The following is a 135951-nucleotide window of genomic DNA, read 5'->3' as shown; positions in this document are numbered from 1 at the left end:
AGACCACTTGCTCCACGGATGTTTCTCTTCCCTGGAGTCTCTTGGGTTGCTGCAAACCCTTGGCAGCATTTTGGGTCCCCAAAAGTCCATGAGGGGTCCCGGCACCTCCCTCTGAAGCTCAGCGTGGCAGCTCTGATAAGACCCTGGGCAGAGCCATCTCCTGGTGAGGCCACTTGTCCCCCCAGCACCCCCAGGGGCTTCACTCTGTCCCCAGCATGGGCTGTCGGGGCAGATGCTGAAGACCTCTTGATTTTGGGGTTTTTTTAGCTGTCTGGGCCATGCTGTAGATGTCTTTACTCAAGCTGAGGCTCAGTTCATGCCTCTCTGTAGCCCAACCATCCCGGGGCTGTGACCCCCAGCAGGCAAAGGGCAGCGTGGGGACAGAGCTCTGACCTTCTCCTTCCCTTTATTTACATTTTTTTCCATGGACAACTGAAGGAGGGAGGGAAGGAGGGACAGCACTCACTGCTGTTCCTGGAACACTCTCTCCATCACCAAGCAAAGGGCAGGGGCAAAGTCAGTGCCCGCCGAGACACCTGCTCGGAGGCTTTGACCTCTGTTGGGTGAAGCATAATTAAATTAACTTTTCCTTGACTGCTCAAACGCTGGGATCAGTTGGAAATCTGCATGCAGGTTGCATCACGGTGCTGCCTTCCCCTCTCCCTGCAGGCTGGGTATCCATCAGCACCGAGCACTCGGGCTCCCAGCTATTGCTGTGGTCATGGTGGCAACAATTAGGCCATCAATCAATAAACTAATTCTCCCATTTACAGTCATTAGGGACTTTAGAGCTAAGCATCTGCTTTTGTTAATGAGTTTAAAAGTTGGCTAAATATGGTAGCCCTGCCCTCCTGGAGAAGGAAGCAGCAGGAGTTTGATGTGCAATTGGGCTCTGGTGAACATGACATCAATTTTAATTAGCAAGTGGCCACGGTTTCCCTACTAAACCAAAATAAAAAGGGCAAAGGAGAGCTCCCTGGGGCAGGGACCCTGCTGTGGGATGCTCGGGGCTTGTTCTGGGGGCCCAGCATCCCCTTGCTGGTTTTGCTGGGGTGAGCCAGCCCCATGGGCACCCTCCTGGTACCCATGGTCTGTGCCCCACTGCCAGCTTGATGCCAGGTGCCACCTGGTCCTGGCAACAGCCACGGGCCCCATCCTGGCCCATGGATGCGTTTGCAGTCTGAGCAGAGATATCTTTATTTGCCTAAATCAATATTCCTTTTTTCTTTTTTCCTTTTTTCCCCAGGCAGGCTAACAGAACCTGCAATGGAAGGACAGCTATCATTTGAGGAAGGAAGGCAGCCATGCAAAACAAATGGATATTTAAGGAAGTGCCACATGTTCTGAGCAGCAAGCCTGGCAGGATGCTGGGTTCCAGTTATGCATCTCCTCCCGATGGTGAGAATTGCTCCATGTCCCCAAACCCCTGCCCAGGATCCCACTGCAGAGCCTTCACCTTGGGCTTCTTCTCTTGAGGGGCTTCCTGGGGCTTTCCAGACAGGGACCCCCCAAACAGCATCCTTGAAAAGGTGAGAGGGAGGCTGGACTAGGGAGAAAAGAAGTTTCTTTCTCTGAACTAAGAGCCTGGAGCAGGGGAGAGTTTGGCAGCAGTTTGTGTGGAGGGAGATGACCCAGAGGCTGCCTGGAGAGACCCAGTGAATGCTGCCCCGAGGCTCTTCCTGCAATGGAGGTGCCTGTTCCAACCAGGATGCTCACCAGGGGCTGGGCTGCAGAGGGGCTGTGGAGTTAATCCCAAATCCTGGTGTGGGGAGCCCCAGAATCAGGAGCAGTTGGAGCTGGGGAGCCCTGCTGTGAGCTGGAGGATGCTGGGCAGAGCTGCTGCAAGCTTCCCCAGCCAAGGCTCTTGATGTTCTTTTTAATACATATATTAAAAGGGTGATAATAAGCAAATCCGTCAGTTATGCAAATGAGTGGCAATTGCATCTTGAAGAGCATCCCACAGTTTAATTACATCATAATTGCAATGTAACACTTTAATTACCATATGCATCACCAAATCATGAGCACTGTTTCTAATCTCTTCACTAATATTTCAAACCCAACAGCTCGCACGGGGCTCTGCAGCCAGCACTGTGTCCCCTGAGGTGGGGAGGGACCTGGGGAGGGGCCCCCCATAAAGGGATTGGGGTTTGTAATGGCTGGTTTGGTAAAAGCAGTTTGCTGAAAACACCAACCTAAGAAAAATAACAGAGGGGCTTAACAGCATCCTAAAATTCCCAGCTGGGCCCTGGGAGCAGGGTGCTCTCACTGGGAGGTGAGAGATGCAGTGACAGCTCAGGGAGTGGGACAAGGCTCCTGCCCAGCCCCTGGTGTCACCAGGGCTTTTGCTGCAGGGTGCAGATCCCTGGTTTGCTTTGCCACGGGCTGGCAGTGGTTTAACATCATCCCGTGCTAATCCATATAAATTCTCCTAATCGTGGATTTAATCTTTTAAGCGTGTGGTAATTAAATTCCCCACCAGTCAGAGGCACCCCCGGTGTCACCCGGGAGGTTGGCAGCCCCATGGGCAGCAGGGAGAGCCCTGGGGCTGGGACATTCAGCCACTTCCTTCCCTCCACTGTTTCCTTGTTGTTATCTTTTGCTTTCCTCTTTTTCCTGACCCCTTGGAGTTCCTGGGAGAGGATGTGTTTGTAGAAAGTCAAAGGTGGGGATCACAGCAGCAGAGCAGGGGATGTTTCATCTTGAGCCCCTCTAACCTGTCCCCAAGACCTCCCCCCCATCCCTCGGGAGCTCTGTGTCTCCAGCAGCATCACCCCAGGCAGCAGCAGAGGAGCCCCAGCAGGGCAGAACATTTGCTGCTGTGTTTGGAGATGTCAGGAGAAAGAAGAGGAGAAGATAAAGCCCCAGCAGGAGCTCCAGGACAGGGCTGGAGCACTCCTGAGAGACCCTTGGAGAGCAGGAGAAGAGCTGGATGAGAGAGCTCCTGAGCTCCCTGTACCACTTGATTTATTTTATTTTATTTTATTTTATTTTATTTTGTTCTCCTTCACTCCACTGCCCTCGTCCTGGCTCACTGAGCTGGATGGTGTGGGGGGACCCTTTGATGGGCTTTAATGGAGGGAAATTCTGTGCCATGAGGACCACATTAATGGATTAAACTTTGTAGTGGGAAGGAGAAACCAGAGCTGGACTGCTAGGTGGAGAGCTGACTGGCTTTGGGGACATGACAATTACTGTATTTAATATTTCTTGAACATTAAGAGCCAAATAGGAGCATATATTTAATTCATTAAAACAGTGTGAAGTAGCTCCCTCCATCCCAATACAGTTAATCGGTGCTCTATAGAGAAGTATCAGGAAATAAGTGTCTCCTAATGAAAGGGTCCCTGTAAGGTCAGCCTGCCACTTGTTAGCTAATCCCAGACTTATTTGTTTTGCAAATGACTCTCCCGTTTTGAACTGCTGTGCAGTCATTTCCATGGTGGGGAAGCAGGAGAGAGTTCACGGGGCTCTTTCTGGAGCCCTCAATCTGTCACTGGGAGGAGGATAAAAACAGTCTGGGAAGGAGCAGGAGCGGGAACAGGAGCAGGAATAGGAATAGGAGCAGGAGCAGGAACAGGAGTAGGAATAGGAGCAGGAGCAGGAATAGGAGCAGGAGCAGGAATAGGAGCAGGAGCAGGAACAGGAGCAGGAGCGGGAACAGGAGCAGGAATAGGAATAGGAGCAGGAGCAGGAATAGGAGCAGGAGCAGAAATAGGAACAGGAACAGGAGCAGGAATAGGAGCAGAAACAGGAGCAGGAGCAGAAACAGGAGCAGGAGCAGGAACAGGAGCAGGAATAGGAGCAGGAACAGGAGCAGAAATAGGAATAGGAGCAGGAGCAGAAACAGGAGCAGGAGCAGGAGCAGGAACAGGAGCAGGAACAGGAATAGGAATAGGAGCTAGAGCTGGAGAAGGAGCAGACTGCTCTGCTTGTTCCAGCCACGCCAGCTCCATCTCCTGCATCCGGGAACATTGGGAGCAAGGGGTGGGCTGAGGGACATCATGGGCAGTGGCAGTGTCACCACCCAGAGGGACAGGGAGCATGTGTGACACTGGGAACACCCTGCCTGGCCAGCACCAGCTCTCCTGCCCTGCCCTTCCAAGGGGTGTGTGGTCCATGGGGGTCCTGCTGCCCGTGTCCTCTGCCCATGCCATTGGTGCCACTGGTGCCATCAGTGACAGGGACAGGGGGGCTGTGCCCAGAAGGACATTACCAGGGGTGGCAGCTGGCAGATGTGGCTCTATAGGAGCAGAGATTGTTTGAGGCAGGGCCCCAGGGATGTGGGAATGCTGGGGTGGGGGGATACAGAGCACAACCCCCCCAGGACAGCAGCTTTGGAGAGAATGTGAGCTGCTGAGGGTGGGAGAAAAAAAATCTTTATTTCCAGGTATCACAGGGAAAAACTTGGCTTTATTTTAATTTCACTCTGAAGTAATGAAGTTTCCAGTGCACAGAAAGCATTACGCTGAGACAGATTTCTTTCCACTGCCTTCCCCCCCTTCCCCCCCTCAAAAAAAAAATGTCATGGCAGTGGAGGAATTGCAGCAACTGTATTTGTGGGCAAAAGAGAGGAGAAAGTAGATTAATTTTAAAAGGTTATATTGATTGCAGTCAGGCATGAGCCTGCAGCCAGGAGCCATATGAAATTCCCCATCCCAGGCTGTGTGGTGAGGGATGGGGATGGGGAGCCAGCTGCTCTCCTCTCCACGGGGCTGGGGTTTTTTTTTGTTTGATTTTGGGATCTTTGAGCACCACCAGGTCAGTTTAGTGTCTTGTTGGTTGCTCCTCAAATGTTCTCAGTTCCTGGGATAGTTCTATTGATTTGGTTTTACAGATGGACCCTGTTGCCTCTTCAAGCACTTGCTGAGCTCACTGTCCCCAACCTGGGCACCAGTCTTGCCACAGGGGCTGCACCAACATGGGCTCCTGGGAGCCTTTTTTTCCTTGCAACTAAGGCAGCTCTGCTTTGTACTCATGGATGGTGCCAGTAGCATCTTCCACCTTCTTCCAGGGCAGCAGGCCACAAGCCCCAATGTAACCCATGAGATCTTGTTTTTGTCACCAGGGATGGAGTTTGGGATGAAGTTTTCCATGGCTCTCCATGAGTCCAGAGTGTCAGGAGAACACCAGGGGCCTTTTATATCCCTGTGGCCAAACTCAGAACCCCTTTCCTCCTCTTCCCTAGGGCACAGCCTCTGCTTGGCACCCACAGGGCAGGAGCTGCCCCTCCTCTGCCCTCCAGCATCCCCCACATCCATCACGCTCAGGGGCTGCCCCTGCCCAGAATGCCAGCAGCGCGGAGCCGTGCGTGCATCCCCACATCAAGGACACATCCTCACCAGGAGATCTTCGAATTCCCAAGCCCCCCCCCAGCAGGGTCGTGGCTCACAGCAGTCCCGACCCTCACCGGGGCTCCGATTGCAGGAGGAGGAACTCGATGGGCCTGGATCAGGAGGGAGAAGAACAGGGAGTGGCAGGAGGGGTGCGGATCAAAGGCTCCCGCTGGTTCTTCCCCTGCCCGGGGCCATCTGTCCCTTCTTTGTCCCAGCTGTGCCAGGCCGGGGCTCTGGGCTCTCCTTCAATGGAGGAAAATGCTTTTGATCCCAGACGTCTTCCTTGGAGGGGCAGAAAGAATGGTTGTGCTCTGAGGAAGGAATTTCTATGGTTCAAGCTTTCCCCAGCTTGGTAAGAGGGCACCAAATGCTCCCGTAGAGAGCAGCTCAGCCCACGGTGCCATCTGCCCTCCTAGAAGATGCTGGCTGGGCTCTGGGCCAAGATCAGACCCAAACCCAACACCCCTGAGCCTCCCATAGCACCCAGCTGTCGGGAGTGTGGACACTGCCCAGCCCTTTCTGACACAGCCCTTGGCTTTTGGTGGCTTCTGCTTGGTCTTTTAACACCTCCAGGGATGGTGACTCCACAACCTCCCTGAGCAGCCCATTCCAGTGCCTGACAACTCCTACTAATGCCTCCTTTGAGCTGCTCTGGTCTTTGGGAGCTCAGCAAGATGGATGGGAGGCCCCTCTTTCATCTCCATTCCCCGTAGCCAACATTGCTATGGAGGAAATCATCATCTCAGCCTGCTGGGCAGTTGGTTCATTCACTTGTTCCTATAGCTTAGGGATGAGATAACACAGAAGGAACCACGTTGTGGCTGCTGCATTGCACAGACAGCCTGGAAGGAGGTGCAGGATTGAGCAGACCTCTTGGCAGGTACCATCAACATGGCTATGCTCCATGGAGAGCCTCAGAAAGGGGGATTCTCCCTTCTGCAGAGGGGCAACAGCAGAACATGGGGTACACAAGCTCTGGTTCCATTTCATGGGATCACAGGATAATAGCTGAGCCTGACAGGAAACCCCCTGATGAGAGCAGGGGCAGCTAGAACAGGTTTCTCAGGGCTGTGACAAGTCAGATTTCAAATATCTCCAAAGTCAGAGACACCACAACTTCTCTGGCCAACTTGTGCCAGTGTTGGGCTTCTCTCTGGCCAACTTGTGCTGGGGGACAGCCAGGTCTGGGGCTCTGGAGCTCCCTGAGGTGTTGTGCCATCTCAGCACAGGCAACTCGTTCCAAACCCAGCAGCTGTGGTGGGACATTGTGGCCTCCTGCTTTCCTGTGTTTTTTCAGGAGCTTCCTCTGGCTTTGTTTTCATTAATTTAGCACACACAGAAAGCATCAGTGAGCTCAAACCTCCATCTCCAGCGGCTGAAATCCATGAAGTACCCAACATAACCCACCTGGAGAGGTGTTCTCGGCTGGTCAGCAAATTGTGAAGACATTCATTGTATCCTTTAGAGCAAGAAATTATCCTGGAGTGTGAGTTATGACTCTGGGGTGATCATCAAGTCTGGAGATTTAAATGATGCACTAGAAAACTTTGAGCAGGGGACACTGAGTCTGAAACCCAGTGGGAGCCCTGGAGAGCTGCCAGGGATGTGCTGGGGCCCACAAGAGTTGTGGGTGACTGTGGGAGCCCCAGAGCATCCCCTCATCTCTCCTGGGGCTGGAATCTCACCCCCAAAGTCCTCTAATGCCAATCTCCTCCCTGTGCTGGCCTGATGCTGCTCAGCTGAGCACAGCATCATCCCTGCAGCTGGTGGGTGTTTTGGGGGTGGTTATTTCGTCCTGTTTTTAGGAAATGTCAATATGGATTGGGAACTTTTTTCAAGGGTCTGGGTGAGAAAAGGTCAGCTTGAACAAATTGCTCCACCTGAACTGAAAACTGAGAGGGGCAGAACAGTTTGCTTGCTGTTTTCCAGACCTACTCCAGCTTCAGATGGCAGCTAATTAAAATGCTGACATTTTAAGACACAGTGATGCAAAATCTCTTGCTCTGAGCCAAGTCTGGGCCCTTTTCAGAGTTCAGTTCACACATCTGCTGCCCGGAGTCACCCGGAGCGGCGTAAGCAAATGAAGGGGGAGGAGATGGGTTGGGTTTCATGCAGCCTTAGTCTTAGGGTGTGAGCAAGTTTTCAGCCCTTAGAAGAATGCTGTCATGTCAGCCTGCCTGGGCAGGGAGCTCCAAAAAACACCTGCATTCTGTGGCAGGGGTGCCTGTGAGAGGCTGGGGTTTGGGCTCGGCTCAGTGAGGGTGCAGGAGGGGATTTGGTGAAATATTGGTGAGGGGGTGAGAAAGCTGAAAGGTGGGACTGGGGAGAAGCACCCAGGGGGACAGCAGGGATCTGGAAGTGTCCCCTCTCACTCAGGACATGAAGGGTTTTGTGCAGGCACTGCTGGGGCACTGGGTCCCCCCCATATGGCTCCAGTGACACCGGTTTATCCTTGCCCTGCCCCCAGGGTGAGTCTCCCTAGGCTGTGAGGGGCACAGGCAGGGATGCATCCCATGGGTGAGATCTGCAGTGCTGGAGGGCTCAGCCATCTCTGCAGAGCCCTTGGTGCTGCCACAGCCCAGAGCTGTGAGGCTGCAGCTGCCAGCACTGACCTGGGCCAAAATATGGGTGCTGGGGTGTGGAGCCCAACCCTGGCAGAAGCCTCTCTGGGCAAAGCATCCCATGGCCGGGGATCTGGGGCCACAGGGGTGGGGGGTGGCAGGCAGGCTCTGCTTTTTTGGGGTTACCAAGGGGCTGAGGTGATTTGGGGCACCTTAGTCCCTGCTTGCTGCTGCCTCTCCTGCTCATCCCTCAGCCATTTTCCCGTGGTGTCCCAAGCCTCTGCCTGGCTGGGGGGATGCAGCCCCCAAGTCTCCCATGAGAGATGTTTCCCTGCTGTCCCCAGCCCCCTCTGTCTGCTGGTGGTTGGGAAAGCTCATGCCCAGCCTGCAGGAGAAAAATCATCTTTTTCCTGCAAAGGGAGCTGGCAGCTTTGTGGTGTCAGCCGGGGAGGGAGGGGGTGAGAGCAGCCTCAGCTTGGAGCTCACACTGAAGCCCCCTCCTCACTGCCACCCCTGTGTGGGGGGCATAGGCTGTGCCCCCCCCCTCCCAGACACCCACCCAGCACCCAAACAGCCACACTGGGAGCAGAGAGTGGCCATGCAGACCAAGTCCTGATCGCAAAAATATCCCAAATACATCAGGAACCACTTTATCACCCGAGGGACTGCACACGTGTGGCCACCAGGCTCCCCTCCGGGGGGTTTCGGGGGGCTGGGGGGAGCTGCCGGCCTCTCCCCAAACCCTGATTTTCAGCTCTGTCATCCTGAGGTTTCTGCCAGGCTGTTGCAGTGCTCAGAGCGCGATCTCCCAATGCCATCTAGTGTCTGCTCCGCCAGCCCTGCCCGGGGCTGAGGAGTTTATTTACTGAGCTCTGAGGTCCAAGAGGCAGCTCCCTCGGGCTGGTTCTTACCTGCAGCAGGGGTAACAAATCGGTGGGACCACGGGTTGGTTCTGATTCCTTTTCCTAACGCTCCCGTTCCCGCACCCAAAGCCCATCCCGGCAGGAGGGAGCGGGAGGATGCGGGGCCACGTCCGAGGTGATTAAAGTCTGACAGCCTTCAGCCACTTGTCTTGTAGCCCTGACATCACCTGAGGCTTAATCACTCAGGAAAGTGCTGTCATGGCCTATTGTCGCCGGATTGGGAGCACGACCTCTTTCCCATTTAGCTGCCATTTCCAAAGAATACAGCTTGCCAGGGGACAGGCGTGACTCAGGAGGCTGCTAATAGGATATAAAGACTCTGACCCCCGGGTTGCACATTTGAATGCTGCCAAGGTCAGCAGCAATGTCATCTGCACAGCGATTATTTGGCCAAACAACCCAAACCAGATGTAACTGGGCCCTTCCGTGGTGATCGGCAGGGACTATGGAATGGGTTGGACTCTGCTCCCACTTTCAGAGCATCCTGGATCCTGAATCTCACCACCTGGGCTTTAAGGACCAGGTGACTGCCCCCTGTCCCCTCCAGTTCCTTCCCCTGACATCACTGCAGGGACATCATCTGCACAAACTGGAAGTGCTCTTATTTCTGCCCTTCTGGAGGCAAAGTGCCCCCACAGCATCTCCCCTCTGTGCCCCCCTCACTTGCATCCCAGCACAGAGAAAGGTTTAGCAGGATGGGTGTCCCCTGTGCCCTTCTGTGCTCACCACCATCCACTGCCATGATTTAGGTCCCTGCTGTCCTCGTCCCCATCCTCAGTCACCACTCAACATGTGAATTTATCTCCTCAGCCACAAACCATCATACTGAGTCAGTTTGATTCTGTGATTAATTGAGCTCTCCCCAGAAATGAGGTTACTCCCTGCAGCCTCACTTATAAATACGAGCAGATTAATGGGTCCTGGCCCTGTTAGAGGGACACTACTAGCTGGGCTGGGGAGGGTTTTCCTGCTCTCATTCAGACACTCCTTGAATCCTGGGTGGCTTTGTCCTAAGAAAGTTCTGAACAGATCCAGGGGGGCTGCAAACCCACACCCAGGATGGAGACCCACACCCAGGGCAACATTAACCTGGGGGCTCTTGGCTGGGCAGCACAGCTTGCTGGGGGGCTGCAGCCCCAATTTCATTAGCACCCTGCCCCAGGGTGCCAGCAGGATGGATCAGCAGCTGCTGAGCTCTCCTGCCCTCTCATCAGCCACCCTGTTAATTGCAGCCAAGCTCCTGCCCTGGCAGTGCTGAGAGATGGGTGCACTTTGGGTCAGAACCACCCAGGGCTTGGTGGGAGATTTTAAAACCAGGGTTTGAACCCCCTGTGCCCATCTCCTTCCTCCTTGAGAAGGCTCTTCCCATGTCTGGTGGGATGTTGGTGCTGGGATGTGTCTCTGAGCCACCAGCATCTGCAGGACCTGTCACCACCCTTTGCTGGCCAGGGGTGGAGGCGAGGTAGGTGTGGGAGCCTCCCTGTGAAATCCCTGGGACTTTTTGCAAGCTTCCCAAGGCGTTGGCAGTGTGGGGAGGTGGTGATCACCCACACCAGCCCCAGGAGGGTGAGGAGCCATGGGCAGATGGATGAGGCAGGGAAAGGGGGGGATCCCAGGGCTGGCCTGAGGCACAGAGCCATCGGTTCAGCTGCAACAGCCCCAGTGGCTTGGCCAAGATCCAGCCCATTCCGTTTAGTTTTCACTAATCTGTTTGGGTTTGTGTTTTTTTTAATTATCTGCAAACAAGGTGCCTTCTTCTTTGAATAACAATGGTGCTGGGTAAGAGGAGCAGCGGGTGCTGGGCTGTGCAAACAGCACTTCAATGCCATCCGCTCTGGAAACTCACCCAGGGCCTGTTTTTCTGTATTTATCCAGCATCAATAATGGGATTCTGCCCTACTAACCAGCATCTGCATGCAACAGCACCAAAAGCAGGAGTGAGTCCTGCTGAGTTAATGTGTAAAAGCCTTTGCAATCATCTTGTGCTACAGACCTGAAGGAGGGTTTAAATATAAGGCTCTTTAATAAAATGAAAATAGCTCTTTCCCTGCTGGTTTTCTGCTTGTTCTTTCATGCTGCAGGAGCCCTGGGGTGGTATCAGGGCCTGACAGGTTTCCCATCCGTGCTCCATCAGCACAGGATCAGAAATATGACAGCAGCTCCTCAGAGGCCAGTGCTGCTTGAGAGCAGTCCCCCAGATAACTTCCTCCACTGGACTTAAAAGAACAAAACAAAAAAACCCAAGTTTTTTCACCAGAAAACCCATCTATCACTGGTGGTTTCACCTGACTGAAAGTGAAAGAGAGGCCTGGAGAGCTGCCTGGTCATTCTGGTGCCTGGGAATGGGGTTTAGTAGGACTGGTGAGGTTCTGTAGATGGTCCTGGAGAGCAGCCATGTGCCCATGGGATCTTTCTCCAAGAAGAGGACCCAGACAGCTCACTCTTAACAGCACAGATGTAAACCATATTTCCTTCCTCGACTGTTATTTTCATTCCAAGCCAATAGCCTCAGATGGGTGCTGGCCACATGGCACAGCCCAGCCTGGCTGCTGGCATCCTCAGCAAAGTCACCCGTTCCTGGGGATGGGTTGGAGAGAGCAGGAACCTCTCACCCATGTGGTGTCAGGCACTGAAACCTGCAGGAGCTGCTGGCAGAGGGATGGGAGATGCTTTGAAACCCCGTGCCTTGCTGGAAAATGGGTATAATCCTATTTACCTGCCTCCTCCCGAGCTGGCTGTGGTGGTTGATTCATGTCAGGAGCTTGGCTGGTGACTCTGGGATGAATGACACTATATAAATGCAAAGTGTTATTAATATTTCATGTTGTAGTGAAAATGTACTAATGGGGGTTGTTCTTGGAAGATGAAGTGCTGCCATTAATACAGCTCCGTGCCCCCAGCACTGTGGGTTTTCATGGGATGCTTGGTTTGGGCTGCTGTAGGGTGCACCCCTCTTCTGCTTCTGGCAAACTGGGATCTCAAGAGCATTTCAGTGGTGGGATGGCAGCTCCAGCACCAGGAGTTCTGTCCTGGCCAGCCCAGAGGCTGCACCAGGAGCTGTTGGCTGGTGCCAGCCCTGTCTGAAGGTGACATGGTGTCCCAGCAGCTTTTGCCTCTGGCTTCACCTCACTCTCTGCTTTTTCTCTCTGTTTATTTGGCTTTTGCTTCCACTGAGTGTCAGGCAGGGGTCAGCTCCACTTGGGCTCAGCTGCCCAGTCCTGACCAGTGGGATGTGGAGGGAAGTTGGGTGGCCTAGCAGGATGGGTGCTGCTCCAGTCCCTCCACACGGTGGGGACACAGCCCCTGGAAACCTCTTTCCAAGGCCACCACACAGGTATGTAAAAAAAAACAGAAAACACAACAGAAATGGGCTTGTTTGATTTCAAACTGCAGAACTCTTCCCTGGAGCCATCAGCAAACAATGGTAATTTATTTTACAGCTGTTTAGATTTGTTTCTCTTCATTAAAAAAAAAAAAACAAACCAGAAATGGTGGAATTGCAAATGAAACTCCTCAAATGACTCCAGCATTACCTGAGCTCTCACATCCCGAGGCACCCACACCTTGGGCCCCCACCCAACAGCCCCCCACTTGGCTTTGTGCCTCTAGAGCTGCATGCTGGGGAGCAGGGCTCAAAAATGGGGCTCTTTGAGCTGGGGCTCATCTTGGGGGACCTCCTGAACACTGGTGATGGGTAAGAGACTTGTGCCAGCTTGCAGGTGAGGGGAGGACAGGAAAACAGGAAAAGTGGATAATTAAATCCCGGTGAAATAATCAACAGCCACCCACTTGTCAGGAGGTGGGGAGGGATAAAGTCTCTTCTGGAGTTCTTGGCTTGGTGCAAGGTGGAATGAAAAGGGATTATAAAGGGAGGTGTTTGGCTGAGCAGCTCCCAGTGCCTCAGGCTTGGGCCATGTCACCCTGCAGGTCTGAGCAAGCGAGGATGGGTGCAGGGGGTGGTGGAGGGACCCCAGGACCTGCTGGGCATCCCTCGGCACCTGGCCCTGAGCCCACATCCCCCTTCCTAGCGGGGCAGCAGGAGGATGAGCCACGGGGCAGCCCTCGACCCAGGGAGATCTGACAGCCTACAGGAACACGTGGGGGATCTGCCTCCAAACTCGTCCCAACCCCCTGGGAATCTCCTCCTCGATCCCAGGGGATGACTCAGGCACCGCTGGGGCCTCTCTCACACCGGGCGATGCTGCTTCTGCCACGGCTGAGCTCCGACGGGCAGCAGCGCTGGCCTGGGCAGGTAAGGGGCACGAAACCCCCCCAGGGCAGCAGCCCCCGGCCCAGGGAACACAGAGCTGGGGCTGAGGAAGGCGACTCTGCCAGCCGGCATGGCGCCGGGCCCGATGCCGGGGTGATGGGCTCAACCTGGGCTGGTGCCTGAGCAGGTGTGGGGAAGGAGAAATGTGGGGTTTGTGTCTCCCAGGAGGTACTGGTCCCTCCAAGGTGTTATGTGGCCGGGCTGTGGGGAGCAGGGGGATGTGTTCACACTAAGATCGTGGACAAAGAGGAGGATTTATTATTCTCCTGATGTGTCAAGTGGTGAAGGAGAGCTGGTGCCAAACATAGCCCTGTGAATCCCACCTGGCTGCAGCCCCACACCCTGTGGGTGCATTTATCCATCAGGATGTGAGCCAGGATGGAGCAAGTGCTGGGGGTCCCAGTGCTGCTGCGGGTTGGGATCATCTGGAGCTGATGCAAACGGGTTATGGGGTCCCCGGGGTGCAGCCCCCCCCCCTTGTCCCTGCTCTGTGGTGTCCCCTCAATATTGCATGAGCACCTGTCCCATGCCCACTCGTGGCCTCCCCTGGTGTGTGGGCACGGCTGGGTGGGTGAGGGGCGAGCGGAGGCGATGTCAGATTCCAGATTCCAGCGGTGGGAGAGGACGCGGCGGAGGAGCCGCGGAGCTGGCGGGTGAGTCACGGCCCCGCTGCTCCCATTCGCTGCCTGCCCGGGCCGGGCCTGGCAACGGGAGGGAAATGAATAACAAATACCTGGGCAAGGAGGTGAGAGACGGGGCGGGGGGAGCCGGACAGCGAGGGGGATGAGCCGGGAGATGCCTGCAGGATGCTTCTGAACCAGGGAGCTTTGGTGGGACCCTGCGGGGGGGACATGTCACCCAAACCAGGTCTGTGCTAGGGAAGGTATGGGGGGGTATGTGTCCCCATGCCTGAGCAAAGGCCAGAGATGGTCCCCAGGGGCCACCCAGGGGGGAGCTTGGTGCTTTGGGGCAGGTAGGAGTGCAGGATGGGGACCTCCTGCTGCTTGTTGGCTGTGACTGTGTCTTCTCTGCCCCCACCCCCAGGCTCGCTGACGGGATTGGGGGATCATGAACTGGGCGGCGTTGGAAGGGCTTCTCAATGGGGTCAACAAGTACTCCACAGCCTTCGGCCGCATCTGGCTCTCCATCGTCTTCATCTTCCGCCTCCTGGTTTACGTGGTGGCTGCCGAGCGGGTCTGGAGCGACGACCACAAGGACTTTGACTGCAACACGCGGCAGCCGGGCTGCACCAACGTCTGCTTTGACTATTTCTTCCCCATCTCCCACATCCGGCTCTGGGCCCTGCAGCTCATCCTGGTGACCTGTCCCTCCCTCCTGGTCGCCATGCACGTGGCCTACCGGGAGGTGAAGGAGCAGAAGCGCCGCGCTGCCGGTGGGGACGGCTGCCGCCACGGCTACCTCAGCCCCGGCAAGAAGAGAGGGGGGCTCTGGTGGACCTACTTGCTCAGCCTCATCTTCAAGGCTGGCGTGGATGCGGTCTTCCTCTACATCTTCTACCGCTTCTACAGGAACTACACCCTGCCCCGGCTGGTGAAGTGTGAGCTGCCCCCCTGCCCCAACGTGGTGGACTGCTTCATCTCCCGGCCCACCGAGAAGACCATCTTCACCCTCTTCATGGTGGTGACCACCTGCATCTGCATCGTGCTGAGCCTCATGGAGGCCACCTACCTGATCAGCAAGAGGTGCCGTGAGTGCCTCCTGGCCAGCAGCCAGGACTCTGCTCTCTCCCACCCCGAGCCCACGGGCACGGAGGGGCAGGTTTTTCATGGGACAGACTACAACCCCCCCGTGGCCTCCATCCCTCTCACAGCCTCCATCCCCAGCACGTTGCCTGAGGAGGAGACTCTTCCCTAGAGCTGCTCTGGGGGAAAGCAAGAGGCTCTTACCCTGCACCCTCTTCCTCCCCCTCCATCCCCACGGTGGAGGTGGTGGTGGCAGCACCTTGGAGTTGGGCTGTGCCTGAAGGCTCTCTCCTGTCCTGGGGAAGGCACATGACATGGTTCAGCTGAATATGAGGTAACCCTGTGCTGTGGGACACTGTGGTTCCCGAGAACCAAGAGGGACAAACAGCTCCATGGTGGCTGGGAGCTGGCAGCAGTGTCCAGAGGTCAATCCCATCCCTCCAGGCTGGCTTAGCTGGTCCTGGCTGTACCCTTGCAATGAATAAAAATTTCTGTCCTTAAGAGGCAATGGCCAAAGTGGTTGTTCTCCACATCTCGGGAGAATTGGGGCTGTTTCAGACGGGTGTGATTGTCATTAATGACACTCATGAGCCAAGTGGGGACACGAGCACGTGCTTGGCGTGGCAGCCACTGTGGTCAAGTGCAGGGGTGAAGATCTGGCTGGGCAGGCAGAGTTTGTCATGGGCTGCTGGCTCTTCCTGCCCTGCCAGAGGAGAACACCCGACCAAAACAGCCCGACACAGGGGAGGAAGAACACCCCAACCATTGATTAAACAATAACATTAAATGGCAGAATATGATCTTGTTTATTGCTGTAATATGTCATGTTCTGCCATGACTCAGGCAGCGCTGCAATTTCTGAGGCCATCAGCGGTAACTGAGCATTAGCCAGGATGAATAATTAACAATAATTTCATGGCAAATGCACTCGTAAGTAACATTAACGTTGAACATGCAGCTCGATCAGTTACTGGTTTTGCTTTATTTAGAGGGTGTGATTATTATTTTTTTCCAGGAGCATCAGCAGCTGTGGCACTCACTGGCTCTGCTGCAAAGGAAGCAGCACGGGGAGGGGGTGCTGCCCTCACTGTGTCCTTTTGGACCAGGTCATTTTCATGCCAAGTCTTTGCACCTACTGCCTGTTAGCAGCACGTCTGAGCCCCTTCCCACAGCCCACCCCAGGGAGTGGAACCAGCCAGGATGTGCTGAACTGGGAGCTGTGGGAGCTGTGGAGGGAATACTGGGGGATCACTGCTACCAGCCCAGAACCCACTGGGGACATGGTGGCTCATTGCAGACATGAGCAAGTCTGGGGACCTTTGGGGTATGGGAGGCAGATGGTGAAGTGCAGGTGGATTTCATTCATCTCCTTCTGGCTGCTCTTGTTGCTGTGCTTGCTGATTTATCCACCTGAAAATTCTCTTTACTGAGGCTCTTCATGTTGGACAATGTAAGTTGGGGTTTTTTTTTGTGTGTGTTTGCAAGCCACTGCCTCTGATTTAAAGATCCAGGGCTGGGCTGTTTGTTTTCAAGCCAGGTTAGTTGCGGTTGATCAAGACTGTCCTCAATTAGCACAATCCCGAGGTGTTCCCCAGCTGCAAGGGCTGAGGGGGCAGAGCTGAGCCCCGGAGCAGTCACCCTGCCCGGCTCCTCACATCAAGGCAGCGCCCGGAGCTGCTGCTCATTGCGAGAGACCCGACGAGCCAGTTGCCTTTTGTTGTTGTGCTGCTTCCTCTCCCCTGGGAGCATTGCAGAAGTCCCATCCTGTCCCGTCCCCCCCCAGAGCTCTGGGTGTCTTGCACCATCTGGGCTTGGGATCAGCAGTGGGACAAGTGGGAAGTTTGGCTGATCCTTTCTGATGTGTTCCTGAGATCTGCAGCAAGGGGAGCTGAGGGTGCTGCAGAAACGGGAGGGCTGGAGGTTGTGCCACCTCCTGGGACACCTGGGGCAAGAGGCAGGGCTGGTGTCAGGGGGAAAGAAAAGGTCCTGGGGGCTGTCACAGGGAAAACTGAATGTTTCCAAGACTTTGCATCATCTTACAGGGGATTGTATTTGCTTGTGGGGTACCCCAGAGGCCTGATGAATTTTGGGATGACAGGATTTAAACCAAACCCATCAGTAACTCCAGCCCAGCCAGGGATATGCAGGGCCTGGCCTGCACGGAGGCACAAGCTGGGGCAGCCTCTCTGTCCCAGAGCAGGTTTGTTTCTACCCTGCCCCAAACTTGCCTGTTTGCTGGGAATTGAAGAGAAACTTGAATTTACATCCAGCACTGCTGGAGTGAGTGGCTGCCCCCGATCCCAGGCTCCTGTGACTCCTGCACCCCAGCACTGAGTAGGAGGTCACCTCCCTGGGGACAAGGCCCTGGAGTGGGATAGCCAGGATGCTGTCAGGGAGCTGGAGATCCAAGGCAGGGCTGGGTCAAGTGCTGCCTCTCACTATGCCCAGTTTAAGATTCTTTTAAAGAGACCTTGAGGTTTTTCCAGCTGGTTTGGCTCTGCTGATGAGGCTTTTCCTTTATGGAGCACCCAAGGCTGAGCCACTGGAAGTCTCTGGGTGGTTTTGTTGTTCACACCTGGCACTGAAGCCTTTTACCCATCACCCCACTAAGCTGGATCAAGGTGGTGTTACCTGAAGCTCCTCTAAGGGCTCCCCAGTGCTGAAGTGGCCAAACGGCGTCCCTGTGCCCACGCGGGATCAGGTGGCAGTGGGGTGCAGGGACTTGCCCTTTGCTGGGACGCTTGGCACTGCAAAACAGGGGTGTTTCTGTTCCCCACCCAAGTGCCTCAGGGGAAATCTTCTCCCAGTGCCAAAAAGCACCTGGACTTTTTCTGCAGTGGCCAAGTGGCCTCTCCTGAAATTCCAAAACTGCAGTTGAAAGGCTGCTTGGGGGGGGTGACCCGGCCTCACTCTTCACCTGGTCTTGACAGGGTTTTCCTGGGGGCAGGGAGTTGCTGCCTTCCAAACAAATCAGACCTGCTGGTGGTTCTCACCACCTGCCCTCTGTCCTGGGTTTTTCATCTCAAAGGCCACAGCCCCCAGATTCCTGCTGCAGGTCCAGTTCTCCACAGCAGCATAGCTCGAATTCCTGATCCTGCCATGGCAGCTCCGAGTTGAGGGGAGGCTCCAGGTGCCCTCGCTTTGCTCTCCTGAGGGATGAGGGTCCCCCTGCCCTCCTTCTACCCTGGGCCCACCCTGCTCCTCACCCCCAGGATCCCACTAGGGTCTCTTGGGCTCTTATAGCCTCTCCCCCTATTTGCCCAGCCCAGCAAATCTCCACACACACTTCATTTGACTTCCCTCCCCCCCTCCTGAAGCCAAAGGCTGCTGGGTGAGCGGCTCCTTGTCTGCCAGGAATTCGGGAGCAGAACCTCTCCCAGCTCCGAGCACCCGGAAGGGTTCTTCAATCTTGTCCCCAAAGGAGGGGTGGGTGACCTGGGCCAGGCGCCAAGGAAAATGCCACAGTGTGCTTGGCCCCGGGGCGTGCCGGAGCCGTGCCGGGAAAGCCTCGGGGCAGCCGAGAGCCCGGGTAAACCACGAGTTGAGCGGAAACACATTCCTGCCCCGGCCACGTTTGCAGAGGCATGAAATGAGGCTGCTGCGGGGGGAGAGGCTGGCTCAGCCTCCCGGGAGCTACCAGGACTTATCCCAGGTCCCGCAATGGCAGGTCTGGGGGCACCTGGCAGGGCAGGGTCGCCGGTGCCATGCTGTGCCACCCGGTGTGTGCCACTCGTTGGAAAAAAGTCTCATTTGGGACACACCGAACCCGACAGGGCGGTGGCCGCTGAGTGCTGTAGGTTGGAGGCACGGATGAGCTGTTGCCAAAGTATTAGTAAGGCAAAATCATTAGAAAAAGTGAGCGATAATTGCGCAATTTGTGATTGTTAGCAACAGTTACTGGCGGCCCTGTAGTCAAGGGACGAGCCCCATCCGTTCTGGTTTTGCCCAGGGTTTGCTGCAGGGTTTGCAGCGCCCGCAGCCGAAACATCACCTGGCAGGAGGTGCTGGCAGAGGGTTCCTGCCCTGCTGCTCTCCCTGCAGGACCTGACCCGCCTTGATTGTTCAACCCGAGCGTGTGCGTGCATGTGCGCAGAGCGGAGCCTCCGCGGGAGGTGTTTGCCAGACTCACCCAGTCCCTGGGAAGAGAACAAACTACTCCTCACCTCCCCAAACACGCTCAGCCCTGCCGAGAAAACTCCACGCGGAGCCGGGAAAGGGCTCCCCAGCTCCCAAAGGTGCCTGGATCTGACCACCCCCCTCGGGCTCTTCACCGGCTGGGCAGGTACCTCAGGGTGTTCGTGGGGATGGTGGGGACCTGCAGGCTGTGGGGGACAGACCCCAGGGGGCTGGCGGGGTGCAGGTGGGAGCTGTGTTGGGGCTGGGGTGGCTGAAGGTGGGGACAACGGCAGCACACGGTGTCACAGTGGGACCCCACAGGCGGTACGGGGGTCCCTGGCCCTGGGGGCTCTGCACTCGGGGGGTGATTGGAAGGGGTGGCATAGTGTGGCACGCAGAGCGGCAGGAACGGCCACTCCAAGCCCTGCTCCTCCATCCCACTGCCCTTCCCCAGGACTGAAAGAGACTGAGCCCCCCAGGAGGAGGTGCACAGCCCCCTCTCTGCTGCATTTGCACCCCAGGAGCTCGGAGTTTTGGGGCCCAACGCCCTGCACCCACGCGGGGCAGGAGGCTGTGGTGACACAGAGGGTTGGCACGCTGAGGGCTGGCAGAGGTGCTGGGTTTGGCGGGAGGCAAACCGGTGCTGCAGGCAGAACCCAGCACAGCCACAGCATTGCCCCTGCTCTGCCTGGCTGCCAATCAGCACCTGCCAGGCTGTGGGGCTCTCACGGTGCTGCAGAACACTCCTTGGTACCGGGCTGGGTACCGGGCTGGGCCCTGGGCTCCCCTGCCCCTTCCCAACCCATCACGGGCCTGTGGCTGGAACCAGCACGGGGCTGAGCCAGGCAGGTGGGTGTTGGGCAGGTGGGGGGTGGGTGGCATCACTCGTGAGTGATGGCGTCCTGGGTGAACCCGCAAGGCTGGCGAGGGGGCATTGTTGGCCATGAGCCCAGGCTCTGCCTTGGCACCAGCTTTTGTCTGGGGAAGGGACAGCAGTGGCTGCCTGCTCCCCAGTGTAAAGCCACAGGGATGGGTGGGAGCACTGCCCTGGCACTCAGCACACACTAGCACTGGACCCCAGCTCTGCTCCACTTGGCTCAGTTGTGCTTCTTAGGGTGTCCCCAGGCCAGGGAGCTCAGTAACAGTTTAGGGGCTTGCTGTGAAGTGGCCCCAGACAGGCATGGGCTCCAGGCAGCTCTCCAGGCTCTGTTCCTTCCCTGCAGCCCTGGGACACCTCACAGTGCCACGCAGCCCTCCCTGGACGTGGGGACCTTCAGCACCCCTGGCCATGCCCAGCTCTGGGCACCTCCCAACCCACAGCTCCTGGTGAGCAGGGAAGGAGCCTGAGCAGCCTCCTCCAGGTACATCTTGGGGGGCACCGGCTGGGCAATGGGGCAGCAGCTCCTCAGTGGGATGGTGATTGACCTGAGTAGCTGGGGCTGAAGGATTTAGGGTTTGGGGTTGAACGAGGCTTTCGATCTGACCTGAAATGGTGTCTTTGCCATCAGGCACAGACCTTGGCAAAACTTGGCAGCTCCTCCCAGAACCAGACTAATTCCTGCAAACACAAAGAGGCTGCAAAAAGTCTCCTCTGAACATTGCTGGTGTCTGCCTCTGTCCTCCGAGGGCTCAGCCCTCCCTAGGATCATGGGGGGGGGGGTCTCATTTGGTCTCATCTTCACCCCCACTGCAAAGCCCCCCCATGCTCCCACCAGCTGTTCATTACTCAGAGCAACTCCTGCACAGCCAGGGGTGCAGGGCCGGATCCATCCCGCTTTCCTGCGAGGTCTTCTGACACGGGAGAGACCTTTACAGCACAGAGCCAACTCACTTTTGGATAAAGCCCCTCGGGATTTGTCGGTCCCGGCACTGTGCAGCTCCGGGTCGGGCTCAGCACCGCCCTCCTGACACCGGGACAGCCCCAGGCTGAGCCTCGGAGCCGGTTTGGCCGGCGCGGGGCCTCGGTGCCGCCGGCTGCTGGCCAGGACGGTGCGTGTGGACTCTCGCTTTCAGCAGCTCTGCCCTCACCCGTGCTTGGGATGACTCGGGTGTCACTTGTCAGAGAGAAAACTGGTCCCTGACACGGCCCAGCATCGCAGCACTTAGCACTAGCAAAACCCAGCAGCCAGTTGAGCCCATTTTACCCCTGAAACTGAGGCTCAGGGAAGGCTGGGAGACCCCCTGGAAATCTCCCTCATGGTGAAGGTCCCCATCCACCCAAAAAACTTGTTTGTGGAGGGCATGCATGAACCCCACAAAACCCTGGGGAGAAAAGAGGGTGGTTGCCCCACCCCAGGTGAGTGTAACGTGGTAGGGGACAGAGTCCAGGAGGTCAATGAGATTACGTACAGCCAGAGATGGGCTTCCCCCTTTGCTGTCTCCCACGGTGTCTCGTCACCTCCTACTTCTGCTGCTGTTTCTGCAGGTCGGGTGACTCTGGTCTCCACCTGCCACCATGGATTGGAGGACGCTGCACTCCCTGCTCAGTGGGGTCAATAAATACTCCACAGCCTTTGGCCGCATCTGGCTCTCTGTGGTCTTTGTCTTCCGTGTGTTGGTCTACGTGGTGGCAGCCGAGCGCGTGTGGGGAGATGAGCAGAAGGATTTCGACTGCAACACGAGGCAGCCGGGCTGCACCAACGTCTGCTACGACCACTTCTTCCCCATCTCCCACATCCGCCTCTGGGCCCTGCAGCTCATCTTTGTCACTTGCCCTTCCCTCCTGGTCATCATGCACGTGGCCTACCGGGAAGACCGGGAGAAGAAGAACCGGGAGAAAAACGGGGAGAATTGTCCCAAGCTCTACAGCAATACGGGCAAGAAGCACGGTGGGCTTTGGTGGACCTACCTGCTCAGCCTCTTCTTCAAGCTTATCGTAGAGATCATGTTCCTCTACCTCCTCCACAAGATGTGGGACAGCTTTGACTTGCCACGGCTGGTCAAGTGTGTCAATGTGGAGCCCTGCCCCAACACTGTAGACTGCTACATCGCTCGGCCAACTGAGAAAAGAGTCTTCACCTACTTCATGGTTGGAGCCTCCTCCATCTGCATCGTCCTCACTGTCTGTGAAATCTTCTACCTCATCTTCAAGCGGCTTGTGCAGAGCACACGGAGGTGGAGGAAGTCCACGAAGCGCTCCCTCAGCTACAGCAAGACATCCACCTGCACATGCCACCTCAAGACAGAGGAGAAGGACAACAAGTCCCAGACGAGGTGTGTGACACCCCTGCAGGCCTCAGCTCCCAACCTGACTGCTGTCTGACAGTGCTGGGAGGGGAAGGGGGAGGGAGATGCATCCAGGAATGCCTGGCCCCAGAAGGAGTCACTGGTGGTGTCACCATCAGACTCTTCAGTTTAAACTTGGATGGTGCTGAAGGAGAGGGGACACATCCATGGGAACTCTCCTGCTTTGGGCACATCCCTGGGTGTCCCCACGGTGCAGGCACACGCAGTGGCAGGTGGGTGCCAGCTGCCCAAAGTCATACCTGAGGGTGTCTGTTCTTTCCACAGAGGTGAGGAGCTGTGAGCTCGCCCATCCCAGCCGGTTCACCTTCCCCTTGGCCCAGCAGCTTTCCAAGCCTGCCAAGTCCCTGAACACTCCAGAGTCGACCCATGTGAAAAATGACTAAACCCAAAAAAAACCAAGTCCCCCAGGAGAGGCCCACAGGTGCCCGAGCAGACACAGGTAAGGCAAGGGCAGCCCTGGGAGCCCTTTTTCCCCTTGGCTCATGCAAGTGCAGTGTTGGTGTCCTGCTCGGATGGCTTTGCTGGCTCTGCTGCATCCCTCAGTGCCTTCACGTGTCCTCCTGACCCCTCATGGATGTGTCACACACGGCATCAGCTGAGGATCCACTGGGCCACTAAACACTGAACTGTTAGTAGACACCAGGACCTGCTCCAAGTGCTGTAAATAAGTGGACTGGTGAGATCAGAAGAAATGGATTTGTGGAGGTTCCCCAGGAGCCTGTGGCCGGGTGCTTCTTGCTCCCTGCCCAGCCAGGACAGCCAGGCTGAGCACCAGGACTGGTGTGCCCAGCATCTGTCCCCACTGCCTCCCCCCAGCTTGTCACGCGGCGTTAAACCTTAACTTGGCAGAACTTGGCTGGCCCCCAAGGAAATCAAGGAGGGATCAGCACCAATTATTTACTAAACCTTGACAAATATTACAATAAATAGAAATTATTTCCATTTAATCTCTCCTTAAGCAGCTCTATGCAGAGAGCCTGCTGGTGCCCCAGCCAGCTGTGCCCTGCCTTGGAGAGACCCAGGAGTGTGTCACAGTGTGCACGGACACAGCCAGGGCTTGGGCCACTCTGAGACACTGTGACAGTGATGCCCACGCTGCCAGGAAAGTGACGTGGCTGTGCTGGGACATGGGAAAAGTGCTTCCAGCACTGGCTGCTCCCATGGGCACCCCAGTACCTGTGGTGCCAGCCCTGGGCACGGGGCAACCTGTGCCAGAGGAGATGGGTGCTGGGCTCTGCAGCACCCTAGTGCTGAGGTGTGGAGCAGGGGTGTTACCTGAAGCACAGCAATTATTTTATATTAAACATAACAATGGAGTTCCAGCCCAGCGCTGTGGGTTAGCAGGAAATGCCACGTCTCAGTGTGGCAGAGGCAGCAGCTCCTGGTGTGTGTGAGGACTGTCCTGGCTTCTGGTTTGGGGAGACCAAGCCCCCCCGGGGCTGGCCCCACACAGCCCATGCCACATGTGCCAGTCCTTGGGGGCTGCTGTGGGACAGGGAGAGTGGCAAACAGGGGGTTTCCCTCCCTAAAGCCACCAATATTTGTAAGTGCATAAAATATGTCATTAAAACATGCCCAAAACTGCCCTTAAGGGCCCCATCTGACTCCCCCTCCCCCCAGAAAAGCTCCGGTGAAAATCTGGTGCGGGGTCCTAGTCCAGGTAATCAGACAGGAGACGGGACTAGGGTCGCGCTGGACTCCAAGGTGGTTCCGGGGTGGCTCCGGTGTGACTCCGGTGTGACTCCAGCACCACCCAGCGCCCATCGCACGGACCCGCGGCCGGAGCGGGAAGGGGACGGAGCATCCCCGGGGACACCCCGCCGCGTCCCCCCTCCGCTCCCCCGGAGCCTCCATCGCGGGTGCTTTGGGGGCGCGCAGTGGGGTGACCTGATCAGGGTCCCACCCGTGGGCAGGATCCTCGCGGAAACCTGAACGGGTCCTTCTCCCGCTCAGCGGGTTTGTCCCGGTGGCAGAGCCCCGGCCACCGGACTGTCCCCGCAGCCCGCTGGGGACAAGCGGGAAAGGACACCCGGGTTTCCCGCCAACCCTCACCGGCTTTGCTTGTCCCCGGAGCTGTCCCCGGGGATCCCGGCAACCCCAGGGGTCTTGTCCGGGCGATGTTCCCGGCCTTAGCGCCCCTCCCAGCCAGGGCCGCCCCCTCGGCCGGGGGCAGCGGGACGGGGCGGCCCCGCACACCTGCGGCCGGGCTCGCCGCTAAGCCCCGGCCCCCAGTTTCCTGCCCGCGCTCCTCCCCCGGATCCCCCGAGTCTGACAAGGCCCGGCCCGGCCCGGCCGTTCATACCCAGCGCGGCCCGAGCCAGGCGGGACGTACCCGGCGAGCCGGAGGTGAGTGAGGAGCTCCCCGGACCCCTGGGACATCGGGCACGGCTCGGGGACACCATGCTCGGGGATACGGGACACCCCCTCACCGCTGGCACCTTCGGGTGCTGCTTCGGGGCAGCACTTGCACCCACTTTCTGAGCCCGAGCATCCCTTCGCTCCACCGCGGACGGGTGTGCCCGTAACAGCGCAGCTGACATCTCTGCCTAATTAATTAGCAGCTGTTAATTAGGAGTTAGGGTGGGGGTTTTTCCCTCTCTCCCAGCCGGCCTGTAGCCCTGAGCTCTACGGGGGGATGTGGGTCCCCGGAGCAGCACCGGGGTCGTGTGCGGTGAGAGGTCTCGGGGGTCCCTGTGCAGGAAGGAGCGCGCTGGGGCTGGGGGGCATCGCGCCACAGGGAGGGGGCTGGCAGGGCACCTCCCAGCAGTTTGGGGTGGGTGTCAGGGTGGCTTCGTGCTTCCCGTGCTGTTCTCTGCCCTTCCGTGAAGCCGGGCCCGGGGGCTGCAGCAGAGACAAACCCGGGCAACTCCGGTGTTCCCCCCGCCGTGCTGCGGTCCTGACTCGCAGGGCAGCCCCGGGCAGGGACCCCCTCGCTGCGGGCTGGAGCAGCCACCGGTGGGTGCTGCTGGAGGCGGATCCTGCGCTGCCGCTTCTCCCCCAGCCCCGTGTTTCTGCACTGGGATGCAGGAGGAGCAGTCCTGGGCTCGGGAATGTTGCCTGCCTTCCCTCTCCCGGGGGTGGGATGCTCCTCAGACCCTGTGAGGAGCAGTTCTGTCCCGAGAAAGCCTGAAGCTGAGGTAGCCCTGTCTGCAGGCCCTGTGCACTGACCCGGCTCCCTTCCCCTCTCTGCTGGCAGAGACACGAGATCCCTAGAAGATGGGTGACTGGGGATTCCTGGAGAAACTGCTGGACCAAGTCCAGGAGCACTCGACTGTGATTGGGAAGATCTGGCTCACCGTGCTCTTCATCTTCCGCATCCTCATCCTGGGCTTGGCCGGGGAGTCCGTCTGGGGGGACGAGCAGTCGGATTTCGTGTGTAACACCAAGCAGCCAGGCTGCACCAACGTCTGCTATGACAAAGCCTTCCCCATCTCCCACATCCGTTACTGGGTGCTCCAATTCCTCTTTGTCAGCACCCCAACCCTGATTTACCTTGGCCATGTTGTCTATCTCTCCCGGAGGGAGGAGAAGCTGAAGCAACGGGAGAGCGAGCTCCGGGCTATCCACAGCAAGGACCCAAAGATCGAGCAGGCTCTGGCAGCTGTGGAGAAGAAGATGTCCAAGATCTACATGACAGAGGACGGACGGCTCAAGATCCGAGGGGCACTGATGTGGACGTACATCGTCAGTGTGATCTGCAAGAGCATCTTTGAAGCTGGCTTCCTCGTTGGCCAGTGGTACCTCTATGGCTTCTCCATGGTGCCCCACTACGTGTGCAAGAGGGACCCGTGCCCCCATCAGGTGGACTGCTTCATCTCCCGCCCTACTGAGAAGAGCATCTTCATTGTCTTCATGCTGGTGATGGGCCTGATCTCCTTAATCCTGAACCTCCTGGAGCTTTTCCACCTCTGCTGCAAGAACCTGTTTAGCAAAATCAAGGTGTCAAAGCCGAGTGCCCCAAGCCGGGACGACTTTGCCAATGACACGGCCTCGGGTCCCTATGCACCCAAGCACTACCCCTTTCTGCCCATGGCTGAAAGCCACACAGCATCCTACCAGGCCTACAACAAGCTCTCCAGTGAGCAGAACTGGGCCAATTTCCACAACGAGGAGAACCTAGCACTGGGTAACAGACCCTTGTCCGACCCCTATGCCCCCAGGGCTGCTGAAGCCCCAACCCTGGAGGAGAAGCTGTGCGGCCGTCCCGAGAGCTCAGCCTCCAAAAAGCAGTATGTCTAGTGCCAGGCTGGCCCTGGCTGGCCGAGGGGACCTTCCTTGGTCCCTCGTGCCTGTGAAGGTGCTGGCCATGGGCAGGCAGCTGCCTCCTGCCTGGTGCTGTGCCCTATGGACTGGTCCCCCCTGGAGGTTCTGCCCCTGGGTTGTGATGCTGGGAGCAGGGCCGAGCGGAGCCTCCCTACAGACCCTGCAAGGAAGGAAACTGCAGAAAGTTCTCTGGGACGCCGTGTCCTGTGTGCCTCGCCGTGGGAAAGGGAGAAATCCCTGGAACCGTGCAGCTGGGAACAGGCTGTCCCCGGGGCTGCAGTGGGTGGAGATGGCTGCCCCTTGGGAACCAAAGCTCAGCTGGACCCCAGGACTTGTCAGAGCCCCAGGCTGTGGGAAGCCCCTCACCTCCACTGGGAATGCACTGAGCCTCGGGGGGCTGGGGGAAGCTGGGCAGGGGCTGTGCTGCCTGATGGGGTCTTGGCCACCAGCCCAGCCCTGTCCTGTTCCTGTCAGCCCGACACGGAGCCAGCAGCTCGAAGCTGGGGCTCTGGTGTCCAGCAGAACCCGATGGCTGCAGGGTCACTGATTGGGTGCCCCAGGTTTGTGAGCTCCCCCCGCTGTGTCCTGGCCCTGGACCCTTTCCCATGTGATGTGTGCCTCTTAAGTTATTTTTAACCTCTTGGCCTGAGCACGGAGCTTTCTGCCTTAAAGGTGCAGTTGTGCAGGGGGGTTGGGGAGATGCCCCTGAGCCCTGTGTTTTTCTGGGGAGGAATCAGCCTGATAACTGCTGGGTTGGGGTGGGGGGGTTATTGGTTTTATTACTTTGCACTACTCATCTCCTGCTGTGGGCTCAGGTGCTGGGGGGATATGGAAGAACCAACTGCTGCCCTGACTTCCTCAGCCCCCCTGTCCCCCAATGCTGTGAAAGGGGAAGGTTCTGCCATGACCAAGGGGGCTGTGGGTCCTGCGTGACCCAGGCACTAGTGTGGGATGTGGGCACTGCCCTCAGTGCTGTTTCCTTCCCCCGCCTTGCAGACTCAGTGCTGCAACTTGTTGAATAAAGCTGGATGAATGGAATAAAGGTGAAGCACGGTGTGACTGTGGTTCCTGCAGCCTCTGCCTGTCCTGGGGAAGGGGATGTTTGGGGCCATGGGAGAGGGAAGCTGCTGTCCCAGGGGTGATGGGGCTGGAGTGAAAGGGAGGGGAGGTCCCTAATCGTGCTGCTGGTGCCACTTTTCTCCCCCCCACAGCACAATGTCTTCTCCCCTCTGCCCAGTCTCAGCTCAGGGGCTGTCATGGGGTGGCTCCGGGCGTCCCCAAAGCAGAGCTCAGCCCCGCAGGCAAACTCAGGGCTGCATAATAGGTGGAAATGAGCGGCAGATAAAGGCACTCATTGCGGCTGGAGCTGTTGTTTAGTTTCTCTGGCCAAGGCAGCCTAGGGCAGAGCCTGCTCTCAGCCAAGGGCCTCTTCAGCGAGTGTGGGACGGACTAAAAATACCCTGGAGAAAATGAAATATGGGTGATACGGGGCGATATCGCTGCCATCTGCCTCTGGAGGAAGCGAAGAGGGAGGCACCCGGCTGAGCTGCCCTTGGTGCAGAGCCTGGGCTGGTGGCCGAGCCCGACCCTTGGCTCCTCTCCCTGTTGGGGGCTGGGGGGGCCTGAAATCCCCTGGGATGGAGATCTGGGGTGCACAGCACCAGTTCTCAGCCCTCCCCTGAGCCATTCATGAGGATGGAGGATGCTGGTGCAGACCCCCTCTGAAAGAACCCTTCCCTACTCACACCATCACCCAGTGGGGACCCCATGGGACACTCCAGTGCAATGGGGACCCCATCCCAGTGCTGACCAGAGCTGCAGAGCCCTGCAGTTCTGTGGCTTTCTGGGGTGTGCTGGGCCAGGGGGAAATGCTGGTGTGAAAGGTAACGGTGCAGCCATGCTGCGTGTTTACCCACAGGCAGCTCTCCCCACTCACCTCCCCTCTCCTGGGCTGATGTTTTTGTTGGCACGGGGGGAGCATCACGCTTTTCCAAACAACCCTGCAAGGTGGAAAACAAGACAGCCGAGACCCCCCCCCCCTCCACACACCCCCCTTTCGCCTGGAGCCAGTGCCTGGCTGCTGAGCAAACAGCTCCCTGTCCCACTATTGTTCCCATGTTGTGACAAGGTGGCTGGGGGTGGCTGGGGTGACCCCACACCACCGGGACCCACAGGCCAACAACAACACGGAGGGGCTCACCTGCCTGCTGGGGCCGGGCAGGGGGTAGGAGTGGGGCTGGTGTTGGCAGCAGCCCCCCAAAAGGTGGGGGAGGGTGGCCCTTAGGCAAATAAAAGTTTGTAGCTGATAAGGACCACGGGCTGGCCTGGTGAAGCCCTTTGGCACAGCCTGGGGACAAACAGCAGCCCGTGGGACACGCGTGGCCTTTCTCACACCTCTGTGCTCCCTCCTGAGTAAACAGACCCCTCCGGTCCCTTTCTGGGAACGGTGCTTGCTGCCCCAATCCCCAGCCCTGTCCCCTGATGCCCGGCAGAGGCACAGGCAGCCTGGAGGCTGCAGTGAGGGGCTCCCCATGGGCACCCCTAAGACCAAGCTCCAGGATAACGGGCAGTGGGCACGGTCCCTGTGAGATGGGGGCACTGGGACCCACCAGAGGGAACGGAGACATGAAGACTCCTCCTGAGCCGTGTTGTGCCTGCAAGGCTCAGCCTGAGGCTCTGGCCAAGCACCAAGAGGTCTATTTTTAAGCTTTTCCAGTGCATAGAAAATAGCAAGTGTCTGAATCCAACTCGCTCGCAGGAAGAGCCGCGGCGGGAGCAGAATCACAGCTGAGAGGGGAGGAAGGGCAGAGGGGCAAGGGGATGCCACAGCACGGTCCCCTTGTCCCACTGGGTCCTGTCCATGCCCAGGACTCTGCCTGAGGGTCACCCCTTTTCCCACAGCCCCCCTGGGAGAAGCAGAAGTGGGCAGGAGGTGCCTCCTGGGCCAGGCAAAGACCCCCTGAGCCCCAGCACCCCCCCAGTGGGGCAGCACCAAACCAGTTACAATCCTGCCCTTACCAGCACTGCTGCCAACAGTGCCCAGTGAAGGAAACGCAAACCCCAAGGATCTCCCTTCCTCCCCCCATCCCAACACGGGTTATATTTGGTTATCTTTATCCCTCCACGCGCGTGAGAACCGCGGGCGGGAGGAAACGCGCTCAATGGCCCCGAGGACTTCCCACATCCTGACATTGTCCCCTCCTCCCCTCCAGCCCCTTCCTCGAATGGAGGCAAAGGGACTGCAGTGCCCAGAACCCTGTGCCCACCCTGGGATGGGTCCTGCCTTTGCCAGTGGCTCAGGGCATGGTCCCAGTGCAGCAGAAGGAGGGCAGGGGCTGCTGCCTGCGTTGCTGGGGGCTTTTCCTGGCCTGGAGAAGCTGATGTGGTCTAAAAGCAAGGACCTGGGGGGTCTTCGGGATTGGGATGCAGCAAGAGGTGATGCTGAGTGGGAAGGGACCGTGTCCAGCTGAAGCTGTCCCTGGCCAGAGCTCCAGAGATGTGCTGTGCAAAGCAGAGCTGCTCCCCTTGCACGGGTCTTGGGAGCTTTTGCTGTCCTAGAGAGGAGGTGTCAGGCATGGTCAGAAGATCTGCATAGGGGGGCCCTGCAGGAAGAGACAAGACAGAGAGGCTGGGAAAGGACTCTGCTGCACTGAGGGAAAGGGCAAAATGGGAGCCTGGGAAAACAGCCCAGGCTGGACAGTCAGGGAGGGGGTGTCCCCAAGGGATGGGGGGGACATGCTGGGGCTGGGGTGTGGATCTGCCATTTGCTCTCCAGTGCAGCTGGGGTGAGCACCCTCTGTGTCCTGGGGCTGTGGAGACACCACACTGCCTGCAGGTCCTGTGTTCCCCAGGATGACATCTCCATGACTGTCAGTGCCTCTGGATCCCCCTCCAGCACCCTCAGCACCCCCATTCTCCCCAGACCATCCTCACTCCAGGCCTGCAGGAAGAGCCCGATGGCTCTGAGCAGCCCTTGTGCCTGCACAGGGTCACAGTGTCCCCAAGCCCCCTGCAGCTGGTGCAGCTCTGCTCTGATCTAACCCCACGTCTGCTGCAGTCATCCAGGTGTGTGCTGAGGGTCCGGGGGGGTCTCACTGCCTGCACTGCAGCTGTGCCCATCCCCTGGGATCCAATTGCTGCAGCTGCTGGGTTGGATCCCTGCCCTGTGGCGCAGCTGCAGGGACTTCCCTGAAGCCAGACAAGTCCCAGGAGGTCACTGTCCCACACACACTGACCTCCAGGCCAGGCCTGGGACACGCTGGACACGCTGCTGGCATGGCTGCTGTGCTGGGAGCAGCAGGATCACCACAGGCTGGAGCTGCTGTGTGCAGGGGGGGGGGTTGTCAGGTTTTTACCCTTCTGGTTGATTCAATTGACCTTCCTCATGAGCCACCGAGGCTGCTTGCCCCAGCCCCGACTGCTCACCACCTCCTATTCTTATCCAGCCGGAGCTTCCCAGGCTGCACATTGTTGGGATTCAATGGGAGGAAGGGTGGGATTACAGCACCGAGGCCTTAGGAGAAAGGCAGCCGAGCTCTGGGAAGCTGCTGCACCCCTGCGGGGAACCACGGCAGCTCTGGGGATGGACGGGATTCCCTTGGAATCCACCTGGGAATGCGGTGGGAGCAGGGCAGGGGCTGCCCGGCCGAGCGCCGTCGGTGCAGCCAACACCGGGGCTCGGTTCTTGCCGAGGGCATCGCTCCAGCACCGCGCAGGATCAGACCCCCCACGACAGACACCGGGGGGGCCCACGGGAGGAAATGGGGCAGTGAGGCCCCGACAAAGCCCAATTGTGCCCGGGCGGCCCTGGGAACAGGCACTGAATGGGCTATAAACAGCTGAAGGAGCCGCTCGGTCTCGGGGTGAACAAAGGCATTTGGGAAGACGTTTCCGAGCTGGGTCCAGCTGGTCCTGGCTGGGGGGAGGGACGGGACCGTTCCCACCCCAGCACACAATAGGGAACAGCCAGGTTGGGAAAACAAGAGGCCGTGGGGACAGTGCCAGCCTGCCAGGAGACCCAGAGGATGGCACCAGGGGGTGCTGTGAACCCCAGTGCTGGATGGAGGCAGCAGTGTGGGGACAACCTTTGCATCACCCCAAAACCCTTCATGCACCTTCCAACCCCCCCTCAGCTGCCCTGGCACTCTGTGATGGCCAAGACCTGCGTGTCCCTCGTGGGGCAGAGCTGTGACCCTGGCTCAGGGCAGTGCTCCAGCCCCGGGACAGCAGCTGGGGACAGACACACAGCCCCAGAGCCGTAAAGCTGTCAGCAGGGCAGGCACAGAGCTGTGTGAAATGCTGCTGACCTCAGGGCTTTGCAGCAGCCAGGACAGATTGATGTTCCCCGGGAGGGGAAGGGCAGGCCGGGGCAGCAGCAATGCCTGGCTCAGGCACCAGGGGGAAAAAAAACAACCCTGGAGGCAGCGATAACCCCGGCTCCAGCCCCAGCAGGGTTACCCCTGGGCTTTGTTTTTGCTGGGGTTTGGTCCCGGGGTGCCAGGTGCTGCCTGAGGCTGGAGGGGACAGCAGACACTGGTCCCCAGAACTCACTGCCAGGAGGGACAACCCCCCTCATGTCCCCTGGGACCCCACCCAGCACTGCCACATCCCTCCTCCTCTTGATAAGGGGGTTGAAGGGCAGCAGATGACGTGGCCCCGGGAGCCAGGAGGAGGCACTGGGGATGTCAGTGCCTCCCCCTCCTTCCTGTCTGCCACCCTGTGCCAGGCCCGGAGGTCAGTGCCAGGTCAGGGACAGTGTTTCTCCCAGTGTAGGAGTTCCTTCTGGAAAACACCAGGAGCAGGAACGTGCTCTGAGCTAGAGCTGGGGCCAGGTGCTGATGCAGAAGACACAGAAGCCCAAGGAGGGACAGAAGTTTATTCTGGCAGTTCCCACACAGGGCAGAGATCTCCCCATTCCCTACACGCCAGCCCGAAGTCACCACCACACTTGGCAGAAGCAGGGCTCAGACTTAAAACCTCCCCCTTCTTCCTCACTGTGAAGCCTGGTGCTGCTGCTGTGCTCCTGAGATCTCCACCACCGTGCAGGTTCCGTGGGTGTAAAGCAGGTGCTGTGGGTGGGGGGGCTACAGGGAGCCACGGGAGAGCTGCCAGCAGGACAGCAAGTCCTGACCCCCACCCCGGGTCACTCACATCCAAGTCTCTTCTATTTTCACACCATGGAAGAAGCCAAAGCTACAGAGATGTGGGTGGCAGGAGGCCGGGAAGGGTTTTGTGGCTGGAGGAGGAGATGAGCTGCAGTCCTGCTCCACCTCCACAGCTCCCATCTGCTCTGCCACAGAGGGCGAGCTCTGGGGGCTGCACCTTGAGCACATCTGTGGGGTGGGCAAACCCCGACCCTCCAGAGGGTGAAGGGCAGCAGGAGACACAGCACATTGCCCTGGTGCAGGAGGGAGGCTGCTGGAAGCTCTGCAGGTGACAGGGGAGCTCCCGAGGGGCCCCGCGGTTGCTCACACAACTTTTATTAACTCTTTTCCGGGCGGTTCCTGTTCAGCACGGCCCGAGGGGCGAATTCCAGCTTGTCCTTCAGGCTCACCACGTTGGTCAGGTCCTTGCCTGCGATCTCCTGCAGCCTCCGCTCCTCCCGCTGCTCCGAGATGCTCTTCTCCTCCGTGGCCGGGGGTTCCCCGCGGAGGAACCACTCCAGGTGGTAGCCCACCAACCCCACCACGAAGGCCACCGGGAAGGTGACGTACGGGGCCTTGGAGCGCACGGCAGCCCAGAGCACGGACCACATGGCGCCGAGAAGCGGAGGTCACGAACCGGGCCCGGACCCCACCGGAGGCCTTGGGGGGAAGCAGCGCCCGGGAAAAGCTCCGGGAAAGGCGGAGGGAAGGAAGGAGGGGGCAAAGCCTCAGCGGGGGACTCAGCACTGACCCGCAGGGAATCGGGGACCCCGCAGCCCTGAACCCCCCGCGGGGCTCCCCCGGACCCCGCAGCGAGCACCGGGCGGCCCCGCTCACCTGGGCCCGGCCACCGCCGCTTCCGGTACCGCCTCTTCCGGCACCGCCCCTTCCGGTCAGCGGCGGGAGCGCGTGCAGGCGGGCGGGGCTGCCCCCTGGCGGGAGGAGCGGGGGGTGCGGGGAGACCCCCGGGAGAGCCCCGGGAGAGCCCCGGGAGAGACCCCCGGGAGAGCCCCCCGGGAGAGCCCCGGGAGAGACCCGGGAGTGACCCCCGGGAGTGACCCCCGGGAGAGCCACGGGAGAGACCCGGGAGAGCCACGGGGAAACTCCCGGAGAGAGCACCGGGAGAGACCCGGGAGGGGAGAGACCCGAAGAGAGCCATGGGGAAACCCCCGGGAGAGCACCGGAGAGAGCCCTGGGAGAGCCCTGGGGAGACCCCCGGAGAGAGCCCCGGAGAGCACCGGGGAGACCCCCTGGAGAGCCACGGAGAGAGCCATGGGGAGACCCCCGGAGAGAGCCTCGGGAGAGCCATGGGGAGACCCCCGAGAGAGCCACGGAGAGAGCCCCGGGAGAGCCACGGAGAGAGCCCCGGGAGACCCCCGGCAGAGCCCCCGGAGAGAGCCATGGGGAAACCCCCGGAGAGAATCCCGGGGGAGCCATGGGGAGACCCCCGGGAGAGCACCGGAGAGAGACGGGAGAGCCTCGGGGAGAGCCCCAGGAGAGCCATGGGGAGACCCCCGGGAGAGCCCCGGGGAGAGATGATGCTGCCCCAGAGAGAGCCCCGATACACCCCACAGACTCCCCTCTGCATCCCACAGAATCCCTTCTCCATCCCATTGACCCCCTCTCCATCCCATGGACTCCCCCTCTCCATCCCATAGACCCTCCTCTGCATCCCAGAATCCCTTCTACAAACTCCCTCTCCATTGACCTCCCTCTCCATCCCACAGATTCCCCTCTCCATCCCACGGACACGAAGGGGTGTCAGACGGGGGAAAGGCGAGCCCGGTGCCGGCCGTGTCCCCTCGGGGAGGTGGCCGCTGGCCCGGAGTAACCAAAGTCATCTTTATTAATTGCAGCGTTTCGTTACAATAAAAAGGGAGCCACGTGTCACGGTCACTGCACGGCGCTGGCCGAGGGGGGGAGGGGGGCCAGGGGCCCCTTCCCAGGCACGTCCCTAAATCCTGGGAGCAGGGAGGGTGGGGGGGAGCAGGTTGGGAAAGGGCTTTGGGTGGCTGAACGGGCGCTGTTGACCCGGAGGTTTAGCACCGACAGACCCCCTGGAGTGAGGGACCCCCGGCGTGGCCCTGGTGTCCCCTGCTACATGGGGGGAAGGAGCTGGACCCCTACCCTCCCCCCAGCTGCCTCCGATCCCACTGCCCTGCCCGAGGGCCCCGGGCGAGGTTTGGCCCCGGATTTCGGGAGCTGCCCGGCACCCACCGGCCCTGCCTGGGGGTGGCTGGTGATGCTGCGTGGGGCTGGGACGGGGATGGGGTCCTCACCTCTTCTGCCACCAAACGGGACACAGGGGAGGACAGACTGCTGGGAGTGGGACCGGGATGAGGCAGATGCAGCCTCTTGCCCTGACACCCTGCTCTGCCCTGGAGGGACCTTTGGGACCCTTCCTGCCCTGAGCCCTGCTCCCGGCCGGTGCATGGTGAGGGGGGAGCTGGGATCTGCAGCATCCCATCCCCATGGGACACCAGGAGCTCAGGGAGAAGGGATGGCTGCAGGGTGGTCTCTAGCAGCCCCCACTCAAGGGACAGCTGCCAGCCACATCCACGCTCCCATCCCACCCACCAGCACCGGGAAACAGATCCCACAGGCACCGAGGCACAGGGGGACTGGATCCCCCCTCCCTGGCTAGTGCCACCCTACAGAGATGCTTTGGGCCTGCAGGCTGGCAGGAGGGAAGGACAAAGGGATGGAGGGATGGAGGGACAGAGTGATGGGGGAAGGGCTGAGAGGGAAGGGGGGGGAAGCGCATTGCGATGCTCCGTGCGAGGGAAGCGGGGCAGCTCGCCAGGACCAGGGGGTTCTGCTGCTCTGCTCTGTCCCACCAGCCAGGACATGGCGCTGGTCACGAGTGGGTTCTGGTTTATTCCTCAGGTTATATTTATATATGTATAGAGGGGAAGGAGCCCTGGCTCCCCCACAGCACCCAAGCAGGAGGCAGGTGGGGAGCCCCTTGTCCCTGCCATGTCCCAAAGCCACAGGCAGGGCCGGGGGGCTCTGAGTAGGTGAGGGGGGGGGGGTCTGGGGGGGCCCCATCCCTACCAGGCGCTGGGGGATTGCACTGAGTACAGAGGGGTGGGGGGCCTGCCTGCAGCCCCCTCCCCTCCACCTGGCAGGATCAGGGGCTAAGGGTCACCTCACCCAGTCTTTCAGCTGGGACATGGGCTGGAGGGGGTGGGGGTGCAGAAGGGCTGAGGGGGTGGGAAGGGGACAAAGAGCTGGGACACAGCCCCAAGGAGGGAGGGAAGGAGAGCCCCGAACCCCGGGAGAGGCTGGCAGGGGCATGCGGGCAGGGGGCAAGGGGACGGGGCAGAACCGGGCTTATGTTTGCCCGCCGTCAGATCCACGGAAGGTCTAAGATAGAAAAGAGAGAAGCTGTGAGCGGGGCCAAGAAGTGCCCCAGGGTGTCCCCGCGGCCCCCCATCACAGTGAGCTACGGCCGCGCCGTCCAGTCCGGGTAGAAAAGCGGAGGCTGCGGTCACAGCCGGGTCTGCGCCTCGGGGATGTAGATCTCGATGCTGTCCGCGCTCTCGGTGGCCGAGCTCTGGCGGAAGGATGCCGCTCGCTTGGCTGCCAGGAGGCGCTTGCGAGCCTCCTGCCGCTGCCGGTCCACCGAGTCCAGGGATCGCTCCTTCACCGGGTGCACCTTGGAGCGCGGCGGCTTCTTTGGTATCGGGGGAGGAACCTTCTTCTCCTCCTGCACAGACAACGGGGGGCTTCAGGGTGGGCACGGGGACGGGACCTTAGGGGAACGGGTGTCACGGCTGCCGCGGGTGACAAAGCCAAAGCCACAAGAGGATCCCACAGGCCCCCCAGAACTCTGCCGAGATGCCGGGCGGGGCTGCTTGTCCCTTTGTCCCTCTCTGAAGGTGCCTGTGGCACATTGCCCCTGCCTGTGCCGATCCTGCCGGGTAAGCCAGCTGCGAGACCACAGCAGGGAAACAGCCCCTTCCTTAGCCTCGTTTTCCCCAGATCTTTGTTTTTCAGGTGTGTGCTGAAAGCGTTCACTAGAAACAGCCTGGCAGCAGCAATTTGGGTGCAGATGTGTTTGGGGAGGAGGGAGAGAGAAGTGACAGGTGAGGAGTGCCAGCAGCAGAGACCTGCCCTTACCTTGGGCTCCATGATCTTCCATCCATTGGCCTTGAGCTGCTGAAGCTCTGCAAACTTCATGCTGACATCCTCAATGGAGAGCTGCAGGAGGTCCCAAAAGCCAGCCAGGTCTTGAAAGGTGGGCACTGGGAATGCATTGGGATCCTGAGGGGACAGAGGGACAGAGTGTCATCCATGTCCACCTGCAGGACATCAGCTGTGCTGGCCATGCTCTTTGCTGTCCCTCATGGTGAGATGAAGTCCCTTTTCCACCAGCTAAGAGTATAAGACCCCCTGCCCACCATGGCTGACTCCGTGGCACCTCTGCTCAGCACTCACCATGTTCTGCTGGCAGAGGCGGTAAAATTGCTGCACCTTCTGGGACATGAGGAGCTGGGCACTGCCCACAGCACTCCGGATCTTCTCCAGGACTGGTGAGGGAAAAGAAGAAGGTCAGCAATCCCATGGGGCAGGGACCCTCCCCTGGGGGCAGCAGGACAGCCGGGGCAGCTCAGGCCTCCCCAAACCATGAGGGTTCTCCTCCCTCCTCCAGACCCCACTAGTCCCCAAGGGTTTCCTCATGTTTCTTGCCCCTACCCAACCTCTTCTGGCAGGGAGTTACTCCACCACTCCGAGGTGGGAGTACTGCAGGACCACGGCTGTGGCCCCCCAGCCCCACAGGAGCCCCGGTCCTTCCCGATCCCACAGATCCCTGCAACTCACTCTCCTCTGGCAGGTCATAGTCCTCAGCCTCCCTCTCCATCTGCTGGCACCAGCCCTCCATCTTCTCCACCTCCGCCTGCAGCAGTTTGATGAACCATTCCCCGTCGCGGTGGCAGGGAGAGGCACGGCCGGAGTCGGGGAGGCTGCGGGATCCCCGCTCCATCCAGGCATCCCGCCGGGGCACCTCCACCGTGTCATACTGCAGCTGGTAATCCTCCCGGTACGCCCACTGCCCCTGCGTGTGCACCGTCTTGTAGACCGCATACTGCCGCCCGGACTCGGGCTCTGAGGAGTGACGCTGGAAGGGGCGCCCAAACTGCAGAGCTTTGTCCTCGGTGGCCACGGACAGCCCAGAGAAGCCCTCCAGCTCCAGGTCCGCCTGCACTCCCGCTGTCACGCTGTTGGAGCGCTTGAAGCGCGCTCGCCTGGGGAGACACAGAGCGTGGGGACCCCCCCGGCCACCGAGGACCCACCCTCCGTCCCGTTGTGTCCTCCCACCAGTGGGCAGGATGGGGCCGAGGACGCTGGGCCAGGTCCCTGAGAGTTTAGGGCGGTGGGGACAACCCTGAGCATCCACAACCCGCCAGTCCCTCGTTCCCTCTGCTCTTAGCCCGTTTCCATGGCTACCAGTGCTGGACCGAGGATGGAGAGGAGCGTGCATTGGGGCTGCGTGGGCACGTTGCCTGAGCTCCTGGCACACGGCTCTCCCACCCCAGCCAAAATGTCATGTTCAGCTGCAGAAAAGCCCCAAGGTTTTATGTGAGCCTGGGCCAGGCTCAAAGCCTGGGGCTGAGCCTCAGTAGAGAAGATCCAAGCACAGGATGGGAGCAGGGGTGCCCCTTCCCCAGGAAGCCCCTTCCCTGGGCAGTCCACTTGGAGCAGAGAACTGCAAGGGTGAAGGGAAGGATGGATTCTTCCCCAGGTGGGGGCATCCAACCTGGGATGGGGATGGTGCTGAGCTTTGGGGGTCAGAGGAAAGAGGGAAAAGATGCTGCAGGGCAGCTCAGGGAGCCCCAGGGAGGTGCAATCCCCTGGTGCACTGAGTGTGTCCAACCCAGCCGTGTGGTACCTTTTGTCCTCCTCCACCTGCACCCCGATAGAATGGAACTCCCTCTGGCTCCGGCCCTCTGTATCCGAGTCAGAGATGGCCTCAACCTGCCGAGGGGCAGAGGCAGAGCGCTGGAGGGTGGCCTGGAGGCACGGCACGGTGGCTCAGCATCACCCGTGCCACTCGGGCAGGATCAGAGCCAGGTCCCAGCCCCCAGGGAGTAGCGAAGCTCACCTGGACGCCAATGGAGGGACGCCACTTCCGCTGCCGAGCCAAGCTCCGCAGCTCCTCCCGGCCGGGAATGGCCTTGATGATGAGTGTGGAGGGCTTGGGAGCAGAGCGGGGCTGGACGGGTGGCAGGTCGAGGGCCACGGCCGTCACCTTGGAGCTCTCCAGGCTCTCGGCAGAGTTGCACCGGGCCGCAGCGTCTTTGGACCAGGCGGGGCTGCGGGTGACCTCGCCGGGCAGGTAGGTCTCGTGGGTGGACTCGGTGCTGCTCTGCGCCGTGACGGAGATGAGGGGTTTGGCTTTGGTTCCTGGAGGGATGGGAGGTGGAGCTTTTCTGTAACTGAAGGCTGTTGTGGGAGAGGCGCAGGATGAAAAAGCACGTGAAAACACAGACATTTGCTCATTTCCCGCCGCGAACAGGGGTCCCGGGGGAAGGAAGGGGACCTCAGCTGCCTGAGACTGGGGCTGGAGCTCAGAGTTTGGCCAGTTCATCTCCAGAAAGGACTGGAAACCACCCCACACCCATGCTGGCCACGCTGCTGCAGCCCCCAGCAAGGGGCAGAGATGGGGAAATGTAGTAGGGGCAAAGAGGGCAGGAGGGAACAGCAGATGGGGTCTGGGGGCACAGAGCAGCCTCTAGCCGAGGCTGAGCCATGAGTGGGGTGCTTGTGCCCTGAGCTGGGGGCTGCAGGGGGCTGGGGGCAGCTTGGTGGGCACCTGGGCAAGCAGGCAGGGAGACAGAGGGATCCCTCACGCGGCCAAGCCCCCCCGTCCCCTGGGACTCACAGGTGCTGGGCTTCAGGATGCTGCTGGTGATGGGTGGCCCAGCAGGGGCCGACATGGAGAAGAGGGAGAGGCAGTCGTCATCCTGGGAGCAGCCTGCCTGGATGGCCCGCAGGTAGCTGTGGCTCCGCATGCGGAAGCAGCCGGGCAGGTCCAGAGCTTCCACAGCCTGAGACTCCACCTCACCAAACACCGATTCGCAGACGGCCTCGAACTGGTGGTTGAGCTCGTCGTTGATCTGGGGAGAGCAGTGGGTGAGGCTGGGGGTGGTGAGCAGGGGCTGGGGCCGAGGGTGTGGGGGGCAGATGCTCAGAGGAGCATCCATCACCCCCCCCACACCTTGTCCCCACAGCGGGACACGGGGCCCTACCTGGCCGGTGGTGAAGGAGCGCCCGTAGCTCTGTCCCCGCGGGAGCATTCGCGGTGGCGTGCAGCAGCTGGGACAGTTACAGATATATGAATCAGAATAGTGCCTACTTGCAAACCTAATGAGAGACAGTGGGAATAGAAGGGATGGCACCAACAGCAACACATCCAAGCAGAGCATTAGGAAACGCAGCTGCAGCGATGCTCCCAACAGCCCCGCTGCTGTCCCCACTCCTAACTGCCCCAAAAAAACTGTCCTGGGGGTACAGACCCCTCTCCCAGCAGGGCTGGGGACAAGCAGCCAGGCTGTCACACTCCAGGACTGGGTGACATCCCCTTTTTGAACATGTCTCTCTTCCCCAACCTTTGCTCGTGGCCACAGCGGTGTGTCCCACCCTGAAGCCCGGCGCAGCCACATCCCCACTCCCCCCCCCAGCACCCACCAAAGGAGCCCCAGCTCCCAGAGACCCCCAAGCCCACCACCCCATTACCCCCAGCAGTGCTGAGATGGAGCCAGGGGGTGACAGCTCTTACTTGGTCCTGGCCTGGTCAGCGCTGGAGGAGCGGCGGTAGCTGTCTCGCCGCGTGGCCGCCCTGGGCAATATTTTGGTGCTGGCCTCCGAGTCGGCGCTGTCCTCGTCACCCATGGCCTTGATGTAGCTGCCACTGCGCATCCGCCGGCAGGGAATCTCCCCGTCCTTGCCCACTGCAGGGTACCCGCTCCACTCGTCCTGCGGCACCTGGGCCAGGAGGAGATCAAGTGTGGGTGTCCAGGCTGCCACTGACGAGCCCCACTCCCACCCCCTGGGCACCCCATGGGACATGTGCGTGGCCCGAGGCCGGTGTGTCCATGCTGCCGTGGCCCCCTTCTCTCCCCATGACACCCCAGGGCTGCAGTACAGACCCTGGGAGCTCCGATCCTCCTGGGACAGCCCTTTAATCCAGGGGAGCTGATCCCTCTGAGCAGCCACAGCTCCCCACGCGTTCCCAAAACGCGGAGCGGTGCACCCATCCCCACCTTGCAGCCCCCCCGGCAGGCACGGCTGGGCCAAATCCCACCCATGCCCGTGTGGCAGCCCGGCTGACGTAGCGGCTGCCAGTCCTACCACGCGCCGCTGACGCCGACACCACGGGGTCCATACCGGGCTGTGGCAGTGTCCCCCGGTCCCCGCAGGGAGCGTGGCAGGGCTGTCACTCTGCCCCAGTTCCCCCGCTGCCAGCAGAGAGGGACCCCGGCCAACCCCCCTGTACCTGACCAGCACGGCATTGCTGCTCCCTGTCTCCTTCCCCCAGGAAAGGGAGAGAAGAGTTAATTAGTTTTTAATTGAAAGGGTGGTGACCTAGAAGGGAGCCAAGTGACAAGGCAGGCGGTGGCACTCAGCCAGGCACAAGCAGGATAAAAGCCATGGGGAGGGAGAGGGCGTGGAGCTGCCAGCAGCCCCGAGCCAACAGACCAGGTCTGACCCCAAACCCAGCGAGCACGGGGCAGGAGGCAGAGGATGGGGCTCCGGGCAGTGGGGAGCAGCACAGGACCCAGGGGACATGTGCTGGGCACATGGAGCAGATCCAGAGCATCCCTGAATGGCCGCCAGGACAGGGGACCCCATCCCCATCTGAGCCCACAGCATCTCTGGCTGGGGTCCCCAGGGTGGCAGCCCCCTGCCATGCCCGGCCCCTCACCTGCAGGTACTGATATGCTCGGTCTTTGGCCTTTGCTTCCTGAAGCATCAAGGTCTTCTCGGTGCCGCTGGCACTGGGGTAGGCTTCACGGGCCTGGCTGACTGTCATGGTGTGCCAGGCACTCCTCTTGAGCGTCTGGCCATCCAGAGACATGGACATGCCGGCACACGCCAGGCATTTTCCCTCCCCGCCGCCCTTTAGACTCTTCAAGGTCAAGTCTCTGAAGGCACTTTCGGGAGCGTCCACGCAGTACTGGGCGGCCTGGTCGGCGGCGTGCCTGCCGGACACCATGTAGCTGCTGTCGCTGTCCAGGTTGTCATCGGAGCTCCACCAGCCCATCATCTTGGACCGGTGACGGGAGTCCACCTTACGGTCCTTGCTCTTGCTGCGCTTGCCGTGGCGGGACTGGTGGTGGTGGTGGTGGTGGTGGTGATGATGGTGGTGGTGGTAGCCGTCCCCGCGGCCGTCCATCTTGGTGCCGTTGTAGTCTCTCTTGGACGGCGCCTCCAGGGAGTGGGACTTGGCGAAGAGCTTCTGAACAGAGTGGACGAGGTGGCGGATGCGGCTGGGGCTCTCGCTGCGGGGCTCGGCGCCGCCGGCCCGCGGGTACTGCAGGGTGTGGAAGCCGTCGTGGTGTAGGGGCAGCTGCTTCTCGAACTGGTCCAGCAGCGTGGGGGGCAGGCGGTTGATCTTGCCGGCGGGGTGGGCGGTCGCCATGCATTCGTCACAGGAGTCGTAGGGCTGCTGTGCGTGGTGCATCCTCGGGAAGGTGCTGCTGGCGCTGGCGGAGGGCGGCTCGCTCAGAGACCCCCCCGGGCACTCGCCGGGGCTCCGCGCTGGGCAGTAGGGATGCTCCAGGGAACAGGGCTCGCTGGGGCTGAGGAGGTACAGGGGGCGGCCCTCGGGGCCGTGCTGGGAGTAGTCGGCGGGAGGCTGGCAGTCCTCTGGGATGCAGCGGCAGCGGTGGCCGGAGGAGGGATGTGCCTGGCTACGCTCCCCATGGTAGCCCTTCATGGTGTCAGCATCCTCCCCGTAGCCTCGGCATCCTGCAGGGCTGTCCCTGCGGGCTCACCTGTGGGGACAAGCACAACGCGGTGTCAAGCTCCCCTCTGAGCCCTCCTGCTGGAAAAAAACATCAGGGTTGTCCTGTGGGAATCGACTGAGGGGGGTGGGAAGCTCCCAGGGCAGGATCTGGCACCAGCTGAGCCCCAGTGAAGCGGGGCTGGGGGTCAGGATCCTGGCACCCCACGGGGCAACGGGGCACGGCTCTGGGGCTTAGCACCCGGGGTCACCCCTGTCTGGGCTGTGCTAAGGGCTGCGGGAAGGAGAAGGTGTCACCAGCAGTGATGCAGGCAGCAGTGGGGCCTGCAGACGGCGAGGGAGGACGTGCTGCCATCATCAGAAACTTGTTTTCTTCTCCGACACCAAATATTATGAAGTGTTTCTCCATTAGGAAAACGGTTCTGGCTGAGCTTTTCAGCCGTTGTGATTCACTGAGCCGCTAATGAGCTGCTGCGGGGCATGGGGAGGGGGGGGGATGCTCTGATGGCTCCTTCCAGCCCATCCTCCCTGCAACACCCTGGATGCCACGACCACGGATGGAGATGGGGCACCCCAGCATCCTCATGGCTGGAGAGCCGGAGAGAGGCGATGGTTATGGGGCATGTGGGGCATCCCAGTGCAGAAGCAGAGGGGTGGATGGCACCAAGCTGGGCTGAGCCCCGGGACACTGGAGCTGAGGGGCACCCACTGAGGTTTGTCTTCCTTACAGTCCCTCAAACGCTTTGCCTTTGGTGTGACTGTAAAAGAGGAAATTATGCATTCTCCAGTGTAGCTCAGCTAATTAACAGGCATCATTAATGCTCTCATTATCATACTTGGGCAAGCCCAAGCCCAGCTCCCAGACCAGCAGCAGGGAAATGTGACCGTGGGATGGTCGGGAGAAGGTGACCGGGGGACAGTCCCCACGGCACATGGGGACCATCAGACACGTGGGGATTGGGAGGAGGGAACGAAGGACCCCGAGAGGGCCAGGGATGGAGAGCGAACTCCCCAAGAGGGGCAGGAGGCTCCCCAGGGACACAGGGGTGGGAGGAGATGCCAGTGCTGGTGGTGAGAGGCAGACAGGGCTGTGGCAGCGCCCAGGGAACACTTCTGCCCTAACAAACCCCCACTGCTGCCTTCCCTCGTGGGTCTGTGCCTCTCCCCCACCCTCCCAGTCCCACTCCTGCTCTGATGAGGCTCCCTAATTGCTGCATCTTAACCAAAGGATGCTGCAGCCTGTCACAAAGAGAAACGCCTCTCCCTGGAGAGCTGCTAGGAGAAGCGGGCACAGCAGCATGGGAGGGAGCTGCCCCCCCTGTCCTGGGGTAAATTTGCAGTAAATTGGCAACAGGACAGACAGATGAACAGACAGGCTCCCAGCTCTGGCTCTCCCTTTGCAGGATGAGCTATTGCCTCCCGCTCAGGGAGGGAAGCTCCCAGCTGATCCAAATATTGCCTCTGCAGCAGGAAGAAGGAGTCAAAACAGCTGAGCAGCCATCACCACCAGCCTGGGCTTTGTGCTCAGCAGCACCAATTAAACAAAAGTTGGGCCCCAACAGGGAGGCAGCACCAGAGCTCTTCCACAGCCACAAGCAGGGCTGGAGCTGGGGCAATGGCAGAGGGTGGGGACACCATGGGGAAAGATGGGGACACGGCGTGGGGAAGGATGGGGACACGGCGTGGGGAAGAATGCTACGTCCCAGCTCCCCAGAGCCAGCTGGAGCACAGCTCATGGTCCAGCAGCCGTGGCCAGAGCAGTGGCCATGTCCCACCAAATGCCAGGAGCAAATCCCCTGGGGAAGGAGGGGATTGGTGCCACCAAACAGCAGACTCAAAAAGGGGGAGAAAAGTCAGCCTGGCTGAATTTTGTGCCATTTAACACCAGGGTAATTACCACCAGTGGGAACCTACCGCCCACACAATTATGTGCTAGGATAAACTGGAAGAGAATAATTACCATTACAAATAACTCACTGCTTGCCTTTATTGCATCCAAAGCCTGGAGAAACTGCCACCAGCAATTCCCCCATCACCACCTTCCCTCCAACATCTGCTCCCACCATATCTCTCTCTGCCACAAGGGCCAGCACAGGGAGAAGAAGGGTGGAAAGCCCCCCAGACACTGCATGCCATGCTGAAATCCAGCCCCCTCACTTAATTTCCTATGGGAGCACTTGACAGAGGCAGTTCTGCTCCCCAGCAGCTGCCCAGGGAGATCTCTGCCTTGGCAAGGGCTCAAGGCAGCCCCAGTAGGAATCCAAACCCTCTGGGACCCCCATGGCACCCAGGGGTCCCCTCCATCTCTGTGACAACTGGGCAGGGAGGCGAGGGGACTGCAAAACCCCACGGCAACCTCTGGGCCTGGCAAACCACCCTGGTGCAGGGGAAGGCTGAGTTTTCCAAGAATTCCAGGTCAGAGCCCAAGAGCTGGGGTTGATGGGTGGTCCCAGGCCCTCACTCTTCCCACTCACCGCCCGGCACTCAGGGGGATGCTGTCCTCATGTCCACGCTGGCAGCTCCTGGGTGCAGAGTCCCCTGGGGGAGCAACAGGAGGGGGTGAAGCTCAGGGAGGAAGAGCATGGATGTTCCTCTCCCAAACCAGCCTGAACCCACTCCCCATCTATTCCTTAGCAGCCTGGCCTTCCCTCCTGCCCTCCTCCCTACACCAGCAGCTCTGATGGGTTGCGAGCACCACGTGTTTCACCCAGCTCAGCCCCAAAACTGTCCCCAGCCCCAGCCTCTTATGCAATTCCCTGCCAATGGGCGCCAGAGCCGGCCCAGCAGCCTCCTTGTCGCTGACTTTGATTTGCTCCTGATCCGGCTGTATGCTCCACAAAGCCTCCTCCTGCCACCCCGCTTTGCCGGCAAGAGACCAAAGGGGATTTTTTTTTTTTTTTCCCTTTTTTTTTATTTTTTTCCCAGCCACAGGCTCAGCAGAGGCGCTCGAGTTCGGCCCGTTCTGCTTTTTGCAAAGGAGAGCAGGGTTCTGCCAGCATGGGTTCTGCTGGGGATCTTTGTGGCTGGGGATGAAAGCAAGAGAGAACAAACACGCAGCGTGAGTGCCTGGCGCCACGCGTAAGCTGGAGCTTGGAAAAAATAAAATAAAATAAAATAAAATAATAAAATAAAGTGGTTTTCCCACTTAGGAGCTGAGCAAATTTGATCTACGGTCATTGGAAGAAAATAAATATGGAATACAGCCATTATCTGTTTACTTTTAATCTATTTACTTTTTCCCGACTCGTTATAAGCGAGGAGGATTGTAGAAGGCAAACATTTTATTATATTACTAATTACTCTGTTATTTTATTAGGCTGTATTAGTAAAATTTACTCAGCCTGGGGGAAAAAAAAAAAAAAAAAAAAAAAAAAAAGAAAAGGGAGGGCTTAGTAACAGATCACCTCATTTAGTACGCAACTCTGCACCGAGTCATTATTTTCTAAAAAGTTGGATTAGCTGAGAGCAGCCCACCTCTGGTTCATTAGCTGTACCAGGCGGGGAAGAGGGCATCATTAGGGAGAAGTTTGTCAGAGCAGCAGGTAAGGGCTGGGAAGGAGAAGGAAGGGGAAGTGGGAAGGGAAGGGGTAGGGCAGTAAGCAGGATGCCAAGATCACAGCGAAGGTGTTTGTTGCAATCAGGAAATTAAAGGTAATTATTGTTTAGGAAAGAAAACCAGAGAGGGACAGGAACCAAACCAGCAGCTGCTGCAAATAAAGGATAAGGTGAGGTTTTTAAAAAGTCAGAAAGGACAAATACCAGCTGAAGGATTGCAAATGGGAGTGGAAGGAGAAGTGTTTACCCAGGCCACTGAGAGGGGATGGCAGCACCATGCTGCCCAGCACAGCCAGCAAGCACCCTGATGGAGCTGGGCTGGGGTTCCTGGCATCTCCCCTGGCTCATCCTTGCCCTGGCAGATCCCTCCTCATCCAGCATGGGCACCCCATGGGCACCAGACCCTGGGTACCCCAGAGCTCACCCTCAGCGCTGCTGCCCAGTGCTGAGGAGGGGCCATGCGAAGGGTGGGGCAGGTTATTAAGCACATAATTAATTTTGGCCCCAGCCACAGCTGCCTGACAGCTCCTTCTCCAGGGCTGGGGAAAGCGAGCGCGAGAGGTGCTGCCTCTGCTGATGCAGCGGTTGGTGGGATGAAAAATCCTGCAATGCAGCACTGCTTCTTAATGAGCCATTTGTCTTTGAGCCTTCTTGACTCATTACCATGCCTGAAGAGGGATAGGAGTTGCCCCAAGTCCCCATCTGAGCAATTACTCCTGGAGCAGAGCGAGGAAACACAGCCACGACACGGCCCAGCTGCCAGGGATGCCGGCACGGCCGCCGGCACCGGGACTCCCCGCCGCAGCACTGCTGCCTCCGGCTGCTGCTGCCACCCAAGGAGCAGGGTCCCCCCTGCCTAATGCAGCCCACACAGCCCGTCACAACCAGCCCAGCCCCCCTGAGCCAAGGACAAGAGCCACACTCCTCTGCTGGGGCGTGCAAGGGAGACGGAACATCCCGGGACTGCCAGGACAAAGACGGCGGAGAAGGGAACCTGGAGCTCCAGTCCTGCTAAGTCAAAACCTGGATCTCAGTGGAAGAGCTACTCCTTCAAAAGCCCTGAGACAGCATTCAGAGCCTGACAAGGAGCTGGCTGAGGAGGTGGCAGAGGGCTGGGGCCATGCCAACACTTCTGGGCAGGCCGGGGAGCAGCTGGGGTGGGCTGCTCCAGGCACAGCCACCTCCAACCCTGGACACAGCACATGGGACCCCATGGCCAGCACACCCAATTGAGACAGGAGACCACTCTGGAGGGATCCGCAGGCCAGGCAGCACCCTGGGGACCCACACCCACACCATCTGGCAAAGGGCTCACGGGTGCTGCACCGCATGGATGAGCACCCATCACGGGTTATGCCCAGGGACAGCTTCCCTCCCATGGATGCACTTGACATCTGCCCATGCTGCCTGGGGCTGGCAGCAGCCAGCACACTGCCTGATGCTCCTCCAGCACTTGGTGGCATGGGGTTACATGCAGGTGACCACAGGGAGCCCAGCAGGATGGAGAGCTGGCATGAGACCACTGCTCTCCTGCAGCAAAGGGATGAGCAGGGGGATCTCCCTGTGCAGCACCCTCTCTGGGGGCTCTGCCCATGTCCCCACCAGCCACCTGGCTCCTATGCCCAGAAGAGCCCCAGGAAACCCCAGGAGTTAGACCTGTCCCCATCAGGGACCCTTTCCAGGCTTATGGGGGACACAGCAGACCCTCCCAGTGCTACCAGCTGTGCCAGAGCTGGCAATGGTGCCTCCACCCCCAGGCTGTGCCACTCTGCTCTCCTTGGCCAGACAGGCAGAGCTGCCTGGGCTGAAAAAGCCACTTATCTCCCCGGACACATGGTGTAATGAATTAAGCTGGGGATCACTCCAAAGCTGCTTTGGGGGCCACAACGTGTCAGCACCAAACACAGCAGCAGCAATGAGCTCTGACTGTTCCCCAGCACATGGCTCCCCTGCTCCTACCTCAACAACACCCATCCCAATTGGTTCCCTTCCCAACACCATCCTGCCCCACGGCCCTCCCCCCAGGGTCCAATGTTTCCAGCCAGCAAGGCTGGGAAATGACACAAAAACACAGCCCTTGGTCCTGACACCTCCAAGGATGCTCCAGGCCACCTCACCCCGTTCCCAGGCTGCATCCCAGCCCTGACAGACACAGCAAGCCCAGGGCCCGGCCCAGCCCAGCTCACCAGCAGAGGATCCAAACTGCTGCTTTAATGGATGGGCTTAATTTGCAAAGCTGATGAAAACCTAAATATTTAAATACATAATTCTGCACAATGCTCTTAGCGTGGGCCCAGTGTGGGGGCAGAGAGAGCGGGGGGGGGGGGGGGTACATGGCTGGTGAGCCAGGAGCATGGCAACAATGGGGGGCACTCTGGTGGTGATGTCAGGCACCCAGGCACTGGCACCCCCATGACACCCACAGTGGGCAGGTGGGGGCCATAGGGTACTCTGCCATGGGCAGCAGGGTCCCACTCCACCACCAGCCTCCAAAGTATCCCATGGGGAAAGAAGAGCACAGTCCGAGCCAGGGAGCTGCAAAGGGCCCTTTGGGTGAAGATTACACCACTGATATTCCTGCTACAACAGCTTAGAGATAAGAGAGATTTACAGGATTTAGCAGCAATTCAAATCGAGTATTTAATTTTAGCTGCAAAGGAGGAGTGGGGGCTTGGCCTGGGGGCAGGTGGAGGTGTGCAAGCTGTGGACACGGGAGTCATCCTGCCTCCCAGCAAGGACTCCTCAGCTCTTGGGGAAAAAATGATGCTGGGGCTACTACCAGGCAGCCCCATGTTGGTGGGACTGGGCACCCTCTGCCCCAACCTGTCCCTAATCCCAGCAGCCACTCACTGGCTGCCAACTGCAGCACAGCCCCTGCTGCCACATGGGAGCTCCCATGGGATCCTCCCTGGATGAACCATGTCCATGGCCCAGCACCAGGGATGCTCTGAAAGGGCACTGGTCCCTTCATCCTGCCCATGGGCCAGCCTGGAGCCGGCACTTGTCTACTGTCTGCTTTGCTGTCCCCTCCCCTTCCCTGACACGGGTGTCCTCACCAAGGCTGTCCCTGGACCAGGCTGTAGCCAGCCAGGGCAGGGACTGTGCCAGGGAGACAGTCTGGGGGCAGCAAGAAGGGATACCAGAGCTGAGCATCCTCCAGAACAAAGTAGAGATGTCACAAAGGGGACCTGGCCACCCCTAGAAGCCACAGCAGGGACAGGGGCCAGGCAGCAAGAGCCCCCCCCAGTGCCAGCTGGCCCTGAGCCCCACACGAGGGTCCCCACGGTGTCACTGAGCCAGGTGCCCATCCTGCCTCGCAGCACCACAGCTGGGTGTGCAGTGCTGGCACGGGTTCCGGCACGGGGCGGGTTGGGGGAGGACGGTGGAAGATGAATGAGGGAGTCGGGAGGCTAATGGCATTGTCTGAAAAGTAGGTCGTGTGCTGAGCAAAAAGATATTTATATCAAAGCTCGTTCCCCCGCAGAAGCTCCCGAGCCAGGTGCAGGCAGCACCACGAGCTCACGGCCACAGCCCCAGCACCCCATGGCACCACAAGACCACAGGACCCCCTGCCCAGTCCCATCACACTGCGTACCCACACCTAGGGCTGCCCCACTCGTGTCATGAGCTGCAGCCAGGCCTCAGCCTTGTTGCAAACCTCAGCCACCTCCTTTCCTGCTAGGGGGGAAGATCCATGCTCCAGGTCCCCTCCCTCATGCCTCTGGCTGTCCCAGAAAAGCTGAGAATTTGTCCCAGCGAGTACAGAAGGAGCTGGTGTCTGCCAAGAGGTTTCCCCCCCAACAACCACACAAACCCAGTGCTACAGACATGAGCCAGCCAGCAGCCACCCAGCCCCACTCCCCTGTCCCCATCCCACACCTGAGCAGCCTTGGATCTGGCAGGGGAGAAGGTTCATTTCCCATAATAGCTGTGTCAGCTGAATTTACAGCCTGGCTCCGAGTTATTAATAATAATGGCCTCGCTCTTAAGTAGGGCTTTTCATCGGCCTCGGAGCCCTTTCCAGAGGACGTGGCATTATCACCATCTCATTCCCATTTCAGCAGGCAGGAGAGCGACATGGAGAAGCGACAGCCCTGCCCAGTGCCAGGCAGCCGAGCCGGGACGCGCAGCGCGTTGGCCCCATGGGAAACCCGGACAGAACCAACCCCACCTCCAGGGAAGGCCGGCAGAGCCCGGCCCGGCCCAGCAGGACCGACCCAGAAGGCCGGGGGTGGTGCTGGCCGAGCCGCGGTGATTTACACCGGCGGTGAGCCCGGGCCCCGCCGCGCCGATAAATCCACTTGAGGCATCGATAAACCAGCGTCACCGCTCCGGTGATCCGCGGTGCTCCCAGGCGGTGAGAAACCGCGGGGCAAGGCGCTGCCGCGGCTCATCATCCCCTTCTGCCGATAAATCCCAGCCCTGCGTCAGCCGCAGCACCGGAGGTCTCCGGGGTGGAAATCCCACACCACAACGGAGCTGCCACCCGTGGGAGCTGCCAGAGAGGGGGACCCGGCACCCGCGGCAGCCACGGGGGAGCAGGGACACCCCCGTGCCCACCCACCCCGGGCAGCAGGGGCGTGGGGCTCTGCCAGCAGATCCATTTCGCTGTAAAAGTGCTGGGATCTGAAGTTATTTTTTGTTTACTAGCAACAAGGTATTGTAAATACATCTTTGCTGATAATTATAGAGTCTGGGCGCACACCTTCATCTCCATAAAATATCAGATGCTACAATTTGCCTGATTTAATGAGATTGGAGGCTGATAAGCCGCTGAGGTAAGCTGTAAACTTAGGGGGGGGGGAGGGGGAGGAGGAAAGGAGGGAGGAAGGAGGGAGGGAAATTATTGCAAATGTGCTAAACCGCCTTCGTCCTCCTCCTCCTGCTGCTGCCACGTGCCCAGCCCCGGTGCCTGTGCCCATCCCCGCAGCCCCCTGCCCAGCTCCCGGCGTGGGCCCAGGCGGCTTCACGCAGGGATGGGCATTTAGGGCAAACGGAGCTTTTTATACCATTTACCTCATTAAAACTCCAAGAGCTGAGAGCAGCACCGAGGCCTCACCGAGCCGCCCACGGGGCTGTGGCCGGGGGCTCTGCCTCAGCACACCCCACACCCCGTGGTCCCTGTTGCATGCCAGGGCAGCAGCCAGCGTGGCACTGTGCTGGGCAGAGCTGTCAGGCAGAGGTGCCAGCAGCTCCATGGACACGTGTGCCAGGCCATGTGCTGGCAGAGGTGCGAGGACAGGGTCCCCAGGGGCGTGGGGGCACGGTCACACTGCACGCTGGCAGCCCCCGCTGTGCAGGGATGCACGTGTGCCCACGCGTGTGCAGCCCTGCCTGCCAGCACCTGCCATGCCAAGGACAAGCTGGGGGGGGTCATGCCAGAGGGGGCTGCACAACCATCACTGCCACCACCTCTGCACAGCCACAGCCTTACCATGTCCCACACCACACACGGGGGTCTGGGGGCCCCAGGTGTCCAGAGCAAGGGTCCCCCCCTCTGCAGCAATGGGGGGGCCCTGCTTGGGAAGCAGGTGGTTCCTGCCAGTACCCAGCACCACTGTTTCCACAGCAACCCTCAAGGTCTCCAGCTGCTGCCTGATAACTAACTCATGCTGGTGGCATTCCCAGGGGGACACCGAGCCCTCTTCCCCTGCCCATCACCCTGGCCTCAGGCCACTGCACCCTCTCCCCCCACCTGCCAGCCCCCAGCCTATCTTCCCCAGTTGGTGTCTGGGCTCACCCATGGCCCCTGATGCCCTCCCTACACTGAGACCCCTAAATGATGCAGCCCTCTTGCACCAAGTGGGGAAAGGCACCCCCAAAACATCCCTGCTCCCCCCCAGAGAGGCACAAGGAGCCAGTGGTGACCTACAAATGTCAGGCTGACGGGTTAATTAATTTCCCTCTTCCTCAGGCCATTATCAGATGGAATAAGACGTCACCTGAGACTGTTAATTGGGCTAATTATTACAGTTTCAGATTTTAAATAATTAGTTACCGTCGTCTCCAGCCTTGCTTCCACAGTTTTCTAAAAAGGTCAGGTGGCTCCTGACTCCAGAAACCCACGACACAGAGCCAAGGAGCTGGGGAGGGGGCCCAAACCCACCACCCTGGATGGGGACCCTGGGGACAGTGTGGTCCCTGCTGTCCCCAAGGTGGGAACCCGCACCAGAGCTGGCAGGAGGGGACATCCTCTGCCTCGATGGTGACAGAAACCCAAGAGAGAAGGAAGGCAGAAACAGAGGGTGAAGGATGGAGGAGCCCACCCTATCCCCCTCCTCCCTCTCCACACCCACTCGGTGACATCCCAGCCGAGCTCCCCCAGGCCCAGCAGTCCCTGCCTGGGACACGGCTCCCAGCAACCCCCCCCTCAACCCACGGGATCCCCAAATCACCCTTGCCCTGGCTCAGACTCCCCAGGGAGGAGCCAGCGGGGGTCCCGGCTCATCGGCACCGGGAGAGCAGGGGGCACAGGAGCTGCACCCGCCCTGCAAGGGGTCCCGGTGGCCAAAGCCATACCTGGTGTCCATGGGGTTCCCCCGGGACCACCCCCTGCCCCAGCGGGGCGCGGGCAGAGTCGGAGGCTGCCCGGGGGTTGGGAAGCAGAGAGACAAGCTGGGCCAGCTCATCCCCACATCCCTCGGGAACGCCATGCCTGCTGCCAGCCCCACCCGCCGCTATTAATAGCCGGCAGTAGCCTCTTCGGGAGCCATTTGCATATTTGATTGCAACTCCGGGGCGGGGCAGGGCCCTTCAATCAGACGCTCCCGCAGCCTCATTTGCATGGTTTGACATTTTGTGCTGGTTGCGCCGACACCGGCACCGTGGTTGGGGACACGGCTCAGGGAGGGTGGCGGTGGGCACGGTGTCACATCGGCCACCAAGCAGAGCCGGCAGCACCCCTCCGGCCCGCCCCAAACCCGGCAGGCTGTCACGGAGCCTCGGTGGCCCTTGTCCCCAGGTAGCCCACCCCGCCCTGTCCTGCTCTCCAGCCCGACTCCCAGCACCCGGTCCCCGTCCAACCGGTGCGGCGAGGCCACCAGCCGTGCCCGGTGGCAGGCAGGCGGTGCCAGGCCCGGCAGGCAGGGTGTGGGGCGGCGGGCACGGCCACCAAGCAGCCGCCCGTCCCGACAGCCCTGTCTGGAGTTGCCACACATCAAAGGCAGGGCCGGGCTGGGATGTCCCCAGTGGGACCCTGAACCCCACATCTCACCCATTGCAGCCCCAGGGGGACCAAGGGGTCAGGATGGTCACAGACGGCCACGCGGCGTGACCAGTGATCAGCACTGTGGCCACCACCACAGCCACCATGACCACCACCATGGCTACTACCAAGCCACTGCCACGGTCACCACTACAACACTGTGGCTGTCACCATGGCCACTGCTGTGCCTGCCATGACCACCACCATGCCACAGCCACGGCCACAGCCACAACCACGGCCACCCTTGCCTCTGTGGCCACCACTCCACCCGGCAGCACCCACTGCAGACAGCAGCCACCTCACAGCCCCAGGCCAGGGAGGCGCCAGGAGGAGCCAGGCGGCTCCAGGGCCTGGGGCAGACGGAGCCGAGGGCTGTGTCCTGGGACGCCCTCGCTTCCCCCTGGCTCTTGGCATCCCTTGGCAGGAAAAAACAACCCAAGGGTAAGGGTGGGAACGAGCCTCAGCCCGGCAGGGAGCAGGTGAGGGCTTTCTTTCCCTCCCTTCTGCCTCAGTTTCCCCTCCAAGAAAACACTCTAGAGAATTCAGGCTCGTCTCACAGAGAGGCAAGGTGGTGGTGGAGGGAAACCATGGCGAGGCATTGGAGGGACCCAACTGCTGCCGTGACTGTGCCAAGGAGTGACCCGAAGACAGCTCAGGCTGGAAGAACAGATGTCAGCACCGGCTGTGCCACTCACTGGCAGCGGGGCAGTCTGGCAGGCAGGCCCGAGGCTCCCCGGCTCCCTCCGTGGGCCAACACCCTGACACAGCAGAGGGGACAAGGGGGTGCAGCCCTTCCCCACACCCCTGCACAGCCTGAGTCCTCCTCACCCCCCAATCGGCCATGTCTGGGGGACAGGGACCCCCGTGCAGGGCTGGGCTGGCAGCAACGGGGTCTCACCTCCCTCATCCTCAGCAACTGAGCACACCGTGTCCCCAAAGGTGAGCTCAGCTTAGGGGCAGCCCCAGCACACACAGCCCCCAGCCCCAGCAGCCGCAGCCCTCAGAGCCAGTGCAGGGCACCTGGAGAGGGGAGCAGACCCCTCGGGCTCCCCATCCCAGCCGGGTGAGCTCCAGGGCTGATCGGGAGCCATCGCTGCACACTCAGACGAGGAGGCGGCTGCCGGGGTTGGGGGTTTCAGACAGGAAAGGGTTAGGGGCAGCTCGGTGGGGGGATCTCACTCTGCCCGGGCTGGGAAGAGTCAGCATCGCCCCCCCCCCAGCGCATCCCACCGGCACAAAGCGGGGCTCTACTGGGAGTGGGTTCCTGCGAGGCACAGCCCCCCCAGCCCGCTCCCCCCCGCCCGGCAGCCCCATGCCCCACTCACCCAGCCGCTAAACCACGCAGTTGCCCATCAGGGCTCGGAAGGAACCGGAGGAGGAAAGCAGCTCGGCGGCTGTATTCGCTCTTTTTCTGCCAAATCCCTGCGGGCTGCCCATGCCGCGGCCACCCGCGTCCCGGGGGTCACGGCCACCCACGGCAGAGCGGCGGTGGCCACAGTCCCGGCGCCTGGGCCACCACCGGCACCTTCCCGGCGACGAGAGGCGGTGGCGGAGCAGGGACACACCCCCGGGAAGGGGGTGGCCTACCCCCGCGCACAGCCCCGCACCCCGGCAAGGGGCCTGCCCACGCCGGCAGCGCCCGCACGCCCACGCACCGCCCCGCACGCCCCGCCCCGCTGCATAGGGGCGTGGGAAAGGATGGACAGACGGCCCCGCACGCCCGAACGGACACCCGGCTGCATCCCTGTGCACCTGGAATGTCCCGCGGCCGCGCTCCCCCCCGGATGCTCCCGTGGCAGCGTGGCAGCTGTGCACCCCCGCCCCCCGCCCACCCGCACCTCCTCTGCACCCGCAGACACCTGCGCGCAGCCCTCGCCCCCGCCGGCCCCCCTCACGCCCACATTCCAGAAGCCCCCAGCACCTGCCATGTGTCGTGATATGAAACGCCGAGACCGTCCCTCGGCTCTGCCACTCCGACAGCATCAGCCCGGGGCACACCAACCACCGCGGGGTCTGCCACCTCCCGTGTATGCCCAGTAACAACCAGTTCACCATCCCCAAACCTCGCGGTCTGGGGTCTCCAGTCCCAACACAGCCCCTCCGGCTCCATGGGGTGACGGGGGCTGCCCTGGACGAGGTCAGAGTGCTGAGGATGGGATGCTGGCAGGTCCCCTGCTGAGCACCAAGCTGGGATTCGGTACCTTTACAGCTCTCGCAGTCCTCTGGCTCCCAAGCAGCACCCCCACACGCCCACGGACAGGCTGCTCTGCTCCATTCTGCCCACCAAAAACTTCAGCTAATTCCCAGCTCAAGCGGCTCCCGGCCCTGCCGGGGGAGAGAGGCAGCAGGACCCCCACCACGCTGAGCTGCTGGTTTAAGGCCAAACAGACTCTGGGTGAAACACCGAGCGCTGGCAGCCGCACCGCAAACATCTGCTCTTCCAACGGCATCGTGATTCACAGGGTATTAATTGGGGCTTGGCAGCACTGGGAAGTGTTTGCAACCCCTGGCTTCGCTCGGAGCCACAGCTCTCTGCCGGCCGGCTCCGGGTGCCAGAGAAGGAGCCAAACCCAGCCACGCACCGGCCGTGGTGGAGCTGTGCCAGGACGGAGACGTGGGGCACCGTGCCCAGCTCTCCCACCAGCTGCCCGGCCCCGCGGGAGAGATGCAGAACAAGCCCCAGGAAAACAGCAGCAGCAGCGGCACTGGGTGCTTGCCAGGAGGAGCCGGTACCACCGGCACGGCACCACGTGGCAGCTCCAGCGCCCGCCGGACCCGGCTCAGGGTGGGGAGGGCGCTCGCTTCGGCTCCCACCCGGCCACGCGTGGCAGGGCCTGCGGGTGCTGGTGATGCTCCTGCCCGGCTCCAAAAAAGCTCTGTGTTTCTGGAGGGTCTCCTGGCACTGAGCTGCTCAGTCCCCAGGGCAGCAGCATCGCCGGCCACCGCGGCGTGGAAGTGAACCGCAGAGCAGCACCCTGCTCCAGCACCGGCAGACAAAGGCTGAGAGAAGCCTCCTCCAGCGACGGCCGAGAGAGAGATGTGAATTCAGAAGCTGATTAGAAACCATGTCATGGCTCCTTCCCTCTCCAGCATTTGGGAGGAATGAGCTGAGGGGGGTGAACACGACATGGAAAATCTAATTAGGATTGGGGGCAGGTTGTAGAGGAGCTGCCACGGGAGCTGTGGGAGCACAGCTGCTCACAGAGAGGGACACCAGGCACCCACAGCACCCCAGGCCCCACCAAAATGGGGAAAGTACAAATGAATTCCCCTTAATCTGACGGGTACTCACTCTGCTGAGAGCAGCCTGGCCTGCCCCCACCTCAGCTCGTGTGCCCACAACAGCTGTGACCCCTCTGTGCCCCACACATGGCACTAAATGTCCCCAGGGTGCTGGGCAGGGCAAGGGGAGCAGGAGGGGCTCAGTACTGCCCAGAGGAGGGGAGGTGAGCATGGGGTGCTGTGCTCAGAGTCCAGGCCCCCTTCTGCTGTCACTCACTGGGGGACTGGGAGTCACAAGGCCATCAAGACAGCCACAATCCCAAGGCTACAGAGCACTTTAGCAGCACAGGCTTCACCCCCAGCTCATGGGGACAGCAGAGCCCTGAGGCCATGGTGAAGGGTGCTACATAGGGTCAGCAGCACCAAGCAGTGCTCTGCGTGTCCCCTTATGTCCCATGCTACCTGCACCATGGGGAGTGAGCAGCCCCCTACCACCCACCCCATCACCAGGATGTCCCCCAGGACACATCCAGCTGTGTGCCCCTGACCCCAGCTGTCCCCACGACCCCCTGGCTGCCAGCACGTCTCCCTGGCTATTCTTAGCTCCCAGCACTGCGCTCGCTGCCCGTGGCACTGTACTGTTACTGCTGGCTGCCAACAGCTTGAAGAAGGCAGCCAGGATCGTGGTGGGGCTTCCACACCCCTGGTGACCTGTCATTCGGTCCCTGCCGGGCTCTGGCCCTCAACAGGCTATTTCAGGAAATCCAATTGGATGGGCAGAAGGAGCACAAGCCACGCATTCAGCTCCTGAGCTGGATCCAGGCTCCTCGCGTCACCACTCACATCCAGATTTTAGCTTTGCCTGTGATGGCAGTGAGGGCCAAGAGTCACCTTTGGCTCCAGATCCAAATTTGTGCCTGGGTGGGATCCAGCCTTTTGGATCAGCTCGTCAGAGAGACACAAGCAACTGCAAAACCTGGATCTGGAGCCCCAGGCACAGCAGCATCACCCCAGGACGGGGATGGATCCTGCCCCCAAAGGTAGGCAGGAGACCCCCCCCATCAGCACAGCCAAAACCATCAGGGCCCCTGCACATGTTCTGTGTCCTGCAGGTCCCAGCACATCCCTGCCCTGAGCCCACCATGGGGAGGCTGAGGAAGGCCACCCCAGGGACCCCCAGCCTGTGGTCCCCACTGCCTTTCTCTCCTTCCCTGAGCTGCTGGAGTGAGAGGTTTGGGCACCAAGGGCTCAGCACCAACCACGGTTGTGTTCCCCCCACCCCAGCACCAGGGCTGACTGGAGCAGGTCCTGGTGCCCAGGCTGGATGGGGTGGCACCACCAAAGCCATTCCCAACTACGGATGCTGCCTGTGCTGCCCCATGCCAGTACTGTCACCATCCCTGCAGCCAGGAGGGGCCCCTTCAGCTCAGGTGCTTCACAGTCACTTTGAGGGTTATTTTTTCCCTCTCAGCCCTGCTGAGAGCTTGAGTAATGCTTTGAATGGGATGATGTGCCTCATCCCAGCCTCCCCAGCATGGCCATGCCCCTCTCCCGGTGGCCATCCCCCAGCTCCATCCCCAGCAGACAGGGTTCTGGAGGGCTGGGGAGCTATGGATGCCGACAGGAAGACTCTGAGGAGGCAAAGAACCGAGATAGAGGGGAAATGACATCCATTTCCTAAAGGAGAATCTGTGCTGCTGGACGGATCCTGCCCCATTTACACCACAGGGGCAGCGGGCACCCAGCAGCCCAGCTCTGCCCCCTCCTGCCTGGCCTGGGGAGCAGGCAGGGACCTTGCCATGGGCAGGGTGGCCCTGTGCCCCACGAGGGAGGTGACATATGGGGCTGGATGTCTGAGGATGGAGAGAGACAAGTGGTCCCGGGGCCAACTCGTGCTTAAGGTTTGGCACAAGGTGGAGGGACCAGCCTGGCTCCTCCAACAAAACCCAACCACCCAGAGGAAGGAAGGTAGTGAGAGGAGACAGACCCCAATTCCTGGCTCCCCAAGAAGCTCTTCTTGCTTGCCAGGCCAAGTGGGAACATGCATCCTGGATGCACGGTGAGAGGCACAGCTCAGCTCATGCTCTGTGCCAGCTCCCAGCACCCGCTGGCAGCTCTGGACCCCCATGGCCCAGCTGGGACACGGCTCCTGCATGCAGAGTCAACCCCCCCTCCCTCCCCACCCTTCATCCTTTAAGGCTATTGAGGGGGGAGACCACCAGACTGGAGAGGGGTCCTAGGCCTGCCCAACCCTGGTCTGAGCCCTGTGCAGCAGGAGAGCACCAGGATGGCTGTCATTGCATTCTGGGGTGGGTAATGGAGAGGCTGAGAGATTCAGCCCATCCTCAAAGCATCACGCACCAGGAGATGGGGGGTGCCCGCACCCCTTCTTTCCCTCCCCCTCCCTCCCCCCGGGGCATCTTTCTCGGCCTCGCTGATCACCGCGGTGCCGGGGCAATGTCCCCAGCCATCTTGTCACCGCCCCCTGAGCCCCTCAACACCCTCTCAGCAGCGATGGATGGGCGATACGTCCCGTCCCCGGGGGGCCTGTCCTGCACGGCCCCGTCGGGGCGAGCCCCCCCCCCCGCATTGGGCACAGCGGATCCCCTGGGACCGGAGCCCCCGCGGCAGAGCCGGGCACCGGCCCCCGTTCCCTCAGTCCCCCGCGCCCCCGCCGCTCTTACCCCGCTCCCGCCGTCTACATCCTCCGGCCTCTGCCGGGTGGGTCCCCGACGGCCCGGCCCGGCTGCTCCCGGCCCGACTGGTACCGGAACGGCTGGTACCGGAGCGGCCCGGGCCGGCGCCCCGCGCGTGGGAGCGCGGCGGGCGGCAGCATGCGAGTGGCGGTGGCCCCGCAGTGCAGCGCGGATGGGCGCGGAGCGGCGCGGATGGGCGCGGAGCGGTGCGGATCGGTGCGGAGCGGCAGCCAAGACACGGCGGTGGATTTTCCCCGGGAGTCAGAGCGGGCGGCGGCGGCGCAAGATGGCTCCGGTGCGGCTCTGCCGCCGCCTCCCGGGACCCCCGGACCCGAGCGAGCCCGGGATGGGAGGAGTGGAGCTGGGGAGCTGCCGCCCGCCGGGCACGCAGCGAGGAGTCTGCTCTGCCGGGCTGGGCTGGCACCCTGCAGGGGGTACCCACCCGTGGGCATCCCTCCGGGACGGCGGGGCTACCCTGGGAGCCGTCACCCACCCCTGCCGGTGGCCACATCTCCTGCCCGGGGAGTGCCGGGTACCGGGACAGCCCCAGGGCACAGGGACAGCCCTAGGACAGGTGCAGCCCCCAGGGTGCCAGCCTCCCCCAGATACCGCCCACATGCTGAGCCCCTTGCGCTGTGCCGTGTAATATAATAATTAATAATAATAATAATAATAATAATAATAATAATACGCGGGTTGCAAGTGCAGTGCACCAGTAACGTGGTTAACACCTCAGTGTGGGGGCTCTGTGGCCCCTGCTGACACCCCACCAAAGACAGAGATGGGACTGTCCCCACCCTTGGCATGCAATGAGTCCCCCAGACGTCACGCTACCCCCTTAAGGGGGTAATCCCAGCCCTCGCTCAGCCCTGCAGCACCCCCAGTGCTGCCAGCATGGCTGCTCCTGTCTGCATGCAGGGAGCTGAGCTCTGCCCACCTCCCTGAGCATTACTTACATAAAACGATTTAGATTCAGTGCAAACTTCAAAAGGGGAACAACGGGTGGTCGAGGGTGGCCAGGCCAGGACCAAGTGCAGAGCAGAGGCATCCTTGTCTGTGCCCTGGTTTTGCCAGGACATGGCACACCATCCAGCCCAGCCTGTGGGCACAGCTGCATGGAGCCAGAGCACGGCTGCAGCCTGCACCCCATTAACTGAGCCGTGGGCTCCCCAAGTCACGATGCTGCGTGATCCTCATGACACATGGACACCCTGTTCCCTGGGGCCTGGCTTTGCCCCACAGCTTCGCCCCCCCGTCGCCAGCCGAGCAGCCTCTAACAACCCACTGCCGAGGGACACAGGTGACACCCAGCTGTCCCTCTCCAGCTGCCACCCTGCCCCGCTGCCCTGCCAGCACCCCAGCAGCCCACCACCTGCCTGATGCCTCCTGCTTCCTTCCCAGCAACCGGTGAGATGGAGCGTGCTGGAGGGCAGCTCTTTGCGGGGGGGGCTGGGGGAGACCCCCGGTCAGGAGCACTGATGCACCCCGAAATTCCCGGCCCCTGCCCCAGAGCCTCCGTGGTCTCGCAGCACCCACCGCCCCCGTCCGTCAGCGCCAGGAGCAGGGCTGCGGTGGCGGCTGGAACGAGCCAGGGATGGGAAAACACCATCTTCCTCCCACGCAGCCGCCCGCGGCCCTGCGCTGCCTCTGCCGCCCACGCTGCGCGCCGGGGGTCGCCAGGGAGGTGGGCGGCAGCCGTGGGGGGGCTGCGCTGCACCCACCCACCCACCCGCGGGCAGGGCAGGGAATGGCTGGGGGGGAGGGGGGGAGCTGGGTCCGGCATCCCCCTCCCCCCCCCTCAGCGCAGGATAAGGGCTGAGCTGTAGCCGGGGAAGGGGGGGTTGTGGCTGGGGGCTGGGGGCCAGCAGAGCCCCGTGGGGTGGGAGGTGCAGGAGCTGCACAGTGTGTGACACAGCCACCCCCTAGCAAAGAAGCTCTTGGGGAAACTCTTGGGTCGCTCATTTTTAATTGTGGCTTAGAGCAGGTGGGATGCAGCTGCAAGGCTTGGACATGATGCAGACAGGACTGACCACAGGACCCCAAACAGACACCCACCCACCCCAACCTCCCCGAACAGCCCTGCTCAAGCCACTGGTGTCTTCCATCACACATCCCCATGGGACAGAGAGCCTTGGGGGGGGACCGCAACCCCTGGGAATCACTCCCTTTCTTGTCTCACCACATCCCGCCAGGGCTCAGCCCCCCTTTCCCAGAGAAGCAGCCCCTCTGCGAGTGTGGAGGCAGGATGGGGGTGTTAGGAGGAACCATGGGCCCATGAACACGTGGGAACGTGCAGAGCAGAGCAGGGGTGGCTCCAGGGCAGCCGAGGAGGGCAGGACCCCGACTACGAGGAAGCGAAGGAGGATGCACGGACAGCGGGTGCCGTCCCTGCGGGGACCGAGGGGGGGAGCGGGAGGCAGCGGCCGATCTTGCGCAGGGTCCGTCCCAGGTCGGCGCGGAAGCGTCGGATGGAGAAGCAGTACACGAGTGGGTCGAGGCAGCTGTTGAGGCTGAGCAGGGCCACGCTCAGCGTGTGCAGCACATCCAGGGGGGCAGGAGGCCCGCAGAGCGGCTCGGGGGGGCGGCTGCCCACCCAGGGAGCCAGCGTGAGGTGGTAGGGAGCCACGCAGACCACGAAGACCAGCAGCATCCCCAGCACCATGGCACGGGCCTGCTGGCGGTGGGAGCCAGGGGAGGCTGCGGCGGGCGCCGAGAGGGCACAGGCGATGGAGGCGTAGGTGCCCAGCACCACCAGGAAGGCAGCGGTGAAGAAGCCCACCATGGCGTAGGCGTAAACTCGGTGCCGGCTGTGCTGCTCGAAGCAGGCGATGGCCCCGGCACGGGCAGGGAAGGTTTGCCGGGTGGCCAGGGTGGGCACAGCACAGCACAGCCCAAGCAGCCAGGCCACGGCACAGGCCAGCACGGCGCCCCGGCACCCCGTCAGAGGCAGCTCCCTCCGCCCCGGCCGCACGGCACAGAACCGGTTGAAGCTGATGAGTGCCATGAAGGTGATGGCACTGTAGGTTGCCAGGTAGTAGGCGGCCCCAGCCAGGCGGCAAGCAGCCTCCGAAAGCAGCCAGTCCCCCCCTGCCAGGTAGTAAGGGATCCAAAGGGGTAGGGTGAGGTTGAAGAGGATGTCAGCCAGCGTGAGGTTGATGAGGTAGATGCGGATGGCCTTCCTCACCTTGACGCTCTGCAGGAAGACCAGCAAGGCCACCAGGTTGCCTGGCAGCCCCACGCACAGCACCAGGCAGTAGACAACAGGCACCAGCACGAACTGCACTGGGTCACTGGGCACACACTGGCCAGGGTGCCCTGCAGGCAGTGGCCCCAGTGCTGAACCGTTCATCCCTGCAAAGATAGGGGGACAGTGAGTGGCACAGCCCTGAACACAGCCCTCAGGGGACAGGGAAGGGACACTGACCTGGTGGATGCCTGAGGTAGCTGCTGGGCACCAGAGAGAGAGACCCCATGGCGATGCCACCATCTGCCCCAGGGGCTCAGCTTCCAATGCCTCCTTGCAGGAGGCTCCAGGATCCCCTCCCAGCCCATCCTCAGCCACATCCCTCCATGCCACAAGGGAGCCTGGGGACCATCCCCAGCTGCTCAGCCAGGGGCTCCCCAGGGAGTGGCAGGGGCAGCTGCACCACACTAAGGGTCGAGCCACAGCCAGTGGCACCCCGCGGCACTGCAGGAAGCTGTGGGGCTTAACACCTCCCATGTGGCCATGTGCATGCTGGGGTCACACCCTTCTCCCTCTTCCACCCCCCCACTACATCCACTGGCTCAGCATGCACTGGACTGCAAGGCCCTGGCATGGGGAGGGAGTACAAGCATGGGACCAGCAGCACCCGTGTCCCCCAGCCCTGTGCCAGGTGACTTTGCTGGTCCTGGCCATGGAGACCCATGTTGTGCTGCACTGGTTGGATCCCAGGGCTGCAGCTCTGTCACCTCTCATCACCACCTGCCCACACTTTGCCACCAGCACTGAGTCACCCAGCAGGTTTTTTCCAGCAGGGCAGGGCCAGATTCAGCATGCACAGCACCCAGTACTGGGCCCAGGCATGGAGGGCACAAGCTGCCAAGCTTGGGGGGGATTCAGGGACCATTCCAGTGGGCTTCAGTTGTTCTGCAGAGCCAGTACAGGGGGCCCCCAGCTCTTCTGGCAGTCCCCCTGTCCCTTTCCTTTTCCATCCCCTGTTTGCACCCACCCCGTTACATACCCCACCAGGTCGGGCCGGTCCGGCCGTGTCCCCTCCGGCTGTTCCTCTCTGTCTGGTCCAGCCGAGCTAGAAGAGGCTTTAAGTGCTGGGGGGAAGCAGGGGCTGCCTGATCCCCCCCCTGATCCTGAGCCCCCGCAGGGGTTGGTGCCTGCGGGATGGCAGCTGGAGCAGGGAAAGCACCTGTGTGTGTATGTAATGGGGGATTCCCCACTGGAGCCATGCTAAGACCCCTGCGCTGCCTGACAGGGCTGGGGGCAGGCAGGGGGGGCTGGCAGTGGTATGCAGCCCACCCCCACATGCCCCTAGCCCTGTCTAGGACCATTTCCCAGGGCCCCGTCCCCACCCACGCCGGGATGAAAGCAGCAGAGGGTCAAGTTTCTGCACCCAGCAGCTGGGAGAAAAAAGGGATGACCTGAAAGGGATCAAAGCTGGAATCTGCCTCCTCATGGCTCTTGGTGCTTTTGTTGGCTTCAAAGCTGGATTTAGGGGGACCAGCACCCTGCTATTCCAACCCCCCACCCCAAGCCCTGCGAGCATCCGACTCGCTGCTTTGCACGCGTGGCCCTGCAATTTGTGGATGTTGCTTTGGGACCCCAAATGTGACACCCCAAGGTGGTTCAGGTCCCATTGTGGGTTCCAGGGGTGTTGACACAAGAGACAGAAATAAAAAGGGGAGGCAAAATATTAAAAACAAGGGGCTTTATTCCAAAACACAAAAGCCCCTAGGAGAACAGAGCCAGTCCCAGCCCAGCGTGGCCAAGTGCTGGGAAGAGCCAAACACCTTGTGCGAGTTTAGCAACGGAGCTGCCGGAATGGTGGCAGTGCCACGGTCACTGTCCCAAGGCACCAGCCTGAGCCCTGCAGGGTGGGGACATCCAGCACCAGCAGCAGACACACGGTGCCTGGCAGCAAGTTACCCTGCGGGAAGCAAAGCTGTCCCCCAAAACACCATAAGGACACTGCTTCCCTTCAACCAAGCCATCTGTCCTTCCTGCCTCTGGTCACTCGAACTTGGGCTTGGGGGGGTCCGTGTACCCGCGGATGTTGAGCAGCAGGAGGAGGCCGAGGCAGAGGGTGGCAGGGGCACACATGGCCAGGGGCTCCCGCAGCACCAGCAGGGTGTAGATGGCACCTGGGTGAGGAGCAGAGCGTGGGAACTGGGGCCCCTGTCCGGGGGTCCCCTGAGACCCTACGCTGGGCACTGGGCACCCACTTGCTCTCACCGATCATGATGACGCTGAGGATGAAGTTGCTGATCTCCTGCAGGAGCTGGGGCCCGAACGCCAGCAGCAGCCCGGTCACCACCTCCACCCAGCCCACCACCTCCAGGTACCGGGCCGGCTCCGGTACGAACCCAAACTCCTTCAGGGGAAAGACCTCGGCGAACCGCACGAATTCCGACTTCTGGGAAAGGGGGAGAGAGGAGAGGAGCAGCCCTCAGCCCCAGGCTGTGGGGCACAGCCCCTCCGGCGGGGTCTGCTCTGCTCAGCCCCGCATTCCAAGGGGCTCAGCCTTGCTCACCCCAAAGGGTTCAGCCCTGCACCCCAAAACGTTCAGCCCAGCACCTCAAGACCCCAACCCGCTCATTCCACCCAAGGGCTCAGCCCTGCACCCTCAGGGTTCGGTCCTGCCCTTCCCCCCGAACCAGCCGAGCCCCAGCCGCCCCCCCCGCGCCCCTCAGCCGTGTCTCCCCTCACCATGTGCCGGTGCAGATCGACCGAGAGCTGATCCGAGACCTTCACGGCGCCCGTCAGCGCGAAGAAGATTCCGAGGAGGACGCGGAGCGCGGTGAACGCCGCCGCCATGGCGGGGACGGGCGGGCGGGGACCGGGGCGGTTCTAGGAGGCTCGGCCAGGCCCAGCACGGCTCGGACCCGCCCCGTCACTCGCATTCCCGTCCTGGCAGGGTCAGGGACACGGTGTCTCCACCCCCGTAGGGTGCTGCTGAGGGAGGAGAGGGGTTTAGATTTGCAGCTTCACCCCCTCGGCGCTGTGACCCCCCCTGTCCCAGCCAGCACCATTCTCCCACCAAGTCAAGGTGACAAAAAAATGAGAAAAAACGGGGGAAATCCCCAAACAAATAAAAACAAAAACAAAAAACCCCAAACAAACGAAAAACGCAGCTGGGGTTTTGTGGAAACCACGGGGGTGAAGCTCTGTGCTAGCACCTACAAAGGGCCGGGGGCTCCGGGTGGCCACGGTGACTCTGGGACAGGCAGGGCCAGCCAGAGCCCTGCGGGGTCAGGCAGGGCTGGCAGCGGGCAGGCTGCTCTGTCACACGCTGAGTGACAATAAACAGCAGGCCAGGGCAGGCTCCAGTCCTTCTTGTCTCAGAAACCCCTCGGGGGAAAACGAAAAAAAAAAAAAAAAGAAAAAGACCAAATCCTGAACGCCAGATTGCAGCACCCCGCACCCTCACACCCACAGCAGGGTCACAGCTCCGCTGCGCTGGCGGTACCACAGGGAGCGTTTGTTTGTCACTGTTCCCAGGTTTGCTGCTCAGGCAGGCACCCGCCCGCAGAAATCATCTGCCTGAAGCTTAAAAAAACAACCCCAAAAAAGGGGGTTTTGTCCTTGCTGCAGAACAGAGCCCACGCAGGGCAGGGCAGAGGTTGTAGGTTTTTTTGTGCAAACATTGCAAAACCTTTTCACCGTGTGTTTGCCTTTCCCAGGCAGCTGGGGCCAACACAAGGGCTGTCCCAGCACCCTCCTGATGGACACCGTGCTGGTCCAGGGGTGACACTGCCACCACCCTCCTTCCCCAAGCCCCAGCACCGCACCACAGGCAGGGAAAAGGCCCTGAGGGCAGGACAGGATGGCAAACCCTGCCAGCTGCCTACGAGGGGACTCAACACCCTGCACATGGTGCCTCCTACCTGTTCCTCAGCCTCCTCCTCTTTTCAGGCAGAGGAGCTATTAGAGAAATGAAGCACTTGGTAGGGAGTGATCAGTTTTACCAACTGGAGGATCCACTACTAGAGTAAAACCTGCTCTGACCCGTCATGTACCAGGTGATAAGCACACCCCAAAATATCCTATTTCAGCCCAGAAAGGAAAATTTTCCTTATTATAAAGGTGAAGTTCAGCACATTGAATGCTGGAATGGCATTCAGGCTTTAACAGCTGAGAGAGGAAGCAGCCAATGCAGCAACAATGGAAATCAGGGCAAGTTCCTGGAAAAATAACAAAATTTGAGGGGAGCAGGGGAGGAAAGGCTCTGGAATCCTGCAGCAGATGTGGAGACAAAGATGCTGAAACCCACCACCTGCTGGGGAGCTATCGAGGACTCACAAAACCTCTGTGAAGCCTTTTCAGTATCACAATAGCAAAATGAAGTCAAATCAGGAGTGAAATACCTCAGTTGATTCTGATTGCATGAGAAAGTGAAGAGCAGGGAGTAATCTTCCCTGCAGCAGCAGCAGCCTCCTCTGCCACCAGGCACCCTGCACCCCAGGGAACCTTTCCCTCTGGTGCTGCTGTGGGGGTAAAACCTTGTCATGCTGAGGTTTTAACACTTAAAACTCCATGATGGTTAAAAAAAGGACAGCATTTAATAAATGACAGCATGAACTATATGTGTGTGCACACTACAGCTGTCTGCAGTATCAAATGGAGCAACATGAACCGTGGCAATTTGTGCTGCAAGAGCTAAACCCAGCACTTTTCTGGCTCCCAAAGAACTCTGACTATGAGTGGCTCTGTCCCTGTGCTTGTCACAGCACACAGCAGGACCCACCACTCGAGCCCTTCTCACTCCAGCACTCCCACCACCTTCTGTGTTTCACAGTTATCCCCAACTTGCTAAGCTGAACAGATTGCTCACTCACTGCATACATTCTGGAATAAAATACAAGTCATTTATTTTAAAAAATTAAATTTTATTTGTAAAAATTTTAATCTTCCTGGCTTCTCTTCACTGCATTGACTTCATCTTCTTCTGCAAGTGCAAAGCACAAAGTTAGCAAGAGCATTAAAAATTCAGCAGAAATCACAGGTAACACAGAAAGGGACCCAGAGTGCATCACAACAAACCACACCCATGAAGTGTGCTCTAGGAATTAAGTGAAGAAATGAACTGCATTCCCCTTTTTACCTGCTCCATAAATTTCAAAGACCTGAAAGCTCTGCAAGTTAGTTTATTTCCCTTTATTTCCTCTCTGTGCTCTTGTATTGCTAATTCATCTTCCAGGTTATTTTGAAAGTGCTTCAGAAAAACATCTTTTTAATAACTTTTACTTAAATTAACCTTTGAGAAGCAGCTGTTCTAATGTTCCCCTTTTTCCTTGCTGACAACCACTCATCCCCTTTCACCAAAGCCTGCATGCAGAAACAGTTATTTCCCATTTAACCACCTGTAGCATTGAGAGGAGAGTTTATTTGATGCTGCAGGGCTGAAAAGCCTCAAGCAATGGTTACCATTTTGGCTCTACAGAAGAAAGGATTCAGAAGTTTTACATAAAATTGAGATTGAGGGCAAATTTCAGGCAGGAACCACCTAATGCATCCCAGGGCACCAGGCTACCAAGCCCTTACAGCAGGATAAGGACACCACCTACTTGTTCACTTGTTATCTTGGTCCATCCAGATATCACTGGGCATCATGCTGGAATGTGCTCATGCTCAGCTCCTGAACTGGAAAATGATTCAGAAGTTAATAACTACAGCGAAAGCTTACATGCAAACCCACATCTACAAAGGTATTTCTATCTACTGCCATCAAGGTAATAAGCCCAGATGGAGTCTGGGTGCTTAACCCCTCAGCTTGACAGCAGGCATGTAGCCACTCGTACTGATTTCCCAATATTCTCCAATTTAAAGGTACTCAGTGACTGAACATCAAGTGCCCAGAAGCTTTTATTATTTCACCTGTTCAGAATAAGACCAGAAGTGATGCTTACTTCCCATGGATGAGCACTCCGGTTTCACTCAGCTTTCATCTTCACCTAAAGGATAACAACTGAAGTTATTACAGTAATACACAGAAAATCATGACCATTTCAAAACTAACTTAAAAATAAATAAGGTTTTAAGATACATGGACTGATTAGTTATGAGAGGGGGAATTTACAATTTATTCCAAAACATGAAGTGGAAGAATAAGGGGCAGAAAATAGGCTAACCTAAAGACTTGTGAAGAGGTGAAGGAATATGCAGGTAGTTGCCTGAAAAACTGCACCTTGTCTGAGCACAAACCGTAAATCACCAGTCTGAGTACCATGAAGTTTGATTGATTGCAGCCAGAGGTATACTATCCCTTATGTGAAGGCATTAACAATTTTGTCAAGCTACTTCCAACTCTTTTACCCTAGTTTTTCTCCTGGATGTATGCTTTCTTCCCTTTCATGAAGGAGTGCAATGCCCCTGGACTCCTAGCAGCCCTCAGGTTCAATAGTCCTAAAAGTGCTTCAAAAGCCAAAGGAAGACACTCGAGGTCAGCACTGTCACTCTACTGCTTTTATTCTCAGCAACAGATTCCCTTCTAAGATATCCTCCCTTTTACTCTAGCTAAGTTGAGGGCAAACTGCAATGCTTAGCAGCAAGGGATGTAGTACAAGGTTCTGTGCACGTCTCTAGTGGGGAGGCAAATCACACCACGGGCACAGTGTGATCTGACCAGGCAGGGAGAAGTTCTACTTTAGTCTCAAACCCACCACCTGGGTTTCATCATGGCCCTCAGGAGCAGAAGTATAGTATGCACGTTTTGTTTTCTCTGCCATAGCAACAAACACCATGCATAAGGGATACTATATCTTTGTGCATCCTTTTAACACTCCAGATTCACTTATAGCCACACTCCTCCCAGCCCTCCCCAGTTAGCTCTTCAGTACTGGTGTTCAGAAGCAACATTTATAGAGATGGGATATTCACAGACCACTGCGGGATTGCACAGCCAAGTCCTAACGTGTCAATCATTATCTAGCAGCAATGACAGAGGTGGGAGAAGGCCAATCCTCCCTTTTTGCCTTTTCCAGTAAGTAAGCAGCTATTTAACGGCCCCACTAGCTGGTATGGAGAGAAAAAAAAAATCTGAAGCTAATTAGCTGATGCCAAACTTGCTAGTAGTTGAAGAAGCCAAGTAATTACCCAGAACAGCATACTTTTAATGCATCCTTTCCAACATGCTTAGCCTCATTTAACATAATGGAACAATACACTGGCCTTCCTGATCATGTCACTGCAGCTGGCAATGATTAACAGAGACATGCAACCCCATTACTGCTCAAGTCCTAAAACTACTCACAGGCCTCAGTGTTTAGCTATGGGGAAAACTGCAAGCAAATCAACACTTTGTATGCTTAATGTTACAGTAAAGCCCCCATCCACACTGTGCTGTGTTCTCCTGACAGCACCAGTACCTGGCTCTGAGGGCCTAGCAGGTACGCAGATGTATTCTGACACCACACTTCTGAGCTTCAGATAAGCTTTTGAGAAAAAGTGTATTTCAAACACAGATAAAACCAAGATGAAACACAATGCGAGCACTTCAGTGTCATTTCTGGTACCCACTTGTTACAGACTGACTTAGAGCAGACATGGCTGTTTGCTTTTAAAGTTGCTACCACACCAAGTTTCATTACTGCAGACAGTCAGAGCTGGTATGAGACCCATGGTCCAGTCACAAACTGCTTGCTCCAAGAGTGTAAAAAAACCCCTGCAAGTTCAAGTATGTAGAATGAGGCAGATGTGCCAATAACCCCTCCACAACATTCCTGCAGGTCAAGTATCCAGGGCACACTGGAAAAACTAGGCAGATGTGAGCACTGGTTTAAAGAGTTATACTTCAGTTTTGCTTCATGACAGTCCACATACTGCCAGCAGTTCTGCTACTGAATTCTAGTCACAGGTAAGAGTAAGCCATCACAAAAAGCCAAACTGACTTTGTGACAAGTGGTGTCACTGCTTGACTAACTACACTCACTGTGGTGTAACCAAAGACCTGTTATTACGATCTTAAGGTGCAGCTGCTGCTTCAAGATTTCAGTGGAAAATGAAGAGAGGCTACAGCAGAGGGGCAAGGCTGTCCCAGCAGGTCCTCTGCACACCAGGAAGAGTCTCACAGCCTGGAAAGTAACACAGAAGAGTTCAAATGTGACAATACCAGAAACAAATATGCAAAGCAGAACTTTGCAGAACAAGCGGGAACACACGTTACAACACCTCCAAAATAAACTGAACAGCAGACAAGAGCTAGATCATGTGCTGGAAACAAGGGACCTTGAAAATCAGGTTCAAGAGTTAATGCAAAAAAAGAGCTGGAGATCAGCACGTCTGGATGTCTGGAAATGTAAGCACGTTAATCCTGAAACACTAACATTCAGTATTTCTGGTAACAAAGAGTTTAGAATTGCATCCACAAGAGTGATGAAAAATGAAGTTGAGCATTACACTACCAGGATGATTCTATGAGGCAGAAAATACAGAATCTCATCACTGTCAATTAAAGGCAGAGGAAGATATTATGCTTGTCACTCAAAGATTAAAATAAAGACAACTGTAATGCCCAATAGACTCTGGGAAGAAACTCACAGGGATATTAATTCAGGCACTTATTTGTACACCCTCAAAAATACTTCAGCTCCAAGCTGCATCAGCAAGTGAGTGACTCCCCAAAGCACACCCCAGGCTCAAGCAGCCATCACTGACCCAGCTCCTACCCAGTAGTCAAGACTCTACAAAAGGATGCACTGCAGATGGGCCATCTCATCACTACAGAAAGTTTCAACAGTCCTTTTCTAGGCACTGCTTGCACCTAGGTGACTGGTTAGTTGAGTGAGTTGAAGATCACGTTCCCTCTTCCCCCCAGAGCTCCTCTAAGAGTATCTTCATTACATCAGAACTCAGAAAAAAAAAATCCACACAAGCCAAGTCATATATGTACAAAGGAATCGGGTCTGGAAATTCTGATCTAAGAATCACAGTAAGTTGCTTATTGACTCTGAACAAAACAAAAGCTTAAAACCGAAAACCACGCAGCTTTGATGCAAGCTCAACGTACAGATATATATATATGGAGAGTGCTGCACTGTAATTCCACAGTCAGAAGTGTGATGTCAGAATACCCACAGTATAAGATTACATAGAAAGTCACCAAGTTAGATGATATTGCTTGTTACCTACCTGGACGCAGTCGGCAATGAGAATCTTGGAGCAAGCAGGAATACTACATCCGGGTCCTAATGTCCATTGCCATTTCTGGTACTACGTTCCTCACAGTTATGAACTGCAGAAATGCTGGCTAAGTGCAGTTATGTAGCAGGCCACTAGTTTTTAAGTGTAAATTGCAGTCTCAAACTCCAGCAAAAAACTTGCTGCCACAGTAAGTGGTTGCCAAGGAGAAGCCAAGAATTTTTCTACCGTAAAAATACCACAAAATCTCAAAAGCAATTTCAGTTTCTCATCAGTTGTATAAATGATTAGTGTAATGTGTCTACACCAGAAGATTATTCTGCATTCATGTCTGAGAAAGCATGAAGATATGTATAACGACACCAGTTTCTACAGGCTGCAGTTTTAGAGAGCTAAGTGGCAAAATGGGCTCAGTTTTGATAAAGAAAGCTAAATTGCAACAGCCAATGTCCTCCATGTCCAGTACAAAAATGTGTTACGTGATCCAGACCATCCAAAAACAGGTCTGACCAACAAAGCACTTTTCTAAATGGTTTTAAAAATTCAATTCTATAAATCTGATTTTATGAAAAAAAGTCCAAAACCTCATAGGAAGAGATCAAAGGAACAAAACTCTCACTTCCCACATTTAGCAACTTTATCAGATATTTAAGTTGGTTTGCCAGCTTTTAAGACACCACCTTTAACAGGCCTTGAAAAAGAAGTTGGCTCATTTATTATATGCCTGTTTAATACATGCAAGACAAAGCAGAACTTGTTTTAAATGGTATTCTGCTTATGCAGCTACAGCAAAGCTAGATTAAACCAAACATTCAGATGTTTTGAAAACTGCCAAATCTTTCAAAATATTTACTAATCACGTAATCATAGCAAGTCAGCTGTATCTTTCATACCTAACAGCAGCAGCTTACATACAGAACAGGGGTACCCAAAGACAACCTCTGTAAGGTACCAAGGACATCAGCATCCTTCACTCTTCCAAGTTACAGAACTACAAAAGAACAAACTTTAGGGTATGCGCCAGCATCTCTTTAATAAAGAATGACATGTAATCTGAAAAATAAACTGAAAAAATTAATTTAATGTTTACGTTCAGAATTCCCCATCTCAGACACCTTTGCCTTTTGTGGGTGTCCCATGAACACCCTCGAGGAAACACAGGAATTATTCAATACTACTTCAATAAAGAAAATTGCTGGGTTTTAAACTAAGTATCCAATACAAGTACTCCCAAATACTGGGTCCACAGTTCAGAATTCCTGAACAGCAATTCATGATTATTTTCTGGGAAAATAAGTGTTCACCAAACAAGCTGAGTCACTATTTAGTGCACTTCAAATTCTGAGTAGGGTTATACCTGGTATCAGCATTTCACAACATGCTATTTTTCCATTTAAGGAGTAACAGCACTTCCAGTGAGTACTTCACAAGGAATAATCTGCACTCTAAAATACTGCAAATCTGACACTGAAGTTTTTAACCACAGAGGAAATTTAGTATGGAATTTAGAATTAGCCAATGCTTAGCACAAGGAATAGAAAGCTCTTTGGAAGGTTAAAGCTATTCACAGAATGCTGGGTAGCTAGGGAATCCTGGGAAGGTACAGCCAAACTAAGTTTACCTACTTCGTGCCAAGCAGGTTGATGTATCCTGCATCAACACCAAGGCATTTTACACTGGGAAATCACATTCCCAGCTTATCTTTTGCAATGTAATAAAAAACAAAGCAACTGCCTTATCAATGAGTCCAGAATGCTTTGAAATTCTTCTGGGGCTTCATAAAATGAACAGCAAGCTAACGCATTCATCAAATCTTCTACAAAAGAACCTTAAAGGGAGTTTATTTGCACTGTGTAATATAACTATTAAGCTCCAGATTCAGATAACTACTTTTGATGCATTATCTCCAAACATCAATAATAAAAGAGCGATAACCATCATGCAAGCAAGCTGATTTCTGTATTTTACATACAGGTTTTTAGGATTCACCCCACCAGCTACATTATTTAAGAATAGTTCCTGCAGTCCCCATAATACAAATGATTGTACTCTGAACTATGCAAATTAGTCCACTCAATTAGCATGAGGACATAAGCAAGTTAACCTTATCACTCAAGTAACACTTCTGGTCTTTTTGCCAAGCAATTTCAGGCAAGTATACAATACGGAGCAAGGCCAGATCCTGCAATCACAGACAGCTTAAGAGCATATAAATATCACATTAACAATCCTTTAGTTAGGAAGACAGCCAATACAACTCATTCTATCAATTTTTTTTTAAGTAACCATTGCTAGTCTTCTGCTTAAAGTCTTTTAAAGATTCCAAGCAGTAACTGCCAAGGTGGTAAGTGCTACCATCCCACCACCCATCAACTGTAGGAAATATTTACACCACTTCTGGTGGCAGAGCTTCAAATTATGGCATCTTACAGCACTTGCAAGATTTTCATTTGCTTCCTTATTGCAGCACAATTAATGCTCAAAAAATCTGCACCTACTGCAAAGTTAGGCTACTGTTTGACCCAACGTTTAGCTAGAGGCATTACAGGAAGAGATCTGACTCTTCACTAGGGTTCCACACCCCGGGCTAGTCTGACCTCTACTCAAGCCTCTTGGTTTACTGTGGCAGGTGTGGTAGTCAGCCTCGTATGTTTAACCACGAATGGCAAGAAGAGTTACTACATTTAGTTTTCTATTTATTTGAAGCACAGTAAAAAAAAGTTGGTACACTTTGGGAATTCAGTGGCACAAGGTACACTGCCATCAAGTTAGGGACGTTATACATCAAAAAAACAGCTAAATTTTGTTTTGAAACACTGCATTACATAATTAAATTGTACTCGCCCAAACAGACCACTTACAAATATTAGGTCAGTAAGTTTCTAACATCCATAAAAACGTAGCTTTCTTACTAAAATGCAAGAATTAAAAAGTTGGTGTCTAAACAAGACAGACAAAAAACAAACTGGAATGAAACTACAGGTCACATCTAAAATCGGGGCTTTTTGTTTGGGCCTTCATATTCTTCTCTCCCTCTACCATATCCTGCTGGTGTTCCAGGCCCCATTCCTCTAGGACCCTGGCCACCCACAGGCCCCGCACCTCCCTGCCCAAAGCGTTCAGGACGCTATTGGAACAGAATTAACAGTTCATTAAAGGTAGTTGATGTCCATGTGTGTTAAGTATATATTTTTAGAAGGTTCCGTAGTCAAGGTTCGTCGATACAATCACCATTGAGCCGATCCACAGGTACCGGGAACATAGAAAGGAAAAAAGGGTAATTTAAAAATTAGTTTATTGTAATACATGCCTTGAGGTATGTTCCCACTTGATGCATTCTCATACATCTGTTACAAAGAACAGATCCTCCCTGCAGTGCTAGAAATGTAAGCATTAGTGCAGATGTGAATTAACAACTTTTCCAAATGAGCTCTTAGCAATTTTCAACCAAGTTAATGCAGACAGCTCTTGCAAACTTCTCACCTTTAGTGCAGTAGGAGCTTAGATTACATCACTGTCATTTCCGAATCAGCCTAGCCAGAGAACAAATCTTCAGGTCACTGAAGTATGAGCTGACATTCATAAAATGTCATTGTAAACAGAATGCCTACTCACCAGTTAATGGCATGTGCTGCAATAGAGACCATGTGCTTTTCAAGATGGGGTTAAGACTACGGTCTGCTGACTAAACTGCAGAGGCCTTAGGCAGTAACCAAACCTGATTGTGAGCACTACTGGATTGCAAGAAGAAAAAAATGTGAAAAAAAAGCTAATGACCAGTGATTTACCTAACCAACACAATTCCTCCATCAAAGATTTGCATTTGTTAAAATCCCACATACTCCGGAACTGCTGCTGCATAATATGCAAAAATGTGTTCAAACAGCTACAATTTATTGTCTTTCCAGTTAGAACTCTGCACAAAGGGTTGTGTGCATCCAGTCAGTATCTCCCTTCCCACCCCACCTTCACCACAAGCTCTCAGAAAATTCAGAACTTCACAGCATTGAAAGGTTTCACACCAAGATGCAAAAGCTAAATTACCCTGCAATAAAGCAGAGACTTCAGATATTTTTTTACCAGTACCTCTAGCTGCATGTCTTTCATTCAGTTACTGTACCAGTAGGTGTGATCAGAATTCAGTCTACAGAATTGACGAATTATAAAGCCAGAGATAGCTTTAAACTTTCATTTCAAGCAAATTTTCAACTACCAAGTAACAGAACAATGGTAGGTGGTTTGTTACTAAGTTTCTGCAACCGAAAATTCACACTTTTGAGTTCTTGACTTCTCAGAGTCAGGTTCAATCCTCCCAAGAAAGGAATTGCAGGAAGATTACCTAGGTTCTTTCTGCCTAATTCATGGAAGCTTAAGCTTATCTCCAATTCTGCTTAAAAGGTATCAGCCCAGTAACTGTGACAGCACTGTGTGGCAGAGATCCTCACCCTAAGAACCGAGGCAGTTAAACCATTTTACTGTCACACCTTTTGACCGTATCACGTTTTCAACTCTTACACAAGTTCAGCATGCACCTGCACCATGATTTTCAGGAGAAAAATGTACACAGCATTCACCACAAACTGCCTAACTGCTCAAGGGAAACTTAAGAACTGCTTAATTATCAGTAGATTATATAGATACATTAAGGCCAACGGCACTGTCTACTGAACCCATGATGCTCTGCAAAGTTAGCATCCCTAAGATATGGTTCCCCCAAAAAAAAGCAGGATACCTGAGAAGCTACTATGGTAGCTCACCATGTTAAGCCAGAGGCCTAAACCCACCCCAAAATCATTTAGTTCAGCTTGTGTTACAGAGTGCAAGCCTCCTTCCAGGAGGTGAAAAAGCACACTACTAATGCCACCCAAGCCAACAGAGTTTTCCATCCTACCCATTAAGCATTTCTTTAATCTACATTCATGTTGCTCAGTGTGATAACACCAAGCAGGCTCAAAGCCTGTTCACACGTATAGTGTGCTAAAAATAGGAGTTTGGAAGCATACCTTGGAACACCAGATATGCTGCAGCTTTATCAAATTCTACCTACAGTCATGCCCAAGATGGGACAAGAGTGGGCTTGCTTTTCTTTGCCAGGCAGGTACCACAAAATGCCTACAGTCAAGGATGGCTGGAACATGCCTAAAGCTAAAAACCAGCATTTCTGCTCTTCTATGGCAAACATCAGCACACAGAGTAAGTGATATGCTGTTCACCATTGATTACTTAAGTTAATCTGCTGCTTAAATAGACAGGAGTGCAGATTTCTGAATTAACAGCATACCCATACCAACATGCATCAATCCTAACTAGGCTTGGAAGGCCCAAAATAAATGCAATGTTATACATCAGAAAGAACAACAAAAAATCTCTCTAGTCCATAAAGTGTCAAATTTCTGAAAAGCTGCTATATTGTGTGTTTCAGTTATGAAATTTCTCAAATTCTCTAGAATTTATATATAAAAAAATCCTTCCAAGCCTAACAGTGACGCACAATTTCCAAAGTCCAATGAAGTCAGAATTAATTGCAAATATGCCCCAACAGCACATTTGAATTCACTTACAAACAACTTCCAACTCTGTAAGCTACCATTAGGGTTAAGAACTACTCTAGTACTACGTACTGCCACACTACTCCTCATGTTAAAACACCTGACAAGAAAGTCAGCAGTTAACAGTGACATTTACACAACCATCCAAACACTGGTAGAGAACTCAACTGCCAACCACAACATTTCCCTTATGCTAAACTAAAGCCACCACAGGATACGTTACCATGTCACTTCCCATCATAGAACCACTCATGGCTGCTTGGCCAACTCCTGGATTAGCTTCATAACCTATGCCGCCACCACCTCCAAGAGGTGGGAATTTCTGGGCTGCAGAAGCATAAGGATCTAAGGAAGAGAAACAAATAATCATATTCTGACAGTTTCTAAGTTAACCACATCAAGTAATTATTTCAAAATTCTTTACCTCCCATGTTCATTGTGGTGGCACCACCCATTCTCATGTCTCTCTCCCTCTGCATAGAAGAAACAACTTTTAGCACAGATAATCCACTGCTGAAATCCATACCTTTCAGGAGATAAAGCATACATACAGCCAAGTACTACCACTCCACCTACACAACAACATCACATTATCTAACCTAAAGGAAGCAAAGCACATCAGTCCTGAAAAGTTAAGAAAATCCTAGATATAACGAAGTAAAGAAATTAAAACCATGATTTCACTTACTGGATCCATGTAACCCATTCTACTGTAATTTTCTTCCCTCTGTCTTCTCATCTGTTCTTCCATCTCCCGTTGACGGATCATCATCTCCTCCTCCCGCCGCCGCCGCTCCTCCTCCTGCCTGGTCACCCCAAAGCACACTGTTAAACCCCAACACTCAGCACCAGCACTTGCATGAGCAGTTTAAAAGGCACCAAATGATCACACCAAAGCAAAGATGATACCCTACGGTGTCCAAACAAGAAGAAAAACTTACACTGCAGCTCAATTTCGCATACAAACTGAAGCAGCAATGACCTTTCTTGAAAAATAAAAACTTTCATGTGTAAGTCGTTCAAAAATTAAGTGAATGCAACATTGACAAAGGTCCCGTGAAAGCCAAACCAACCTCAGCTGAATTTCCTTGCGTTTCTGCATTTCTTGGTTATGGAGTTCTTCCATACGTCTCAGCTCCTCCTGACGTCTCATCAGGTCTGCAGAAATGAAGCCTGTCAGCACCTACTGCACCAACTTGTGTCAGATTTAAACTCTGATTTTACAGCTGCCAACCTCATCTGCACCACTGAGCAAACAGCTACCTTCTCAGTGTCACTACTCTAAACAATACTTCATGCATTAAACTGAGAATCTACACTTCACTGGGGTTTTTAAGCCCAAATTTTCAAGTTAGCAGTAAGGAGCATAAATTTACCCACACAGACACACAATTAAGGTAACATTAAAAGCAAAAATAGGATGCAGAACTCTGAGCCAATTACCTTGACGCAAGAGGTTTGCTTGATGCTCATGATAAGCATCTTCCATCTCACTTTCAAGTTTGTCCTTGGCGTCTTTCATGTTTTTTGCCACTTGCTCTCTCTGCTGTTTTTCCATTTCATCTAAAGATTTCCACCTCTGGGAATATTCAAATTCAAAACTGCCAGGCTGAGCAAAACGGGGAGGAGTCTCTCTCTCCCTGCAGAAAGGAAGATGCTCGTTCAGACTGGGTCAACTTGGCAACTGAAGGTCAATAAAATATCACAAGCAGATTTATCAGGGAACATCAAAAGAGCCCTGGAAATACTGCCTCACAACTGCATGATGGAAAACCTGCTGGGATCTGATGCTGCTAACAAGGCAGCATTTTACATGCTTAAACAGCAGCATTTAATCTAAATAAACTCTAAGACTACCTTAGCAAATATGGAGACAAATATCTTGCTCTTAAGTTCTTTGTCAGAGACTCCATTGTCATAAAATTCTTAAACAAAATACTTAAGCAAAACAGACCTTTGCCTGAGTAGGTACAGATGCACAAAACAGCACAAGGAGGGACAGAATTTTCAGTGCCCACCTTCCCAAAGCACAGTGTAAAACACAAGGAAGACTCTTCATTTTAATTTTCAAAATGCCTGAGGGCCAACAGTGTATTTTGTCATATAAAGAAACTGGAGTTTAAAATTCAGTAATTAATGGAACTTAAAAAAAAAAGCTTTCTGTACATTAGCAATGTAAAGTATTTCAACACTTGAGCACTGTACTAACTACACTGTTTATGGTTTTTGATCAAAGTGACTGATTTTGAACACTTTCTCAAACAAACAAGACTGACTGGATCTCCCCTGGCACTCTCTTTTGTGGTCTGGGAAAACACATGATTTCTACAACTGGTTAAACACACAGATCCTAGCCTAAAATTGTTACCTACTCTTCTATGCCCATGGGCCAACTTCATAAGGCAAATACATGGACAACTATTTTTTAATTAATCATGGAATGAGACAAAGTTTTATGTAATTTCTTTTCTCATATCATAAATGTTTGTAAACTCCCTGAGGAAACAACATGAGAGACACCTCAAAGAAGATGACAGCTCTCACCAAGATGAGCAAACAACTGAAACCTGATTTTCTACATATTCCAAAACCCATCTGTTTCAGGGCTGCCATGGAGGTTTTAGTTTGTGATACAAGGTCGAAAATAGTTTGCATAACTCACAGTGAATGCACTTAACAAATCACGATGTTACATTACCAAAACCACCCTACCAAAAAAACCAAAGAAGAACTGAAATAAACGAATAGAAATTCAAAGCCTGTTTCTGAAAACAAAGCCAAAGACCATCTCCTTCAGTCTGGGACAACACTAAGTACATCATCAATATATTTTTAATACCAAAAGACACTGCCTACTTTTGATACATCGGATTCTTCTGAGCAAGCTTTTCTGGAAGACCATCTTCATCATCCAGCTGCTCCAAAGGTTCCACAATAACCGGCCTAGGAGTGCTGAACAAAAAATGCTCGGTTTACATTTCTGTAAGAACCTCTATTCTGAAAACCGAAACGCTGACAAATTTATTCGGCTTAAAGCCACAAATCCTAAGCAGCAAAGTACTTACGTTGTCAACAAAAACACTCCCTCAGTACACCGTTCAAACGCTTTTCTTGCAGCCGGCTTTGATGCAAATTCAACAATGCCTTTTCCTGTTGATCTACCTCGATCGTCTACAATCACAACAGCTCTTTCCACCGGACCGAACTGGGAAAAAGCTTCCTCCAGCAACTCGTTAGACACATAGGGTGAAAGATTACGCACTGAAAGAGCAGCAGCATGTGTGGCAAACCGAACACGAAGCTGTCGACCCCTCATGGGGGTATCATCCAGTTCTGCCTTCGCAATTTCTGCAAGAGCTCTGGATTCCTGGGGAAAGTTTAAGATCCAGTTTTAGAAAACCAAGATGTAACTAACTATTTTCTGAAAATCAAAGGGATTGACGTACAGTACGAAAGCCTACCAATTTAATGAATCCAAAGCCTTTCCCCTTGTTGATAAAAACCTCTCCCGGCTCCCCATACTTGGCGAACAGTCTTTTAAAGTCTTCGTCTGTTATATCAGCAGGCAAATTCCCAACAAATAACCGGCAACGCTGCGTATAAGTCTTCTCCCCGGGTCGCCTCAGAAGAGAGAGGTTTGCTTTAAATCCCTACAAAGAAGCAAACCAAGTTCGAGCCATCACTGCCTCCAGTCCCACCTCCTGCACCGCGGGATACCCGGGGCACCTCTGTGATATCGCAACGCTACCCCCAGGCTGCCACAGCCCCCAGGGAACACTCCGCGGACGCGGGGGTCTCCGCGGGGTCTCCCCTGAGGCCGCCGCCGCCCCCTGCGCTCTCCCGGGCCCCCCACTCGCGCTCCTCCCCTCAAGATGGCGGCGGGAGCGCGCGGAGCCGCCGTGCCCTGACGGAGCCGCCGCCATCTTGTGGCTGAGGGAGGAGGAGGAGGAGGAGGAGGAGGGGGGGGGGGGGCCGTGACTCACCTCGTCCGAGAGCTTCTCGCCGCCGCCGCCGGCCGAGCCCTGCTGCGCCGAGAGGCTCTGTTGTCCCGGGTGCTGCTGACCGCGGCCGCGCGGCTCTCCGCCCGGTCCGCCGCGGTGCCCCGGCCCGCCTTTGTGCGGCCCTCCGGGCCCCTGCTGAGGGCCGCCCGGTCCCTTGGGCCCGCCGCCGGGCGACTGTCCTTGTCCTTTCTTAGGGCCGCCGGCTGGGGTGGGGCTGGGGCTTGGCTTGGGCTGCGGCTGCCCCGCGGGGCCGGAGGGAGTGGAGGAAGGCGCCGACACCGGGGTCTGCTGCTGCGACGGCTGCCCCGCAGGCAACGCGGACGTCGGAGGCGCTCCAGGGCCGGCCTGGCTGCCGGCGGGCCCCGCCGTGGTGGCGGATGATGAAGAGGACGAAGAAGGCGGAGCGGAGGTCGACGCGGGCGGCTTCGGAGGCTCGGGCTTCGGACCTCCGCCCGGCGGGCCGCCCGGGCCCTGCGGGCCTCCCCCCATCGGGCCGCGGTTCTGGCCCATGCCCATGCCAGGCGGCGGCGAGCGGAAATCGTGGTTGGGGCCCCCGCGGCCACCGCCGCCGCCGCGCCGGTGGAAGCCGCCTCCGCCGCCGCCACGACTACGGAACCGATCCCGCGACATTGTGCAGAAAGGGAGAGGAGGTGCGGCGGCCGCGGCTGCTGCTCCTCACAGCCCGCTGCTTAAAATGGCGGCGAGCTGAACGGCCTCGCCGCCGCCTTTGTCCGCCCCTAATATAGTATCCCCGCCCCCGGAAACCACCCCCTCCTCCTCGCTAGCCAACCGGCGGCTGCGGCGGCGATGATTGATAGATGAAAGGTCCAATGGCACCGCCCCGTTCCCCTCATTCTTTGATCTCATTGGTTCAGAACCCGCCCGCTGTCGATTGGCTCATTTGACCGCCGACGTTCGCACGGGGTGATCCGTTAACCTCCTGCGTGCCGATTGGACGGTTTGATCGGAGGGAGGCGAAGTCGTGCGGGGATCCCGGCTCGCGATTGGCTGCCCGGGCTGTCAGTCAGTCGGGAGGGAGGGAGTGGGCGGGGCCGCCACGCTGCGAGCTCCTCAGAGCAGCCCCGGAGCCTCAGGGGGGAAAGGTTCCCAATAGATGTGAGTGAGAGGGGTCCACGGCCTTCGCTTTTATGCTTGGAAAGTGTGTTTGGTATTAAAAAATGACCATTTATTCATCCCAGCGCGGGAGGTCACAACGGAGGGAGTGGAGACACCGAGACAGCGACCCACAGCATACAGAGAATCATAGAACTGGCTGGGTTGGAAGGGACCTCAGAGCTCATCAAGTCCAACCCTTGATCCACTCCCCCCGTGGTTCCCAGCCCATGGCACTCAGTGCCACATCCAGGCTCTTTGGAAAGATCTCCAGACACAGAGAATCCACTACTTCCCTGGGCAGCCCATTCCAATGCCTGATCACCCTCTCCAGAAAGAAATTCTTTCTCATCTCCAGCCTAAACCTCCCCTGGCACAACTTGAGACCCTGCCCTCTTGTCTTGCTGAGAGTTGCCTGGGAAAAGAGCCCAACCCCCCCCTGGCTCCAACCTCCTTTCAGGGAGTTGGAGAGAGTGATGAGGTCTCCCCTGAGCCTCCTCTTCTCCAGCCTCAACACCCCCAGCTCCCTCAGCCCTTCCTCACAGGATCTGTGCTGGATCCCTTCACAGCCTCCTTGCTCTTCTCTGGACCTGCTCCAGCACCTCCATCTCCTTCCTGAGCTGAGGGGCCCAGAACTGGACACAGGACACAAGCTGTGGCCTCACCAGAGCTGAGTACAGGCTGAGTACACAGTGGACACAGAACACAGCTCCAGGCAAGAAAATGGACGTTGGTTCCCCAAAGTGTAAAGAAATGTAGGAAAAGCAAGCAGCTGTACAATTCCCAGTGGGTACGGCCACAGTATTGCACACTCTGATACAGAAATTGGGGCAGCTGAACATGAGCCAGCAGTGTGCCCAGGTGGCCAAGAAGGCCAATGGCATCCTGGGCTGTATCAGAAACAGCGTCACCAGCAGGTCCAGGGAAGGGATTCTGCCCCTGTGCTCACCCCTGGTGAGGCCACAGCTTGAGTCCTGTGTCCAGTTCTGGGCCCCTCAGGAAGTTCAGGAAGGAGATTGAGGTGCTGGAGCAGGTCCAGAGAAGAGCAAGGAGGCTGTGAAGGGATCCAGCACAGATCCTGTGAGGAAGGGCTGAGGGAGCTGGGGGTGTTGAGGCTGGAGAAGAGGAGGCTCAGGGGAGACCTCATCACTCTCTCCAACTCCCTGAAAGGAGGTTGGAGCCAGGGGGGGGTTGGGCTCTTTTCCCAGGCAACTCTCAGCAAGACAAGAGGGCACAAAAGGTCTCAAGTTGTGCCAGGGGAGGTTTAGGCTGGAGATGAGAAAGAATTTCTTTCTGGAGAGGGTGATCAGGCATTGGAATGGGCTGCCCAGGGAAGTAGTGGATTCTCCGTGTCTGGAGATCTTTCCAAAGAGCCTGGATGTGGCACTGAGTGCCATGGGCTGGGAACTGCAGCAGGAGTGGATCAAGGGTTGGACTTGATGATCTCTGAGGTCCCTTCCAACCCAGCCAAATCTATGATTCTATGATTCTATGAAAAGGGCTTCCCATCAATTTAATGTCCCTGGTTCCAGCAGTGTCCTGCTGGAGACACCAACCTGACCCCCAACACTGTGACACTTCGACACTGCCCCTTCCCATGGATTTCAATCCATTGCTCCCCCCTGTGTTTCACACTCAGTTTCAGGTCTGAAGGACCAAACACCCTGTGAAACCCAAGCAGAAGCCACCTGTTGGTTTTGTTTTGCCCAGAAACTCTTGCCTTGTTGTGACAAAACATCACTCATCAATCTCAGAAATATTTGTGCAGTCAGAGGGAAAGTTGGACCTCATTCGTCATGAAATGAATTTTCCTGTGGCTTTAGACTTTTAAAATAAAACCCTGCCATCAGTTATTGCTCTTTTCCCCACTCAGCCTTGCTGCCTGTCTGGCATCCAGCGCTGCCAAGCGCAGCAGAAGGGGAGCCCCAAGCTGCTGTAAAATGGATCCTCCCGGAGATGTCAGCCCCTCTGCCAGCAGTAAGTGCTTCCACCACGAGGTGTCTCAGAGGTTAAAGCCTTGGAAGAAGAAATTTGGGACTGGCTGCTGCTGCAGACAAACTGTGGCTGCCTCCCTGACACACCTGGTCGTGTCTGTTCAGGAAGCAATAAAAATAATGAGTGTAAAAGGATTTTTTTCCACCTTTTTTGTGTCCTAAGTGAACTGTATTTTAGGGTGATATTAATTTTTACCACCCTTTGAAAGAAATAGAGTATCATTCTGCACCCAGTCCTGCTTAAGTCTGTGTAACTGAACTCCACAGTGGCTTTGAATCTCCATGTATCTAGTAGAGGACAGGATCTAACGCATTTTGTAACTGCAATGCGAGTATTTATCCTGGCTTAGTAACAAAGAAATATCGATGCCCTTACAAGGGCTTGAACTAAAAGTGACCTCTGGTAACAATCACCTATTTCCAAAGTACTCACAGAAGGCAGCTGCTGTTCTCATACAAAAACAAACACCAGGGAAGAAAGTGTGAGGTGTTCTCCCAGGCTTGTCCCACTGGAAATAAGTGTTGTGTCTGAGATCCAGAACTCCTCCAGACAACTGTGATACCATCTGAAGCACTTCTCCATCCTTCCTATTGATCTGGTTATTAGGATGGTTTGTGCATCCATAATGTTCATTTAGTTTAACAGGGGCTGTTGGGAGAAGCAAAAAAAAGGAGGGAGAACTCAAGACCTTTCCCTGCCCCAAAATACTAATATCTGCTTAAAAAGTAACACCAGTGTTAGGATTTCTGAAGGTTTTGCATACTGTACAACTGACCTACAAAACTGAATTGAGCCATGATAAGAAGTGGCCCGTGGGTGAAGAAAGAAAGACCTGCAGCAGGGCTCAGAGGGATGTCTGAAAGAGGGAATCAGATTGGCACTGAGGTGGCTGCAGTTAGAGATGTCTCAGGGTTATCCTCAGGTAAGGAGGGGATGGATCTCAGCAGGTGGCTGATTTAGATAATTTTCCCCCAAAGAGCCTCTTCCTCCTATAAACATAAACAGAGGAGTGAAAAGAATAAATCTAAATTACCTCTATTATTAATTGCAGATTACAGGAGGAAAGAGCAGCAGGTGTCCAACCCAATAATAATGAATAATTACCCCGTGAGGTTCTCTAAGTGCCCCACGTACAAACAGCAGAATTGGAGGCATCACAGCACCGTGTGCCACTGCTAAATAAGAATTAAATGTTGTCTTGAGCACTGAGCAACTGCTCTTCCCCTCCCTGCTCTCCCCTCCTCCAGCAGGAGCTGTGTTCTGCTGGTGGGCAGAGCAATGCCCCTGTGCTCAGCTCTGGTGTCCTCTTGAGTTCTGTGTCCAGTTCTGGGCCCCTCAGCTCAGGAAGGAGATGGAGGTGCTGGAGCAGGTCCAGAGAAGAGCAAGGAGGCTGTGAAGGGATCCAGCACAGATCCTGTGAGGAAGGGCTGAGGGAGCTGGGGGTGTTGAGGCTGGAGAAGAGGAGGCTCAGGGGAGACCTCATCACTCTCTCCAACTCCCTGAAAGGAGGTTGGAGCCAGGGGGGGGGTTGGGCTCTTTTCCCAGGCAACTCTCAGCAAGACAAGAGGGCAGGGTCTCAAGTTGTGCCAGGGGAGGTTTAGGCTGGAGATGAGAAAGAATTTCTTTCTGGAGAGGGTGATCAGGCATTGGAATGGGCTGCCCAGGGAAGTAGTGGATTCTCCGTGTCTGGAGATATTTCCAAAGAGCCTGGATGTGGCACTGAGTGCCATGGGCTGGGAACCACGGGGGGAGTGGATCAAGGGTTGGACTTGATGAGCTCTGAGGTCCCTTCCAACCCAGCCAGTTCTATGATTCTATGATGCCTCACACTCTGTGTGTGCTGCAGGCACACTTGAGCGTAGCAAGTCTGCCTCCCAAGAGGCTCCAAGAGCCCTTCACTTCCAATGAAGTCAACTGCAGTTAAAGATGCTCACAGGCTTGCAGCAGCACTTAGCAGGGTTGTACAACAAAGCCATGAATCCACGGAGTTCCTTGAGCTGTGGAGAGAAAGCAGCCATGCATAACTAAAACGTGTCCTGCTGCCCTGCAGCTCCCAGCTTCCATTTCTGCTGTGAAGAGAACTTAAAGTTTTGTCACTGGCAATAAATACGTGCCAAGAACAGGAGGTAGATGTTAGGGACAGTCCTGTTCTTCATTCTTACAGAGGAGACAAGTGCTCAACAGAAAACAGATACAGCAGCTCTGCAAAAAGAAACCCAAAAAACCCAAAACAAACAAACAAACAAACAAACGAACAAAAAAACCAACAAAAAACAGAACTGGTGGTGTTTGGCCATGCAAAGAATGTAAATGGGGCAGAAAAAGGGAGCAGACTCATAGAGCTGCATTTGATCAGACTGCCATCACTTTCTGAAAAATGTAAAGACTAGCAACGTCTTAATGTATTTTTTTTAACCAAGTCTTATTTCCAAAACATAAACTCACACAAAACATACAGGAGGTAGGGATAAGAAACTTAGAAAACCTTTGTTTCATAACATGGAAATGCTAGAAGTACCAAATAAACAGTTTTATTCCACACTTGGAAGAAGTGATGTAGTGACTTCTGCATAACCTACAACAAAGAATCAAGAGAACTCCAAAACCAGGAGTGGCCAAACAACTCCACAGAATACCTGCTGCAACAAAGATGAGGTTTCTGGCTGCTCTCTGTGCTAACCTCCACCTGCTACCTGATGGGGAGCAGATGCATCAATGTCCTCAGGATGTCTCTGGCTCATGGTCTACAGGCAAATAACAAACCTGGTTCCCCTCGTGCTCTTTGTGCTTCTGAGACAGATTTCTTCACACCAGATCACCCAGAAGGAAAATAAGCTTCAAAAGTACTGCAAGAAACAGTGGCTTGTGGATGGGCTACTGACAGTTTTAAAGGCTACAGAGTAAAAAGATGAAGTCAGTGACACAGAGAAGCATCAGCTGCTTATAACACAGATGGAAAACTCTGGGTACCAGGTTTGCACATGCTGGTCACTTTCTGTTGAAATACTTTGTGAGGATGAAATTAAGTTCCTTCATCACTGTTGACTCTGATTTCAGAAATCCAGTGTGCTTCTAATTATCTGTGTCTTTGCCTTATTTTTCCATTTCCACAGGGTTGCACAGTGACAATGAATGAAAACAATTTCCTTTGTATTTATAACCAGATTGACTTTGGGGATCTGAGAACTGCCATATTTGGTGTGCAAAAACTGATGTTTGGAAACAAAAGCCCCTGTGTATTTACTCTTAAAAAGAAGATGCAGAATAGATTTATAATTATTATAATTAGAATAAAAGCCTGATTGCATTGAACCTAAATCCTGGTCCAAATTCTGTATACTCCCACCAGTCCATCCAAACAGAAATTAACTCCATAAATAATACTGGATCATTCCCACTACAGAAAGACACTGCTGATTATTGATGATGCTTGTATTTCCTCCTAGCTGTTTACATCCTTCCAGCCTCCAGTTCACAGAGTGCTCTGGATAATGCAGCAAGCACAAACCAAACCCCTGAGAGATGTGAGTGACTGCTCCACTCTCCCCCTGCCTGCAGGACCTGCCCCTGGATGTTCTTATCAAGCAAAATACAGAGGGGTATTTGTTTGCACGAGCAGAGCTAGAATATGCTCTTTAGAGTTCAGCTTCCTCCTTTCATCCCACCCACCACCAGACACTTCCTGACATTTCTCCTGCAGGCAGAGCAAGGCAACTGCTGGTTGGTTTTTTTGTTTGGTTTTGGGTTTTTTTTCCTGCTCCTTCAGTAATCTGTGGGTGGTGGGGGAAGGGGATGTTATCTCAACAGCAAACACAGCCCAGAGGATCTGGGATGTGAGGGGGAGCTTTTCAGGATGGAATCAGGCCCCTGCCAGCCCTCCTGGGTGTCTGTCTATGACTAAGCACACTGAAGACCTCGCGTTTTAAAACTTGGCTTCTCTCTTCCCTTGATCTTTGTTGTTTTCCAAACCTCCTGCTCCCCTTTGTCCTCACAGGCTCCTGACATCATCAGTGCCAGGGAAATGCAAATCCCACCGGATCAGCCAGACAGAGCCTGGTGCTGGGGACAAAGCCAGAACCACTCCAGAGCTGGGAGACAAACTCCCCTTGCTGCTGCCTGTCCCTCCCAGAAGACTCCACGAGCAACTGTTTTGTTACTGAAATATCCACTGGCTTTGCTCACCTAATTTTAGCTCTGCCTTGGAAGTGTCTGCAGGATGGGGTCACCTAAAACTAAGAGATTTCAGCAGGTCTGCCTGTCTCTGGGACAGAAAAGGCTGCCAGCTGCTCATCCTCCCCAGAGCTGTCACATAGCTCTGCTCAGGAGGTGCCTCTGGGTTTCAGGGACCTGTAGGGAAAGCAGGAAATAAACCTGCCTGGATCCAGGGTGTCCACTGGGACCAGACCCAACCTCACTCCCAGCAGAGCCTCCTCGGAGCTTGGCACACAGACTCCTCCTCACTCAGGCCAGAGGTGCTGAGGACCAAACACTGTCCTGGCAAAAAGTGGGGTTTGCAGAGGAATTGAGGACAACCTGAAAGAATCTCTGGATTTTGCTCAGGAAACTGGCACCAACACATTGTCATGAGCACAAAGCATGTTTGTGCAGGGTGGGGTACAGCTACAGAGGCCAGGACAACCAGGCTGGTCTCATCTGTGCTCCAGGGTTCTCCTCAGCCAGTACCTGCACAGTCCCATATTTTATACACTACATTGATCATCTGAGCTTCTCCTTGAGCTCCAGATATTTCCCATGTTTCCCCAAAATCATGTTTTTCAGCCCATCTTACAGAGCCTGGATGCTCACTGAGATGACTGGAAAAGAACCATGATCATTTGTGGTAATTAACTTATGTTTGCCCCCAAAGACCCAGCAGCAGCAGCAGTACCCTAAGCACCTGCAGTTCTCTGAAGGGAACCTGAGCTGGGCCCAAGTGTCTTCATCCCATGGCTGGCAGGTTTTCCAGGTGATCCATATTTAGCTCTGTGTGCCCCTGGGGATGTGGAAAGTTCATCCATCCAGTTCACTGAACTGCAGCCTGCATGTGCAAGGAGCTTCCTGGCTTCTTTTTTAAATGTCAGTGTTTTAAAGATGAATGGCCTCGTGCAGAATCGTGCAGCAGACTGTAATAGGGGCACCCCAGGGGTAAATTAAAAAGTCATTCAAGAACAACACTGTGGAACAATCTTATCTTTTCCCTGCCTTATCCAGGCATTTATCTAAGGTGGGTTCTGCACTACCCATCACCACATTATCTACATACTCCACAGGCTCTTTTTTAGCCACATCAGTACATACACAGTTCATTTACAGTCAGAAGTAATTCAGGTCTGAACAAGCTGGAAAAAAACTCCACACTAGGTCAAATGCCCTATTTAGAGACGAGGCTGAGCTACATCTGCAGGGCTGAGCTAGTTTTAAGTTGTCCACTCTCACTGTCCAGAGCACCAGCTGAGGAAAGCCTTCCCAGGGCCCAGATCTCCCCAGCATGTGGCTGCACTGGGATCTTTTACAAGGGCAGGTTCCATTTCTAACAAAATATTTAGTTTAGTGGTCTGAAAGTGTTTTCAGTTGCATGTTGAAAGTTTACACATTTCCCTCAACTCCTTAATTGGCTAATGGGAACCATGCACTGAAATAAAGATGTTTGTTCCCATTAGCATGCCTGAACAACTCATGTAAACATTTTATTTTATTAAATGCTATGGAAATGTATAGTGTAGCCCCAAGAAGATGGAACACTTTTGTCAAGTCCTGTGATGCTACTGGAACTGTCCAGGTATTTGAGGTTATTCAGAATGCCTAAATATCTGGAGTTTTGATTCCATGAAAATACAGACTTCATTAAACCAAACAAACAAGTAACTCCCTCTCCACACATTCACTTTATGCATTTAACCCTAAAAATGTATAGAAGGTGCACTATAATCCCTCAGCAACCAGAGGTAAACAAACAAACAAGCTTGTTATGCTTAAGATCTATCCTTAAAACCTGGTATTTTAAGGTCTTCCTCCTGAAGGCTTGGATTTCTCCACATTGTTGCTCAATGTTTAGGTAATTTATAAACATTTACATTCTAAAAGAGCTGTTGCCCCTTTTTTTCTCTCTTTCTGTACTTCCTGCCTTCCTAGAAAATCCCATTCTGAAATATGCAGTGCTCAGATGACCTGCAAATGCACAGGGTCTTTTTGTGCACCACACCAGCCCTGTGTTCAGACCCTGGTACAATTTGTAGCTACTCAAAAGCCAATACCACTATAAATATTAAGTCATATTGACATCTTTTTATTGTTACTGTATTTTGTGTCCATTAACAAGATTAGAATAGTCATTCTTTTCATCTGTAGCTATCTAGGATAAAAGTACTTTTGGAATAATTACTAAATTTCACACCAAGCTCATAGCTTACATACATCTTTTGCCACTAAAAAATCCAACATTCTAATAAGAAACTTCACAAAATTATTAGTCAAGTAGAAATATTCTATACTTGAGGATGAGGACTAATGTAGAAATGAAAAGCATTATTTGTATTTTATTAAATTGTGGCATTAATTATTTCACTGTCATCAGAAGGCAGTAATTTCTAGAGACCTGATGGGATTTCCTAAGTGAATCCCAATATTCTGTATCCAGCATTTTGGGCCAGCTGAAGGACACTGTTTGTATAAGGATCACTTATAGTTTAAAGATTTCTCTTTAAGTTTTAATTAGCAACTGGATTATTTAAATAGAAAGAAGGGAACACATTGTTCTTATCACCTGTTTAGGGGTGCTGGTGATGTTTTACATTTTTCATAACAAAAAAGGCAACAATCTCTATTTCCCACACAAAAAAAAATGCCTTACTAAGGTTTTGAGTGTGTTCATTACTGGAATCCATGAAAATGACAGGAAATATCACAAAGCTTTAAATATTTAGGTTTTAACCTTGAAAGGTTAAGCCATTTTTTGCAGCCAGAATGTGACCTCTCAGGTGTTTCAGGTTAAACAGATATTCAAGTCTTCATGGGATCAAGTCCTCAGAGTCTGTAGAAACAACTCATATGAATTTTTGATCAACACCAGATAAGGAAAAACGTGGTCAAACACAAACCATCCATTCTGACACTAAAAACATGGCTGTTCCACAGTTGTACCAACACGTGCTAAATTAACTTAAAAATTATATGATGTTCATTCATACAGAAGAGAAATAACAAACAAAAACCAGACTGGCAGAGAGTCTCAGGCTGATTCTAATGAAGGGAACCAACCAAATGTCCTGAGAAGCCTCCATGCCACCTCTAAAACTACTGTGCAGCAGATCCAGAGTGGGAAGGAAGCACCCCAGGACTCCAGAGGGGAAAGTGAAGACTTGGGTTGAAGGAGATGTTAAAACCTCTCCTTGCTTTGGGGTTGGAACACAATGACTTCATCAAATTATGGTCTGTACTCTCTGCAGGGTCCCCTTGAGTAAATAAATACATCCAATACACCCAGTACACCCAACACACCAATACATCCAACACACCCATAAACACCCAGTACACCAATACACCCAGTACATACCATCTCCAACTGGGAGACTACCAGTCCAACGCATCAACTCCTGCAGCATCCCTGAAGGGAAATCTCCCCAGTCCCGCTCTACTCCACGCCATGGGATCCACCTCCTGGGGCATCCTCACCACCAGCTGGAGACGCGGTGTCCCCGGGGACGAGCGGGACATTGAGGAGCAGCGGGAGAGCAGGAACCCCCGAGGTGCTGAGCCGTGAGGCGGCCCTGAGGTGGCCGGGCTGGACACACCGGAGATCCAGTGCCTGGCGGGGCGTGATGCGCGGGTGTCCCGCGGTGCCACCCTCGGTCACCACCTCAGAGCGGGCGCGGTGGCCACGCCACGCGGTCACGGGCCCTTTGGCTACCATGGGATCGGTCGAAGCCCGTCAAGGCCTCAGGAGGTCCCGGGACGTGCCTTGTGCCTCCAAGCCCCAGCCCGCCCGTGGGGTGCCCGTGACGGGACCCTCAGCCCCGACCCCCCCTCAGGTCTGAGGCGCTGCGGGGGTCGCACCCGGAGGTCCCCGCGGGGGGTGGGGGGGGGGGGGGCTGTGGTTGTGGTGGTGACCGCACTGCGCCTGCGCGGAGGGGCCGGAGGCGGGAACGCGCGGCGGTTGCGCAGGCGCGGGGCGCGTGCGCGCTGTGTCCCCGCGCTGCTCTCGGCGTTGCAGCTTTAAGAGGAGCCGCGGCCTGGAGGGTCCGACCCCCCCCGGCCCCAGGGAGCCGCCGGGCCCCCGCCCCTGCCCCCTCCCGCCGCTCCACGGCGCGGGGCCGGCCCCGGCACCCCGCGGACCCTCCCCCCGGCGCCCCCCGAAGGGAGGGGAAGGCTGAGAGGGAGTGACCCCCCGGCCCCTCGCCCCGGGCTGGGACAGCTGAGGGGGGGGGCGCGCAACATGGCGGAGGCCAAGGAGGAGGGGCCCGGCCCCCGCACCAGGGTGAGTGGGGGGCGCCAGGGGAGGTCAAAGGGAAGGGGGCAGGGGGCGGGGGCAGCGCGGGATGGGGGCCGGGGCCGGGGCCGGGATGCGGCGGCTGAGGCGCGGGGGCCCCGCCGGTATCCGCGGCCCTGACGGGCGGTCCCGGGGGGCCCGCGGCTCCGGAGCTGCCTCCCCCCATCCCGGGGACAGGCGGCCCTCGGGCTCTGTGTCGCTCCGGTGGGCAGTGCTGTCCCCGCGGGCCTGGAGCCACGCTGCTCCTCGGGCTGTCTTTGGCTTTCCCTGAGTTCTCCTCAAGGAGAGCGTCCAGGCGGCATCTTCATGAGCCTCTCAGCATCACTTAAACAATAAACTTAGAGCCCGCTGGGATCCATTGCCACCGTCGGTTCTCCTTGTTTAAAACACAGTGTTCTTGATGCTCTTCTTACGATACATCCCGGCTGTCCGTGTCAAGCCACAGGGAGCTGTCAAGATGGCAGATGCATCCAGTTCTGAGGTACTGAGGCTGCAGCATTGTGTGAGGGCCATGAGCCGTGCTGATCCCCAGGCTTGGTCTGTCAGTGCACTGGCCGTGCTCTCGAAGAAATATTTTGCCTTTAAATAAATGGAAGGTCCTTTGTGGCCTGCACCTTGTAGCCTGTGAAGTCACAGAGGGAGGACAACTTGTTCTGTGTTCAAAACAATCTTGTGACGAGTCGTGTCCTCTTCCCTGCCTGTAACTGCTGGTTAAAAGCTTTCTGGTAGGCATGAGGTGAAGTCACACTTGAAGTTGGATGGAAGGGTCCATAGCCCACAGCAAGACTCTGAGCTGTCCAGTTCCCTTTTCCCAAAGATGAAGAAGTTTTCCCATTCTCCATTCTTTCAAAAGACAAGAACACCAGCTCAAGTTTTCCACCCCTCTATGTGAGAGAAGTTTAATTTGCTGGATTTATTTCAGAGTGGATGAAACTTATGTTTGCAGTGAAACTCATTGTTGCTAAACGGAACTGTTGACCTTCGGGGTCAGCTGGAGGAGTTGCACAGACATTGTTTGGCTGCCCTGCAGTAATGGAAATGAACATCACCACTGATTTGTCATAGACCCATATCTTTCAGACACATGCACTTATGTACAAGCTCAAGTAATTTTTGCAGAATTGCTCACCAGAATGACAGTGTAAGCTTTTGGGTGATCCAGATCTTGGCTGTTTGCAAGAAGTTTAAAGGGAAGTGGCTGCTTGTAAGACAGTAACCTAAGAAATCTTAAATTAAACTTCAGTCCTAGTAATTGAAACTAGCCAGTCTTGCTTGTAGGAGGAAAATACCTTCCGTAGGTCTGACAGTGAGGTTAATCTTAACTGTGCCAGAAAGACTCCTGTGATATTTTAAAATAAATAGTAGCACCAGAGTGCTGTGTTGTATCAGTGTGTGATCTTCCAAGCCCAAGACCTGAATTCCCTCCTGTCCTTTCCCCATCATAAAACCAGTTTATGCATCAAGATGTTTTTGAAGAACATGGGGAGAAGTGGATCCTTCTGGCTACTTGAAAGACCAATGGAACCTCTGAAGAAGGAGATTAGCATCCTATAAATTCAGCACACTGGTGTATCTGCTGTGTTAAAGCCAGAATTAATGAGGTCCTGGAAAACCTGCACATCCCATTTCTCTTCCCCTTAGTGGTACAGTTCCCATTCTCTTTCAAACCCTGTGTCAAAGTATGATGAGCATTTCTTACAAAATTCTGTCCTTTGTACAGAAAAAATAAAGGCTGATTTAATAAATTCTTTGCAGGAACTTAGCAAGTGCTGGTGCATTCAGAATTGCTCTTTTCTATATTAAAATCTTTTGCAAATATTATTCTGGAAGCTCAAACACTGAAATTGGCATTTTGCAAACCCTGTTGATTGATGAGCAGTTGCCATCTTCTAGCTCAATGAGCAAAAAGCTAACAAAGGTTTTGCCAGTGGAAGACTGACATTGGAATTTCTCTCATTTTTTAATAGTATCTGAAAAGTTCCAATGACAAAATTGTTATTTTAGAAAAGGTCAATTTCTACCTCAAATCAATTTTCTAAAGAAAAAATACCAACATATTTAACTTCATACTTGCCAGATTGTATCAAGATGAAGGTGAGTGGTGTCTGCTTGTATGGGGTTTTTTATTTAGTTCATGAAAATATTTGTGGCACTTCAACTTGTACCTAATAGCACTGTCTTGAACAGTTTGTGTTTTGAGTAGAATAATAATTTATTTACAACAATTCTCTGTCTAGACAATGCTCTGAACTGGAGAGGACAGTGTGGGGTGTACAGTGCTAACTGCTGAAACTGGACACTTGGGCTCCTGATGGTTAATTGTGGTGTGAAGAGGTGAACACCTGGGTGTCTGCATCAATAAACCAGCTGTTTGCAAAAGATTTTTAATTTTACATGTCTTTAATTCAAAATTGAAGGAGATCCCCTCGTTTAGAAAGTTCTGTTACTGAACTACTGTTGAACAGTACAAAGACACTGAAAGCAGTTCCCTGCAGAGGCTTTTGCATCTCTCAAAGGATGCTTTGATGCCATAATCTTTGAATTCACCTTCTATAAATACACATAATGGACCTCAGTCTTTTACGTGAAGTCTCTTCACATTGTATTAAATACAGGGAAGGTCTTTGTGCCCACTCCAAGGCCTGTTGCATGATGAGGATAGTGGAAATTAAATTTGAAGTCACTCCTGATGTTCTTGAAGAGGTTATTTCAACTTTTCTCTCATTTAGTGGCTCTTGCATCCCATCATTCTTTCCAGACATTCCAGTTCTCCCTGGCCTTTCCCTAAACACAGCAAGTTTTATCTAGTGAATTTTCTTCAAGGTTTTCTGTCCATGGCTGACTCTGTTCAGGTGATTCCCATCACCCCTTTTGTAAGGGTGGTCTTGGCACAACCCCAGTGCTCTCTTGCCTCACTCCTGCTCGTGGCACTTATCCCCTCCCATCATCTGAACTGCAAATAAGGCTTCTCCAGCAGAGAACATTTCACCAGGGCCATGCAGGCAAAATTGTCTGGGTTCTTGGTGTCTGTCTTTTTAGCCTATGTCCTGCTGAATGTTCTTTAACAAAAAAAAAAACCAAACAAACAGTGTTTCTGCAGAGGCAGGAAAGGGAGATGGACAGAATACACATTGGGGTCTTTTAATTCTTTTCCAGGTGTAACACAAAACAGAGGGAGCAAGAGTCAGTCTGGGAAAATAACTTGAGGATAAAATGAACTCTGTTACTGGGAACATCCAGCAGAGTGTTGTAGGGGTGCTGGAGGTATGAGGCCTTGATGAACTCAGTCCTTGCATGCTGCTGATCCCAGAAGCAGTTGTTTTGTTTCTAGAAGCTCATAGGATGCTGAAGCAAAAGCTTCATGACAGTGGAGTTTGAAGGAGATCAAAATCTCCAACCAGGAGCTGCTCTTGAGCTGTGTCAGAAAAAGGGAGACCAATGGAAGTGTTGAGCTTGGTGCTAATCTCATGACAGGGAGCAGGTGATCTGTATCTCCATACTCTTTTCCTTTGGCTCTGGAAGTGCTGTTCAGAAATTTCAAGGGAAGTACAAAATTTCAAAGACTGTAGCTTTGCTTTCCCCAGTTGGTACTGGTCCAAACATTGCACACTGTGTTCTGTCCTTTCTGTAAATACTGACAGAAGATTGGTAGAAACTTATTTAATTTTGGTTACCATTTTTGCATCTGCTTCAGATACATCTTTTTAAAGAGGAGCTTGAAGGGTTAAAGAGCTCACATATCCAGTAGTTTTATATTGCTTATATTGTTGTCCTGATTTGAACTAGAACAGAACCAGTGACTTCACCTTTCAGTGAAGTCTCTTTGAAGTGACTGTGCCTTGTGAAGTTAAAGACATCTTTATCAGACAGAGGCTGCTCCTAGAATTGGTAGTGCTGGGTATTTATGGTTATTGCTAAGGTAACAGTATGAGTGGTATGCAGGAAGGTTCTTGCTTGTACTTATTCCTATAGAAACCAAGGCCACTCCTGGATTTCTTACGTGCTGTAAGTGGAAGGGTGTAAAAGGGTCTCACCTGTGGGGAGGGGACAGGTGACCCAGCCCTGCCCAGCAGTGTGCCATCCCCTAAGTGACTTAGTTTAAAGCTGAGAGATGCCAAGGGTCAGTCACTTTCCTTCCATGCCCAGCATCTGAGGAGGACTCTGTCCAATTTTCTGTCCTAGACATTTTCTGTCCTTCATAGCAAAAGTAGAATCCAACTAGGTCAACAACCACAAATGGGACTGGAATTGTCTCCACCTCGAAGAGAGGAATATCAGTTTTTGTCAGAGCAGGAGAGAAGAAAAATCATAGAGCTCTGCTGGAGTGGGGAAGAGAAGTGGAAGAGCCTGAGTTAGGAAAGTACTTTCAGGAATAAAGTAGCTCACATGGTTGTTTTCCTCTCTTTAAGGACAGAAATACTGAAACAGAGACCTGGTGATACCTCCAGGCTCCCCAGTGTTCATCAGCTGTTGGCACCAAACTCTTAGGAGAAGGGACACGATTTGCAGTACGTAATGATGGATGAGATGATTCAGCAGTGTGGGCCCATGAACATATAAACCATTCTGTGAAGGAGGGCTGATAGTCCCTGCTGTGTTTATCAACAAGCAGAAGGTGCTACATTTGTAAATTCTCCCAATTTGCCTCCAAAGCCATCTTGTTGGCTTCTTGTTTGGGGAGAAATCTTAATGAAAAGCAGCCAACACTGGTTTTATACATGTTGCACTTTAAGGATAAATTTACAGAGGGTTGGGTTTTTTCCTTATTGGTAATGTAACTAGTAGCAAGCAATTATTAACGTGGTTAATTAACCTCTTGAGGGTGACATTGAGTACAGGGGTATTTCTGAGGTTGCTGTGCTGATCCTGCACCCCAGGCTGCTACCTTCTCAGTTGTGTTTGGTGGACTGGCTTTCCCTTAGAAGACAGGGTGATGGCTCTCTCTTAATGAGCTACTCAGCTTCTGAGTTAAGTGGTGTTAAGGGGATTGTGTGCTTTGCAGAACATAATCTCTAAATAGCTGAACTTTTGAAAGCTTTGACCAGAAGTATACGTTTGTAATCTGGGAAATGCTGTCTGTCTTGTGGGATGATAAAATATGTGACTGAAATAAAATATTTGGGTTGGAATAATTGCTTGCTGAGTATCATAGCAGAAATATAAGTTGGTATGATATGGACTCTGCTCTGATTGTGGTGATTTGTACAACTGTGTAACTCCTGCTTAGTTTTTCTGACTTATCCTGTGAGAAATATGAATTTTGCTAATTTCAGCTCACTTACAGATTTAGTGTAACCAAAATCCCAGCATCAACAGTTTGTGGTGTCTTTGCCAGCAATAGGAAAGTTCATCACATAGCCAGAGGTGAGGTTTTGAGGGGAGAAGTTCCTTGTTTTTATAGGAAAGCCTTTGTTGTGGATGTCTTGGTTTGTTTGCTTGCTGTGTTTGGTGTCTGTGTGTTTCTGAATTGGCAAAGCCCACGTGTCTGTCAGGTTTCAGATCATCAGCACGGGAAGCTTTGGTGTCTTTGCAAAAATGGTTGCAGGGTGAAGCCTTCCCCTGTGGAGCTGCTTCCTTCTCAGATCCAGGGGTTTGTGGGTGGACGGGAGAAGGGCTTGGATCTCCCTCTGGGTTTGATAGGCATGGTTGAAACCTCCTGATCATTCAGGAGAAGTGAGGCAGGCTGAAACTTCTGTGTGTTTGACAGGCTCATCTGTTTGGCCCCACAGGGGTTGGGATCAGTGTGCAGCTTGTGTGTGTGTGGGAACCATGAGGCCGACAGGAGCTTTGTTTGGAACTGGACTGTGAATATTCAGAAAACTCAGGAGTGTCATAAAATGGGGACTGAAATGAAAGGGGTGATGCACTTTTGTGCTGAACTGCTCCCTATGATTTCTGGTGAATCATCCAGGATTCTAAAAATGCACAAATGAAGCAGCAGGGACACGTGCCTGAGTCGTCTTTACTGAAACTTAAAAACTGAAGATAAATGAGATGCGAGGTAAATCCCTGTCTCTTCAGTGGGATAGGAAGCCACAAGAAACTGAGAAATGCCTTCCTTTGCCTTTTCACATGTAGAAGCAATTGTCTGGGGCTTGCCTTTAAGAACAGCCATTGCAGTATCCATTTAATTACCCTTAGACTCCAGTTAAAAATAATCACGTGAAGCCTTGAGCGTGGCTCAGATGAAGGACGTGCATCGCCGTCCCCGCCACGCTCTCCCCACACATGTCCCCCACTGGTGACCGTGGGGGTTGGGGGGGTGCCTGGCTGTGCTGGGCAGCTGTCTGTCTGTCTGTCTGTGTGCTGTCTGTCCCGGGTGGAGGTCTGGCTGGGCTATAGGGGGCTCTGCAGGCCCGGCATGGCCGCCCAGCTCTATGGCTGGCTGACCCCGCTGGGTTCTCTTCCTGCCGCCGCCGTTCTTTTCCTGTGGCAGGTACCTGCAGCAGGCTGGCTCTTTGTTACCTTCTGCTTTTCCCTCCCCAGGTGCTCCCAAGGTATGGATCCATAGGGCTGTGGGTGTTCCGCTGGGAAGCAGCTCCGGGAAGGCCCTGCTGCTGGGTTCTGCTCCCCCCGTGGAGTGGCGGGGGGCAGAGATGCAGCACAGGCGCTGCCTGCCCGGCATCCATCCCAGGGAAGGGTCAGGGGGTGCTTCCTGAGTGCTCCCCACATGTGCAGCAGCAGCAGTGGCAACTGAAATGCCTTTTATTTAATTTTTTAACCGTGTCTTCCTTATTAGCTGACTGAATTCTGAAGCGGGGGTTGTGCTGTGTGTGTAGGGACAAGGCAGCTGGACAGGCAAGAAACTGAGCATCAGCTCTCACTGTGTTTAATTGCAGTTTTCTTAACGTCTGCTTCCTTTCCACAGTTTGTTTCTGGATGCAGTAAAACCAAACTTCAAAAGGCTTACTAGAAAGATGTGCTTGTGTATGTAAAGTTGCTACATTGTTTTGTTTATTTTTTTTAGAGAAATTATCTATTCTGCATACAAACCAACATTCTAGCCAGAGGCAGCTCCTCTCTTTATATGGCACAAAAATTATCTATTAATTGTTTGATTTGTGGATGCTGTGATGACTTGGAATGCTGCTGAAGCATTGAACAGGTTTTTAGTTATTTCAAATTAGCACATTGTATTAAAGTGTAAACACTGCCCTTCTGTCACCCACTCCAAGCAAAGACAGGGTAGCAGTGAGGCTGTGACACTGGTTTCCTAGAGTCTAATCTACAATTATTAAAAAATAGTGAGATATAGAGTAGATTTTTTTTTTATCTCGTGAAAGCAGTAGTGTCTGTATGCAAAGAGTAGCTCATTAAAGGCAAAACACATTTCCTCCAGGAATACCTGATTCTTTTGCCACCATTTCTGTATTTGTTTCATGTACTTGTTACCACCTGGTTAGGCAGAGCATTACTTTGTGTACAGTGCTGCTGGTGAGCTGCTAACAAAGATAGATCCTGAACCACTGGTGAGTCCTGTTCACCATCAGATGGTGGCTCAGATAAAACTACTTGTGTTAGCAGATGCTGAAGTTGTGCTTTATAAATATCTCCAATGGAGCCTCCTGACTACAGATACAGCTCTTCCTCTGTACCTTTTAAAGGAAGAAAATATTTGGGATGATCTCAGATTTTGATAGTCTCACAAAAGGAAAAGAAATGAAATAGTCTTTTTGTTTGTTTGTTTTATCTTGTGGTTGGGAAGTGTCTTTGATTCCTTCCCAGTAGACGGTAAATGTTTTCCAACTTCTTCAAAATATTTATGGCACTCCCTAATACACTCTTGCAAGTGGCCTCTTGTCCTTTTAGACCTGCAAGTGATACTGGAGAGAGACTGATGGATTTCTTGCTGTTAGATGAACCATATGTTGTCTCCCTTTCTCAGAATGGGCTGCTGTGATTCTGATAGTTCCCATCCCAGCCCTGTGGAATATTGGATTTATCAACTAAACGACTTGAGTTAAATGAAATTAGAGATCATCCCTTTGCTAACAAATCCCATTACTTTCCTTAAGATGGCTTAAGAACTGAAGTGTGAGCAGGATCTACAAGAAAAGAAAGCACAGAGCTGGAGATGCAGAGAAAGGAGAACTTAAAGATGCAGAACTTAAAGATGCAGAGAAAGGAAACTTAAATGAATTGCTGTTATCTTTGAGGCAGAAGCTTTGGTGATGCTGAGAGCTCACAGTTCCTTAGGCAGTGTTCAAGCCTTGAGTGTCTGTCAGAGAATGTTCCATGTGAGCAGATGTTCTGTACAATCATCTGCTGCTTCTTTGGTTGCTTCCCTGCTGGCACTCACCTCGTTACTCTTGGGAAGTTAAGCATTATGTTTCAGTGTTCCTGGAGAGAGACCTTCCCTGCCAGACACGAAACCTTTGGATCTCTGCAGTGGGAGCTGCCCATGCTGCTGGTTTTCCATTTACAATGTTCAGAGGAAATTGAGGCTTGCAGACTCTCAGACTGGGCAGAATCTGTGATCCTGACTTGGTGCAAGCATCTCACGTGGAGGTGAAAATCTCTGCATTCTCCCCTCTCTCTCCTCCACCTTTCCTGGAAAGCAAGGCTAATTCTGCTTTTCACTGTGTGCCTGTTCCATGGACTTGTGAACTTGGTAGGGTAAATGTGATTTCTCAGTAATGTAACAACCTTAATTTGTAGAACTTTGCTTGGGGCAAGAAAGGAAGGAAGAGGAACTGTGATCCTTCTTGGTGGTTTTGGTTTTGATTGGATACTTTTTAGCAATGACAGCTGACCAAGATAATGATGCAGTGCTTTCCTTTTACAGTTTGAAGATAAATCTGATGCGGTATTTGATATTACAGAAAAATGTAAGTATTTTTATTTATTTATATAAGACCATAGTTCAACAGACATTTCTTAGAAGTATAATTCCTGATGAAAAATACTGTTTTGTTCTTCTCCTTGCTACTTACTCTGTCCCTGCCTTGCCTTCTCCACAAGTGTTTCAAATGAGATTAATTCAAGCTAGTTTTTTTTCTTTACTTAGTTTTACTCAGTTCAGCTTCTGCTTCACTGTGTAGTGAGTGGGACAGAACTGTTTCATATGTCAGCAGTGTTTTATCTGCTTTCTTGGCCCAAGATGTCTTAGAGTATTCAAGAAATTGCAGCATCAGGCAGATTAGCAAAGGACACTTAACACACATCCTTTTTTACAGATTAAGTTGGTGAATTTTCTGTCTATTTATGGGGTTTTTTTTCCCCCTAGGTGGTGAAATTCTGGATGCAGAAATGTCTGAGGACACTGACCACAACTTAACACCCACCCTTGATGGCTTATCCTATGGAATACAGAATCAGACAGGATCTGAAAACTCACTGCTGGATGATGATGAGGAGGATTATTTTCTGAACTCTGGGGATCTTGCTGGCATACCTGTGGTTGGGAGTGACAATGAAGATGATCAGAATTTCACTCCAAAAGACACTCTTCCTTCAGCGATTCATGATGAAGACCATCTGGAAGAGGGCAAGAGAGTTACAGAGCATGAAGTGGACAGTGAAAAGGAAATTCAGATTCAGAATGCAGTCCAAAAGAATCTGACTTCACCTTTTGAGCAGGGCCCTGTATTTAAATCAATTCGGAAAGATTTTAGCATAACACGAGATAATGGCAAAGAGACTTTTTCAGCAAAGGACAAGAATAGAGAAGGACATTTTCAAGAACGTGAAAAACGGTTGGAAAAAATCCCTAAAGATATGGATTCTAGATTGAAAAGCAGTTTTCTTGACAAAGCAGGTAACTGTTGACATCGTAGGCCTGGCTACCCAGCAAGGAGGAAGAAAGGACTAGGCAGAAATTAGCAACAGGGCTAGTTATTAAAGGCATCATCTTGCTGAAGAGAAGATGCATAGCTGTATGTAGGGAAGCCTTTTATAAAGAACCCCAAAATACAGTGAACTCTGTAGTAGGAGCAGGATTTGCAGAAGGGCCTCTACAGCTCATTTCAAAGTCTCAACATCTCCTTCATTGTTGTGGTTTACTAAACCACCTGGGTGACAATTCAAGCTTCCTTTTGTTTTTCTCACTGTTTTTTTATAGACCTTGGAACTCTTCAAAAGAAACGATGACAAAGTTTAGGTTAAGTTGATGTCCAGGAAGGATTTTTTTTGAGTAAAGTACCAGTTCTTCATGTGTGTATGTGGATTTCAAGCAATATGCATTTCATGGCAGCATAATGGAAAGGCTTGCTAGAAATATATTAGTGTCTGCAGGAAGTCAGCCAGGGTGTAACTTGAGATCTGCTTTTCCTGGGAGATTGCTCTCCTTCTTCCTCAGCTGCTTGGACATTGTCCAGCCAACATGGAGAGAACCAGAGATCCCTGCAATCCATTTCTCATTTGGGAGAGCCTGACAGTAACCTGTAGTCTTTGTGCCCACACACTTCTTTTTGTCTTCCGAGGCTCTGAAAGTCACAGTAGAACAGTGAATGAAGGAGTTAAGAATAACCAGAATGGAGCATGGGATTTAATTTTATTCAGAAGACTGCATGGGGGAGGATTGTCCACTGAGTGAGAGCCTCTTGGCTGCTTGTTCAGATTCACAGCTTACAATTCTGATGTTCAGACTTTGCATGTTTAGTCACAGCATCTTAAAACCAGTGCTTCCAGGTTCTGCAAATGATAGAGAAACAATCTGAGTGTCTCTAAAATAAAGAGGAGTTATAGTTGTCTCTTTACTTTGACCATCAAGAAATCAAGTGAAGAATATTTCTGGGCAAGAGACTTAATTCAGCAAATTGTAAATAACTGCAGGTGTAAGCTTGTGGCTGAGAGCTGTGCAGCCTCAGTAGCATAGTCAGTAATGGCAACAGGACACAGGCAACACCCAGTATCCAGGCAAATTCAGTGTTTTGAAAAAGCTGTGTCTAAAAGAGCATAAGCTGCTGTTCCCTGAGAAGGGAGAAGAGGCAAAAGACCAGAACAGCAAAGAAAAGGATGAAAGCTGTTGCTCTGAAAACCTTCTGATTTTCATGGTGAAACATGGCAGAGTTCAGGACTCAGACTCAGTTCAGGACTCAGCTGGGGTGCAGAAAATTCTGAATGAACAATTTGCATCAGAATTTTGGAGCCATTTTGCTGGAATGGGAAAATAATGACCCAACAGAATAATAAAAAAATGTCAGTTCTCTTTAAGGATTGCTGTCTTGCTTGCAGGGAGGAGGAAGGAAGTAGTTTAATACTTCTGAGGTGCTCTTAGGCTGTGGGGTTGGGGATCAGTATGAGACAAGATAGTTTTGAAGGCAATGCGTTGGAATCTGTATTCATTTCTATTTAATGTATATGTTTTCCTCAGTTCATAATCAAGTAGAAGAAACATTACGGACGCAGTTAGCGCCACAAACTCCAGAAACTAACTTCAGGGTAAGCTATAGATCTTTCAAACACTTTTGCAAGTGCAGCAATATACTGGAATAATTCGAAATACGTATTTTGTATTTGAGTGTAAATTTTGAGTATCTAGAAAACTGACTCTTCTGACTCTTAGACATCTTTGCTACTTGAGCAGTGCATATGATTTGGTAAAATTTTGCTGACCCTCTCTTTGGATTGAGGATTCTTTTGAGAGCCACTTCCATGTCCAGCATGGTCTGACTGACTGGTGAGACGAATCTAGACCTGGATGCATCCATCTGACCTGCTGCCTTTTTTCCAGAGGAGACAGGGAACAACTTTATCAACAGGAGACACTGCCCAAACAGCTGAATGCCCCTACTGACAGCCAGCTTAGAGCTTCTGGGTGGCTTCTGCATTGTCCAGAGGAGTGAAAAGGACTGGGGGGTGGGATGACAGAGGGTGCTGCAGGGAGGTAGAGGCAGCAGCCACTGCCCATCCTTTCTCCCACCTTCCAGTGGCAGGACCCATTTTCTTGGTCTGCAGCAGAAACTCCCCTTGGCAGCAGCCCAACTCCTAATGGCAGATGCAGGAGGGTGAATTGTTTTTCATATTATTGTTTCAGGAGTCTAGCTACCTATTTTCTAGTAAGGAATCTATTGGACAAGAGCTGGGGAATTCCTTTGCACCAAGTATTAGAATTAAGGAGGAGCCTTTGGATGACGAATATGATAAAGCTATGGCCCCACAGCAGGGACTGTTAGACAAAATTAAAGATGAACCTGATAATTCTGAGGTAAGTTTCCCATTGCATTTCTCATTTTGGTCTGACAGCTGACCACATAAGCTGGACATAAATTCAACAATTTATTTGGTTTGTTGACCGAAATTTGACTTGAAGAACATAGTTTAGTAGAAGGATTTTCCCCTCTTACACTACCATGAAAACCAAACCCCCAGCTTTTTGATGTTTTGTTATCCTGTCACTGAAAATACTTTGCTTGTCCATTAGAGACAAAGCAAAGTGCTGTGTAACTTTCCTTACTAAATCTGTAGCCATGTAGGCACTATCTTGACAGGGTCTCACTAGGAAATAAAATGCAAATCATGTTTTACTGAGGTTTTTTGTGAGCTGTCACAGTTAGAGCTGTTTAGTTGAAATGGTGCTATTCCTGCTGCTTCCCTCCTAAAGGTTACCTTTACAAGCATAGTGGTTTTTTGCTTGTTCTTGTTTTAAATTAACACTTAGTGGTCTTACCTTAGCAAAATATTTAAATAGTCAATTTAAGTATGTTTTCAAGTGACTGTCTCATTTGAGACTGACATTTTTTATAACAAAATAGGTGAAAATAACAGCAAAACAGAGGAAACCTGTCCTAAGGATTGAGTGGTGCTGGGGCAAGGATTGCTGAGCTCTAACCCTTTGCCACTGGTTTGCTGTGTGACACCAGGGAGGTTTTTGGTGTTGCAATTCCTGCCTCCTCACTGCTAATACTTGGGTTAAGTGCAGAACTTTACATGCAGTTAAAAGTGTGCAAAGCCTCCCAAGGTGATTTATCCCACACTTGAGTGCTGGTGTTCTTCTGCAGGCATTAGTTTTTCTAGCATCATTCTGTGCACTTCTGCTGAACCTCCTCTTCTCTCTGGGGCTGTCTTCCCAACCTTTTTTCTTCTTTTCCCCTAATACTCTTGGCTTAATAAAATAAAGAAGTAAACTAAGTGTTTGAAAGCATTCAGATTTAACTGCCCTTCTGATTTGTTCAGTGTCTGTGAGATTGCTTGGTTTTGTTTTTCCTTAAATATATATAATGCTAAACCATGTGTAGGTTAGTTGAATCTGTCTGTTCTTTTGTCCTCCCAAGATGGCATCTGCTGTGTGGATTTGTGTGGAGTGCAATGCAAGATGTCTGTGGTTTGATCATGTCAATAAGTAAAAGTGAAGACTTGAAGAATTCAAGTATCAAATATCATATACTTCAAAATATTAATTCCTGGAGTAAAATCCTGTAATTGTCAACTCTGCCTGATACTGGAAAAGTATGAGAACTGATGAAGGTTCATTTTGTTTTGCTTTAGATTGGAATTAATGTGGTGGTGGTGGGGGTGTTGGGATTTTTTTTTTCATGCATCTTGGAAGATAAGAACATTTCTTGCTGTAACTGATAGTTGGAGCTTAAGGTTCTTGGCTTTCAGCACTGTTAAACTGCTGTGAAACTGCTTGATCATGCACAGTTGATGTCAGGATTTGCCTCCATTTCTCTTATTGGTGTTGACTAAGGATAAAACTGCACTTAAAATGCTTTTAAAAACTGTATTTCTGCAAACAACGAGTTTTAAAGTTGAAATATTAAAAAAAAAAAAGAGCAGAAACATGGTGCTTTAAAACTTATGATCATGGCATGTCTGTACACAGCTCTCAAGCTTCTCTTACTTGAGATCTGAATGTTCCAGCTAGTAGTTCACATGATGAACCAATGCCATTGCCTGTTCTCCTGGGAAACCTGTTGAGAAATAGTTGGGTTGTCTTAGTATAGAAACTTTTGTTTCTCCCACAGGAGTAGTGCATGTGTTCTCCCACACTAACTTGAGCATGGATTCTGTGGATGTTAGCTTGTGATTTTAGGAGATGGCTTAAGCTGAGGGAGCCAGTCGACTGCCACTGAGAAGTGGGAGCTTAATTTTACTTAGTGATTTTGAATTGCCTTGGCTTGCCACCAGACAGCAGCAGTGAATTTAGCTCAGTCATAAGGTGACATCATGCCCTCACTGCTCTCAGATGACTGGAAGTAGGTTAAATCTTATCATCTCTGCAGTTCCAGGAGTTTATGCCTCTCAGCCTATTAAGATTTACATGTAAAGCATTACAAGCTGCTTTGTGGTTCAGATTTCTAGGGAGAGCAAGGGCAGGGAAGCACGGTGTCAAAGGATGAATAGCTGGGGATTTATAGTATGCCAGCTATTCTGTAGGGAATTTCTTGTCCTGTAGAAGGTGTGAGGTTTCTCCCCTCTCAGTGAAGCCAGGCTGAGCAGGGACTGTGCCTGTCTGGCTCCAGCACTGCCAGCTTTGGTTTGCTGCCAAAGCTTCACCTTAGGCTGCCCCAGGCTCCTTCCCTCGTGATGTTCAGGGTGCTTCTCACCAGGCTCTGTCTCATTATTGTCACTTAGGAATGTGATGGTAGAGCTTGTAGCAAAGCTCTTCTAGATGGAAAGTCTGTGTGAGTGGAAGGCAGAGGATTCCCATAAGCTCTGTCTGGCTGAATTCTGAGGTGGTTTTGGAAAGGGAAATGTACCAGGTGCTTTTCCATTTCTACACAACTCCCTGGGTTGTAGAACCTCTGGGCAAGTTCTCTGTATGGCACTCATACAGCAGGCTTGGGAGACTCATTAAGATTCAATACAGCTTTTTGAGTGGAAATCATGTAAGCTGTTATTACATGTGTGTATTTGTTCTCCTCTTCCTTTCCCTTTGTTGCAGGAGTACGGCCAACAGCCAAAATCTCAGGAAGGGGAGCTGAAAATCAGTGCTGTATTTTCAGTCAGTGGCAGTCCTCTTGGTAAGGAATAGACAAGACTAACTTTATTTAAAGCTGTAAAATATGTCACCTTGCAGGTTATTCTGCATTTTTTTTCTATGTCTCACCCCCAGTAGGAAAAAAGAACTAGTTTGTGTTAGAGACAATGAAATTCAGAGATTATAAAATACTTGTATTCTTGAAAATTGATTGTGAAAGGGATGTTAAAAGTGCATTCCCAATCCTAAGTGCAGTTGAAACAATTTATGCACAAACCCAGCACAGGGCATGCAGTATGGAAAGTTCATCTGCTGTTTAATTGTCCCTTAGACCCTGGCAAGCAAATGAAGTCATAAGCTTTGTGTTTGCCCCCTGCCCACAAGTGCATGATGTGTAATACATCTCTAACAGTTACTCTATGTTTTCTCTGTGTGTTGGTTTCTTGTTTTGGTTTTTTTTTTTAGCTCCACAGCTGTCATCAGGTTTCCAGCCTGCTGTGGCATCCTCTGGCATGAGTAAAATGCTTCCTTCAGTTCCAACCACAGCTGTTCGGGTTTCCTGTTCTGGCTGTAAAAAAATCCTGCAGAAGGGGCAAACTGCATACCAGAGGAAAGGCTCTACCCAGCTCTTCTGCTCCACACTGTGCCTCACTGGATACACTGTTCCAGCTTCTCGCCCACCAGCTTCTACCAAGAAAACCTGCTCAAGCTGCTCAAAGTAGGACAGTGTTTTAGTTTGTTGTAGTCACAACTGATATTCCAGTGGATAATGAAAGGCTTCAGTTCTGGTTTTACTCAGCACACTGTTTTGTTTCTGTAATGCCCACTGCTGCTACATTTCCCTTCAAAAAATTATGGGCAATATTGTTACTGGATTCAAAAAATTATGGGCAATATCTGTTAACTGGATTTCACATGCACATGGATTTAAAAGCCTCTCTTGTGAAGTGTGCATCTTGCCTTTTTTTATTTAAATGAGCCAATTTTTCCATTTATCATTTCTACCTTTTTTTAGTGAAGACTGTGCAAAACAGCTATCTTTCCCCAGTTCTTTTTGAAAAGGTTTGATAAAACCTGATGTATTTCTAGGCCACTCTAAAGTCTAGGTATAAAATGTTTCACCAAATACCTACTTGAGAATTGTATTTCATGATTTTCCTTGTAGGAAAAGAAAAATGAAGTCAGGTGCTTGGATCAGCAAAACTAAAGCTTTAAATTAATGGATCCACCCTCTTCTAGAGAATGCTTACTCTGCAGGAAAAGAAAGGCCAGCAAGTTGACATGAAACCAACATTAATTCTCTGTCTCTGTTTGTTTTTGTTGTTTTCCATAGAGACATTCTAAATCCAAAGGATGTAATCACTGCCCAGTTTGACAATACAAACTCCAGTAAGGATTTCTGCAGCCAGTCTTGTCTCTCTACGTATGAACAGAAGAGGAAACCTGTTGTTACTATTCATACTAACAGCATTTCAACCAAGTGCAGCATGTGCCAGAAGAATGCAGTGGTAACACAAACTTCTTTTTCATCTGAATTTCCTGTGGGTCAAGACAGATTGCAGCCACAGAGATGAACGTTCAGATTTTTCCCATTCTTCTTTTATATTCCATCTTTTCTTCCAGATTAGACATGAAGTGAATTACCAGAATGTTGTCCACAAGCTCTGCAGTGATGCCTGCTTCTCCAAGTTCCGTTCAGCCAACAACCTGACCATGAACTGCTGTGAGAACTGTGGAGGGTACTGCTACAGTGGCTCTGGCCAATGCCACACACTTCAGATAGAAGGACACTCAAAAAAGTTCTGCAATGCAGCATGTGTGACAGCCTACAAGCAGGTATATTTTGACAGAATATTACTATGAGTACCACTGAACTGGCTATTAGAGTATTTACCAGTGAAAAAAGACACAGGGGCCACTCAGCAGCAGAGTCCACTCTGACTTTTTTAGCCTCTGAGATGCTTTTCATGTTGAAGTATTCTCTGTTAAATTGTAGCATTTGAATTAGGTGGAGAGGGAAAGCAATAATTAGTTCATAATTTTCGTTTCAACTTTAAGATTTTTTTTATTATTACAATGGAGCCTCTTAAAAAGCTGAGCAGTTGAGAGAACCTTAATTTATTATAATAGCTCAATTATATTTGAATGACTTATTTTAATGCAATTACTTAAGAAAAAATTGCTCTCTGATAAGATAGCATAACTTGTGGCTTGATTCTCCCATTATTCAAGCCACTTAGGCCAAGAAAAACCTGATGAATTAAAAAAATATTTAAGTATTTCATCCAGAAAGTTACCTACAACTTTAGTTTTCCTCTGAAACAAGTCTGGGAATTAAATTAAATAATCTGGAGAAGAGAAGCATTTCCTGCTGCTTTTGCAATACCCTGAATATGAAAATGCTTCAAAGCTTGTTTGTCTTATCTGTGTTTTACTGGTTTTTGAAAAACATTCCTTCTAAGTGTCAGATACAACTCTGATAGTTTCTGGGGGGCTGTGGGTGGGAGAGGAACCTCCTGCTCTCCATTTCTTGTGTTGTCACCTGTTAAGTAGGAGTATTACACAACTGAGGTATTAAAAATCATAGGGAAAATGTTGCTTCTCAGCAAAAATATTGGAGTTGTCTGATAGAAGGTGCTGGATATGTGCAAGTACAACATGTAGAATTGTTTGCACTTGGAGACCTGAGTATGCTTTGAACTGACCAACAAAGGCAGAGCTTACCTGGAGTGAGAGAGAGCCCAAGTCTCAGGTGGTCAAAGTGTGAACATCAGGGCTCAAAGAAGTCTGGCTGCATCCTACATAACACAGCTGGAAAGTAAGGGCTGTTCCAAGTGCACTGGCAGGGACCTCTGTGCATGTTTTATATGTTAGCCTTTGATTTCCAGGTTAGGGAAAACACTGTTTCAAAAGAATGACCAATTTCTGTGTTTCCACAGAAGTCAGCTAAAATTACACCTTGCACACTGTGTAAATCCTTGAGGTCTTCAGCTGAGATGATAGAGAGCACAAATAACTTGGGAAAAGCTGAACTGTTTTGCTCTGTTAACTGCTTGTCAGCATATAGAGTAAAAATGGTTACTTCTGCAGGTAAGTTTATTCTTTTTACTTTGTTGTAAGCATAATTTCACATAGCTCATATCCAGACTTAATTTGCCTTGAAAGTTAAGGCTGATACTCTTTTTTGAGGGAATGGAAAGTGGATTTTTTATAAAGGGAGTTGCTGTGATAGGAACATCAGGGCTTTTTGGCATAGATAAACCTAACAGTGACAATATGGCCACTTCAGCTTTGTTTTTAGAGAGCTTAAAGGTGATAATAAACCTTACTCTGTTTTCTGCTCTTGCAAGGGCAGCTGGTGGGTTTCCCAGCTATACAGATCCACTTGTGTGGATGTGTGCCCTACCATGGCTGTGCCTGTCCTGCCCCTGTTCTCCAGAGGGATCAGCTTGGTTACCTCTGCCTAATGCTGCATTGAGCTAGGCAAACATATTCTCAGCTATTTTTCTGTAAAATAGAAAAATGCCAACTGGTATCCTAGGGATACTGGGGATTAATTAAAGGATCTGGCAAGCAAGAGGCATTGCAGCTGCATTGTCTGCTCCTGAGTGCAGAAACTTTTATCTTTGGCTTCTGTGTGTACCTTGGCTTGTTGTTCACATTCTCAGTCTTTGTATGCACAGTGCAAAATTATCTGAAATACAACTTGGTAAAGTCACTTTTTCTTCTCTGTTTCACCTGCAGGTGTTCAAGTCCAGTGCAACAGCTGTAAAACCTCAGCAAACCCTCAGTACCACTTGGCCATGTCAGATGGGAGCATACGGAATTTTTGCAGCTACAGCTGTGTAGTAGCTTTTCAGGTGTGACATCCAGGATCTCCTCTTCCCTGAATTAACAGAATAATAAAGGGATGGTGCAGATATCTGGGGTGCTGGGTAAAAATACACAAGGTTGTCAAGTAAAGCCTGTCCCTCAATTTGTTTTCCTGCAGAATCTGTTCAACAAGCCTGCAGGAACCAACTCCTCGGTGGTGCCTCTGTCACAAGGTCAAGTCATTGTAAGCATCCCCGCGGGGGCAGCAGTGTCAGCAGGTGGCACCACCTCCACTGTGTCCCCCAGCTCCGTCAGCAGCAGTTCAGCTGCAGCTGGTCTACAGAGGTTGGCTGCCCAGTCCCAGCAAGTCACTTTTGCCCGTCCTGTCATAAAACTCAGGTGTCAGCACTGTAACAGGTTGTTTGCAACCAAACCAGAACTGCTTGACTACAAGGTAATAAAGGTTAGGGTTCTCCAAGCTTGTATTTCTCAGTAGAAACTCAAGAAAATTGTGGCTTCTGTGCAATTGTCTGTGCTGCTCTGTTGCTTACTGTGACGCTGCTGTGCAGGAATCTGGAAGTGATTTTGGTATCATTTAACCATTATGAAAAATAATACTGATAGCAGCTCTTTGGTCTTAAAAATGGAAAGAAAAAAAACCCCAAACCCAAACAAAACAACAAAAACTCCAGACCCTATGATTGCCTGGGTGAGCTGATCCTTTTAATTCCAGAACAAAGCACATTGGTGAGGGCTTTCTGCAGTAAAACATGCTGTCTTTCTTGTCAGGATAAAAGGGGAAACTTATTTGCTAGTGCTGTCTGTTGTTGATTTCCAAGAGCATAAATATGCTTCTGAGTTTTAATTAACAATTAAAATGCGTTATCCTGTATGTGAAACAGTGAAACCAAAACTTTCTGGCTGTGTTGCAGGGTAAAATGTTCCAGTTTTGTGGGAAAACCTGCTGTGATGAGTATAAGAAGAGGAGCAGTGTAGTGGCCATGTGTGAATACTGCAAGGTTGAGAAAATTATCAAGGAGACAGTGAGGTTCTCAGGCATGGATAAGTCATTCTGTAGTGAAGGTAAGAAGGGGCAAGGCTGTGTCTTAGACAAATCACAAGTATTCTGCCTTGAAATTATTGGTGATACTTAGAGAAACCTGTTTGGTCTAAGTTAGGAAACCATTTTTAGGTTTAGAAATGCAGGCATTTGTTCATGCTTTAAATTTTAATGGTATAGTTCAGCAAACTGTTACAGACAGAGTGAAATATAAGAATTAAAAGTGCCAGGTAAATGTCATTTTAATATTGAAGGATGCTTTCATTTTCTTGGTATTTTCTTTTAGGTTGTAAACTGCTCTATAAGCATGACTTGGCAAAGCGCTGGGGAAGCCACTGTAAAATGTGCAGTTACTGTTTACAGGTTGCCCCCAAACTGGTCCAGAATCACTTTGGGGGGAAAATGGAGGAATTTTGCTCAGAGGAGTGCATGTCTAAATTCACAGTTTTGTTTTACCAGGTAAGCAGCATTCTCATGTAGCATTCTCTGGAATATAAACAAGTTAACAAAAAAAAACCTTTGTGCATTAGCAGCTGTGCCAGCTACCTGTAGTAGTTAACTTCTCTGTCCATAGGATGTATTACATATATGTGAGAGATTAATAAATCTTTCTTAGCTTTTGAGTGACAAATATATAGAGAAATATATAGAGAATACAAATAAAGAGAGAAAATTTTATATGGAACTGTGGGAAGAGAGACATTGATTTTTGTTTCTGTTACACTGCCAAAATTATGTGTTCTTGCAGGTTTCTTTGTATTTGCTGAGCAGGGTGCAAAGAGGTCTTTATACATGCAGTCTTTTGCTGCTGTTTACAATTGTATTTAATTTCTCCCTCTGTTTTCCTAGATGGCAAAGTGTGATGGTTGTAAGAGACAAGGTAAACTCAGTGAGTCCATGAAATGGCATGGGGAGATCAAGCATTTTTGCAATCTGCTTTGTATTCTGTACTTCTGTAATCAGCAAATCTCTGATCCTCCACCCCAAAACAACACAGGTAAAACAGGCTGGGAATAATATTGCATTTTGCTGTGCATGATAGTGATGTGATCATTCATTTGGAAACTTGAACCAATGACCTTTTTGAGTGTATCTGCTATTGGGAGGCTTGCCCATTGCTCTTGAATGGGCTTAGTTTTAGATCTCTCTTAATTCAGACAGTTTCCAACATCTGCAGGTATGAAGGAGATTGCTCCACATACCAAACCTAGACTGTAATTTTAATGATTTAGCAAAAGCACTTTTTAATCTTTTTCATAAACCAAAGGCCCACTTTATTACAGTCAAATGTACTGACACCTACTGAAGACGTGTTAAATACCTAGTTGTGTCCTAGTAGAATGTTAATTTAACAAAAAAAGTCAAGTGATGAAGTTTGTAGACTTGGTGGTTGTAATGTTGATGTTTTGTAAATTATCTTGCTGCTTATTTTGGCTTTCTTCTCCTCACTGCCCAGCAAACCTTTCTATGGCACCAGCTTCCTCATCAGGCCCTCCTTTGAGAAAGGACTCAACCCCTGTCATTGCCAATGTGGTGTCCCTTGCAAGCACCCCTGCTGCCCAGCCCACAGTTAACTCCAACAATGTTTTACAAGGTGAGACTGCTAAATATGCTGCCTGGCTTTTAAAATCCCTATTTCTGAACATTTGTATTTGTTCAGGGATCTTTTTTATTGAGGACAAGAAGTGTTTCTTCATTATGCTTCATATCAATGCATATGGTTCCTTCCTTTACTGAGGCATCAATGCTGAATTTAAATACACCAGGGAGTGAAGTCTAATGAGAATTCTTTTTCTTGACCTTGACAGAGTATGAATATGGTGCTTGATAAGTACACAGACCATTGTATGCTTTTTTTTTTCCCCTCAGGTGCAGTCCCTACTGTGACAGCAAAAATAATAGGAGATGTAAGTTTTACCAGAGACTTTTTCTCACTTTCACCCAGATTGTATCAATAACAAGTAAAGTATCCAAGAGTCATTTCATAACTGCTTTTCCTGGTTGTGATTGGGATTTAAAATTCATCCAGTTTGCAGGTGCTTTTTTTGGAAATGGATAGAACTTGTATGGTATAAAAGTCTTTTTGTGTCCACTGAGCTGTTCTAAGACAAAGCTTGTCCAGTTGCAGCTCTTGAGGTAGCTGTGGTTCTCAAGCAATTCATGTGTGGCTTTTGGTTTTGGGGATACCTTTTGTGCCCAGAAGTGAGATATAATGTGGAAAGGGCTGGGATGGGAGGAAGGGAACCAGCATGGACTGCCAGGGCTGACATGACCAAGCTCTTGCATCCTGGCTTTCCTTCCCCACACCCCAGCAGTGTGATAATAAAGCTGTGGGGAGCCATTGTCACTGCTTATCTGTAAATAACTCCTGTAGTTCCTGTTCTTGGGCACTTTGAGGTATGTGATACACATCTTGCAACTCTCTTAAAATAAAATATGATTATGTAGCTCTTAGGTTCTAGGAGACTGATATCCTTGCTTTTACTGAAGTGTCATTTATGGATTAGAATGTGAATTTTCCCAATGAGACAGATCCTTTAGTTTGGAATGCATGTCTGAAAATTACAGTAGGCAGTGCAGTTAGTACAAGCATGCTCAGTAAGTCTGTGTGTAATCAAGAAGTGATGCTGACACTGCCTGTATTTGTGTAAACTTTTTTACCTTGATTTCTTTTCAGTGGTTTTGGATCAGTTTTCTAAGGGTATTTTGGTATCTGGATCAGCTAGAATTTTATTAATCAAAAGTTTCTTAGCATAACTCCTCTTTATATCTTTGCCATCACTAAGATTCTAAGGTCAAAAGTTCATAGAGGTTACTTGACTACAGAGACCAAATATTCTTGCAGATTCTTTCACTGCAGTGTTAGCAAAGGAAAAACAAAACAAAGTAAACAAAAACAAAACCCCAGACCTATTGTTTGATTAGGTAAATTGAGGTGAAGACCAGAGAGCACCAAATACATTAGCAAGCTGGTTTTGCAGTATTTTTTAATGATAATTTGTGTCAGCAAAAGAATTTTAAATTGCTCGATTTCCCATAATATAGAAAAAATACTGATACTCTTCAAACCAATACTGATTCTGCCCTCATTTGTGTTTTTCCAACAGGCTAGTACTCAGACAGATGCCCTGAAGCTGCCACCATCACAGCCACCCAGGCTTCTAAAAAATAAAGCATTATTGTGCAAGCCAATCACACAGACTAAGGCCACCTCGTGTAAACCTCACACACAAAACAAAGAATGCCAGACAGGTCTGTATCCAGTCTCCTGCTCCTTTTATAAAAGTCCATATTGCATTTAAGAGAGTAATGCATGGTGTATGTAACAGAGAATATTTTAAAGATCCTTTAAAACCATAGATACAGGTACTAAGAACCTCTGAAAATTAAGTCCCTGTTTTTAAGATTATTTAATTAGATTCATGTTTGCTCTAAGCTCCCTCTGTGGGCAGGAGGAAACAGGAACACTTTAAAAGGCTATTACATAGTACAGACCATCACTGAGGAAGAGTAATGATGTTTTTTCATCATTTCTAAAGAAAGAGGGTGTCTAGTGTTGATGGAAATTTCTCAGTGAGGGACATGAAGTTAAGTGAGAAGATTGTAGTTAGTTTTTTGATGGTTCCTTCTTATGGTCTTGTAGTTACTTGTGAGATAAGTACAATAACACACCTTTTACCTGGGTGTATTTAATAAGTATTTCCACTTTTCCAGCATTCATGTGTATGGTCAAAGTGCTGTTAATTGTGGTGTTAATTGTTACAACAAGGCCTAAGTGAAAGATGAACCACAATGCAGTGCTGTGCACTCTTGAGTTGTGAGTTAAGAGTCCAAGTAATTCTCTGAGGTGTACTGGATGGTCATGTGGTTAAAATGTTTGTTTCATTCTGGTTTTGATACAACAGAAGAAGAAGAAGAAGTTCAACCCCGAATCATTGTGGTACCTGTTCCAGTACCAGTGTTTGTGCCAGTCCCCCTTCACCTCTACACTCAGTACACACCAGTTCCACTTGGGATGCCAGTACCTGTAAGTTATACTTCAGCTCCAATAGAGAACTGGTTTACAGGCTTGGTTCTGAACAGGACACAGGTGGTGTCACTGGGTTTTGGGATTAGTCATGCAAGGGCTGTTTGCAGTCCCTGATGCTGTTTTGAAGGCCTTGAAGCCTTTCCATACTGCATCTTCTTTGGTTAAGCATCATCACACAAACCCACCAATTTTTTTAGGGTTTCTGCAGAAATGAAACAAGTTGTCCAGTCTGGAGTTACTTTAAAATTAAGCTTAGTAGTCCTAAAACATGTGTTAAATTATATGAGAGGAATCTCCTCTGTGTATTTTCTGTTTCCCTTCACCCCCAAATAAATTAATATTTCCTACATGTTCCATAGGTTCCAGTTCCCATGCTCTTCCCAACTACCCTGGATAATGCTGATAAGATCATTGAAACTATTCAGGACATCAAGGAAAGGATTCCCACAAATCCATTTGAAGCTGATCTCCTTCAGATGGCAGAAATGATTGCAGAAGATGATGAGAAAGAAAAACCCCACTCTCATGGTGGTATGTGATGTTTTTGGAAAAGGAAACTAAATGCAGTGGGATGGAGATCCCCTCATCATGGAAAATAGGTAGAGAGGTAGATGTAGGGCCCATGCTGGCTGCTTCCCAAGTACACATGGCCTGTTAAATGGTCCCATTGTCTTACCAGGTTTGTTTTCCACAATGGAAGTGTTCATGCAGCTGAAGTACCAGCCTAGACAGGACTACAGTGCTTATGTCTTTGCAGTTTTGATGACGTTTTCTTTTAAAATAAAGAAACCTTCTGGGAATTGGATATTTGGAGGTAATTTTGGCTCTGTGTGCAATATTCTGTTCTTTGTTTTGAAGGGATGAAAACAGTTAGAATAGCTCAGTTCTGCAATTCTGTTTCTCCCAGAACAGCATAGGCTGGGAAACTCAGGTGGACTCTAGAGGAGGAGATTCTAGGTCATGTGTGGCCTTGTTAAGGGCTACCACATAGAGGGCTTTTTGTAGCAGTTATGTAACCTCTCAGTCCTTTGTAGATACAGATTTCCTTCTTTTTTCAAAGGATCTCAAACTTCTGAGCATGAGCTCTTCCTGGACCCCAAGATATTTGAGAAAGGTCAGTTGGATTTATTTATTTTATTTTTTTGCAAATAGATTTTGATCCTGCTGTATCCTTTCTGGCAAACTCCTCTTTTTGCCTGTCCTTTCCCCATGGTATTATCTGATCACTCTCATTGCAGACCAAGGCAGCACTTACAGTGGAGATCTGGAGTCAGAAGCAGTGTCCACCCCACACAGCTGGGAGGAGGAGTTGAATCACTATGCCTTACGATCAACTGCCCTGCCAGAGCCTGATGCAGAACTCAAGCAGTTCTCCAAAGGTGATGTGGAACAGGACCTGGAGGCAGATTTTCCATCAGGTCTGTATAATGTGAAGAAGAATGTGTTCTAGCATAAAACCTCACACACAAAACAAAGAATGCCAGACAGGTCTGTATCCAGTCTCCTGCTCCTTTTATAAAAGTCAATATTACATTTAAGAGAGTAATGCATGGTGTATGTAACAGAAAGTATTTTTAAGATCCTTTAAAACCATAGATACAGGTACCAAGAACTTCTGAAAATTAAGTCCCTGTTTTTAAGATTATTTAATTGGATTCATATTTGCTCTAAGCTCACAATCTAAGTACAGACAATTTTCTGAGTCAGCATTGCAGCAGAGGCCTGCTTGTGAAAGGTGTGTGTTTTCATTTAGGAAATCTGGGTATGTAAAGGTGCAGTAATTCATCAGCTCTACTGAAAATTGCTGTTCAAAAAACAGTACTGCTGTCTTTAAAGACAACGTTGTACAAAAACCCCAAAAGGAGTAGCAGGAAGTCTTGCTTGACTCCTCTAAATTAATCACCTCTCTGTCTGTAGATCTCATCCACTTGAGTGGTGCAGAAAAGTGTAAGTTTGCCTGAATAAGTACACCCACTCTTTGGGTGTTTTTCCTCTTCTGAGAATTTACTGTCTTGACACAGAAGGTGTATATATTGCCTAACTATTTAAAGCCTTTTCCAACATACAGATGAGATTGCCAGCTGTAGGGTATTCCACAGTAGCTAAGTGACACTTCTACCTGGGCTGTTAAATCATATCATTAAACTCTTCATGGTGTTGATTTGACTTCAGACTCATTTGACCCTCTCAGTAAAGGACTGGGTTTGCATTCACGTTCACGAGCAAGACGGAGACACAGAGATGGCTTTCCACAGCCCAAGAGAAGGGTAAGAAATACTGCTGGAACACAAGTTCCTTGCATTGGAAGAAATAGCATTATGTGCATGCTTATTCTCAGAAGTGAAAAATACTGCTCCAGGGTGAAAATGAGAAGTCAGTTTAACTGTACCATGTATTTTTTCCTGTTCTGCTATAGGAGATAAGATTTTCTTTCTTCCTCCTCTGGAACTGAGTAGAATAAATGCTCCTTGCAGTGTGGAACATTTTTTACATGTGTATTGTTTGAAAGAACTTCAAAAGAGAGGTCTTTTAAGTAGCCTCATAATCTAGAGGAAATAATAATTTTTTTTCTTATGCCACCAGTATTTCTGTGCATACTGGGACCGGTGTTGTTCAATATCTTCATCAACGACTTGGATGAGGGTATAGAATGTACCCTCAGCAAGTTTGCTGATGACACTAAGCTGGGAGGAGTGGCTGACACACCAGAAGGCTGTGCTGCCATTCAGAGAGACTTAGACAGGCTGGAGAGTTGGGCAGGGAGAAACATGATGAAGTTTAACAAGGGAAAGTGTAGAGTTTTGCATTTGGGGAAGAACAACACGATGTCCCAGTATAGGTTGGGGGCTGACCTGCTGGAGAGCAGTGTAGGTGATAGAGACCTGGGGGTCCTGGTAGACAAGAGGATGACCATGAGCCAGCAATGTGCCCTTGTGGCCAAGAAGGCCAATGGCATCCTGGGGTGCATTAGAAAGGGTGTGGTTAGTAGGTCAAGAGAGGTTCTCCTCCCCCTCTATTCTGCATTGGTGAGGCCGCACCTGGAGTATTGTGTCCAGTTCTGGGCCCCTCAGTTCAAGAAGGACAGGGAAGTGCTTGAAAGAGTCCAGCGCAGAGCTACTAAGATGATTAAGGGAGTGGAACATCTCCCTTATGAGGAAAGGCTGAGGGAGCTGGGTCTCTTTAGTTTGGAGAAAAGGAGACTGAGGGGTGACCTCATCAATGTTTTCAAATATGTAAGGGGTGAGTGTCAGGGAGATGGAGTTAGGCTCTTCTCAGTGGTGACCAGTGATAGGACAAGGGGTAATGGGTGTAAATTGGAGCATAGGAGGTTCAATATCCGGAATAATTTTTTTACTGTAAGGGTGACAGAGCCCTGGAACAGGCTGCCCAGGGGGGTCGTGGAGTCTCCTTCACTGGAGACATTCAAAACCCTCCTGGACATGTTCCTATGCAAGGTGCTCTAGGTGGCCCTGCTCTGGCAGGGGGGGTTGGACTAGATGATCTTTCAAGGTCCCTTCCAACCCCTAGGATTCTATGATTCTATGATTCTATGATTTTATTGCATTTTTCTGTAAAATGTGGTTAATATTTGTCCACGTGTTAAAATTACATATAAATCACTCTGACACAACAGTAGGATTTTGTGATGGCATTTTTGTGTGACATCCAGCTCAGCATCCAGAAATGAAGAGCTTGTGAAATGTTTATTTTTTTGGATGTTTTTGTTTGCCTGTAGGGACGGAAGAAGTCTGTAGTTTCTGTAGAGCCCCGGAATCTGATGCAGGGCTCCTACCCAGGTTGCTCTGTTTCTGGGATGACCCTGAAGTATATGTATGGAGTAAACGCCTGGAAAAACTGGGTCCAATGGAAAAATGCACAGGAAGAACAAGGGGACATAAAGTTTTCAGGTAGTTTTTTCTTTCTGAGTGGAGACAGAAATACTCAGCTGAAGAGCACTTGGTGTGTACATTGTTCCTAAAAAAGTTAGGATGAGATATTACTGAGTTTTAAAATACCCCTGAGTGGAGAAAAGATGTTATGGAGTACTGCCTGATGTCTTTTCATGCATTTAAGATCATAGTTATTACGTTCTTAATTGGTCTGTTACCTATTAAAACAGGCTCTAAAGTCACAGATTTCTTTTTTGACATTACAGATGTGAGGCTTTTAACCTCCACTTAATGTTTATTTGAATGTAGTAATTATTCATTTGCAGAAGAGATGCTTTATGCAGCTGCAGAGCTGTTTTCAGGCCACAGTTCTAAGTTGAAAACCCCAACTTGGTCCCAGCTTTTTTATCTGTAGCCAAGGCATTCACAAAGTATTTTTGTTTGTCAGCATCACTGTTTGCTGTAAAAAAATTGTGTTACAACATTCAAATCTTAACACTGTGCTCCTAGGCTTCACAGCAGGGAAAAAATCTTCCAAAAGACTACCCATTCTGTGCTACACCCTGCTTGAAAATAACTTTAAAGGAGGTGAATTGTTGCTTGTGTTTCATCAGGGTGGTAGATAATAATGACTATATAAATGTCACTTGTTTGCATTTCCCATTGGGGATTTTTTTTTTTTTTTCTTCTTTTTTCTTATTTTTTTCCTTTTTTTTTTTTTTCTTTTTTTTCTTTTTTTTTTTTTTTTTTTGTCACAAAAACACTGCATTCCTGGGGTTTGGCAGTGTCCAGCTACCCTTTTCCCTGTTCTCAAGTCTGTCCTGCATGCTTGGACCGAGAGTTTTGTTTGCAAACTTCCAGAGTCAAGCAGAGAATTTAAGTTAAGAATATAGTTGAGCTTTTTGGGGAATGATGGAAAAAAGTGCAAACTGTATTAAATACTTCCAGAATGTAAAGAACTAGGGTGGCAGGGCTTATAAGATAAAGACCCCAATGGAAAGCATTCTGGTTAGAGTGAGATCTGCCTTGACCTCTCTTATTTGGAATTCTTGTTGTGATTACATTAGAACATCTGGTTTTCATTTCCCAGAGGAAAAGCCATCACGTGGTTACTGTGTTTTCTTCTTGTGGCTAAGGAAGCAAACATTACAGTCAGTTCCAGAAAAGTGTCTGCCCCAAAGGTTCCCCACTCAGACCCTGCTGTAAGGTGTGGAGCAAAGGGTCCATCGCAGACCCTTGGATCGATCAGCTCTCTCCTTGCCCAGCTTCCCTTTCTGAGCCCCAAGCACAGCCCCCTGAGCTTTTCATCCCCTCTCCCTTTAAGGAGTCAAATAGCTGCCCTCAACTCATGGCCAGAATTATTAGGAAATACCCTGGATGTGTGTCTTGAGGTTCCCCTGAGTCCAACTAAGGAAGATGAAAACTGTTTCTCAGCCCTGCCTGGAGTGCCTGCAGCCACTGCCATGCCCCAGCCTGGGGCTTAGCAAAATCCCCAACCCTGTCAAGCTCAGCTTTGCATACCTGCATCCTTATTACTCACTTGCAGCATTTGTACTGGCTGGTCATGCTGGTGGTTTGTTATTTTGGGGCCAAATCCTCATTTTCTTGTTAGACACCAGGCCACAGTTCACAGATTCAGTCATATGGACACTTGGTGTATGAGACAGAGGACTAAATAGCTCCACATACATGAAATAATGTGTGAAAAGGTTTTAGCTTGTTGAACCAAGCTGATTTTTCTAATAATTTTCTTCTCCACAGTTCGTCCTGTGAAACTCAAGGAGGACATTCTCTCATGCACTTTTGCTGAGCTGAGTTTTGGCTTGTGCCAGTTTATCCAAGAGGTGCGGAGACCAAATGGAGAAAAATATGATCCTGACAGCATCTTATACTTGTGCCTTGGAATTCAGCAGGTAACTCAGAGATTTGGGGTATTGCTGAGAAATACCCCAACTTGTTATGGTTATTCATGCATCATATCCATGGATGGGTTTTGTAGAGGAGGCAAGAATGTCTTTTTTTTTCATGTTTTATTCTTAGCCTGTCTTAATCCTGTATTTGACTGATTTGTCTGGACTAGAGTGAATGAGCTGCTTCTGCTGGGAGGAAGTCAGTGTGGAGGACAGGTTGTTTCTACCTGGACATAAATCTTTGGGTTTGGTACCTTTTTAATTTTTTTCATGCATAGCCATGGAATTTATCTTAACTATTTTTTTCCTGGATATGCTTGGAAAAAAATGTAATAAGAATTGAAGTTTGAAGTGCCATTGGTGAGGTCTGGGAGTACCAGCATTCTTGGTGCATTCCAGTTTTGACCAAGTTTTTGATACACTCTCCTGGCTTGTAGAAAACTTTTCTTTTTAATTGCTGTTTGATGGGAATTTAAAGGACTTCCACATTGATCCAGTAAGTTGAGCTCTTTCAGCAGCCTAGTGCTGGGCCTGTATCTCCTCTCAGAAGGTATTAACAGGTAAAGTTCTTTCTAATAGGCACTCAATAACTCTGCTGGGTTTTATAGGCAGACTTTTTTGAAGAATATCTAACACTTAAGAGGATGATAATTTTTCAGAAAATGGCTCTAAAGCTTGGAATATTAACAGTAATTCCTGCCTAGATCTCACATTTCATATTGGGAAGGTCCCAGTCCCTGCAGAAAATTTGGTTTTATATTTACTGTAGATTTCAGGCAAGTGGTTTGGACCGTAAGACACTGGGTCATCAGAAAGGAAAAGAATCTGATGTCCTGTATCTTCTCTGCAATGTTATATATTCACAAACTGTATGTCTTCCTCTTTTTTCTCTTGTAGTACCTGTTTGAGAATGGTAGAATAGATAACATTTTTACCGAGCCCTATTCCAGGTTTATGATTGAACTTACAAAACTTTTGAAAATCTGGGAACCTACAATTCTTCCAAATGGTAGGACTATTATTTTGTTTCGTGTAGCTGCATGACAAAGCCATATTATAAATTAATATTTTCTCAATGCCATGAAGAAGAATGTAATCTGAGGCATTCACATGAGTCCTTGCTTTCTCCTCCCTGTAGTTGTTTGTGGTAGATTAGAATCATGGATTTCAGGGTAACTGAAAGATTGTAAGAATATGGGGACAGTCCTGAAATGGCATAAATAACCCTCTTTTTTCTTTGCCCTTTGTCTCTAGGTTATATGTTCTCAAGAATTGAAGAGGAGCACTTGTGGGAATGCAAACAGCTGGGTGCATATTCCCCTATTGTTTTACTGAACACACTTCTGTTCTTCAACACCAAATACTTCCAACTAAAGAATGTCAGTGAGCACCTGAAACTGTCCTTTGCCCATGTCATAAGACGCACCCGAATTCTGAAGTATAATACTAAGATGACATATTTACGTTTTTTCCCACCCTTCCAAAAACAAGAGGTAGAATCAGGTAAGTCAGTGCTTTCTGATCATCTGGATTTTGGCAACCACATTTGTATTTGCTGCTCCTTTTTTTTTTTTTTTTTTTCAAAAAGGACTGAGGAGAAAAATAGGTTGTGCGGAAAGCAGAGCTGTGAGTAGTTTGACTTCTGCTGTTATCCTCTACTTTTTCAAAGTTTTTTCACTCTAGTAGGGTTTAAAGAGAAAAATCTGTGTGAGCCAAAGCACCAAGTGAAAACTTTCAACAGATGTGCCATGCTTTGGTCTGAATAATATTCTTTTATAACCTTCTAGTCATACATTGCCTTCTGTGTGACACAAAGTCCCATCAGGATGGTGCTGGGCTGTGAGATGATGGCTTGTTCTCGAAAGCATTGGCTTTCACTGAACTTCTCTAATGCCCTTTTTTTGTGTTCAGATAAATTATCTGTAGGCAAAAGGAAACGCAGTGAAGATGAGGAGGTTTCAACTGCAGTGGAAATGGCTGAAAATACAGATAATCCCCTGCGATGTCCAGTCCGACTGTATGAGTTTTATTTATCAAAATGGTAAGTGACAGAATTTTTTTTTTTTTTAATATGTGCATAGTCTAGAACAGGCTTTTGGGCATGGATCCTGCTCAGACCTTTTGTGCTCGTGCTGTGGGCTCCTCCCTCCAATTCCTGCTCCCTCAGGATGCACGGAACCAGCACTGCTGCTGCTGGGCTCAGCAAATAAGTGGTGGTTGTTACTGATGGTGAGTCCAGAGCAGAGTTAGAGAAAGAAGTGGATTCTTTAAATATCTGGTTACACATCCACAGGGTGTAAACAGACAAGGGGCATTAGAGCAGTGGCATTCACACCTCCTGCAGTTCCCATGTAAGACCCTTCTTTTGAGAAGATTATAACAAATACCCTGACGTCATGTTCCTTGTGAAAGAGGAAAAGTATGAATTAGGTAAATCTGCTGATAGCTTTTGCTTGCTGAAATGTGAGGTTAACTTCTATTTGAGGGTTAGAAAGGAGACTGGCAAGGACATAGATATCAATCATTTTATATCTCCTGTTTCTGTATCAACTTCAATTAGATCATTGAGCAGGTGGAATATGATGTTCTTTTCTTTTCAAAGAAAATACACATGCAACATGAAACAGCATCTCATTAGTGTCAGCTAAAACTCAAACAAATCACCCTCAAAAATGCTCCTGCTGGGCTTACTACAAATAGTCCCATTACCTAGGCAAAGGCATGCCTAGCAGCTGTTCTGCCTCTTTGTCTCCCTCTTCTTACCTTCCTTGTCTTCACTTGCATGTCATTAGAAGCTTTTGGCTGTCCTTGGTCTGGGAAAACAGTTTCGTGCTCCTCATATATCACAGCTGAGCTCCTGCAGTGGTGCAAGCAACAGTAAAACTCCACTTTGCTGTTTTAATGGGAATATTTCAAAACCAGGCAGGAGGGATCCTTGCTCTAGTGGACTTCATGCCTTCCTACCAGAGCCTGAAAGCTGCTTGCAGGTCAGGTGATCACTCTTTCAAGGAGATGGGCTCACCATTCTGCACCATTAGCAGGCAAGCTAGGCTTTAGTTTAGTTCAGTTTAATGCTCTGTCTTGAACATTTCCTGTGCCACAGTACACAGCAACTCAGAGACTGAATGTCAAATGCATCTCTTGACCGTATCAAGACACCAGTGCCATTTATCAGGTGATACCATGATTAAAGAACCAAACCTGCAAAGAATTCACTCTTCATTTTCTCTTTCTTTATAAGCAACTAATGCAAAGTGACCTGGAAGTAACCTGACTGTCCCCTAAGTTGGAAGGGGGCAACCAAGTCATGGACAAAAAGATTGTTCTGACGCTGTTTAAATCGCTGTGATGTTGTCCCAGTGTTGCTTTCGTTTTCTTTCCTGCTTCTCCTCAACAGTTTGGTGAGTAGGGCTGTTAATGCTGCCTCCAGGTAATGTGCTCTTCCTTCCCTTTGACAGTTCTGAAAGTGTGAAGCAGAGAAGTGATGTGTTTTACCTTCAGCCCGAGCGCTCCTGCGTCCCCAACAGCCCCATGTGGTATTCCACATTGCCAATAGACCCGGGAACCTTGGACATCATGTTAACAAGGATTCTTATGGTGAGGGAGGTACACGAAGAACTTGCCAAAGTCAAATCAGAGGACTCTGATATTGAGTTATCAGACTAACTGAAGTGGGATATTTTCCTTTGAGTACACATCAGAAGCACCAAACTGTGAATACGTCCAGCCTTTGGAAAATGTGTATCCAGTAAGCCGAGATAATGTCACCTACAGGCACATTTTGAACCACAGTGGATGTACAAACTGGAACTGGAAGGAAGCAAGCTGTGTAAGCTGCAAGAAACAACGTCCTGTGGCACCAATAAGTCCTCTGAACAAATCCAAGATGAACTGACCTATCTGAGTGGTCCATAAATCCTTCATCTGTTTAGGATTTCTAAAAGTTGTGAGATATGTTAAAGGAAAAGGGTTGTGAAAAACCTCTCACAACAGTGTTGGGCATGGAGAGCTAGACTGTGGCTCACGTGACTTCTCAGCCTGAGGGCTGGCAGTCCTTGCTGCCAAAGAATGTGTGGAGGTCCTGGAGCTCTCCACGAGGACAGGAGAGAAAGTGGTGGTGATATTGAGGCAGACACCTTCTGTTACAAACACACACGTACATGGGCTTTTGTAATCTCGTTTGAAACTGGGATCAAACATCAGGAAGGCAGAAGCTGCTGGCAGGGCTGCCAGGGAAGCTCTCTAGATGGACAACTGGCTGCTGTTGGATGGTCACACGATGCCAGAATCTAGCTCTCAGTCAGGCTCACACCAGCTCTAGCTCTGTTGGGTCTCTGGTGTGGAAGAGGTGCTGTAGGTCAGACAAAGCGATCATGTTACAGGATGAACATTTCTGGGGTATGTACAGGAGAGTGACTGTCCTGGGGTATGTGCAGAAAATCCCTTACCTAGCCCAGTAGCTCTGCAGTCTGTTGATATAACCTAGCAAATACTGTGGTGCACGGAAATTTTTTTTCCCTTAAGGCAGCTTTCCTTTCTCCTCTGTCCCTGCTCCCATGGTTTGGTAATTTTATAAGGCGAATCTGGAGGGCCTTGTCATTTCAAGTGGAAGATACATGCACTCTTTCTCTTTCCACCTTTGCAACACCTGCAGTGTTGTACAAAGGATGCAGTATTACTTTTGACAACAGAACTGTGGTAGAAAGTTACCATGTGTGTTTTTTTTCCCCACCCCACCCAAAGAGAGTTAGTCATAGTGTTGGAGATTGAAAGAGATTTTAAGGCTTGGCTGTTACTGTCTTTTTGAAAGAGAAGAGCTCCCAGATTGTGTCTAGAGGACAGGACATTATCAGATGCTGGCTCTGTCTCTGTTTTCTCAAGCTATAGGTGTGTGTTTCTGATGACCAGTGGTCACAAATTCATTGGAAACCCAAACTATTTTTAAAGAAGAGAATTGTATGGTTTTTATCTAGCTCTGGTCAGTTATCCATCTTCTGTAACAGGAGTCTGATCTTGTCACTAAAATCTCAAAAGATGAAAATCAACAGCCTTTGATTATATTTCCTTTTTTTTTTGTTTGTTTTGTTTGGTTTTGGTTTTTAATTATTTTTTTAGCAGTAACAAAAGTAATTTAACAAAAATAAAATCAGAAAGTAGTCTGTTGACGTTGTGTACTCGGTAGTCCTGTCCCTGCCTGTAACAGATTTCACTGATGTATTTTTTAATACAGAAAACTATGTGAAAAGTAAACCTGCCCCTGATTCTGTCTGATGAAAGCCCATCTGTGTCTGTCATTTCTGATCAAAGATATGGCTCTCTCCATGTCCTGCCCTGGCACTTCTGGGGAGAGGTTTCAGCCAGGGAACTGCTCAGGCACATGGAGGCTCAGTGATGCTCCTCAGGGCTAATCTTCTTCTGTGAACACCCACCTGCCCCTCCCCAGAGTTATATTAAAATAGTGAAATAGCAAGCACTGTGTTTTGGGTTGGGATGGCTGATAGAATGTTTCAGGGAAAAGAAAATAATTCTAGAAAGAAGAGTGTATAGATCTGCAGAGGACGAAAGGAGTCTGAGCTGTGCCTGTTGCGGGCGTGCCCAGAACCTCCGTGGCAGCAAGAAAGGGGAAGAATTCCTCCAGGAATTCTGTATTTCTTGGGCATCCCCTGCAAGAGTGCAGCTCCTCGTGGCTGCAGCTGCTGCCTTTGCCCTCTCCTTCCTGCCCTGACAGTCGTCCCCAGGGAAGGAGCAAGGGAGCAGCTGGGACAAGCTGTGGGGAGGGCAGGCTTCTCTTAGGTGGGGAGCAGCTGAAAAATAAACACAGCTGAGCTTACCCTTCCTAGGCAGGAACAGAACTATTCCCATAGAATGAAGCAGTGTAGTTGTACATGCTCATTTTTTGACCCTCATGCTTTCTTGTCTGAGGACACTTTCACATACAGTAATTTTTTTTCCAGGTACTTGGAATGACAGATCTTTCCCTTTCATATTCTTTCAGTGAGAGAAGTCAGATCACTCTTAAGCTTGACTGGCTGAAAGCAAAGTTGTTAACTCGTTTTGCTTACTGGCTCTGGAATGAGAAAGCTTTCAGTGCAGTTTGATAAGGTAATTAATGGACCAAGCAGTTCTAGATTCAGCTCCTCTGGCAAGGAACCCTCTGCTTGGAGGCCCTTTGGCCCTTTGCTCAGGCTATTGTCAGACCAGTCAGAGTTCACACTGTCTTGGAAGAAGGATTACCTTGAAGGGTTAAACTGTATTGATAGATTATGCACCTGAGATCAAAGTTTTGAACATGCAGACCAAGTTGTTTATCAAAAACTATGTCTGAATCATTTGCTGACCGTGCATCAATGCTTATTACTTGAAATATTATTTTATGGAGAAAAAATCATGCTGTAGTCTCAGTGTGGGAAGAGAAACAACAAAGATGAGGGTGAGAAAGATAAATAGATGATGCTTCCTGCTGACAGGGTTTCTGTCACTGTATCTTCTGCTGTTCTGCAGCAAACAGCAAAATCTGCCAAGGAATGGCATGCCCATGTCCACAATCTTGGACTTTTTAGTCTCTCCTCTGCGTATTTCTTACAGGAAAAGTTAGAAGAATTTGGAAAGATTGTTTTAACCAGCTGGGTGCCAGATGTCTTTCTTTAGGAAAAAGGTGTGGGTGACTTGACTTTGTCCCCAGTTAAACCACTGACTTGTTAAGCAGCCCAGGACCCAGAGTACACATCACTGCTGTTGTATAAAGTCTCCTGTTTCGTCCCTTGCCAATCTGTACCTCGGTTGTTCCCATCTGTAAATTGGCCAGACTTTCCTACCTCGTTTGGGCATTATGAGGCTAAATTCTGTAGGATGCTTTGCAGCCCTGTGATGAAAGGTGCTATATAACTGCAAAGTGTTGCTGCAAAAGATTTAAATAGATCACGAGTGCATCATAACCTATATTAAAAAGATTTTTTTCTTATATGAGAATTTATACAGTTCAATGTATGGTATTAATAAGTGAATTATTGAGACCTCCCCCAAAATAGTTTTTGTTGGAATCGTATCTGTATTCTGGAAAAGTGATTAAAAACCTTTAACCTTAATAAAAGAGTAGATCCTCATTCCCTCTTTGCCCCTGCTTGGGACACAGTGTGGGACACATGGCACGAGAGTCGATCACACACCCACCCCAGCCTGGCTGGCATCCCAGGGGAGAGAGCACAGGACTCAAAACACTCCCAGTCTGGGGCTGCCCCAGCACTGCTGTGACCCCTGAGGTGCTCCAGGGGTTCTGGGGCCTGACCACACACCAGTCACCACCATCCCTCATCTGCCAAACACCTTTATTGCTTTCAGAGCGCGCGTTGCTCAAGCAGAGCTGCTACTCAGCTGCTCTTCAGAGGGTGCCCCTGGCAGAAACCTGGGGCACTTTCTTGGCTTCACTCAGGTTTGTCATCAGAAGAGACTGGAAGCAGCTACACCAAGGGGCCCCAGCGAAGCCAGCGCAGCTTGGGCTCCAGCAGAGAGGCCTGCAGCTCCTGCAGAGACACAAAGAGGTGTGAAGACCCAGGAGCTCCAAGGCTGCCTGCTGCAGGGCCCAGCAGCTGGCAGAGGAATCCAAGGACCAATCTGCACTGTGCCAAGGACCTCTCTGGAACTCTTCCAGGCAGCCAACCTGGGAGCAGGCTCTGCTCCCTGAGCACAACCAGACCCTTGTGAGCTGCTGACTGATGGACACGGGTGTTGCTCAAGAGAGGAGCAGATGCCCACCTGCACAGCCCCTCCATGTCCTCAGCTTTGGGTGCCCGAGCCCAGCCTGCTATTCTGGCTTTATCTCTTCCCACAGGTTTGGGTGATCCCGTGATGGCTTCAAGGGCTGTTCTGAGCTGATAACCCCGTGGTGCAGCCCTGCAGGGACGGCCCCAGCCCTGCTCAGCAACCTGCCCACTCACCAATGGACTGCAGCAGGGCCACGATGCTGCCTGCAGGCACTCCTCCACCATTGGCTATGGCGGCTGCAGACATCATCTTGGCAGCCAGGGACCCAGCGAGGATCCCACCTGCTGTAAAGCCCATAGCAGAGACCACTGCTGGGATGCTGAGGGCCAATCCTGCAGGCAGGACACAGTGGTGTCAGCGTGGTCTGTGCCACCCTCATCTCCCCCCCTGCCAGCCTGTTAGCAGGACCAGGCACCACAGCTCACCCAGCACCAGATCCTCACCTGCTCCAGCAGCGGCTCCAATCGCGGTTTTAGTCACCATATTTAGAACTGATAAAAAGGAAAATGGCAGATGGGAGGGCAGCAGGAGGGGAGGCAGGAAAGGGGCCCTTTGCAGGGCAAGGTAGGAATAATGGCAGCAGCCCCCTTGGACCTCACAACCTTCAGCTTCCTCCCGGCCCCTGCAGACCCCCTAGCTGGACCAAGAGTAGAGGGGAGCAAGGGAAACCTCAGGGGGGTGCCCAGCATCACAGCCACCCTAAGATGGGTCTGTGTGTGCAGGGCAGCCCATGGAAGCCTCGGGAAGTGGTTTATTTCCTCATGGCATCAGCCATCCCCGTGCCCCCCCAGCACCTTACCAGGTCTGGTGACGGCAAGGCCGACAAAATCTGAAACAAAGGAGAGAGTGAGGGCAGTCAGTGGGCAGGGCCAGCAGTATGAGGGTCCCCTTCAGCCCCTGCCTGCACCCCCAGCCCCCCTCCTGCCCAGTGCAGCAGCCTGTGCCCCTTCCCAGAGCATCCCAGTGCCTCACACCACTGGACAGCAATGGTCTCTTCTCAGAAACACCAAGGAAACGAGACCTTGTCAGCACAGCTCTGCTGCCTCCCCTCCCTATTCCCGTCCCACAAGAGCCCCTGTCCCCTGATCCCCCCGTTCCCCCCACTCAAAAGCAGAAGTTGGTTTCTGTGCTGCCCCGTTTTGGTGTCTGTGCCCCCAGCCCTGCAGCTTACCCATGGTGTGCTGGTCTGGTGAGCAACTCCTGGAGAAAGGGGATCCGGTAAGGACCTGGTTCTTCGAGATAAAAAAACAAGGACGGTGCCAGAAGTCAGCATGGCCCAGTCTGGGGGGGCAAGCAGCCCCCAGCTTTGTTCCCCCCCCTCCGAAAAGGGGTGCAATCCCCAGACACCCATCATGGAGCACCCACCCCCCATACCACTGACCTCTCCCTGATTCGAGCTCTCAGTGAGGCCAGAGCAAGAGCGGGTGCTTTAAAAAGGGCCCTATCAGGTGACATCAGGACATCAGAATCCCAGGAAATCCTTTCTGCCGAGTTTCGATTCTCAGAAATATTTTCCTCTTGCCGTGTTAACCCTTGGTGTGCCTGGCTCTGCTGGCACAGTTGGCAGCCGGGCAGCGGGGCTGTCGCTCACTTGTTGCCAGGGGTCAGTCCCCAGGAGCACCTCTTTGTCCCCCAACCCCCTCACAGGGCTGCGAGGATGGGCTCCTTCAGCTGCCTCCCCTCTACGGGTGCCTCACAAAACACAAACACCCATCTTTCCCCCCACCCTCTGCACCCACTCCTCACCCTGAGCACTGGGGCAGGACGCAGCCATCCCCTGGGAGCAGCCCCGGGCAGGCAGGACACAGCGGGTGCCGTAGCTCATGTGCCGCTGCAGCTGGTTGAAGGGGACCAAATCCAGTTGCAAGTTGATCTGGTTCCTTTTTACCAGCCCCAGGGACACACTGTTTCTCCGGAGGCATCAACCTGGGCTGACACTGATGAGGGGGTGTCCTGGCATGGAGGGGGGGAGATCCCAGCCCAAAAATACATACTTCTAAACATTCCATAATGCCGGCTGACTCCATATGGGCATATGAAGAAGTATGTAGGGTTGGGAGGGAGAGGTGGGTGGTGGGGAGTTGGGCACAACAGGACACAGGACCACCCTCTCTAATACCCCCCTGCTCCTGGCAGCGGGACACTGGAAGTTGCCGGCAGCCACGGAGAAGCCTGAGGACGGGGGGGAGCTGAGGGAGGACCCTCCTGCACCCCCCACCCCCAGCCCACCCTCTGCCTGCACCCTGGTGCAGCCCCTCCGGTGGCACTGCCCCTTGGGTCCCAGAGTGCCCACAGCCCGTGCCACGGCGAGGGGAGCTGGAGCTCATCCTGACCGAGACATCTGCCAGGGCTGCAGCACCCGCCGCAGGTTGCTCAGGAAGGTGATTCAGCCACTGCTTGGTATTTCAGCTGGGGATTGCCCCTGGTGGGACAGGGGGACACCTCAGCACAGGGCTGAGGCTCAGCAGTTTGAGGCACGGGGCACGGCGTGGGGCTGCACCTCTGAGGAGGTGGCCAAGGGCCGTGTTGTGTGAGCTGCACGGAACAACAGGGGTGGTGGAAGGGGCGTCTGACTTTGTAGCAGCTCCCACACATCCTGCATCTTCCCAGAGAGGGGTGCAAGAGGGGCTGGGACACAGGAGGGAGGGACATGGGGCCATCCAGGCCTGGTGCAGCTGTGACTCAGCGCTGGGAGCTGTGGCCACACGCGCTGCGGTTCTCTGCAAGGGGAGGGTGGGTGCCAAGTACATGCTCATCCCCCCAGCCCCACTCACAGCACCCACAGCCAATGGGAGATGCTGCTCAGTGGCTCCCAGAGCCACCACGCATCATCGTGGGGTGCAGGGCTGCTGCCAGCATGGCCACGTCCCCCCAGAATGCCCTATCAGCACCCCAGGATGTCCTGTATGACTGGTCCCCAAGGACCCGCTGCTGGGGAAACCAGAGACACGGCTCCCAGGACCCACGCAGCCAGCCCAGCAGCAGGAGTGGGGCAGAGTGTGCCTGGCCAGGTGAGCATACCTGTATCCCCTCCACAGAGCAGACTCAGCAGGTGTCCAGAGGCCAAAGGCTGCAGGGATGTGCCCACTTAACCCTTCGGGCTCTGCTGGCACAGCAGGATGATGCTCCACACTTTTGGTGCAGGGGCTGCGGAGGCACAGGGGGAGCCAAAAGCCAACAGCTACGCATACCCCAAACCCCAGAGCCACGGTGTGGGGTCAGGGCTCTCCCAGCCCGACCACAGCCCCCTTGGCTGACCTTGGGTAGCCTCCTGGGACTGCAGTGCTGCAGATACCCCATCCCGGGGGGCTGCACAGCCCCCTCCCCAGGGCACGGTCCCCACCGCCCTCGGCCGGGCTCTCCCAGTGACCTTGAGGGCTGTATCCAGCACTGCGGGATGCTCCCTGCAGCCAGGATGCCCCCTCTGCCCTGATCCCAGCCCAGGCCACCCCTGCTCACTCCCAACACCACTCTTTGCTTCTGCCCTGCCCCACTGCACATCTCTGCCCCACTGCCCACCCCGTGCCCAGACATTCCCAGTCATCAGGGCAAGACTTTGTACAGCCCTGGGGATGCCCCCACCTCTGCAAGCAGCCCCCTCCTCCCTCCCCCCCAGCACCAGAGCTGCCCTTAACAACTCAAGATGAGGCCCCGGACCAACCCCGCCCCCGGGGGGAGCTCTGCCCGGGGCCAGCCCTTCTCCCAAGGCTCCTCTGTGCTCCCACACCAGCCAGACACCCCAGACCCAGGGAGCCCCTGTGTCCCCCAGCAGCCCCGAGAGCAGCCCCTGCCTCTGCCAGGGTGTCTTATAGGCACTGGGGGCAAATGGCTTTGCAGGGGGGAGTCAGAGGAGCTGGAGGGGCTGCTGGGGCCAGCGATGGTGGCACCCACACATTTGCATGGCACCCAACAGCCCTGGCCTGTCTATAAAAGGAAGAGACTTTTTCCCCCACTCCCCTCAAGGCCGTGTGCCCGGCCATCTGCTGCAGTCGCTGCCTTGCAGGGGCCTTCCCAAGTTTTATTATTCAGTGCTGCCCCCCCAGCCAGCTCCCCCCAGCTCATCCATCCCCAGCAAACCCACTGCAGCAGCCACTCCAGCTGCTGAGCGGCTTAAAAAAATACCAAGGGGTCCAGAAAGGAGGAGGGAGGTGGGTGTGAGGGTACCTTGGGGGGCAATGCTGGGTACTCCAACAGTGGCCAATTCGGGGCTGTGGGCATGTAGTGCCCTGGTGCACCCAGCTGTAGGGGTCAGTGCTTCCCTCTGTGCACGTTCAAAATAGGATGCCCAGAAGCCCAGGAGTTGGGTTTCTCTTCCCCTCTCATCCCACTGGCATAGGGAGTCCCCATCAAGGGTACCCCAGCTCCCTGGGGAGAGAGTGAACAGCTCTGCTTACAGAGGGGTCCCCACAGGCTGGTGGGCCGGGCTCTGCCTTGCTGCACTGCCCACCACCCCCCAGAACCAGGACCTGCTGGGGTGCCCCTCGCCCCACTCAACCCCACAGAGAGTTTGTTGGTGGCCCCGCTCCTCCACCCGGGCTAGCCCAAGTGGTGAGGCTACCGTGGCTACCAGACACCGTGACCTCCAGACCCGCAGCCCAGGGCTGCCCACCCCGAGCCGCAGGCAGGAGCCAAGCGAGGGGCTGCGAACGGCGGCAGCAGCGGCGTCCCCAGCCCCCTCCCCAGCCCCAGCCCGGCACAAGGTTAAACGCGGCGGCAGGGAAAGCCCCGCTGCCCCCCGCAGCCCCCACACCCCCTGCTCCGCACGGCCACTTACGGTCCTGGAGGTGACAGCGTCCGGGTGCGGGCTGGGCTGGTGGCAGCGGTGACACGAACACGCGGCTCCTCTGCTCGCCTTGACTTTGCCACAGGACTCCGGCTCGTCCGCAGGAGCTTGCAGCATCCTCCGGTTCAGCGGGAGAAGTTCCTCGCCAGGGAGGGAGGGATTTAAGGCAGACCCTTAAACCTGGGATGCGGATGTCTCTGGGTGCAGGTGAAGCCCACCCTGCCCGCTGGGCACCCCGCAGCCCCCTCCTCACACACCCCAGCCCAGGCTGGGTGCTGAGCACACGGCTGGTGAGTGCCCGGCCCCAGGGATGCTGCACGGGTGATGTCTGCTGAGAAACCCTCTCCCTTCTGGATGAGGCAGCCAGGACTGTCAGCACCCCACAGATGGGCACCTCTGCCCCCCTGCCCTCCCCCAGGATCCCAGAGCTGGGCCATGGGGAAAGCCAGTGGGTACCGCCGGGCCCAGCAGCATTCCAGGATGGCTCAGAGGGCAAAGCAGAGCCTGTGGGGCAGTTGAGAGGGTGAAACCTGTCACCACTGCAGCCACAGGGCCTCCCCTGGGGCTGGAGGACCCACCCCTCATGGTTGGGGATCCCCTGGCCACCTGCTATAGGTGTCCCCAGCACCCTCAGGGTGCCTGTTCCAGCATCTGTAGGGGAAAGCTGAGGGGTAAAGGGCTGCTGAGCCCCCCCCGTGGCCCTGCTGGTCCTACCTCTGCCTGCAGAGAGCTGACGGAGTGAGGGGGACCCCGGCCCAGGGCTGCGGTGGGGGCAGAATGCTGGGAGACACCTGATCGTGGTTCCCAAAGGGAAAAACCAGGAAAAGCAGCACAGCCTCCCTCCCGCGGCAGTCCCGGCGGCTCCCTGGCTGCCACGGCGCCCTCCCCACCCCGGGTGCTCTCTGTTTCCCTGCTATTTTTGGCAGCCTCCTAAGAGCTCCTCTTGGGCTATTAATAATGGGAGTGCGAAATTCGTTTGGCCTCTCCTATATAAGGAAAGGTGGAGGCTCAGAGGCAGCTAAATATACTGGTGTGTGCGGGAGCAAGCGGGGAGGCTTTGGCACCGAGTGTGGAAAAGGGATTGCTGGAACAATGGAAAGATGGACTCACTCAGCACATGGGGCCCCACACGGATGGACAG

The 135951-nt window shown here is 52.7% G+C and overlaps 10 protein-coding genes across 20 annotated transcripts; 4 read left to right on the top strand and 6 right to left on the bottom strand.

Annotated features, from left to right (window-relative positions):
* Positions 1 to 12929: 12929 nt before the first annotated feature.
* LOC103527661 (gap junction beta-5 protein) lies at positions 12930 to 15291 on the top strand. 3 transcript variants are annotated; one of them, XM_008492897.2, is made up of 2 exons: positions 12930 to 13072; positions 14135 to 15291. In XM_008492897.2, exon 2 carries the CDS (start codon positions 14159 to 14161, stop codon positions 14963 to 14965), a length of 807 nt encoding a protein of 268 aa, XP_008491119.1. In that variant the 5' UTR covers positions 12930 to 13072; positions 14135 to 14158; the 3' UTR covers positions 14966 to 15291. The 3 variants fall into 3 exon arrangements, with proteins under 3 accessions (XP_008491119.1, XP_030320241.1, XP_030320240.1); XM_030464381.1 differs by lacking the exon at positions 12930 to 13072 and adding an exon at positions 13092 to 13217; XM_030464380.1 differs by lacking the exon at positions 12930 to 13072 and adding an exon at positions 13870 to 13957.
* A 3435-nt stretch (positions 15292 to 18726) lies between these two features.
* GJB3 (gap junction protein beta 3) lies at positions 18727 to 23091 on the top strand. 3 transcript variants are annotated; one of them, XM_008492843.2, is made up of 4 exons: positions 18727 to 19075; positions 20133 to 20270; positions 21335 to 22122; positions 22420 to 23091. In XM_008492843.2, the coding sequence occupies exons 3-4, from the start codon at positions 21365 to 21367 to the stop codon at positions 22433 to 22435; spliced, it is 774 nt and encodes a 257-aa protein (XP_008491065.2). In that variant the 5' UTR covers positions 18727 to 19075; positions 20133 to 20270; positions 21335 to 21364; the 3' UTR covers positions 22436 to 23091. The 3 variants fall into 3 exon arrangements, with proteins under 3 accessions (XP_008491065.2, XP_030320443.1, XP_030320444.1); XM_030464583.1 differs by having other exon boundaries at positions 21335 to 23091; XM_030464584.1 differs by lacking the exon at positions 20133 to 20270 and having other exon boundaries at positions 21335 to 23091.
* A 1321-nt stretch (positions 23092 to 24412) lies between these two features.
* GJA4 (gap junction protein alpha 4) lies at positions 24413 to 27460 on the top strand. The gene is made up of 2 exons (XM_030464511.1): positions 24413 to 24501; positions 25352 to 27460. The coding sequence occupies exon 2, from the start codon at positions 25372 to 25374 to the stop codon at positions 26392 to 26394; it is 1023 nt and encodes a 340-aa protein (XP_030320371.1). The 5' UTR covers positions 24413 to 24501; positions 25352 to 25371; the 3' UTR covers positions 26395 to 27460.
* Positions 27461 to 31616: 4156 nt separating this feature from the next.
* Positions 31617 to 33397, bottom strand: SMIM12 (small integral membrane protein 12). The gene is made up of 2 exons (XM_008492845.2): positions 32865 to 33397; positions 31617 to 31649 (listed from the first exon to the last, which is right to left on the bottom strand). The coding sequence occupies exon 1, from the start codon at positions 33170 to 33172 to the stop codon at positions 32900 to 32902; it is 273 nt and encodes a 90-aa protein (XP_008491067.1). The 5' UTR covers positions 33173 to 33397; the 3' UTR covers positions 31617 to 31649; positions 32865 to 32899.
* Positions 33398 to 35755: 2358 nt separating this feature from the next.
* Positions 35756 to 59260, bottom strand: DLGAP3 (DLG associated protein 3). Of its 3 annotated transcripts, none has more exons than XM_030464406.1 (12): positions 59197 to 59257; positions 45006 to 45069; positions 41491 to 42562; positions 40345 to 40550; positions 39815 to 39929; positions 39448 to 39682; positions 38668 to 39008; positions 38455 to 38540; positions 37386 to 37810; positions 37002 to 37093; positions 36684 to 36827; positions 35756 to 36270 (listed from the first exon to the last, which is right to left on the bottom strand). In XM_030464406.1, the coding sequence occupies exons 3-12, from the start codon at positions 42502 to 42504 to the stop codon at positions 36052 to 36054; spliced, it is 2877 nt and encodes a 958-aa protein (XP_030320266.1). In that variant the 5' UTR covers positions 42505 to 42562; positions 45006 to 45069; positions 59197 to 59257; the 3' UTR covers positions 35756 to 36051. The 3 variants fall into 3 exon arrangements, with proteins under 3 accessions (XP_030320266.1, XP_030320268.1, XP_030320267.1); XM_030464408.1 differs by having other exon boundaries at positions 39815 to 39881; XM_030464407.1 differs by lacking the exon at positions 45006 to 45069 and having other exon boundaries at positions 59197 to 59260.
* A 1951-nt stretch (positions 59261 to 61211) lies between these two features.
* LOC103527663 (platelet-activating factor receptor-like) lies at positions 61212 to 63599 on the bottom strand. Of its 2 annotated transcripts, none has more exons than XM_030464451.1 (2): positions 63432 to 63599; positions 61212 to 62559 (listed from the first exon to the last, which is right to left on the bottom strand). In XM_030464451.1, exon 2 carries the CDS (start codon positions 62555 to 62557, stop codon positions 61553 to 61555), a length of 1005 nt encoding a protein of 334 aa, XP_030320311.1. In that variant the 5' UTR covers positions 62558 to 62559; positions 63432 to 63599; the 3' UTR covers positions 61212 to 61552. The 2 variants fall into 2 exon arrangements, with proteins under 2 accessions (XP_030320311.1, XP_008491121.2); XM_008492899.2 differs by lacking the exon at positions 63432 to 63599 and adding an exon at positions 62633 to 62844.
* Positions 63600 to 64239: 640 nt separating this feature from the next.
* Positions 64240 to 65366, bottom strand: TMEM35B (transmembrane protein 35B). Its single transcript, XM_030464374.1, has 3 exons — positions 65129 to 65366; positions 64655 to 64835; positions 64240 to 64563 (listed from the first exon to the last, which is right to left on the bottom strand). Exons 1-3 carry the CDS (start codon positions 65234 to 65236, stop codon positions 64433 to 64435), a joined length of 420 nt encoding a protein of 139 aa, XP_030320234.1. The 5' UTR covers positions 65237 to 65366; the 3' UTR covers positions 64240 to 64432.
* A 2620-nt stretch (positions 65367 to 67986) lies between these two features.
* SFPQ (splicing factor proline and glutamine rich) lies at positions 67987 to 81898 on the bottom strand. 3 transcript variants are annotated; one of them, XM_030464586.1, is made up of 11 exons: positions 81090 to 81863; positions 80568 to 80756; positions 80172 to 80473; positions 79963 to 80058; positions 78550 to 78746; positions 78180 to 78264; positions 77795 to 77912; positions 77531 to 77579; positions 77330 to 77451; positions 68329 to 68373; positions 67987 to 68062 (listed from the first exon to the last, which is right to left on the bottom strand). In XM_030464586.1, exons 1-10 carry the CDS (start codon positions 81735 to 81737, stop codon positions 68353 to 68355), a joined length of 1827 nt encoding a protein of 608 aa, XP_030320446.1. In that variant the 5' UTR covers positions 81738 to 81863; the 3' UTR covers positions 67987 to 68062; positions 68329 to 68352. The 3 variants fall into 3 exon arrangements, with proteins under 3 accessions (XP_030320446.1, XP_030320445.1, XP_030320447.1); XM_030464585.1 differs by lacking the exons at positions 67987 to 68062; positions 68329 to 68373 and adding an exon at positions 71879 to 74684 and having other exon boundaries at positions 81090 to 81859; XM_030464587.1 differs by lacking the exons at positions 67987 to 68062; positions 68329 to 68373; positions 77330 to 77451; positions 77531 to 77579; positions 77795 to 77912 and adding an exon at positions 77919 to 78016 and having other exon boundaries at positions 81090 to 81898.
* Positions 81899 to 92420: 10522 nt separating this feature from the next.
* Positions 92421 to 129356, top strand: ZMYM4 (zinc finger MYM-type containing 4). Its single transcript, XM_030464202.1, has 29 exons — positions 92421 to 92688; positions 101486 to 101528; positions 101927 to 102457; positions 104015 to 104082; positions 104678 to 104848; positions 107528 to 107606; positions 108029 to 108281; positions 108897 to 109071; positions 109187 to 109399; positions 110503 to 110653; positions 111308 to 111423; positions 111555 to 111830; positions 112309 to 112459; positions 112723 to 112895; positions 113286 to 113433; positions 113893 to 114030; positions 114306 to 114343; positions 115544 to 115688; positions 116342 to 116463; positions 116826 to 116997; positions 117527 to 117580; positions 117705 to 117884; positions 118639 to 118733; positions 120203 to 120374; positions 122118 to 122269; positions 123164 to 123275; positions 123521 to 123769; positions 124178 to 124307; positions 125725 to 129356. The coding sequence occupies exons 1-29, from the start codon at positions 92647 to 92649 to the stop codon at positions 125930 to 125932; spliced, it is 4557 nt and encodes a 1518-aa protein (XP_030320062.1). The 5' UTR covers positions 92421 to 92646; the 3' UTR covers positions 125933 to 129356.
* Positions 129357 to 129572: 216 nt separating this feature from the next.
* LOC103527666 (interferon alpha-inducible protein 27-like protein 2) lies at positions 129573 to 131468 on the bottom strand. Of its 2 annotated transcripts, XM_030464204.1 has the most exons (6): positions 131409 to 131468; positions 131199 to 131259; positions 130827 to 130856; positions 130471 to 130518; positions 130201 to 130359; positions 129573 to 129786 (listed from the first exon to the last, which is right to left on the bottom strand). In XM_030464204.1, the coding sequence occupies exons 2-6, from the start codon at positions 131200 to 131202 to the stop codon at positions 129704 to 129706; spliced, it is 324 nt and encodes a 107-aa protein (XP_030320064.1). In that variant the 5' UTR covers positions 131203 to 131259; positions 131409 to 131468; the 3' UTR covers positions 129573 to 129703. The 2 variants fall into 2 exon arrangements, with proteins under 2 accessions (XP_030320064.1, XP_030320065.1); XM_030464205.1 differs by lacking the exon at positions 130827 to 130856.
* Positions 131469 to 135951: the final 4483 nt, after the last annotated feature.

This window comes from Calypte anna, chromosome 23 (genome assembly GCF_003957555.1).
Source record: "Calypte anna isolate BGI_N300 chromosome 23, bCalAnn1_v1.p, whole genome shotgun sequence".
Classification (NCBI taxonomy): Eukaryota; Metazoa; Chordata; class Aves; order Apodiformes; family Trochilidae; genus Calypte; species Calypte anna.
Note: the sequence above shows the minus strand (reverse complement) of the source record. Positions and strands in the feature narration are given on the sequence as shown.

What these genes read in the sequence shown, in the direction of transcription:
- GJB3 (XM_030464584.1), top strand. Translation starts at nt 21,365, where the DNA reads ATGGATTGGAGGACGCTGCACTCCCTGCTCAGTGGGGTCAATAAATAC.
- SFPQ (XM_030464585.1), bottom strand. Translation starts at nt 81,737, where the DNA reads ATGTCGCGGGATCGGTTCCGTAGTCGTGGCGGCGGCGGAGGCGGCTTC. An exon ending in AAGAATCCGATGTATCAAAA is followed by an intron (nt 78,747 to 79,962) that starts GTAGGCAGTGTC and finishes TCCTTTCTGCAG; the next exon opens with GGAGAGAGAGACTCCTCCCC. An exon ending in CACCACAATGAACATGGGAG is followed by an intron (nt 77,452 to 77,530) that starts GTAAAGAATTTT and finishes TCTCTTCCTTAG; the next exon opens with ATCCTTATGCTTCTGCAGCC.
- LOC103527661 (XM_008492897.2), top strand. Translation starts at nt 14,159, where the DNA reads ATGAACTGGGCGGCGTTGGAAGGGCTTCTCAATGGGGTCAACAAGTAC.
- TMEM35B (XM_030464374.1), bottom strand. Translation starts at nt 65,236, where the DNA reads ATGGCGGCGGCGTTCACCGCGCTCCGCGTCCTCCTCGGAATCTTCTTC. An exon ending in TCGATCTGCACCGGCACATG is followed by an intron (nt 64,836 to 65,128) that starts GTGAGGGGAGAC and finishes CCCCTTTCCCAG; the next exon opens with AAGTCGGAATTCGTGCGGTT. An exon ending in CCTCAGCGTCATCATGATCG is followed by an intron (nt 64,564 to 64,654) that starts GTGAGAGCAAGT and finishes CTCCTCACCCAG; the next exon opens with GTGCCATCTACACCCTGCTG.
- GJA4 (XM_030464511.1), top strand. Translation starts at nt 25,372, where the DNA reads ATGGGTGACTGGGGATTCCTGGAGAAACTGCTGGACCAAGTCCAGGAG.
- DLGAP3 (XM_030464407.1), bottom strand. Translation starts at nt 42,504, where the DNA reads ATGAAGGGCTACCATGGGGAGCGTAGCCAGGCACATCCCTCCTCCGGC. An exon ending in GAGCATATCAGTACCTGCAG is followed by an intron (nt 40,551 to 41,490) that starts GTGAGGGGCCGG and finishes CTCCTGGCCCAG; the next exon opens with GTGCCGCAGGACGAGTGGAG. An exon ending in CAGGTGGAGGAGGACAAAAG is followed by an intron (nt 37,811 to 38,454) that starts GTACCACACGGC and finishes GTGTCTCCCCAG; the next exon opens with GCGAGCGCGCTTCAAGCGCT.
- LOC103527663 (XM_008492899.2), bottom strand. Translation starts at nt 62,681, where the DNA reads ATGGGGTCTCTCTCTCTGGTGCCCAGCAGCTACCTCAGGCATCCACCA. An exon ending in CTACCTCAGGCATCCACCAG is followed by an intron (nt 62,560 to 62,632) that starts GTCAGTGTCCCT and finishes CTATCTTTGCAG; the next exon opens with GGATGAACGGTTCAGCACTG.
- ZMYM4 (XM_030464202.1), top strand. Translation starts at nt 92,647, where the DNA reads ATGGCGGAGGCCAAGGAGGAGGGGCCCGGCCCCCGCACCAGG. An exon ending in AAAACCCCACTCTCATGGTG is followed by an intron (nt 116,998 to 117,526) that starts GTATGTGATGTT and finishes CTTTTTTCAAAG; the next exon opens with GATCTCAAACTTCTGAGCAT. An exon ending in AAAACAAGAGGTAGAATCAG is followed by an intron (nt 123,770 to 124,177) that starts GTAAGTCAGTGC and finishes TTTTGTGTTCAG; the next exon opens with ATAAATTATCTGTAGGCAAA.
- LOC103527666 (XM_030464204.1), bottom strand. An exon ending in TGGAGCCGCTGCTGGAGCAG is followed by an intron (nt 130,360 to 130,470) that starts GTGAGGATCTGG and finishes TCCTGCCTGCAG; the next exon opens with GATTGGCCCTCAGCATCCCA. An exon ending in GGCCCTGCTGCAGTCCATTG is followed by an intron (nt 129,787 to 130,200) that starts GTGAGTGGGCAG and finishes GTGTCTCTGCAG; the next exon opens with GAGCTGCAGGCCTCTCTGCT.
- SMIM12 (XM_008492845.2), bottom strand. Translation starts at nt 33,172, where the DNA reads ATGTGGTCCGTGCTCTGGGCTGCCGTGCGCTCCAAGGCCCCGTACGTC.